Raw genomic sequence first — 115,024 nt, 5'->3', positions numbered from 1 at the left:
ATTCTTGCTGCTGAGATGTGTTAGAGACATATAGAAATGCTGATGACTTATGTGGGTTTATTTTGTATCCTGCAACTTTGCTAAAGTTGTTGATTATTTCCACTAGCTTTTTAGTTGATTCTCTAGGATTCCTTAAGTAGACCATCATATCCTCCACAAAGAGTGATAGCTTGGTCTCCTCATTGCCAATTTTAATACCTTTGATTTCTTTTTCTTCTCTAATTGCCACTGCTAGTGTTTCTAGTACAATGTTAAATAATAGAGGTGATAATGGGCATCCTTTTTTAACTCCTGATCTTATTGGGAATGCATCTAGTTCATCCCCATTGCAGATGATGTTGGCTGGTGATTTTAGATATATACTGTTTATTATTTTTAGGGAAGGCCCTTCTATTCATATACTTTCTAGTGTTTTCAATAGGAATGAGTGTTGTATTTTGTCAAAGGCTATTTTTTTACATCTATTGAGATAATAATGTGATTTTTGTTAGTTTGCTTGTTAATATGGTAAATTATGTGAATGGTTTTCCCAATATTGAACCATCCTTGCATTCCTGGTATAAATCCCACCTGATCATACCGAATAACCCTCCTAATCACATGCTGGAGTCTTTTTGCTAGTATCGTATTTAAGATTTTTTGCATCTATATTCATTAAGGAGATTGGTCTATAGTTTTATTTCTCTGTTTTTTTGCTGCCTGGCTTTGGAATCAGTACCATATTTGTGTCATGAAAGCAATTTGGTAGAACTCCCTCTTTGCTTATTATGTCAAATAGTTTGTATAGTATTGGGATTAGCTGTTCCTTGAATGTTTGATAGAATTCACTTGTGAATCCATCAGGCCCTGGCGATTTTTTCTTAGGGAGTTCTTTGATAGCTTGTTCAATTTCTTTTTCTGACATGGGATTATTTAAGAATTCAATTTCTTCTTCTGTTAATCTAGGCAATTTATATATTTGTAAATATTCAGCCATATCACCTAGTTTGCCGTATTTGTTGCCATATAACTGGGCAAAATGGTTTTTAATGATTGCCTTAATTTTCTCTTCATTAGAGGTGAGCTCTCCCTTTTCATCTATGATACTGTTAATTTGGTTTTCTTCTTTCCCTTTTTTTAATTAGATTGATCAATACTTTGTCTATTTTATTTGTTTTTTCAAAATACCAGCTTCTTGTCTTATTTATTAGTTCAATAGTTCTTTCACTTTTGATTTTATTAATTTCTCCCTTAATTTTTAGGATCTCTAGTTTGGTTTTCTTCTGGGGGGGTTAATTTGTTTGCTTTCAAGTTTTTTGATTTGCATGTCCAATTTATTGGCCTCTGCCCTCCCTAATTTGTTAATATATGAACTTAAAAATATAAATTTTCCCCTGAGTACTGCTTTGGCTGCATCCCATAGATTTTGAAAGGATGTCTCATCATTGTCATTTTCTTCAATGAAATTATTAATTGTTTCTATGGTTTGTTCTCTAACTAACTGATTTTGGAGAATCATATTATTTAATTTCCATATTATTTAATTAAAAATATTTAATTTTATTTGGCTCACCATGTACCCTTACTGGTCATTATTTTTATTGCATTATGATCTGAAAAGGTTGCATTTATCATTTCTGCTTTTCTGCATTTGTTTGCCATGTTTTTAAGACCTAGTACATCATCAATCTTTGTGAATGTACCATGTGCTGCTGAAAAGAAGGTGTATTCCTTTTTGTCCCTATTTATTTTTCTCCATATATCTATTAACTCTAATTTTTCTAAGATTTCATTCACCTCTTTTACCTCTTTCTTATTTATTTTTTGATTTGATTAATCTAAATTTGATAGTGGTAGGTTCAGGTCTCCCACTACTATAGTTTTACTATCTATTTCCTCCTTCAACACCACTAGTTTCTCCTTTAGAACTTTGGATGCTATACCATTTGGTACATTCATTTTGGTTGCTGATATTTCCCCATTGCAGTACAGTCTTTCTTAATGAAAGCTGTGTGGGACTGAAGTTACAATGCAGTTTTTATAGGGTGTAAGATACAAAGCAAACAATGTTCATTAATGAGATATAACCTTGATGAAGTAAGCAAACCATATCATCTAGAAGCCATATTAATCATTAGAGTGGGGTAGAGGACACTCCATTGTATATCTTATCCTATCCTGGCTGCTTTGTTAGTAAGGGAATTACTTTCTCATGGATACTGACTGCATATTATTTTGGTTCTGAACTGACTGACCTTCAGAGAAAAGCTCATTTCTGATTTCCACTTTCCCCAGGCAGAAACAGGTTTTCTAATCAATAGCTTAGTTTACCTCACTTCACAGGGGCTGTGATCATGGATGAGTTTAATTACATTTATATTTTCACTAACTTTGGGGTTCTTTTGTAATGTCTTTCAAATCTTGCCTTTAAAAATATTACTCCCAGCAAGGGACATGAATAGGCAATTATCAGATAAAGAAATCAAAACTATTAATAAGCACATGAAAAAGTGTTCTAAATCTCTTATAATCAGAGAGATGCAAATCAAAATAACTCTGAGGTATCACCTCACACATAACAGATTGGCTAACATGATAGTAAAGGAAAGTAATGAATGCTGGAGGGGATATGGCAAAGTTGGCACATTAATGCACTGCTGGTGGAATTTTGAATTGATACAACCATTCTGGAGGGCAATTTGGAACTATGCCCAAAGGGAGTTAAAAGACTGTCTGCCCTTTGATCTAGTCATAGCACTGCGGGGTGCTGGGAGCCATCAGGCCACAATGCCTTGACAGAGTGCGTGATAGCTAAGGAGGCTACAGAGTGCCCCTTGGCAAGATGTGATTGCCCACTCAGTCCCCCTTACATGACCTCTCTCATCAATGTCCCTTACCTATGGAATTGACATGATTATTATTCCCCCTGGTCTCAGAAGGAATAATTCAAGAGCACAACACCTGTACCCTAATTCTCTAAAACATCAGGAAAAAGATCAAACCCCCAAACCCAATACCAAAAGACTACCATGGATTAACTTTTACTTAGACACATAATCCTCAGTAAAACCACAGTTACAGGCCAAGCCAAAAACTTTCCCACTCAGAGAAACTTATTCTCACGAAGCCAACACACAAATCAATCATAAAGGCCCATACAAAGCGTACAGGTACACTAAACTTCAACATGCCTCAGTGACTCAGCTTCACAAACCAGTAACTTGCTAGTGAGACACTCCCTAGTAAACCCTGAGTAATGACCAGTGTAATATTAAATCTGAATTGTGTTTCCAGTATCTTTCAACCTCAATAATATGATTGTTGAATTGTCTTTTAAGAACATCTGATTAATTCTTCCATTTTATTAAAGGCAATAAGTAATTTTCCTTGATTGTTTGTAAGCTCAAAACTTCTCAGAGGGTAATGAGAAAATTAAACCACCTGTGACAAAATAATTTCTCTTGTGTGAAACCTTTATGCTGTCAAGAATCTGTAATCTTATTTATAAGAATATACAATGTTAATCAAGTAATTTGTTAAAAGTTAATATGTCACTTTTCCAATAATCTCCATTTGGACATGTGTGTTAGGTAATATACCTGTGTGCCAAGAAAATGAGTATAAAAATAAACACCAAGTCTAGGTATAGCGGAGCAGCTATCAGATGCAAAGCATTCCCATGGTGGTAAATATACAGCTGTCTTCCATTTGTTATTTTCTTGACTGATTGTTCACCACCGGTTGGGAACCCCTGGAGTCATGAGTGAGGCTGGACCATGCCCGCGGCAGCTGGATTTATACCAAAGAGATAATAAGGAAAAAGACCTGAGGGTAGGGGAGGGAGGGAAAGAAATATGATTCTTGTAACCAAGGAATAATATTCTAAATCAACTAAATGAAATTTAAAAAAAAAAGCATAAAAAAATAAAATATGTATGTGATAAAAAAAAATTACTCCCAGAAGTGGTCTGTTGGTTTAGCCAGACTGCCAAAAGGGTGCATGACAGACAAATGTTTAAGAAGTCCCTCTCTGCTATAACAGTTAAATGGACTGCTTAGGATTGAAGAGGTGCAGTGGGTAAGGAAGGTTTGTAACAGGGAATAGAAAAGTTGAATAGAGAGAAGGAATATGGTTGCTGCTGAGGTAAAAGGAGAGAGATACTACTGGCTGAGTGGCTATCTTTGAAAATTGGGGTTCCCGAGAAATTTACCAACTATGATAGGCTGAGAGGATGTCTTCTTTATTGATTGATGTTTAAGATACCCCAAAGCAGGTAAGCACGAACTCTCCTGAAAGACAAGCCTTCCCTGCCCTCCCAAGATCACCCAGCAGGGGTCCGATTAGGGCCTTTTATGATTGAATGACTGTCCATAGGTTCAGCTCCCTCTATGTCCCCCTGAAATGATGGTCCTCTTATCCGATTGTGGTTTATTTAAATAAAGATGAATTTAATAGCAAGTTTGGATTGTGAAGATATCAGGGAAGAGGGAATAAGAATTTCCCTAGATTAGGTTTGAGTCTCTTTCAGCTTTTGAGCTGAGCCCAGGCCTTGCAGGCTGGTGGAGGATTTTTTTTTTATTCCTGTCTATGCTAGTTTTCTTAAGTTCAAAGTCTTTAGCAATAGATAGCAAGAATAAGAAAAGGTTCTGATCTTCAGAGATGATTGGGCCTGTCTCTTCAGGCTGATACCCCTAATGAACAGCCTTACAGTTCAAATCGCTCCCCTTAAATTCTTTTGTTCAATGACACAATCACAGGAATCCAGGTAGAGCACACAGTTGGGAAAATCCAGGAATAGAGGAACTTCTATTCAGAGACAGGGAAAGAGTGCTCCTTCCAGTCTGAGGGCCAGGAAAGAGAGACTCACGAGACCAACTGTCACTCTCCAAGTCCCCTTCCCCAACCAACTGTCATTCTTTTTTTTTTAATTTTATAATATTTTATTTGATCATTTCCAAGCATTATTCGTTAAAGACAAAGATCATTTTCTTTTCCTTCCCCCTACCCCCCATAGCCGACGCGTGATTCCACTGGGTATCACATGTGTTCTTGATTCGAACCCATTGCCATTTTGTTAATATTTGCATTAGAGTTTCGTTTAGAGTCTCTCCTCTGTCATGTCCCCTCAACTACTGTAGCCAGGCAGTTGCTTTTCCTTGGTGTTTCTACTTCCACAGTTTATCCTCTGCTTATGAATAGTGTTTTTTCTCCTAGATCCCTGCAGATTATTCAGGGACATTATACCGCCCCTAATGGAGAAGTCCATTACGTTCGATTATACCACAGTGTATTAGTCTCTGTGTACAATGTTCTCCTGGTACTACTCCTTTCACTCTGCATCACTTCCTGGAGGTTGTTCCAGTCTCCATGGAATTCCTCCACTTTATTATTCCTTTTAGCACAATAATATTCCATCACCAACATATACCACAGTTTGTTCAGCCATTCCCCAATTGATGGGCATCCCCTCCTTTTCCAATTTTTGGCCACCACAAAGAGCTCAGCTATGAATATTTTTGTACAAGTCTTTTTGTCCATTATCTCTTTGGGGTACAGACCCAGCAGTGCTATGGCTGGATCAAAGGGTAGACATTCTTTTGTCGCCCTTTGGGCATAGTTCCCAATTGCCCTCCAGAATGGTTGGATCAGTTCACAACTCCACCAGCAATGAATTAATGTCCCTACTTTGTCACATCTCCTCCAGCATTCATTACTTTCCTTTGCTATCATGTTAGCCAATCTGCTAGGTGTGAGGTGATAACTCAGAGTTGTTTTGATTTGCATCTCTCTGATTATAAGAGATTTAGAACACTTCTTCATGTGCTTATTAATAGTTTTGATTTCTTTCTCTGAGAACTGCCTATCCATGTCCCTTGCCCATTTATCAATTGGAGAATGGCTTGATTTTTTGTACAATTGATTTAGTTCTTTATAAATTTGGGTAATTAAACCTTTGTCAGGGGTTTCTATGAAGATTTTTTCCCAATTTGTTGTTTCCCTTCTGATTATAGTTACATTGGTTTTGTTTGTACAAAAGCTTTTTAATTTGATGTAGTCAAAATTATTTATTTTACTTTTTGTGATTCTTTCTATGTCTTGCTTGGTTTTAAAGTCTTTCCCCTCCCAAAGGTCTGACATGTATACTATTCTGTGTTTACCCAATTTACTTATGGTTTCCTTCTTTATGTTTAAGTCACTCACCCATTTTGAATTTATCTTGGTGTAGGGTGTGAGGTGTTGATCTATTCCTAGTCTCTCCCACACTGTCTTCCAGTTTTCCCAGCAGTTTTTATCGAATAGTGGATTTTTGTCCCAAAAGCTGGGATCTTTGGGTTTATCGTATACTGTCTTGCTGAGGTCACTTGCCCCCAGTCTATTCCACTGATCCTCCTTTCTGTCTCTTAGCCAGACCAACTGTCATTCTTGTCAATATCTTCTCTCTAACATTCCAGCTGCTATTTGTTCCACCTGAGTGGCAGAAAGTCCAAAACTTGCCTCAGGTTTCCTTTCCACACTAGGATAAACCCTAGATAAGCAAATAAGGAAAATGAAGAGAAGCCTATTAGGAAAGTACAGAGAATAAGTATTTATTGCTTCCTATATGCCAGACAGTGTTAAGTGTCTTGCAAATACGTCTTTTGAGACCCCATAAGATAGTTGCTATTACTTTCCAGATTTTACGGTTGAGAAACCTGAGGCAGACAAAGGTTACATGACTTGCCCAGGTCACATAGCTAGTGTGGAGATGGGGTATAATCTCACATTTCACTGACTCTAGGCCTAGAAGTCTACTGGAGGTCACACAGGTAGATCAAACCCAGGTCATTTGGCTCCAGCTCTAGCAGTCTTTCTACTATGTCATGCTGATCTTTGACTGTGTTGCTCTTTTCATTATACCACATCATAAATGAGGAAATTGAAAATTCATAGTACATGACTTGTTCAAGATTTATTCAAGGGGGCAGCTGGGTAGCTCAGTGGATTGAGAGTCAGGCCTAGAGATGGGAGGTCCTAGGTTCAAATCTGGCCTCAGACACTTCCCAGCTGTGTGACCCTGGGCAAGTCACTTGACTCCCATTGCCTAGCCCTTACCACTCTTCTGCCTTGGAACCAATACACAGTATTGATTCCAAGACAGAAGGTAAGGGCTTAAAAAAAAAGATTTATTCAAAATCAAGGTTCTACCACTTAGAAAGCAAACCTAGCTCCCCTGACATTATGTATAATACACTTCCATTCCATCACAATCTCACAGAGAATACAGTCAGAGGTTTAGGTTGTGTTCTACTCCAAATTCCCTGTTCCCCAGTAACATGAGTAGTGGTCTTCAGAAGTCCTCAAATAACCTTCCTGACTCTAAGCCTGGTAATCTCTCCACAATACCATTCAACAGTAACATATTTTTATGAAAATGTTACAAATTTTAATCTACTATTGTTGTGGGGGTGAAGAGGTGCACCCCTGGGGTTTGGGAAGGATACCTTTTGCAAGAATTTAAGACTCCAAAACTTAGCTTAAAAATAAAAAAGAGAAATTTATTAATTTAGAGAGTAATGTTGAGAAGGGCCAGGAGGATGGTACAGTTTAACACTAAGGCGAGACTTCCCACACACCAGAATGTCTTCCAGTATCAGAAGGGGAAGCTGATATACCCCCAAATCCAGTGGCCCTGACCTCTGGAGCCAATGGGAGAAAGCACGAAAGAGGTCCCCAAAAGATATCATGCAGAAGATGGGGGATTCAGGAGTCAAAGAAAAGGCTCCTTCCTACCTGAGAAGCTGTGTCCTTGTGGACGATCCGGGCTACAGGAATAGCTTTCAGGAGAGCCAAAAACATTGGGCGCCAAGATGTTGTGGGGGTGAAGAGGTACACCCCTGAGGTTCAGGAAGGATAGTTTTTGCAAGAATGTAAGACTCCAAAACTTAGCTTAAAAATAAAAAGAGAAATTTATTAATTTAGAGAGTAATGTTGGGAATGACCAGGAGGATGGTACAGGTGGAACAGCAAGATGGAAGGCTGCTCCTTGGGAGGACAGCATGGATGGAAAGGCTATTACCCTCAGAGGACAGCATGCATGGAAAAGCTGTCCCCCAGATGACATCAGTTACAACAGATGCTGTGTCATGGTGTGGACGTGACTCTAGAGTGGTAAACCCTTAGGCATTCAGTTAGTGGTTTGGTTATCTGACTGGAATCTGCATGGAGACATAGGGAATGACCCTCATAAAAGATTCTTTGGTTTTAGGAAACAGACAGATGTCTGAGATGTAGCCTGATAGAATCAAGGTATAGCCTAGAGGTGTATCTCTTTGTCCATCTTAAATCTAAAGGAGGGTAAAAAGAGGACAATCATCTCAGGGTCTTATAGGGGTCATTAGATGTTTTAGGCTAGGAGTCACAGGATGTAAGGGAGCAAAGGAATTTCACTGATAATAGTTTGCCTGAGCTTCTGGGGGTACAATGCCCATGTCACTATTGCTCAACAAACATTGATAGAAGACCTATGTGCCAAGCCCTGGGGCTACAAACAGAAAGAATGAAACAGCCCTTTAAGGGCTTTCTCAAAGAGCTTATATTCTAAAGAAGGCAAAAAGTACATCAGAAGTATATGTATTGTGTGGAGTGAGAAATTAGTGTTATTCTCAAGTTTTTACTAGTTATTAATATCACCAAAAAATTAGTAAAAGCTGGTCCCTCACCCCCATCCTTACAAAGACTTTAAAACCTTTGGTAAGTTTTTCTGGGAATTTGCCTGAGACAGGAGTCCCAGGCTGGACTATTCTTAGACCCTGAAGTGACCATGATCAAATCTTAAGTATCAATGTTAATTACTCCTTTATCATAGAAGTCTCTTCTATTATATCAGAGGCTTCTTCCAAGTAGTTGAGCCCAATGGCTGGACATCAGTCCCACCCAGATAATCTAGTCCTGATTATCCAGGATAATATTCCTGCTCTTTTTATTTCTGGATTTAAACCTTTGTCTCCCACCTAGAGAGCTAGGTGTCAGGTGGGGGTCAGAGGCTGGAGAGCTGCCCTAGGAGGTGTAAACCTTAAAATTTCACAGACTTATGAATGTTAAAAATTTTACTCCACATTGAGGAATCCTCCAATTCCCTACTTGAAATAATTCCCCACCAGATAGTGAGAACTCTACTTGAATATGAAAACTCCTTGCTATGGGAGGACCTCTATTCCACCCGTACTTAAGAATGCTTTAGGGCAGAAAACTCCTTGCTAAACAATGAAAGTACTTGAAAACCATACTTATAAAGGAAAGGAGTTCTTTGAGCCATGCCTATTTTTGGAATTAATACAATGGGATGCTAAGTGCCTATAAAGGTGGGACAACTTGTCAGAGGTTTTCTCTTAATGAAATTAGTCGACACAGCAGCATTTTTTTTTTCTGACTTACTAAAGAGATTAATCTACTCAGCTGTGAATTCAAAATGGGCTGTCTTTTGGAAAACATCTACAGTGATTGGTAAATGGAAGAACTTAGGGGAGGTGACAGAGGAGATTTTGCCCTTAAAAATAACAGCTCAGAGAAGAGCTGGAAGGTGATTCTGAAACATTCAGATTGAGGAAGGACTGATTCTGAAACATTCAGATGGAGGAGGGAGCTGGTGAAAGCAGCTGAGATGATGCTGGCCTGGTGTCACTAGAATCCTTGCTTAGACAGATCTTGTGGTGAGTGTTAAAAAACTGACTGATTTCTCTCTTAAGACTCAGGTCTAGGCCATATTGGCTTGAGGCCCTTCATACTTATTCCTTTCTTACTCTCTCTCTTTCTTTGATTACTCATTGTATTATTAATTAAAATTCTCTATAAAACCCAGTTGACTTGGGCATATTCATAATTGGGAATATATTCCTTGGCGACCACCTTATATTTGATTTAAAACAAGACACTGTAGAGAAACATATTTTCTGCAGTCAAATTTACTCACCCTCTCTTATATCTATCACAATTTATATCTTCCACCGTTTTAACTCATTACAGTTTAAGACCTCAACCATTTTAAATCTCACAGAGGGCACGACAAGCCCTCCATACCAGAGATACTACCGCTCCCTGAGCACCCCATACACCCCCAGTAGCGGCTAGCATGCGGCAGTGGCCACACCCCAGGCAACGGCTTCAACAGGCCGGCTAAACCTTGTGAGGGTAGCCATCGAGTCATCGACCCCTGGTGAACCAGGGCTTTGCTCACCCAGCATGTGAAGACTGCTTCGGCAGAACAGACGGAAGAGACCAATAAGAAGTTTCAATGGCTGAGATGGCGACGCAGCAAAGCACTGTGGAGTGCTTAGGGCATGTTGGAGCACAAAGGACAACACGGCCATCCAATGCAGCTGAGGAAGTCTCCAGGTGTAACAATTTTTCTGTGCCACTGGACCCAGGCTTCCAACGTCGAGAGAGTGGGACTGTCTCTGTGCATCGACTTTTCCACTTAAATCTCCTTCACGCACAAGTATCTTTGTGCACACTCATCTATCCTAACCCTGTCCACCCTCTTCAAGACCTGCGGCAATGGGGGAGCGGCGAAGCAACAGGTGGAGGTGACCACTGGCAGTTGTAGTCACGATCCTGCACGTAGGCAGCCCACGGACCAGTGGTCGCTCGACCCTGTGGGCAGCAGGGACGTTCGGCAGCATCCTGGGCAACTGAGCAGCCCTCTCTAGGACAGCACTGCTCACCCTAATCAAGGGAGGGGACTAGAAAAGGTGTCCCAAACATTGCCTGCCCTACAAACACCCTGTCAGCACCCTGCAGCTGGCAGGTCATCCCTTTAAGCGGTCGAAACCAAAAGAAACAAAACACAAAGAAACTCCTACTAGGAGCATGGAACATCAGAACATTACTTGACAGAGAGAATATCCAACCTAGATCATTTCTTTAAAATGTGAATTTGAATGTCCCCACTCCAATTTCTTGAAGATGTTAATTCACTTGAATGTGTGTTCTGTCTCCAAACTCTTGAAATGTTAATTATATTGAATCTTATATAAGTAGGGAGTGTCTCTGTTAACTTGGGGAATATTTTGTATTGGGAGGATTTCTGTCTATAAGTCAGTCAGTCTGTAAGTCAGGGGAGTCTGTCCCCTACTGTCTCAGGAGCAGACATGGTCAGATCTCTCTCTTTGTAACTCTTTGGGGGTGTCTGTTTTGAGTCAATGACTCAAGGCAATGCCCCAACATATTCTCTCTCTCTCTCTCTCTCTCTCTCTCTCTCTCTCTCTCTCTCTCTCTCTCTCTCTCTCTCTCTCTCCTACCTCTCCCCCCCCCTTCCCTCTCTCTCTCAATAAAGCATTATATTTTAAGTGATGGATTTCCCCTGTCATATTGTTTAGTAGTGGTTAAAGAGAGTGAAATTTGGAATTTTCAAGGTCTCCTCAATTTCCACTTCATACATACCAAAGAAAAGATTCAAGGATCAGCTAAAGTCAAACTCGAAGTGGGCTGGCATAACACCAAAGCAACTAGAACTCGCTGCCTCTGACAGAAGCAGCTGGCGAACCCACATTAACCATGCCGCCACCACCTTTGAAGATGAGCGAAGTCGACATCTTGCCGCTTCGCGTGAACGCCGATACCAGGCCACAACCGCACCTCCCGTAACCACTGGAGTTCCATGCCCCATGTGCCACAAACTCTGTGCCTCAGTCTTTGGACTCCAAAGCCATATGAGGGTACACCGTAGATGAAAACGCACAAAGACAATTGTCATTCTTGGTCACCGAGAGACTACCACTACATGTACATGTATATATAAGTATAAATACACCTTATTAATAAGTATGTACAGAATAAATATTAAGACAATAAATACAGATAGTAATGGGAGGGTGCTAGGAGTTGGGGAAGATCAGGAAAGGATTCATATAAACAGTGAGTGAATCCTGAGCTATATTTTGAAGGAATACCCAATATTTGAAGGAAGAAAGGGAAAATGTGAAGCAGAGATGAGGACTGGGGGTTGAGGGACAGCCAAAATAAACGCAAGGAGATAGAAGGTGAAGTGTTTGATGTCAGTAACTACGAAAGGCTAGATCATAGATTACAGGGTGGGGAGTATTATTGGAGACCGATTGCAAAGGGTTTAAAAAGCTAAATAGTGGAGTTTGCATTTTATTTTAGAGGCAGTAAAGAGCACCAGACTTGATTGGGTAGTGTCAACTTGGAAAAACACAGAACTACTAAAGTAGTCAGAAAAAGCAAGTCTTTAATCAGAAAAGAGATAGGTCCATAATGGCCACCACATAAAGCCAGGTGCCAGTCAAAACCCTGGGACACTGAGGAGAGTAACCCTAAGAGGATCAACTCACTAGAAGATTTTCCAAAAGAATAATAGAACTTGAAGGTCTTATGTACCTTTTGGGGAACTAAGGTCAGGGAAGAATAATTGTTTGACTTTACCAAGGCTAAAAAGAAAAGAGAAGACCAAGACAGGATTATCAGGGAAAGGCTGATACTTTACAATGGATACAAAAGGGAAAGGTTCAGCCAAGAGCTAGGAGAGGTCTTTGATATAATGGGAGAAACTACTAGGACAAAAGGGTACTCAACATTTGATTAGATCTACTAGTCCCACTTGAACTGGAACCGTTAAGTACTTTAAGGTCTATAGTTCAGTCTGAAATGGATGAGTCTGGGACATCCCTTGAGGAGAGTTCTCAGGGGACAGGGGCAAAATTGGGGTTTCCAAAAAAACCCAATTGACTGTAGCTAATTGATGTGGTCAGTTTTCTGCTTAAGGAAAAATTGCTTTGGCTGTGTGAAGATAGGATTAACTCTCCCCTTGTCTATTTTTAGCTAATCAATCAAGAATTCAAAGCATCCCCTACTTAAAACTAAGTAAGAGAGTTCATGAATCACTTACTAAAGTAAGCTCACATCTCCAAAGGCTACTGCCTCCTCCACCCCCTTTGGGCAGTGCTAGGCAAATTGAAAGTCTGCTATTGGTTTCTGGGAATAAGGGGGAATGACAGAAAATGATAGGAAGTAACGTGAAAGAAAGGAGCATAAAAGGAAGAGACCAGCATGGGAGGTAATATAGGTAATTTTTATTTTAATTTGATTAAATTTAAAAGGGTTTGCACAAAGAAAATCAATAAAGTCAAAATTAAAAGGGAAGCAGGAAACTGGGGGATGTTACAAGGGAATCACTTTAAAAGACTGATATATATTAATTTAAGGTCGCCAAGGAATCAGCTATGTAATTCCTAAATGAAAAACTCAAGTCAGCCGTCAGCCTTTTTTGGAGTTTAATTACAATAGGAGCAAGAAAGGAATTAGAGATATATATAGAGAGAGAAAGGGGAGAGAAGGGAATAGGGCTTAAATACCCCTTCTGTTTAGGCTGGGCCAAAAGGCCCAAGCCCTTAGATAGCTGGGGCAAAGAAAAGAGATCAGTCCCTATTACTCACGTGTCCAAAATGGAGAAACAGTCTCAGAGGCCCCCACCTCCAGCTTCCTTCAGAGCAAGCTTCCTCCGAGCCCAGGAACCACACCGACCAAAAACTCAACCCTCTCCTTGAGTCTCCAGACCCTCCTATCTTTAAGGAAACCATCCAAGTTGCCTCCCCTCAGTTCTCACATCTACCAATCACTCTTCATCAATTTCCCTGTCAATGGAGGCTCTCGCTTAACCCAGGACCGCCCAGAGGTTTCTGGCTTTTGCACATGTCTGTTGAAGGTCATATTTTCAAATGATTAAATCTATACTCCTTTGCTACAGCCCTTTCTAAATCTTGTTAACTTGAGTATGGTAGAGATTGGAATAATTAAATTTTGATCTAGGCTGCAGCCCTTACTCAATCCTATTAGGACTGAATAGGGTGGTGATTTATTCCAAGTATCTCCATTGTATCAATTCTAAAATCAATCAAGACTCAAAGAAATTCCTGTTCTATGCTTAAGCATAGGTCAAAGTCCTTTCCATTGTTCAGCAAAGGGTTTCTGTCCTAAAGTAATCTTAAGAAGGGAAGAGAAAGAACCTCCCATGCCAATGGAGTTCCCATTCCAATAGACTATCAGTAAGAAATTTTCCAAGTATGAAATATCCCAATGGTGAAATTTCCAACAATTATAAGTCTAAGGAAATTTGAGGTTTACAATCCCCCCTGATGATCATTGGGAGACTAGTCTCCCCATTGATCATTTAACATAATCATTTTGTAGTTCTAAATTCACTTCTAACTAAAGATATACACAATATTCAATTTTCTAAGAGAAATTAGAATAGTGAGAGAGGAAATAGAAAAGAAAAGAAAGCAAAACCAATGTTTGCTAGGCGCATTGACAGAAAGCCAAATTAGGGGCAGTCCCTTTTGGCATAAATGTTACAATAAATGTTCAATCAAAAGTTCAGTCCAATCAATCACATCCAAAGTTCATTCTTGATCTTCTTGATGAAGTGTAGGTTTTTGGCATCTTTCTGCAACAGTTCATTCTCTGAATATAAAAGTTTCAAGCTTCTTTCTTGAAGATCTTTTCTTGAACAAAATCAAAATCTTTCAATTTTTTATAAAAGTAAAATCTTAAACAAAAGTCTTGGATTTTTATAAAAATACAATCTCAAGCAAAAAAAATTCAAAAATTCTTAGATTTTAAATTAAAATACAGGGAAACAAAGACAAGTTTTTCTGTTAAAGGCCTCTTTTCTCTAATCTATTGGGAAATGAACCAAATTTATAAAAATATATAATATTCTCCAATTAGTAAATGTTCAAAGGACCTGAAGAGTTTTCAGAAGGAGAAATCAAAGCTATCAGCTCATATAAGAAACTGCTCCAAAATCACTAGTAATTAGAGAAATGCACATCAAAGCAACTCTGAGATACCACCTAACATTTGTCAGATTGACTAAGTGGACAGAGAAAGAAAATGCCAAAGGCTGAAGGGGATGTGGAAAAGTAGACACACCAATGCCCTGTTGCAGTTATGAACTAGTCCACCTGTTCTGTTTGGAACTATGCTGAAAGGGCTATAAAACTGTCTTACCCTTTGACTCTTTGAATACCCTTTGAATCACTACTAGATCTGTATCCCCCAAAAGACAAAATAAAAAGGAAAGTGGCCCATATACACAAAAATACTTATAGTAGCTCTTTTAGTGATTGAAAAGAATTGGAAATTGAGGGGACACCCATCAATTGGGGAATGGATGAAGAAGTCGTGGCACATAATTATGATGAAATACTATAATGCCATAAGAAATTACAAACTGGTTAACTTTTTTTTAAGCATGAAAAGACCGGCATGAGGCTGTAAAAAGTGAAAAAAGAAAAGAGGGGTCAGCTAGGTGACTCATTGGATTGAGAGCCAGGCCTAGAGATGGGAGGTCTTGGTTCAAATCCGACCTCAGACACTTCCTTAGCTGTATGATCCTGGGCAAATCACTTAACCCCCTTTGCCTAGCCCTCACTGCTTTTCTGCCTTAGAACCAATTGGTTTTAAGACAGAAGGTAAGGATTTAATTTTTTTTTATTAAAAAAATAGAGTGAAAAAAGAACCAAGAAATATTGTTTGAAGAATGACTTGTGTATGTTTAGATCCCGAGGAAAAACCTGATAAGTAGAAATAAGCAAGCATAGTTTTATGTATACACATATCTTTTTACCAAATGTTGTCTTTCCTGCTGTCATGGAGGGAGGGAGTTACCTGGGTATTTTAAGGCAACAAATACACAAATAAATTTAAATTAAAAAATGAATACTTTCAGAAAACCTGGGAAAACTTAGGTGAGCTAATACAAAATTACATGAGCAGAACAAGGAGAACATTGTACATAGACATAGTGATATTGGAGTGACAACCTACTGAGAAAGACTTTACTCTGGCCAATACAGTGATCCATAATAATTTCAAAGTACTTATTATGAAAAATGCCAACTACCTCCAGAAAAAGAACTGTTGAACTCTGAGTATAGATCAAAGCATATTTTCTTTCACTTTATTTTATCTTGCTCTTTTTTTTTGGCAATATGGCTCATGTGGATGACCTTATCTATAAAATGAGTATCATATTTCTTGCTTTTTCAGTGGATAGGAGAAGGGTAAGCGGGAGGAAAAGAATTCAGAACTAAAATAAATTTTGAAAAAATTGAATTAAAAAACTCCTTGGACTAGAAAATAACTGAGTTTCAGTTAATAAGTATGATATTTCCAGGGATGACTAAGCTGGGAAGCTCTTAATATAATTTGAAAAATGTTAATACTACCTTTATTTCTCAAACACATTATATATAGATAAAGTACTCAAAATCATTTTTGTCTAGATCATAAGAAGTTGGATTGGTTTCCTAATGTATATTGCCATCACACCTTTTTAACATTTAATTTATTTAATTAATTTAGAATATTTTTCCATCGTTACATGATTCATTTTCTTTTCCTCCCCTCCTCCTTCCCCCCTCTGATAGCCAACAAGCAACTCCACTGGGTTTTACATGTATCATTAATCAAGACCTATTTCCATATTATTTGGAAGCCAAAAAGTTAGGGCCAGAAGTCAAAGAACTTAATCCAATCTCACAAATGCTAGACACTGGAGATACAAAGACAAAAAAATGAAAACCAGTCCCTACCCTCATGTAGCTTCCATGGTGAATGATTGAGGAACAACATTGTACATAGATAAATATTAGATATATACAATGCAGATACAAAGTAATTTCCACAATAAAGGCTGTAGCAAACGTGAGGATCACAATAGCTTCCCAAAGGATCTGACACTTAAACTGAGCTTTAAAAGGAAATTAGGGATTCTAAGAGGCTGAGTTGAGGATGGAGAGTAGCCCCAGCATGGGCAACAGGCTGGGTGAAATACAGAGAGATAGAATATAGAATACAAAGAACTACAAGTACGTCACTTTCAATGGACCTTAAAGTACAAACTGGGGGTAATATGAAATAAGTTCAGAAAGGGAGTTTGTTGAATGCCTTTAAATGCTTAAGGCAGTCATTTGGATTTTCTTCTAGAGACAATAGAAGCCATGAAGACTTCTTAAGCAAGGGAGTGACATGCATGTGTTTGTTCTTTAAGGATATCCCTTTGGTGTCTATATAGAAGACAGATTAGAAAAAGAGATGGCCAAAGGTGGTAAGTAGTGTTGGCAGATTGACAACAGATCAGATTCGGTTAGAGTTATAACCAAGCAGATGGAAACAGAAATGGCCATATACATAGAACAGAAACAGACATAGCAATGACACAATAAACAACCATGGAGTGAAAAAAGAACAGTGATGACCAGAAAGAAACCATGGCTAATTATCTAAAATCCATGGTGGAATAATGTAGCTGCAATGTTATCAAACAAACAGAAATAGCATGTGTGCCACTAAGATATTAATTCAGAAAACCACAAATTAACATTGTATATGTTGTATTTTTATGTATTTTGTTAAATGTTTCCCAATTACATTTTGATCAGGATCAGTGGCACTGGGAGTTTCAAGGTGTGAGTTTAACACCTATGGTGTAGCGAGTTAGAAAGACCTCAGTTCAAATCTTCCCTCACCTAAATTATAATGAATGACTCTCTACAAGTCACTTAACTTTTCTCAGTCTCATGCAACCCAGAGATGGTCATGATGTGTACTGGAGGAGAAAGTCTCCACATTGAAGAAAGCATAGATCCTTAATTTATTGGTGTATCTAAAAGTTCTTTTATTTAATTAAAAAAAGGAAGCAATATTACAAAAAGGAAGAATCCCTGCCCTTGAGGAGCTTACATTCTAATGGATAAAGACCATATATAAGAAGGAGCTGAGAAGGGGTTTGAGGAAGAATATGAAGATGATGATACCCACTGCATGGCATGATTATGAAGTTTTGAAGTTAAGAAGGGGATGGAAGGCCAATTTGGGCTCTTCCACAGATTGGAGGTCACAGGAGGAATGCGTAAGAGGAATGGGAAAAGGTGGCAGGACTTAAAGGTTGAGCCGGCCTCAGGGATAGTTGGATATTATACCCAAAAGTACCAAAATGGCATATTCACAAGTGCCAAAGAATCTAGGTGTAACTTTTTCTTTCTCTTTGTTCTTTCCCCAAAGCTTACACTGCTTATATTTTATGAGATACTTTTCTTATGACATTCAGTCTAAGCAGAAGAATCTTGTGCAAAAGGGTTTAAAGCTGATGTTTAAAGCTGATGAATCTTAAAAATGGATATCCTCTGCTATCCATCCCTAGAGAAAGAACTGTTGGAGCAGAAATGCAGATGAAGACATGATTTATCACTTGTTTATCTGGGTATATGATTTGGGGTTTTGGTTTTATAAGATTATTCTCTTAGAAAAATTGATAATATGGAAATATGTTTTAAGTGATAATACATGTATGACCCAGTTGAATTGCTTGTCAACTCCAGTAGGGGAAGAAAGAGAGGAGGGAAACAAATGAACAAAATGCAGCTTTGGAAAACTTATGTGTAAATTTGTTATTGGAATAAAATAAAGATAAAATAAAGTACAATAAAAAACACACAAAAAGAACAAAAATCCCTCGAGGGCAAAATAAAATAAAATTCATTGAATTTTTTTTTTAATGGCTGTTCTCTTTGGGTTGTTGCTGTTGTTTTGTATATCACAGTCATTTCCCAACATATTCCCATACCCCTTCCACTGAATTCGCTATTGTAATAAACAATAACAGTTAAGTATAACTGTCAGACAGGACAACTATAATTGGATTAAAGGTTAGGAAGGTGACAAATTTGGAGGGGGAGAGTGAACAGATGCAATTCCTTAAATACAGGAAAAGAGGTGCCTCACTCCTGCCAAGCATCAACAAACAATAAAAGGGACATAGAAACAATAACTGATTGATCAGTATGGGATCAGTTTTCAGATAAGATATGTGGGTTGCTTATCATATCAATCTTAGAATCCAACTGATCTGTAATTAAATAGAAAGGAAAGTAAGCCACCTCCAGAATTAAGCCACAAGACGTGGTTCACACAATCACCACAATTAAATACTTGCTGTCCTAATCCTTTCAATTTCTCTTAAGTGCAGACTGTCCTGATCACCATTCATTCATCATACTTGGCTCTGAATGATTTCTGGCCTTTTCAGAATTCAAATCCACCCTCAAAGGATGAAGATTTGCCATCATAAAGGGTAGTGGGAGAATTCATCAACCAGTGTTAGCTGTTTGGTGGAAAACATATTAGGTGAAATGACATTAAAAGGAATGGTGAGTTTTATGGAAATAGCATCTATGTACATGTCTTAAAGGCAACTAGGTGGCACAATGGATAGAGTACCAGACCTAAGGTTAAAAAAAAAACTCATGTTGGGGACAGCTGGGTGGCTCAGTGGACTGAGAACCAGGCCTACAGATGGGAGGTCCTAGGTTCAAATCTGGCCTCAGACACTTCCCAGCTGTGTGACCCTGGGCAAGTCACTTGACCCCCATTGTCTAGCCCTTACCACTCTTCTGCCTTGGAGGCAATACACAGTATTGACTCCAAGATGGAAGGTAAGAGTTTAAAAAAAAATAAAAAGACTCATGCTTTTTGAGTTCAAAATTGGCTTTAGACATTTACTAGCTGTATGAACCTGGACAAGTCACTTACCATGTTTGCCTCAGTTTCTTTATCTATAAAATGATCTGGAGAAGGAAAAGGCAAACCTCTCTAGTATCTTTGCCAAGAAAACTCCAAATGAGGTAAAAAAGAATAGGATAGTCAGATGAAGCAACTGAACATCAATAGCATCACAAACAACACAGTGACATGGAATTAATGTCAGTGGGGTTCAAGAGCTAATTGGATCATCAAGAATCACTCAATTTGTCACTATGGCAAAGAGCTAAACAATGGTATAACTAGGTTTGACAGTGTTACAATAGGGTGTGGTTATAATGGATTAATAATATTATTTTGCAACATAACATGGTACATACTGGGTGCAGCTACATGGCACGTAGATAGAAGACTAGACCTGGAGTCAAGAAGACCTGAATTCATATTCAGCTTCAGATACTTATCAGTCTTGCAACTCCAGGCTAGTCACAACTCTCTTTGCCTCAATTTCCTCACTTATAAAATGAGCTGGAGAAGGAAATGGCAAACCACTCCAGTATCTTTGCCAAGAAAACCCCAAATACAATCACAAAGAGTCAAACACTACTTAACAACATTGTACATATCTATATTCGAAAGGGCAAACTAGACTCAATGCTTGGTCTCATTTGGTAAAGCCGAAGTAGATCTCAATGTTCTTAATAGGATCATAGATTCCAAGCAGGAAAAGACCTTAAATTATCTAATCCAATTCTCTCTAGTTTTATCCTTTTATAGATGAGGAAACTAAGGGGCATAAGTTTGAATTGAGTTACCCCAGATCAGAGTTAGTAAGTTGAAACTGAGTCCTCTGACTCTGTGACAAGTGTTATCCTTGGGGTAAGAAGATAGGTAGGGATGAAGTCCTACTCAATTGGAGGCACAATTCAAAATAGCCAGAGCTCCACCACAGTCCTGAGAAATGGGAGAGAGAGACACCTAATTTGGAGAGAGCAACCATCACTTAATAAGGGATTAGGTTAAATTAGGGTGCAGTTGTAATAGAACATATAGCTCTATGGAGATAGGTAGAGCAAAGGATAAAAGAGCAGTGAATTCTGAGCTCAGCATCTTCAGGAACATTATTCTGTCTTCACTTATGTGCTAAAGACATGTATGGGTCTTTGCAGACTTCTTCATTCCACTCCACAAACTATAGTTATTACAGGTAGGGCTTGTTTTCAGGTCCTGCCCATTGCCTAGGACCCTTTCGCTGAGGATAAGGCTGTTGAGTTAAACTAATGAAATATAAATGAGTACTTTTGGGTTGAATCCATGAAATGCTGCTTAGATCCTTTTTGGTCTTCCATGCCCTTGTACAACTGATTAATATACAAAAATCTTAGAGAGAAACTCTCTCAGGGAGACTGGTAGCCAGACCACACACAAAAGGCACACAGGAGATGACAGATTATTGTAGTGGGGGAATTGCATGGCTAGACTTAAAGCCTTAATCTGGTTTTGTTTTCCCATACTTTCTGACATATTGCATGGTGAGGAGGAGGAGGAGAAGGAGGAGAAGGAGGAGCAATAGTAGTAATAGTAGAATTATATTTAGTGTTCACAAGGTAATTTACATATATTATCTCATCTGCTCCCCACAACAATTCTGAGGTGAGTGCCATTGTTATTTTCATTTTACAGATGAAGAAACTGAGGCAGATAGAGGTTAAATAATTTACTCAGGGCCACACAGATATTAAGTGTCTGCAGCAGCATTTTAGCTCAAGTCTTCCTAATTGCAAGTCTATAATGAAGTACAATTACCAGCCTGAGCGTCTCTATACCAGTACTGATCCCTAAAAATGATCCAAACTAAGTAACCTGTATCCAGGCAGAAGGTGCTGAGTTCATCTCCAGGGCACCATCCCCACTAAATTGTTCTGCCCACAGAGTCATTAGGAGCAGGTAGATACCAAAGGCAGTTTCAAAGAGGGATTACAGAAAAGTTTTGAGGAATGTATACATCAATAGAATAAGTATGTATGGTTTTCCAAAGTCGAAGTTGGAGGGTGACATCAGAGAAATAATATCAGCTTCCCAAATTTGCAAAGGACAGTCCTCACATGGATGTCTAAGGCATGTGTGTGTGTGTGTGTGTGTGTGTGTGTGTGTGACTATCACATTGCTTCAGAGTTCATCCATTTCATGTACAATTGGGAAGTGCTGCTCCATGCAAAGAAATGGGGGAAATCCAGCTCCATTTTCCTCCCCAAATATCTATTATCTGCCAGCAGGAGGAGCTCCCAGATACAACAAATGCCAAAATGAGCACTCTTGGATTTTTAAGTGAATAATAGAGAGGGATCCTTTTGGCTGCTGGCTCTTAATAATGGAGCACAGATACAAAAAAGATACAAAAACAGGGTCCAAAAAAATGGGGTCCAAGAGGTGGTAGTGGCAAAGGGAAAAGTAGGCTTGGAAAGAGATTTTCACTGGGATCATGGCTTTGATTTTTAGTAGTCATGCTTCTATGGACAAGTGACTGAATCTCTTTGACCTTGGCTTTTTCATCTGCAAATGGGGATAATACACTTTAAAATATCTCATAATATCAAGCACAGGGTTGTGAGGAGAACGTTTTCTCAACCTTAGCGCACGTCAGTGATGTGAATTAATAATAACCTACAGAAGAAGATAAGATAGTGCACAAATATGAATGCAAAAAAAGATAGACTATGTTAAGGGCAAAAGGGGTTTGAACCAAACTTCCACGAGTGACCAGATTTACACCTCATAACCCTTCCCTGAGTATAAATGAAGAGGTATGTTTTCCATGGCAATCTATCCTTTTTATAAGCAAATGTTTCAGTGATGATATTTCCTGGGAATGTACATCTGGTATAACTGATAGCATCCCCCTCCTTCCAGCAAATGGGGACTAATCTCTTGCTGACATTGCATTTGTTCTTACATGCTGCTGTGTTTGAAGGCATTGTTCCCTGTAGCATTAGAGTAACAAGTTTTTTAACCTTGGCATTATTCCCCACTCCTTATTTTCCCTCAACCCACACATCCAATCAGTTGCCAAGTTTGATATTTCTTCTTCCTCAACATCATTCACATCTGCCCCATCTCTCAAATGACTAGCTACCACCTTAGATTATTTGAGCTTTTATCACCTGTTGTCTAGCTTTTTGGAATGGCTTCTTAGTCTCCCTGACTCAAATCTCTAAATTTCAGTTAGCAGTTAGAACATTTTTCAAAATATAATTCCCCTTCCCCCTCCCCCAAGTTTATATTCACCATAAAATCTGTCGGCCAAGGTTAAAAATTCTCGCTTTAAGATATAGGACACATTTTTTTGTTTAGCTTTTTAAGGCCCCTCACAAACTAGTCTCAATTAGTTTTTCTTGTCACTGAATATTTCTTCCCCTACTAAACTCTCCAATGTAGCCAAATGGCTTTCTCTATGATGCTCAAATAGGATTGTCCATTTCCCATCTTCTTGCCTTTGAAATGGTCATCCCCACTACCTAAAATGCACTCCCTTTTCACTACTGTTTCACAGAATTACTCTCTTCTTTCAATGGACAGATAGCTCAGGGACAACCTTTTACATGAAAAATTTCCTGATCCCCCCAAATTTCAGTGCCCTTCTTCTCCAATGACCTTGTATTCATCTACTTTTAAAATATAATATATACATACACATAAATACACTTATAAAAGCATTTCTTGTCTTCCCCATTAGGATGTAAGTTCCTTGGAGGTAGAGATTGTTTTCTTCATTGTATTTGTATCTCTGGTGCTTAGGAACCAAGATTAACCCAGGTCTCTCACTGTCAAATGTGAAATGCTTTCTGTTTGTGGCACCAGAACTAGAGTCAAGAAGACCTGAGAAGACGGGAGGTCCTAGGTTCAAATCTGGCCTCAGACACTTCCCAGCTGTGTGACCCTGGGCAAGTCACTTGACCCCCATTGCCTAGCCCTTACCACTCTTCTGCCTTGGAGCCAATATACAGTATTGACTCTAAGACAGAAGGTAAGGGTTTTAAATAAAAAATAAAAAAGAAGACCTGAGACACTTAAAATTCAGCCTGAGACACTTCCTAGCTACGTGACCCTGAACAAGTCATTTAATCTCCATTTGCCTCAGTTTTCTCATCTGTAAAATAGTAATAATTCTAGCACCTTCCCCCCATGGTTATTTTGAGGATCAAAAGATAAACAAAATTTGTAAAGCACTTAGCACAGTGTCAGGGACATAGTAGAAACCTTATAAATGTTAGTTATTTTTTCCATTATTATTTCCTCCCTACCACTTTTCTTCTTGAAACCATTTTGAATCTCAATAAAGAATTATGGGATTCCCTTCTGATTCTAAATTCTTGTTTTCCACTTTACAAGTAGCTCTCTGTCTGTTTATCTTCATTGTACTTATTCAATCGGAGATTTTTTAAACAAGGAAGTACCTTTCAGAATAATTAACTACTCTTATTTTAAAAGGAATAACTTGCTCTCTTTGTTCTTTTAACAGAATTTTAGGATTGGAAGAGTTCAACTAAGTAATCTCCAAGCTCTTACTTAGATAATTCTATGATAATAGTAACCTCTCACATCATATTTTACAATATGCTCTAAATAGATACATTACTTGGACATAAAAGGTCATACAATTTCTTAAAAATTTAGAGGTACAAGAAAGTGAATACTTTTCACTACTATGGATGACAGAGTTCATAACTAAATGAAGGAAAGAGAGGAGCACAGTAGACAAAATGGACAATTTTGATTATTTAAAATTTGAAGAGTGTCTGCACATGCTGTAAATCATTTAAAAATTAGGGACATACAGGTGGAGTCAAGATGGTGGCCTAGAGGCAGCAGAAGTTCAGACCTCTGAATACCATCCTTACCAATCACAAACTGAATGCTCCTAGGGGACTGAAATTCAAACCTAACAACAAGACAGAGCAAAGAAACCCTCCTACTGGACTCAATATAAAAGATACGACCCCCCCCCCAAAATAAACCAGAATCTGAGAACACTCGGGTTTAAGGGGAAGGCAGAAGGAAGGGCCCAGGACCCCTCGCCCCCACCTAGAGTGCTAAGTCTCCAGCAGAAGCAGGAATGTCTGGGCGTGCAAAGGCGATGGTCTGGAGGGTGTACCTTGCGGGCAGGGCTGTGCCAGGCTCAGAGCATAGAACACAGGCAGCAAGGAAGGAGCTGGAGAGGGAGTGCAGAGCAGGCAGCCTGGTCAGAGCTATGGAGACCCTCCATATTGCTCCAGCCATCCAGGAGGTTTTGGCCTCAGAGTACACCCAGCCCAACCCAACTGAACTTAATCCCATCAAAAGTCTCCAGAGGACAGGGAAGCCCAAGCTCCAACACCTATCCTCCACAGATTGCTGGACTTTAATCCAATCAAAAGTCTCCAGAGGACAGGGAAGCCCAAGCTCCAACACCCATCTCCCACAGACTGCATGGAGAGATCTCCTGACAAAGCTCCAAGAGGGGAGACTGACAAAAAGCCCCAAAACCAAAAAAATGAGAGGAGCAAGAGCACAGACAAATATGGGGAGCAAAAAGGAGTAAATATGAGCAAACAACATAAAAATAAGAAAGAAATTACATTCAACAGATTCTGTACAGGCAATGATCTAAGAGAAAATGGAACAGAGAAGGAGTCAAGCAATAAAACAGAAATCCGAGCAAATTGGATACAGGCTTTGGAAGAACTCAAAATGCAATTCAAAACAATTAAGAGAGGTGTAGGGTGTGAGGTGTTGATCTAAACCTAATCTTTCCCACACTGTCCTCCAATTTTCCCAGCAGTTTTTATGGAATAGTGGATTTTTGTCCCAAAAGCTGGGATCTTTGGGTTTGTCATATACTGTCTTGCTGAGGTTGCTTGCCCCCAGTCTATTCCACTGATCCTCCTTTCTGTCTCTTAGCCAATACCAGATTGTTTTGATGACCACTGCTTTATAATATAGTCTGAGATCTGGGACTGCAACACCCCCTTCCTTTGTATTTTTTTTCATTATTTCCCTGGATATCCTTGATCTTTTGTTCTTCCAAATGAACTTTGTTATGGTTTTTTCTAAATCAGTAAAAAAAAATTTTTGGAAGTTCCATGTGTATGGCACTAAATAGATAGATGAGTTTGGGTAGGATGGTCATTTTTATTATATTGGCTCGTCCTACCCATGAGCAGTTAATGTTCTTCCAATTGTTCAAGTCTAGTTTTAGTTGTGTGGAGAGTGTTTTGTAGTTGTGTTCATATAGATCCTGTGTTTGTCTCAGGAGATAGATTCCTAAGTATTTTATTTTGTCTAAGGTAATTTTGAATGGGATTTCTCTTTCTAGTTCTTGCTGCTGAGCTGTGTTGGAATTATATAGAAATGCTGATGACTTATGTGGGTTTATTTTGTATCCTGCAACTTTGCTAAAGTTGTTGATTATTTCGATTAGCTTTTTGGTTGAATCTCTAGGATTCTTTAAGTAGACCATCATGTCATCTACAAAGAGCGATAATTTGGTCTCCTCCTTGTCTATTTTAATGCCTTCAATTTCTTTTTCTTCTCTAATTGCTACTGCTAGTGTTTTTAATACAATGTTAAATAATAGATGATAATGGGCATCCTTGTTGCACTCCTGATCTTAATGGGAATGGATTTAGTTTATCCCCATTGCAGATGATATTAGTTGATAGTTTTAGATATATACTGTTTATTATTTTTAGGAACGACCCTTCTATTCCTATGCTTTCTAGTGTTTTTAGTAGGAATGGGTGTTGTATTTTATCAAAGGCTTTTTCTGCATCTATTGAGATAATCATGTGGTTCTTGTTGGTTTGCTTGTTGATGTGGTCAATTATGTGGATAGTTTTCCTAATATTGAACCAGCCCTGCATCCCTGGTATAAATCCTACTTGATCATGGTGGATGACCTTTCTGATCACTTGCTGGAGTCTTTTTGCTAGTATCCTATTTAAGATTTTTGCATCTATATTCATTAGGGAGATTAGTCTATAATTTTATTTCTCTGTTTTTGGCCTGCCTGGCTTTGGAATTAGTACCATGTTTGTGTCATAAAAGGAGTTTGGTAGAACTCCCTCTTTGCTTATTATGTCAAATAGTTTGTATAGTATTGGAGTTAGCTGTTCTTTGAATGTTTGATAGAATTCACTGGTGAATCTGTCAGGCCCTGGGGACTTTTTCTTAGGAAGTTCTTTGATGGCCTGTTGGATTTCTTTTTCTGATATGGGATTATTTAAGAAATCTATTTCTTCTTCTGTTAGTCTAGGCAATTTATATTTTTGTAAATATTCATCCATATCACCTAGGTTGGTATATTTATTGCCATATAGTTGGGCAAAGTAGTTTTTAATGATTGCCTTAATTTCCTCTTCATTGGAGGTGAGATCCCCCTTTTCATCCTTGATGCTGTTAATTTGCCTTTCTTCTTTCCTTTTTTTAATTAGATTAACCAGTACTTTGTCTATTTTGTCTGTTTTTTCAAAGTACCAGCTTCTAGTCTTGTTTATTAGCTCAATAGTTCTGTCACTTTAGATTTTATTAATTTCTCCCTTAATTTTTAGGATCTCTAGTTTGTTTTTCTTCTGGGGGGTTTTAATTTGTTCTCTTTGAAGTTTTTTGATTTGCATTTCCAATTCCTTGATCTCTGTCCTCCCTAATTTGTTAATATATGTACTCAAGGATATGAATTTTCCTCTAAGTACTGCCTTGGCTGCATCCCATAAGGTTTGAAAGGATGTCTCACCATTGTCATTTTCTTCAACGAAATTATTAATTGTTTCTATGATTTCTTCTCTAACTATCCGATTTTGGAGTATCATATTATTTAATTTCCAATTAATTTTTGATTTGGCTCTCCATGTACCCTTGCCGATCAATATTTTTATTGCCTTGTGATCTGAAAAGGCTGCATTTATTATTTCTGCTTTTCTGCATTTGAGTGCCATGTTTCTATGACCTAGTGTATGATCTATTTTTGTGAATGTGCCATGTGGTGCTGAAAAGAAGGTGTATTCCTTTTTGTCCCTATTTATTTTTCTCCATATGTCTATTCACTCTAATTTTTCTAAGATTTCATTCACCTCTTTTACCTCTTTCTTGTTTATTTTTTTATTTGATTTATCTAAATTTGATAGTGGTTGGTTCAAGTCTCCCATTAATATGGTTTTACTGTATATTTCCTCCTTCAATTCTCCTAGTTTCTCTATTAAAAATTTGGATGCTATACCATTTGGTGCATACATGTTGATTAGTGATATTTCCTCATTGTCTATACTCCCTTTTAGCAGAATATATTTACCTTCCCTATCCCTTTTGATCAGGTCTATTTTTGCTTTGGCTTTTTCAGATATCATGATTGCAATTCCTGCCTTCTTTCTATCAGTTGAGGCCCAAAATATGTGTTTCTTGAAGACAACAAATGGTAGGGTTTTGGGTTCTAATGCAATCTGCTATTTGTCTATGTTTTATGGGTGAGTTCATCCCATTCACGTTCAAAGTTATGATTGTCATTTGTGGATTCGCTGGCATTTTGATATCTTCCCCTAGTTCTGACCTTTCTTCTTTAGCTATCTCCTTTTGAACTAGTGATATACTTTAGGTCAGTCCCCCTAGTCCCCTTCCTTGAGATGCTTCCCTTTCTAGCCCCTCCCTTTTTATGCTCCCTTCCCCTCCCCCCTCTCCTTCCCTCCCTTTTTATACTCCCTCCCCCCTCCCCCCCTTAATTTTCCTTTCTTTCTTGCCCTAATGGATAAGATAGAATTCAGGATCCCACTGGATCTAGATGTTCTTCCCTCTCAGATTTGATTTCACTGAGAGTAAGGTTTAAGTAATTCCACTTCATGCTCTCTTCCTCTCCTTCTCATATGAGAGTTCTTCCCCTCCCCTTCCCATGTGTATCTTTATATGGGAAAGATTATTCTATTAAGTCCCCCCGTATTTCTTGAAGTAAGTCTTAGTATTATTGACGGTTCCCCCCCTCCCTTTTCGTTTCTTTGCTCCCACTTTCCCCAAATCTTCTTAATGCCCAATCTTTCCCTATGCATGTTTCTTCTAACTACTCTTATGATGCTACATTTTTTGAGAGTTACACAAAACATTTTCCCCACATATTAATATATATAATTTGATGTAAATGTAGTCCTTATAGAAGAGAGTTTGACTTAAAGAAAAAGATAAGATTTATCTCCTTTTCCCTTTCTTTCATATTTACCTTTTCATGTTTCTCTTGCTTTCTGTGCTTGGATATCAAATTTTCCACTAAGTTCTGGTCTTTTCTTAGCAAATGCTTGGAAATCTTCTATTTTGTTGAATGCCCATACTTTCCCCTGGAAGTATATAGTCAGTTTTGCTGGGTAGTTGATTCTTGGTTGGAGACCCAGCTCTCTTGCCTTTCTAAATATCGTGTTCCATGCTTTGCGGTCTCTTAGTGTGTTAGCCACTAAGTTGTGTGTGATCCTTATGGGAGCCCCCTTATATCTGAAGCTCCTCTTCTTGGCTTCTTGTAGGATTTTCTCCTTTTCTTGGAAGCTCTTGAATTTGGCAATTACATTCCTAGGGGTTGTCTTTTGGGGATTTAGTATAGAAGGTGTTCTATGAACCCTTTCTATTTCTATTTTGCCCCCTTGCTCCAGAACATGGGGGCAATTTTCTTTTATAATCCCCTGTAGAATAATATTGAATTTATTGTTTATCTCTGGTTTTTCTGGGAGACCGATAATTTGGAGGTTGTCTCTTCTCCCTCTGTTTTCCAGATCAGTGACCTTCTCAGTGAGATATTTTATGTTTTCTTCTAATTCATTAATTTTTTGGGTTTGCTTTATTGTTTCTTGCATTTCATGATCTCACTTTCTTCGAGTTGCATGATTCTGGTCGTTAGGGACTGGTTTTGCTTTTCAGCTTTGTCTGCCCTTCTAGTGGATGCTTCGAGCTCTTTTTCCAATTGAGCAGTCTTATCTGTCAGACTGCTGATCTCTTTCTCCCATTTTTCTTTCCAGGTTTCCATCTTTTGGGTAAGCTCCAGTTTGAGATCTTCCAGAGCTTGTTGATAGTTTCCATTTTGTGAGGCATGTTCTGATTTTTTTTGGATTTCCTCCTCATTCTCTTCTTTTCCTTGGGTACTTCCACCATAAAAGTTTTCAATAGTCACTTTTCCCCCCCTTTCTTCCTGGAGGCTTGATTTTGGGCCATGTGAGCCATCCTTTTGGTGGTTTTATTCCCCTTTCCTTTTTGGTCTGGGGTCTGGGTGGTATGGGTGGGTTTTCTGTGAATTTAGGTTGCCTCAGACTAGTTCTTCCCAGCCTCCGAGGTTTCTTAGAGCACTGGGGCCTTGATCACTGCCAAACTGCCCAGGTGTTCAGCTGCGCCCAGATTTTCAGCGCAACTGCCCCAAGTACAGCTCCACGGACCCCCCTGCTCAGCACCGGGTTCTCCCGTGAAACCGCCCTGAGATGTTTTACTGGCAGTTCCCAGATCCCAAGGACACTGGAGTGCCCCCCCCCACCCCAACAGAGACGTTCCCCACTCACTCGCTGTCCCAGTGAGCGCTCAGGTAGCTCACTCTGGTTTGGTGGGGGAGGTGGGGTTGGGGAGGGGCGGCTCAGTTCATGTTTCTGTGCAAGCTTTTCCTCCTTCTTATTATAGTGTGGAAATGTTCAAGCCCCACATACCTTCACCTCTGTGGAGTACTGGGGAGTCCTGTTCCTCCAAAGGTGATTTTTATGCTCCTTTGATGTAGTCTATTTCATTTGGTGCCGGGGAGAGGAAGGGTGTGGCATCTAGATTGCAGCCATGATTACCCGGAAGTCCTTGATTATTAATTTTAAAACCTACACATGATACCAACTTTATTGAAAAAAATAACTTGGAATGTTATGTTAGAAGTCTGATCAGCACAATGATAAACAATGAGTCCAAAAGACTGAAAATGAAACATGTCTAGCCCTTTCTGCTCTTCTGGCTTGGAATTGATATAAGACAAAAGGTGAGAGGTTTTTTTTGTTTGTTTGTTTTTTAATGAAGTACATCACTCACCTCTTGATAAAGAGGCAATGAATTTAAAATGCAGAAAGAAACATACATTTTTTTGGACATGGATCATATGGGGATGTATTTTGCTGAACTATATAGTTATATGTTTTGTTTTGGGGATTTCTTTTTTCAATTTCTCAATTGGGAATATTAGGAAATATTTTATTTTTAAATTAAGATTTAAAAAATACTTGTTAAATAAGTAAAGTACTATAGTTTATTGTTGGTCTGAATAGATTTTTGCAAATAGATTTAAAGACAAAGCCTTGGGGATATATGCTCTTACTAAACACTTTGTAAAATGATTCAAGGAATCATACAATATTTAGTATTATCTTTGTTCTTTGAAGTTGGACTGATTAAAGTTCTCATTTGATTGCTGACCTCTCACTATAAAACAACTTAAAAGATACATGATTGTTTTTCTCCTTAAAAGGTTAATGGCAACCTCAAATGATTCATGTTGAAAGAAAATGGAACAAACATTAATTTTGTTCTCATATATAATGATCACATATCATTACTTTTGAAGATCTCTATAATGGACTTGAGGACATTTATGAATTAATGGATTTTTAAAATGATTCTCCATTCACTAACATTATAAAGTTTTTCATTTATGTTGATTATAAATGGAATATATTATTATTGAATATGAAAAGAGAAGTTCTTGAATAAATGAAATCAATGGTTAGAATTAGAGGGAAAATAGTTAATCTTTGTTGCACATTTCTGTAACAGAAGATTGGTATCTAAAACTCATATGAAATTGATTCAAACATATGACAGGAGCCATTCCTCAGTAGATAAATGGTCCAAGGGTATAAATAAGCAATTCACAAAAGGAAAAAGGCAGGCTATCAACAACCATAGGAAAAAATGCTGCAGGTCATTAATAAATGAGAAATGTGCATCATTCAATAATTTTGGAGAATGATCTGGAATTATACCCAAAGAGTTATAAAACTGCTTATATCCTTTGACTCAGCAATATAACTATTAGGTTATGATCAGGGGGAAAAGGAAAGGAACTTCTATTTTCTAAAACATTTATTGCAGCTCTCTTTGTGGTGGCAAAGAATTGGAAACTGAGGGGATATCCATCAACTGAGGAATGGTTAAACAAGCTGTAGGATGTGATCATGATAGAATATTACTGTACCATAAGAAATGACAAGCAGGTTGATTTAATTTAATTTTATTTATCACATAGAATAGGTTTTATTCAACAGTGCAAAGAACACAGAAAGGGCTTATATCCAAGTCCAAAACCAGTCAAGAAATCTACATTCCTCTTATAGTGGATACTACCTTTTCACAGGAACCAAACAAGCCTTCAGACTCAGACTGTTCTATGGGTCCTGGCACCAAAGGGACAAAACTTAAGGGTCAACTCTTTTTAAAAAAAATTCAACAATGTTTTCTTTTCCCAATTACATGTAATAATTTTCAACATACATTTTCCAAAATTATAAGATCCAAACCATCTCCCTTTCTATTCCCTCTCTCCATTTGGAAAAGCAGGTTAATAAAAAAACAAAAACAAAAACAAAAACATGGAAAGATCTACATGAAATTATGATGGATGAAATGAGCAGAACCAAAAGAATATATATAGCAATGGAATTGTTTGAAAAATAACTTGTTTATGTCCACCTCCAAAGAAGTATTGATAAATAGAAATAAGCAAGACATAGTTTTATATATACAATTAAAAAAATCAAATTATGTTTTCTTTAGTGTGGGGAGAAGAGGGAAGGAGGGAAATAGTTGGCAACATTAATGTAACAGGCAAATAAATAAATAAAAGAAAATTAACTCTGAGGTAATGAAGACAAACTGAAAATTGTTAAAGGGGCTAACTGGCATGCTAAGGCACTATTGGTGAAGCTAGGAAGAGATCCAATCATTCTGGAAAGCAATTTGGAATTGTTCCCCAAAAGTCACTAAACTATGAATAGCACCATTTGATTCAGTAAAGCCACAACTAGGCCAATATCCCAAAGAAATGAGCCTACATGTACAAACAATATTTATGTCAAAATGTTCAAAATATTTATAGATGCATTTTTTGTTATTGCAAAGAGCTGGAAATGAATGGGGTACATATCAATTAGAGACTGGTTGAACAAATCATGATGCATATAGTAGAACATTATTGTACTATAATTATGAAAGTGATGCATTCTGAGATACAATGGGGAACTTGTATGAACTGCTGCAGAGAGAAATGACCAGAAGCAGAACAATGACAAATATGTAGTAGGAAACGGAAGTGCATATTTTCATATATCATGCCCATTTTTTGATGTTTAAAAATATATTGAAATTTTCATATTTGTTGATGTTTTAAGTTATAATTAAAAAATAAAAATTTTAAAATCATGGATCATGGATGATCAATGTCAGCAATGTCAGCAACAATGAAATTCTTTCTTGGAATGTACTGTTCAGAAATAATTCTTCTTAGACCATTTTCATGGTAGCTTTTGTTCATGATTCACAAGTCTGACATTTTAAAAATAATATTGAATACAAAACTGCCTACCATTCAGCAAGTGACAGCAGAACATAAACACAAGTAGGTGCACAAAAAGAACATTGCTTCAACTAAATAGAATTCAACAACTAAACAGAGCAATTTTGTTTTTCTAAGTAAAACAAATATAAAGAAGATATAAAGAAATATTTCCTACATCATGTGTGAAAGTTCTTGTCATCTGATAGAAGTGTACGGCAGCTGGCCATTGACTGGTGGTGATCTTTGTGATTTTTAAATTCTCTCCATCTTGCTTGGTCTAGCACCCAGGAATGCACACCCACACTACATGGGCATGTGCTAGCTAATGACAACAAGAAACAACTAACTGCCCCCCTGGGCTATCCTGAACCAAGCTTGAACCACCATTGGCACATGTGAGATGCAGGAAGTGAGGTAGAGAACAGCCTCTGAAGTTCTCGTCACTTCCTGTGGAGAGGGCTAGATGTCAGTTTGATCCTGGAGCTCAAGCTTGGAAGAGCCCTGCAGACGGCTTTCCTTCAGATCAGTCACATGAGTGATAAGGACTGACTCCCTTCTCTGCCTTGGCTCTCCAAGACCTTAAACTCCTGCCTTGGCTCAGCCTGAGCCAGAGCAGTTTTAAGTTAAACTCCTTTCCTTCTCTCCTCCTCTCTCTATCCCTCTAATAATTTCTTCATCCTGTTGTAATTAAATCACCATAAAAACTCCATTCTGTCTTGAGTGTTTTCATTTAAGATTTTATAAATAAAATCCTTGGTGACCAATAATTATTATATTCAGTCTCAATCCCTAAATTTAACAATAACATCTTTAAATAGTGAACTAGCTAAGTCTGCAGGTGGTTGAGATAAGAGGAACCCTGTGAGTTGAAAGTTATGCCTTGCATTTGGGAAGTGTGCCAGCTATGGAAGAAAAAAAACAATTCTTGAGTGGATTTTGTCTTTTCCCTTCTGGCTCTTCCAGAGACCAATAGGGAATGGGACAGGGGGCTTCTCTTTCTTAATCCTTTCTATTGGCAATGTTGTCTTTCAATGGCACCACTCACCCAGTATGAGACACTGTACCTAGCAGAAGGCAGGTCTAAGCACCTAGCTGTAGTCAGCTTTGAGCTACAGAGAAGTCTGAAGGAATATCATCTAACATATATTCTGATCTCAGGAGAACAGTGGTAGAGAAGAGAAAACACATGGAGGTCCTACAGGGCTAGAGGTGTAAGTTACTTTGGTCTCATGTGTTCCCTATATGTGCGCTTTTCTACTAGTATACTGTATTTGTATGCCCATTCTTCCCAGTGAAATTGCAAACATTTGTGGAATAATGCTCCTCAGGTTTGTTAGAGACATAATATTCTTAACTACATAATAACCGTTACTACATAATAGTGTTAACTACAGTTCTATGTCATTTCAGTAAATGCCTTTCTTTTCAACTAATTTTGCTAACGTGGCATTATTAAAAGTGATAGCACCCATAGGGGCTCGTTAGCTTTAGTTTTAGAGTGTATGTCCACAGAGTTCCTTGAACCTGAGATAGTTGTCCCTTGAGGGACCCACCTAGGACTTTATTACATACTTTACTCCATGCCAGTTATTGAATTGCTTCAGAAGTACTATAAAGAGATAGGTTTATTGGCTTGAGCTTTCATCAGAAATTTGGAAATGCACCAAGCAAGAAAATTAGTTGTTAATTATTGGCTAAAATAGGTTGATAATTATTCAATGTCTTTACTGATAGGTTGAAGATACTATCCATCCAGATACACTGCACTTTAAAAAAGATCATGGAATGTGCATCCCAAGGAATCCAAGGGAGAAGAGATGGGGGAGAAGATGGTAAATGTACTGGTTTAATCTTAAGCGTGAACATTTTGATTCAATAGTTGGGCAAAATTTCAAAGTAAGAGTAATATATTCTCTCATCTCACTTTCTGTAGTCCCTCTCTCAAAGTTTTTTAATATATTCAAGCTGCTCTCTGTCCCAAATCGTTCTGTTTTAGTAACCTACTCAACTTCAGCTCTCCACCAAGTGCTCAATAGTTTCATCTTTCCCCTTCTCTAGCTAATATCCAAACTCCTATTTTTTCACTGGGTGCATGGACTTAGCTTCCTATTATTCCTTTAGTCAGAAAGCAATCTGTCCAAAGTATTTCAGGTTAAGATTTGGATGAAGATAATGATTATTTGAAAAGCATTTACATTTAAAGAGAGACCACCTGATAACTTTAATTGTGTTGAACTAAAAAGGATTTGCACAAACTAAACCAATGGGACCAAAATTAGAAGAAAAAGAGAAAGCTGGGAGGAAATTTTTACAGCAATTATCTCTGATAAAGGCCTCATTTCTCAAATATGTAGAGAATTGAACCAAATTTATAAGATTACAAATTGTTCTCTAATTGATAGTCAAATAATATGAATAGGCAGTTTTCAGTTGAAGAAATCAAAACTATTAATAGTCATATGAAAAATACTCTAAATCACTAATAATAACAGAAATACAAATTATAACAACTCATACTCTTCAGATTTGCTAATATGACGGAAAAGGAAAATAACAATGGAGGGGATGTGGGGGAAAAAGGAATACTAATACATTATGGGTAGAGTTGTGAAGGGGTCCAACTATTCTGGAAAACAATTTGGAACTGTGCACAAATCACATGAAAAATGCTCTAAATAACTCTTGATTAGAGAAATACATTTTTAAGATATTAAATTTTATTTTTCTTCAATTACATGAAAAAACAATTTCCAACATTTTCCAAAGAATATTGAAATTCATACTCTCTCCCTCTCTCCCCCCATCTTTCTTGAGATGGTAAGCAATCTCATGAAGATTTTACATGGGCAATAATTTAAAGCATTTCCCCATATCAATCCTTTTGTGAAAGAAAAATCAAATAGAAAAAGATTTTAAAAGTGAAAAATGTTTGTTTTGGTCTGGTTTCAAACTCAGTTATTTTTTTCTGGAAATAGATGGCATTTCTTTTTATCGTGAGTCTTTTGGGACGGTTCTGGATCTGGACAGTTTGGGGATCAATTATTCTCAATGGTTCATTGTAAACTGTGTATAATGATTTTCCCAGTTCTGCTTATTTCACTCCGTTTCAGTTTGAGTAAGTTCCAGGTTTTTTTCAGTTCTTCCTGCTTGTCATTTCTTACAGCACAATAGTATTCCATTACAATTGTATATTTACTCAGCCACTGCCCAATTGATGGGCATCCTCTCACTTACCAAATCTTTGCCTCCTTAAAAAGAGCTGCTTTAAATATTTCTAAAGTCTTTCTGTCAAGGCACATCTAAAAGCTACTACTAGGTCTAGAGGGTTGGGGAACTACACCCACTCCGTTCTCCACTAAGGGAGTTAACAGTTATTTTTGAGGAACTGATTTTTTGACTTCTTTCTTTTTTCCCTGTTGTTACAAGGGGAATTCATTGAGTAGGGAAGGAAGGGGGAATCTATCAGGAAATGATGGTGCTATAAAAGCAAAACAAACAAAAAATAAGTTTGCAACCAATATATTAAGGTTCTGACATCCAGAATTATATGAAACTGCTCTAGCTACCTTAGTGTTGTTCTTGGTTCTGTAATTTTATTCACATCACATATCCAATTAGTTGCCAATCCTACCTCTTATCTCTGCAATTTCTTTCACAAATGCTTCTTCTTTCCACTTATTTTACACTGCCACTACCCTAATTCATGTCATCACCTCCACCTAGAATATAATAACTTCTTAATTAATTCTCTCTTCCTCAAGCCTCTCCTCAGACCAATCCATCATTTGTATAGCTACCCAACTGATATTCTGAAAACATAGATTGGAACATGTCACCCAAGTACTAAAAATATGTTAGTGGCTCCCTATCTTGTCTAGGATCAAATATAAAGTCCCCTAGTATTTGAACCTCTTCCCAACTTGGCTTCTTGTTTTTTTCTTCAGATTCTTTGCATATAACTCTCTTTTGTGTACCCTCCAGACTAGCCATGTTGCCCTATTTGTTGTTCCTCACATAACAACATTCTATCTCCTATCTTAGACCTTTGTAATCACAATCTGACATTCATAGAATGCTATCCCTACTCACATTTGCCTCATGGTTCTTGGAGTTTCACTCGCCCAGGTGGAGACTCAGGTGAGATTATAGGGAATTCTGGAAAGTACCAAGGACTTCTGGGTATTGAAGTCTGGGGTTCAAATCTCCATTTTTACATACCTTCCTCAAGATGCCTTTCCGGGTCTTCTCAGGGACTAGTGACTTCATAGCCAAGGTTAGTTTGTTTCTGCTTTGCATATACTTACATAGGTAAATGTTCTCTCCCATGATATTGTTTGTTCCCTTGAGGACAGACATTATTATATTTGTATCTCTGTATTCCTTGCACCTACTGTAAACCTTAAAATTTCTTAGACTTATGAATGTTGGAAATTTCACCATTGGGAAATTTCATACTTGGAAAAAATTTCCTACTGATAGTAAGAACTCTATTGGAATGTGAACCCCCTTGGCATGGGAGGATCCTTCTCCTCCCTACTTAAGACTACTTTAAGACAGAAACCTTTTGCTAAACAATGGAAAGGGCTTTGACCTATGCTTAAGCATAGAACAGGAAGTTCTTTGAGTCATGATTGATTTTAGAATTGATACAATAGAGATACTTGGAATGACAGAACCAGGTCTTGGAAAATACAATTTCCACCCTACTTAGAGTAACAGGATTTAGGAAGGGCTGCAGCAAAGGATCAAGATTTAATTATTTGAGAATATGACCTTCAACAGACATGTGCAAAGCCACAGACCTCTGGGTGGTCCTGGGTTAAACTAGAACCACCATTGGCACAGGGGAGACATCAACAGTGATTGGTAGATGTGAGAACTGAGGGGAGGGAACTTAGATGGTTTCCTTAAAGATAGCGGGGTCTGAGGAGAGGGAGGAGGAGGTTTTGCTCTGAGCAAGGTGGCTCTGAAGGAGGACTGAGGAGGTTGCTCTGTTGGAGGACCAGGAGAGAAGGCTGGCTCTGAAGGAGGAGAATTCTCTGGAAACATTTCTTGAAAGGAGGCTCTCTTGAAGGTGGAGCCTGAGGTTGGCACGAGAAGCCTTACCTAGAGAGATCTAGGGTGAGTGATAAAACCAACTGACTGATTTATTCATTCTTATTCCTTTCTTACTTTCTCTCTTTTTCTATTGATTAATCAGTGTATTATAAATTAAATTTCTCTATAAACCCAGTTGGCTTGGGCATATTCATAAATTGGGAATATATTCCCTGGCGACCATCTTATATTTATATAAAACCAAGACACAGTAGAAAACATATTTCAGAGGTCATAATTGATATATATATATTTCCCTTGCTCCCAAACATTTTAATTATCACAGTTTATGACTACCACTCTCTTATCTACAACTATTTGACCCTCAAAATTATTTTAAATCTAACACTACCACAGTGCCTGGCACATTATAAATAGTAAATTCATTCTTACTGATTGATTTGGAGAAATGATAAAATGATATGAAAAGATAATTTGGGGGATAAATGCAAGTTGTTGATAATGATATTAAAATATTATAATACCCTAATAATCAGAGGAATACAGATCAAGATGGATATAAGCTATTGCCTTGGACCAGAACTGTGATTCAATGCTATAGAAAACTCCCAGTGTGGAAATTCCTTCCCTCAATACAGGTTAGATCGATAGATGATAGACTCCTAGATACATAAGTGGATAGATAGATAGATAGATAGATAGATAGATAGATAGATAGATAGTTTTTATTTGTTCTATGTTTTCAAAGAGGACCAGCGATATCATGGGACGATGTCTTGACTTACAAATGAATTAGATTTTTTTTAAACATTATTTTATTTGGTCATTTTCAAATGTTATTCATTAGAAACAAAGATCAACTTTTTTTCCTCCCCCCCAACCCCACCCCTCCCATTGGTGATGTGTGATTCTTCCGGGAATCACATGTGTCCTCAACCCAAACCCATTTCATACTATTGGTTTCCGTAGTAGGGTATTCATTCAGAGTCTCTCCTCAATCCTATCCCCTCCAACCCTGTAGTCAAGCTATTGTCCTTCCTCAGTGTTTTTATTCCCACCGTTTGTTCTCTGCTTGTGGGTAGTGTTGTTTTTTTTTCTCCTTGATCCCTGCAGGTTGTTCAGGGACATTGCATTGAGACTAATGGAGAAATCCATTACTTTCCATTGAACCACAGTGTATCAGTCTCTGTGTACCATGTTCTCCTGGCTCTGCTCCTCTCACTCTGCATCACTTCCTGGAGTTTGTTCCAGTCTCCATGGAATTCCTCTATTTTATTGTTCCTTTGAGCACAATAGTATTCCGTCACCAACATATACCATAATTTGTTCAACCATTCCCCAATTGAAGGGCATCCCCTCATTTTCCATTTTTTTGCCACCACAAAGAGCGCAGCTATGAATATTCTTGTACAAGTCTTTTTACTTATTGTCTCTTTGGGGTACAAACCCAGCAGTGCTATGACTGGATCAAAGGGCAGACAGTCTTTTATTGCCCTTTGGGCATAGTTCCAGATTGCCCTCCAGAATGGCTGGATCAATTCACAACTTCACCAGCAATGAATTAATATCCCAACTTTGCCATATCCCCTCCAACATTCATTACTTTCCTTTGCTGTCATGTTAGCCAATCTGCTAGGTGTGAGGTGATACCTCAGAGTTGTTTTGATTTGCATTTCTCTGATTATAAGAGATTTAGAACACTTTTTCATGTGCTTATTAATAGTTTTGATTTCTTTAACTGAAAATTGCCTATTCATGTCCCTTGCCCATTTATCTATTGGAGAATGTCTTGATTTTTTGTACAATTGGTTTAGCTCTTTATAAATTTGAGTAATTAGACCTTTGTCAGAGGTTTTTGTTATGAAGATTGTTTCCCAATTTGTTGCTTCCCTTCTAATTTTGGTTACATTGGTTTTGTTTGTACAAAACCTTTTTAATTTGATGTAATCAAAATTATTGATTTACATTTTGTGACTCTTTCTAATTCTTGCTTGGTTTTAAAGTCTTTCCCTTCCCAAAGATCTAACACGTACACTATTCTGTGTTCACCTAATTTACTTATAGTTTCCTTCTTTATGTTCAGGTCATTCACCCATTCTGAGTTTATCTTGGTGTAGGGTGTGAGGTGTTGATCCAGACCTAATATCTCCCACGCTGTCTTCCAGTTTTCCCAGCAGTTTTTGTCAAATAGTGGATTTTTGTCCCAAAACCTGGGGTCTTTGGGTTTGTCATAAACTGTCTTGCTGAGGTCACTTACCCCAAGTCTATTCCACTGATCCTCCTTTCTGTCTCTTAGCCCATACCAAATTGTTTTGATGACCACTGCTTTATAGTATAGTTTGAGATCTGGGACTACAAGGCCACCTTCCTTTGTATTTTTTTTTTCATGATTTCCCTGGATATCCTTGATCCTTTGTCCTTCCAAATGAATTTTGTTATGTTTTTTTTTTAATTCAGTAAAAAAAATTTTTGGAAGTTCAATGGGTATGGCACTAAATAGGTAGATAAGTTTGGGTATAATGTTCATTTTTATTATATTGGCTCATCCTACCCATGAGCAGTTAATGTTTTTCCAATTGCTCAAGTCTAGTTTTAATTGTGTGGAGAGTGTTTTGTAGTTGTGTTCATATAATTCCTGTGTTTGTCTTGGCAGATAGATTCCTAAGTATTTTATTTTGCCTGAGGTGATTTTGAATGGGATTTCTCTATCTAATTCTTGCTGCTGAGATGTGTTGGAAATATATAGGAATGCTGATGATTTATGTGGGTTTATTTTGTATCCTGCAACTTTGCTAAAGTTGTTGATTATTTCGATTAACGTTTTTGTTGATTTTCTAGGATTCTTTAAGTAGACCATCATATCATCCCCAAAGAGTGATAACTTGGTCTCCTCATTGCCTATTTTAATGCCTTCAATTTCTTTTTCTTCTCTAATTGCTACTGCTAGTGTTTCTAGTACAATGTTAAATAATAGAGATGATAATGGGCATCCTTGTTTCACTCCTGATCTTATTGGGAATGCATTAGTTTATCCCCTTGCAGATGATGTTAGCTGACGGTTTTAGATATATATATACACTGTTTATTATTTTTAGGAATGACCCTTCTATTCCTATACTTTCTAGTGTTTTTAATAGGAATGGGTGTTGTATTTTATCAAAGGCATTTTCTGCATCTATTGAGAAAATCATGTGGTTTTTGTTGGCTTGCTTGTTCATATGGTCAATTATGTGCATGGTTTTCCTATTATTGAACCAGCCCTGCATTTGATCATAGTGAATGACCCTCCTGATCACTTGCTGAAGTCTTTTTGCTAGTATCCTGTTTAAGATTTTTGAATCTATGTTCATTAGGGAGACTGGTCTGTAGTTTTCTTTCTCCATTTTTTATCTACCTGGCTTTGGAATCAGTACCATATTTGTGTCATAAAATGAATTTGGTAGCACTCCCTCTTTGCTTATTATGTCAACTAGTTTGTATAGTATTGGGGTTAGCTGTTCTTTGAATGTTTGATAGAATTCACTTGGGAATCCATCAGGTCCTGGGCTTTTTTCTTAGGGAGTTCTTTGATGGCTTGTTCAACTTCTTTTTCTAATATGGGATTATTTAAGAATTCTATTTCTTCTTCTGTTAGTCTAGGCAATTTATATTTTTGTAAATATTCATCCATATTGCCTAGATTGGCACATTTATTGCCATATAATTGGGCAAAGAAGTTTTTAATGATTGCCTTAATTTCCTCTTCATTGGAGGTAGGGTTCCCCTTTTCATCTATGATACTGTTAATTTGCTTTTCTTCTCTCCTTTTTTTAATTAGGTTGACCAGTACTTTGTCTATTTTGTTTGTTTTTTTTCAAAGTACCAGCTTCTTGTCTTATTAATTAGTTCAATAGTTCTATCTTTCAATTTTATTAATTTCTCCCTTAATTTTTGGATTTCTAATTTGGTTTTCTTCTGGGGTTTTTTAATTTGTTCACTTACAAGTTTTTTGAATTGCATGTCCAATTCATTGATCTCTGACCTTCCTAATTTGTTAATATATGCACTCAGGGATATGAATTTTCCTCTGAGTACTGCTTTGGCTGCATCCCATAAGGTTGGAAAGGATGTCTCACCATTGTCATTTTCTTCAATGAAATTATTAATTGTTTCTATGATTTGTTCTCTAACTAACCAATTTTAGAGCATCATATTATTTAATTTCCAATTGATTTTTTATTTTGCTCTCCACATATGCTTACTGATCATTATTTTTATTGCCTTATTATCTGAAAAGGTTGCATTAATTATTTCTGCTTTTCTACATTTGTATGCCATGTTTTTATGACCTACTGTATGGTCAATCTTTGTGAATGTGTCATGTGCTTCTGAAAAGAAGGTGTATTCCTTTTTGTCCCTATTTATTTTTCTCCATATATCTATCAACTCTAATTTTTCTAAGACTTCATTCACTTCTTGTGCCTCTTTTTAATTTATTTTTTGATTTGATTTATCTAAATTTGATAGTGGTTGGTTCGATCTCTCACTAGTGTAGTTTTATTATCTATTTCCTCCTTCAATTCTCCTAGTTTCTCCATTAGAAATTTGGGTGCCATACCATTTGGTGCATACATGTTGATTAGTGATATTTCCTCATTGTCTATACTCCCTTTTATCAGGATTTATTTACCTTCCCAATCCTTTTTAATCAGGTCTATTTTTGCTTTGGCTTTGTCAGATATGATTACTACTCCTGCCTTCTTTCTGTCAGTTGAGGCCCAATAGGTCTTACTCAAACCTTTAATTCTGACCTTGTAAGTTTCTGCCTGCCTCATGTGTGTTTTCTGAAGATGACATATGGTAGGGTTTTGGATTCTAATCCATTCTATTTGAATTTTACATTTTATGGGTGAGTTCATCCCATTCACATTCAATGTTATGATTGTCATTTGTGAATTCCCCAGCATTTTGATATCCTCCCCTCATTCTGACCTTTCTTCTTTTGCTATTACCTTTTAAACCCATGGTTTATTTTAAATTAGTCCCCCTAGTCCCCTTCCTTGTTATGCTTCCCTTTCTAGCCTTTCCCTTTTTGTTCCCTTCCCCTCCCCCCTCTCCTTCCCTCTCTTTTTGTGTTCCCTTCCCCACACCCCCCTTAGTTTTCCCTTCTCCCTTACCCTGTTGGATAAGATATAATTCAAGATCCCAATGGATCTAGATGCTCTTCCCTCTCAGAGTTGGTTTCACTGAGAGTAAGGTTTAAGTAATACCAATTAGCACTCTTTTCCTTTCCTTCTCATAAGAGAATTCTTCCCCTCCCCTTCCCGTGTCTATCTTTGTGTGACAAAGATTGTTCTATTTAATCTATCTCTATTTCCTCAGGTGTATCTTAGTACCATCATTGATTCCCCCCTTCCTTTTTTCTTTCTTTATTCTTTTTTTTCTCCCCCCTCCAAATCATGTTAGTGCCCCAATCTTTCCCTGTGAGTGATTCTTCTGATTACTCTATTAATGCATACAATTTTTGAAAGTTGCACATAACATTTCCCCCATATGTTAGTATATATAATTTGATCTAATTGTGGCCCTTATAGAAGAGAGTTTGAGTAAAAGGGAAAAAAAAGAACTTTTCTCCTTTTCCCTTTCTTTCATATTTACCTTTTCATGTTTCTCTTGCTCTTTGTGTTTGAATGTCAAACTTTCCACTGAATTCTGGTCTTTTCTTTATGAATATTTGGAAATCTTCTATTTTGTTGAATGCCCATACTTTCCCCTGCAAGTATATAGTCAATTTTGGTGGGTAGCTGATTCTTGGTTGAAGACCCAGTTCTCTTGCCTTTCTGAATAGTGTGTTCCAGGCTTTGCAGTCTCTTAGCATGTTCACTACTAAGTCATGTGTGATCCTTATTGACGCGCCTCTGTATCTAAAGTTTCTCTTCCTAGCTTCTTGTAATATTTTCTCCTTAGCTTGAAAGCTCTTTAATTTGGCAATTATATTCCTGAGGGTTGTCTTTTGGGGATTTAGTATTGAGGGTGTTCTATGAACTCTTTCAATTTCTATTTTGCCCCCTTGTTTGAGAACATCAGGGCAATTCTCTTGGATGATTTCTTGTAGTATGGCATCAAGGTTTTTGTTAATCTCTGGTTTTTCAGGTAGACCAATGATTCTCAAATTATCTCTTCTTCCTCTGTTTCCCTGGTCTGTCGCCTTGTCAGTGAGATATTTTATGTTTTCTTCTAATTCATTAATTTTTTGACTTTGCTTTATTAATTCTTTCTGTTTAGCAAGATCACTCTTCCAGTTGCTTAATTCTGGTCTTTAAGGACTGGTTTTGCTTTTCAGTTTGGCCTGCCCTTTTGTTAGAGGCTTCCAGCTCTTTCTTCAATTGTGAGTTTTTGTCTGTCAGGCTGAAGACCTCTTTCTGAATTTGTTCCCATTTTTCTTGCCAGAAGGTTTCCATCTTTTGGATAAGCTCCATTTTGAATTCTTCCAGAGCTTGTGGATAATTTCCATTTTGGGGGCGTGTTTTAATTTTGTTTGTATTTCATCCTCTTTTGCCTCTGTAGCCTGCATTTTCCCTCCATAAAAGTTTTCAAGAATCACTTTTTTCCCTTTCTTCTTGGAGGGTTGATCTTGGGCACTCTGAGCCATCCCTTTGATGGTTTTCCCTTTTCTTTTTAGTCAGAAATCTGAGTGAGATTTGTGGATTTTGATGTTTTTGCCCCAGGCTGATTCTTCCCAGCCTCTGAAGTTTGTTAGCTCACCTGCCCACGTGGTCTGTGATCTCTTCTCTCCCATGCTCACAGGCTTCCCCGGTAAAACCACTCTGCAGGGTGGTTCTCTGGTAGTCCTTGTCAGTTCCCAAGGACCCTGGCATGCCCTCCCCCCTCACTACAGTGAGGAGCAGAGGAGATTTTGCCTCAGGCTGTTTCTAGAGCCTCCGCAGCGTTCGCAGTTTGCAAGAGCCCCCACAGTCTGTGCACTCTCCAGTGGAACCACTCTGAGGGGTAGTTCCCTGGGAGTCCTCGTTAGATCCCAAGGATCCTGGAGTGCTCCCCACTCACTGCAGAGATATTCCTCACTCACTTGCTGTCTCTGGTGAGTACACTGGTCCCTACTCCGGTTCTGTAGGTGGAGTGGGGGAGGTCGGCTCAGCTCAGCTCACGCTTGGCAGCGAGCTTTCTCTCCCTCTTATAGTGTGGAAATGTTCAAACCCCATGTACCTTCGTTGCTGTGGGCTGCCGGAGAGTCCCTCAAATCTTCCAAAGTTGATTTTTATGCTCTTTTGAGGTAATCTATTTCATTCAGTGCGGGGGAGAGGAAACAATTTGCATCTAGATTGCTGCCATGTTTACCTGGAAGTTGCTCCAAGTGAATTGGACTTAAATGAGGCATGATTATACAAAGTCATCAGCCTTTTTAACTTTTCCAGAATCATCCAAGTCCAGTGGCAAGACAAAAATCAGGACATCTGGTGACAGCCTGGAATGCAGTGGATGACCTTAGCATTTTCCATGTCTGACCAAGCTCTCAGCTCTCCATAGAGCCTGCTTCAGCTGCCTTCATGGCATTTCAAATAGATTGTTCTTATCTTCCTATTCCACTAGGGGGAAATCTTCACATGCTTGAAGTCAACATCCCTCTGAGTCACTGATGAATTTGACCGGTTTAGCCTGTCTGCCAAACTAGTTTTGCTGGATCATGCATATGCCATAGCTTCTTGGAACCACAGGTGAGAACTGGGTGACAGGTGGACACCAAAGCCAGATGAGCAGCCCTGAAAAGGTTTAATTAAGCAAGCCCTCATACCAAAGATGTTAGTTCTCTTGGAACACCCCATGCACCTCAAATAGATCATTTATGAATAACTTACTATGTTCAAAACACTCTGCTAAATGCTGGGGATACAAATACTGTATAAGCATAAAAGATAATTCTTACCCTCAATGAGCTTCCATTTTGGTAAAAAAAGAGAGAAAGAGAACACAAGAGAGTTCAACTGCTATGAAGGAGGTGGCAAAATATAGGAATAGAATATGATAAAAGTCAGTAGTGATGGGGCCTTCGGGATATATAGAATGTTCTATTACATTGTTGTTGGTACAGACTTTGGGGAGAATAACAAGCTAGCAATATACACTAGAGATATGGGCTGGATCTATGACTTCATTTGGAGAGAGAACTTTCAACTGAAGAAGCTTTCTAGTTAGCATTTTCTCAGCAGGTTGAAGCCTTAGAAGCTAAGCTTAGAAGCTAGCTAAGAGCTTCAGTAACATGCCCAAGTTGCTTCCAGTTTCTACTAGACGTGAAACTTGAATATAAAATCTACTTGACTCTGAGCCACTTTAACCCAATGATCCCATTTAAGGACCTGTCTGCAAGGAAATATTCATTGTTACTTCATTTTTATTAGCAAAAAAGCCCCAACCCTGTGAAGTCAATATTCTTAGAAATTGGAAAAGAGCTGAATAAATGATGGTATGTTAATATCTTACAGGTAGGGATGCTGTGGAGGGCTCTCTGTGGCATAGGGAGTAGAGGTCTAGGACTAAAATCTCCCTTGGTAAGTCTTCCTGAGTTCAAATCTGGCCTCAGACACTTTCTAGCAGTGTGACCCTAGGCAAGTCACTTAAATCTGTTTGTCCCAATTTCTTCATCTGAAAAATGAGTTGGAGAAGAAAATGATAAACTATTCTAGGATCTTTACCATGAAGATCCTAAATGGGGCCACAAAGTATCAGACATGACTGAAATGATTGAATAGCAACAAAAGGGGATGATATAGTGATTGCCTGGCCCTCTGTAGTACATATGACTTTCTTAAAGGCTCAGTCCCACCTGCCATGTTTACCACCCAGCAAAGACTGATCTAAGGTAGCTATCACACTTTCTGTACTTTTCCCTGATTTTGAGAACAACTTTTGAGAGCCACTCATCCCTTAGCTAGATCCCTTTATGGATGTCCAACATTCTTGAGTGCGTTTAGGGATTGATTCTTCAGCATCCATCAAATCTCATGGTTCAGGTCCCACAATAATGTAAAGAAAACACCTTTCCTTGGTCCCATGCCTGTTATATTTCCTTTAAGGCAATTTAGAAAAGAATACTTGCTTACCTGCTTTAATTTAATCAAATCAGCAATAATAAAAGTAAATAGATCAACAGTATCTAGAATGAGCACTTTCCCAGTCTGTAATTCATTCAATTCACATAATCACCCCCTTCTTTTTCCACTGCACCCCACCAAAAAAAAAAACCCACCTAGAAACTTCAGATTCTCCAACTTATCAGGCATGTCACTAATGAATCTCTGTTTTGGAGGATCAGTTTCACAACAGGAAGTAGACCAGTTTTGTAGTCTCTTTCAAAGGTAGCTCAAGATGTCAGGCAGGATGATAACTCTGCCTTCTTCCCATTGACAGTCTTCATTTTTTGTTCTCCAACTTTCCTTTGTGCCTGTACCTCAGATCCATGTATTTAATTTCTGCCTCTTTCTCTTTTATACACTACAAATCAGAGTTAGCCTCCTCTCTCCATGAGTGGTAAGCTGTCTAAATCTTCCAGTTCTGCCAACTCAACCAGAAATTAGAAAGGCAAAGGCTATTAAAAGTTCCTTACCAGTCCCTCAGGCTCTCTCATGATCAGATACTGTCTGAACATAAACTTCTTACCTTGATCTCCTTTTTCCCCCACCTTGATTTTTGTCATCATTTCTATTAACGGATTATAATTACAAGCTCATTCATTGTCTCTGTTCAATCCCAGATGTCAGATCTTTAATATAATTGTTGCACACTTTTATTTTTGATTGCTTGGTTTTTATGACTGTACCTCCATTTCCTTTAACAGATTCTTCCTTCTTTCCTTACCCAGTGAACCATCACTTGTAACAAAGAAAAGGGTGGGGATCAGTTTATCAAAACTAATGGCTGACTCCTTTAGTGGAGAAAGTATTGGTTGTAATTTCCCAAGCTTTTGGACCTAGCAATGGTTTTTATATAGTCTTTGACATAAATGACTGTGGTAGACAGTGTTTTTATGTATCTTCTGACCTTACTTGGAATAACTTCATATGTCTTTCCATATTTCCTTATATTATTCACATTTTTCATTTTATGGTATCAAAATACCTCATAATATTGTTGGATAAGTGCCTCTCTCAGATCAGTAAAATTAGTATATATATTTAACTTGTTTTATATACTGACATTAATTATATTGGGGCAGCTAGTTGACACAGTGGATAGAACACCAGGCCTGCAGTCAGAAAAAATTTTCTTCTTGAATTCAAGTCTGTCCTCAAATAGAGCCAGGCAAATCACCTAATCCTGTTTGCCTCAGTTTCATCATTGGTTTTTTAAAAAATGACCTGGAGAAGAAAATGACAAATGACTCCAGTATCTTTGTTAAGAAATTCCAAAAATGGGGTCATAAAGAGTTAAATATGTCTTAAATGACTGAACAACAACAAAAAATACATTTTATCTTCCCTTCTCTTGGTCTCAGTTTCCTCATCTGCAAAACTGGTTGCAGATGATCTCTTCATTCCTCTCTATTATAAGTCCCAGGATTTATATCTGATAACTTTCTACCTCTCTTTACTCTTTCTCCAACCCACCTCACCACAATTGTCACCTCAGAGTGCCATGGTAGATCCAAACTCTCTCCTCTTTTCTTGAGAATGTAGTGGGAGTGAGGTCCCACCTCTACCCCATGAAACGTGTTTCAAGTTGCCTTTCCTGATTCTTGCTGATGTTGTAGAAGCTTTGTGAGACATGCTTCTGGCCAAGGGTGAATCATCATTGAGAGGTTTACACTTCAAAGTGTCAAAGAGTTCCTAACACTCAGACTTGGAATTAGTCTTATGAGTTCAAGAAAACCAGTGGTCTTATGTCCCATTGAATCAGGGTTGGCTGGCAATAGAAATTGTCCAGTGAGTAGAAAACTGGCTGAGTCTGACTATTTTACCAGTAGAGTTGTAAGGATGGTGTTGAGCTTAGGTGAAACATAAAATGTCAAATTATTGGCACTGCAATTTGTTTAATCTTCTGAAGAAGTTAAGTCTCAGCTTTCTAACCGACTTAAGTTGTTAACCGACTTAAGTACTTAAGTTGCTGTTGAATCCTGATTCATTGATTTTTTAATGTATACTTAATGTTTAGTATTCATTTTGTGTATAGGAATAAATTACACATAACACACTTGATTTGTCATTCTTTTGCTCCATCCTTTTCAAAGATATAAAAATGCGAGAAAGCCTAAGCCTTAAACAAAGATGTGAGTGACATAATGAAGCAATAAACAAAAGACCGGGTACCTAACCCCTCTCATTAGAGACTGATTACTGTTGGACAGAACCTGGTCCCAACTACATGTCTAGGAGTAAGACAAGATGAGGACAATTGCACCAGTCCCTGTGGGTGTTATAAATGCCACAGATTCTTTCCTTGACTCATTTAGTTCTTTTATTTCTTATAGACAATAAAACAATTTAAAAGGGTTTTATCATTTGGATGGATGAGAGAGATTGGAGATCTTCAAACAAAAGCTGAGTGATCATTTGTAAAATACTTATGGTGAGGATTCCTTTGGATATAGGTTGGCCTGGATGGTCATTAGGACCCTGCCAATGCTGAAATTCAATGATCGGGCACTTTGAAGAAACAGGTGGGCAATGTGAAAAATAACAGCTGTTCTGAAATGACTAATACTCAAATTACTCAGTGGCAAGAAATTTAAAACATTTTCATTTCTAGAACTAGTGTGGAAAGGAGGCAAAAAATTGTCTAATATCCCCAGTTGGCAAAGAAAGTATGAGTAAATAATAGAGACCAAGATCAGTGAGCATTCAGTTTTTTTTTTTTAAAACAATAAATCTAGAGGCACAAGAAGAAATTACAAGTTTAGAGTTGGATGGGATCTTAGAAATTGTCCATCCAAATTCTTCATTTTATGGATGAGGAAATGACTCAAAATAGGACTCTCGAGTCTAAACCTATATATACCTAATTACTCTGATTACAAATCTATAATCAGTCTCCATCTCTCAAAATCTTAAGGCTCAGACTGCCTAAAATAGGCCAGGAGACAAAGAAATATCACTATGATATATATCTTTATATAGAAGCTACATAAAAAAGCAAGTCCCATTTTAAAAAATTCTTACTCAATGAAAATATTTTGGGTTTTTTTTCAAATCTTTTTCTTTGTACTGAATTAAGTTACACCTTTTCCATGATCTTTATGGAAACTTGTAGAAATTGTTTTGTTGAGTTCAAAGTTATATGTGGGTGGAAGAGTAGGAATAAAAATGAAATATAAGTGATAGATACATTATAAGAAGATGGCAGAATAGGGCATTAAACTCCCACTCTCCTAATATCACTCCCCTCCAAAAAATAACTCCACAGAATCAATGCTAAAAGCAACAAAAATAGGTAGGAGACTTAGAAGTGAGTAACTAGGGAGGAAGGATTATGACTTCCCTGGCCTCAGTGGCACTACCATAGGCCCTAGAGCCAAGAACAGAGCAAAAAGAACAGGATCAACAAGATAGTGCCCTGGGGGAAGAATTGGCAACATTGCCTTGTTTACTGAGCCCCAGATCTCCCATCCCCAAAGATACCACTGGAATCCTCAGGTAGAGGACCATGGGAGTAGCTATGTCTGCTGGAGACCCTTGTTAGCCTACAGCTGGAGATTGAAGGAGAGGAAACCACAGAGTTTTTGGGTACCAGACCCTAAGGGCTAGAATTGGGCAAATAGAAGCTAATGATTTCATAAGACATCAAGAAATGATAAAATAAAAATGAAAAAAAAATGGAAGAAAATATGAACTATTTCATTGAAAAAACTGAGTTGGAAAATAGATCCAATTTAAGAATTATTAGACTATCTGAAAGTCATGACCTCCCCCACCCTAAGCCTAGACATCATATTATAAGAAAATTACCCTGATATTCTTGAACAAGAGGATAAAATAGAAATGGAAAGAATCTACAGATCACTTCCTATAATAAATCCCCAAATGACAGCTCTTAGGAATTTTATAACCAAATTCAGGAGCTCCAAGGCCAAGGAGAAAATACTGAAAGCAGTCAGGAAAAAAAAAAACAATTCAAGTGTCACAGAGACCCAGTCAGTATTATCCAGGATCTGACAGCATCTACATTGAAGTACTGGAAGGCTTGGTATGTGATATTCCAGAAGGCAGGGGAATTGGGTTTACAACCAAGAATCACCCACTCATGAAAACTTCCTATAGTCTTTCAGGGGAAGGTATGGTCATTTAATAAAATAGAAGATTTCCAAGCATTTCTGAAGAAAAGAGCAGACCTAATCAGAAATTTTGATGTCCAAAAGCAAAATTAAAGAGAAACACAAAAAGGTAAGTAAGAAAGAGAAAAAATTTAAAGTCTTCAATAAGGTCAAATTGTTTACATTTCTATATGGAAAGATATCTGTATCTCTTAAAAATTATCATAATTATCATAGTAGTTAGAGGACATATACATAGTCAGAGGGTATGGTAGTAAGCTGTTTACATGATATGTAAAAAAAAACTAGGAGTGAAAAAGGATTGTATTAAGAGAAATGGGAAGAGAGAAGTAAAACGGGATAAATTGTTTCACATAGAGTAGTGCAGGGTGGGGAATATTATTATAGTGGAAGGGAGGATGAGTGTGGTGATCAATACTTAAACCTTATTCTCATTGAAGTTGGCCTAGAGAGGGAAGAATAGCCAGATTCTTTGGGGGTATAAAATCCTATCTTACCCTAAAGAGAAGTAGAAGGAGAATAAGGAAGGAGTTGGTGGGGAGGGAAGTAATATAAAGGAGGAGGAAGAGATGAATGACTAAAAGCAAAACACTGGTGTGGATGGAAAGAATAAAAGGAGAAAGGGCAGGATTAAAAGAGGAAATCAAGATGTAGGGGAATACATACATGGTAATTGTCACTATGAATGTAAATGGCACAAACTCACCCATACAACAGAAATAGATAGCAGAGGATTAAAAAACCAGAATCCAAACATATGTTGTTTATAAGAAACACATTTGAGGTTAGACACACACTGAGAAAAAATAAAAGGTAGAAACAGAATCTATTGGCTTCAACTGAGACAAACAAAACAAACAAAAAAACAGGAGTAGCAATCATGATCTTGGACAAAGCTAAAGCAAAACTAGATCTCATTAAAAGAGATAAGGAAGGTAATTACATCTTGACAAAAGATAGTATAGACAATGAAGAAATATCAAGCCTTAACATATATGCACCAAAAGGTATAGAATCCAGATTTTTAAAGGAGAAACTAAAGGAGCTTAAAGAGGAAATAGTAAAACTATACTAATGGGAGACCTCAACCTTCCCCATCAGAACTAGATAAATCTAGCCAAAAATAAGTAAGAAAGAAGTAAGGGAAGTGAACAAAACTTTAGAAAAGTTAGATTTAATAGGTCTCTGGAGAACATTGAAAAGGGATAAAAAGGAATATACTTTCTTTTCAGTAGTACATGGTACATGTACAAAAATATATGCCAGTGCATAAAAACTTCATAACCAAATGCAGAAAAGCAGAAATAATAAAAGCAACTTTTTCAGATTATAATGCAATAAAAATTATAATCATTAAGGGTTCATGGAAAGGCAAATTAAAAATCAATTGGAAACTAATCTAAATGTTTAAAATGGGTGAGTCAAAAAACAAATCATAGAAACAATGCTTGATTCATTGAAGAGAATGACAATGAGGAGACATCAAAATTTATGGGTGTGAAGATGATATTAACTCTCCCCTGCCCATTTTTTAGTTTCAATTACCAGAAGCATATACACCTCACTTATCCTTAAGTGGGGGAGGTCTGTGACTCACATGTGTGATGGTAGGTGACACATCAGAATCAACTCACTGCCCCTTGAGCAGTCCTACGCAAAGCTTTAGCTGTAATTGATCCATGTAAAATGGAAGGAAGGCACAGGATGTGAGGAAAGGAATGGTTGTTAAAAGTGGCAAGAACTTCCTATGAGGAGGTCTTTTGCCTTCTACTTGATCTTAAAGAAGCTCTGACTTGGGAACTTGGACTGCTCTTAGATTTTCCCCTTAGAGCTACAACGTGGGTGAATGAAAAAGAGTGACTCATTTCCTGGCTTTTTTCTGAGAGGTATTGGCCTCTGGAAGGACCCCTTGTCTTGGAGACGGTCTAGTGGCTAAAATCCTTGTTTAATTGACCAGTAGGCCCTTTGGCTGGGGCTTTTGGAGACTTGCTAGAGTAAAGCCAGGACCTGAGAAAATGGTCTAGCTTGTTAAGCTAGATTTCTTACTCTGCCCTCCTTTCTCATTTCTCTACTTTCACTCTTTCCCTCTATTTTATAAATAAATTGCTAAAAAGTCATTCTGACTTGAGTAATAATTTATGGCGACCACACTTATAAATTTAGTCCAATCCTTAAATTTTTACCCCTTACATCCTGGCTGACCAAGTAGGTTGTGATGAGTACCCTCAATATCCCTTAGTTTTTCTTAACTTTTCTTTAACTTTGTAAAAATCTCAAGTCAGCCTCTTCTACAATTCACAGCTTTGAGAAAGGGAAGTTGAATTTTTTTTTCTTTCTCCTTAAAATAAATAGAACACAGCCATTTTTAATCTTAGTGGCAGAGCCCTGCGACCTTCCAAACCCTGCCTCTCAGGGGAAAAACAACCCAATTAGCTGGTCCTCGGATTTTACACTTGGAGGGGAAGCAGCCCTGCTCTGCCCAAAAGAATTCTATCTAAAGGCTAAAAACTAGAGAAAATAACTCAGCTCAGCCATTTGTTATTAGAGAGAGTGATTGTTAAGCTGAAATTAATTAAGTTTTAGCCTGGTTTTGCTCCTGGAAGTATAATTTCCCTTTTCTCCAGGTCCCACCTGCCTCTAGAATTAACTTAAGAGAGAAGTGAAACCTGAGGACATGAGTCAGGAAGAGCAGCGTTAAAGTAACAAAACCTGGTCCTTTTTACCCTAAGAGGCTTTTAGAGCCTAAATAAGGGGGGGGGGGTATATTATAAAAACTCTTTTTGCCCCAGGCAACTCAGAAAAGTAGCGTTTTGCCCAAAGAAGGAGGCAAATGAATAATATGGAAATATGTTTTGCTTGATAATATATGTATAACCTAGATTGAATTGCTTGTCAACTCTGGGAGCAAGGAGGGAGGAAAGAAGGGAGACAACATGAATTATAAGGGTGGGACTTTTATAATTGAATTTCTATCAAGATGTAGGAGGTTAAAATTGGGGTAATAAGGAAGAGATTTTAGCAAGGTGGATAGAATAAAAATTAAAAGATAAAGAAGGAACAAGGGAGGGACTTTTGGAAAGGTGGGCCAATTTGGAACTAGGAGAGCAAGGGGAAGATAAGGAAGGATTTTGGTGAAGGGATGTGAATTGGAGAGGTACTGCTCAAAGAAAATTGGACATTTAGTAGAGATATGGCAGAAAGAAAGAAAAAAGGGGACAAACAGCAAGGAGGAATAGAGTAGATGGAAATGCACAGCTAGTAACTATGACATGGAGTGTAAATAGAATAAATTCACCCATGGGGAAAAAATAAAAAAAAATTAAAAATAAATAAAATAAAATAAAATTTCACCCAGGTCAAGAAAATGGATAGTAGAAAGGATAAAAAAAAAACCCAGAATCTGACAGTGTGTTGTTTGTAAGAAACACACTGAAAATGGAAGACACACATAGAACAAAGGCAAGAGGCTAGAGCAGAATATACCAAATTATCCAGAGAAGGCTGGGGTAGTAGGGTGATTTTTGACAGAGCTGGGGCTAAAATCAATATATTTGGAAGGGATGAATAGGGTAACTATATTGTGTTGGAGCATATTATGGACAAAGAAGCATTACCAGTATTAGGCCTATATGTACCTAGAATTATAGAATACAAATTTTTAAAGGAAAAACTAAATTAGATACATATGGAAATAGACAACAAAATGAAGACTTTAATTTTCCCCTCGCAGGACTAATTAAACCTAAACAAAAGATGAATAAAAAAGAATTTGAAATGAATAGAAAAGAATAGAGCTAAGTTAAATATGATTGCTTTTGGAAAGCCTCTCCATACCTGCATGAGGCTAGTAGTAGATCCAAGCCTGGGTATATGCATAATCCAAATGAGATACCAATGGTTTGGAGAGTATAAATATTCTGCAAAAGTCTGACTTTACCACTCATTATACTATGGAGGTAATCTTGCATTCCTGAGGAGTTGAGGCATTGGATCAAAAATTCCACTAGGTATGGACAGGTTGCACACAGTTTATTTTGGAAAAACTATGATCCTAGCAACAGATTGTGTTTGTTGCTTAAGGATCAACTAGCTAAATAGGACCCTGTTAATTAATGTAGGTTACCTGAAAACCAGACAGGTTAAATGATCAAATTAAATGCAGATAAGAACATGGAAAAACAGGCTTAATATTACATTGCAAAAGCAACTGTGAAAAAAAATTTTTAAAAGAAAACAAGATAGAAATATATAAAAAGACCTATAAAGCTATTCTTACTCATTGATTTAGGGAACCCATTACTAGGATTAGGCCCTAAGGACATTATTGAGAAGGTTAAAAAACTGTATATGTATGAAAATATTCATGGAAGTTTTGTTTGTAGTGACAAAATAACTGGAAATAATACAGATGCAATGAATGGGAGAAACTGCTGAATAGATTGAGATATTTGAACATAATAGATTGTAGTATGTTATTGGAAATGACAAATATTGGAAATACAAAGAAAATAAGGGAACTATATGAAGAGACAAAAAGAGAAAGAAAAGAAGAATACTTACTATGACTACATTTTTTAAAATAGCCCCAGAATCAAGAGATTTATAATAATATAAAAATAAACTACGTAAGACAAATCCAATAGAAGCTCAAAAGCTGATGGATGTTTATATTATCACACATATGTAATTTATATATATTTTAAACAAATTGTAAACAATGTGGAGTTTGTAGTTTCACATATTTTTTATGCATTTGTTTATTTAAATGCTTTTTGGTGGTGGTGGTGGTTACTAAATATATAATAAAAATTTTTGAAAAAATGTCACTACATATGTTTTCCCCTAGGCTTTCATTTTCCTTTGGTGTCTTTCACCTCCTTAGAGGTGAGACTTCCTCTTTAATTAATAACAGAAGGGGGAAGAATTCTTTTAAAATAGTATTTTGAAATATTTCAAAAAGGAACCCTGGGAAATCATCTAGGTCAATGCATGGAATCATGGGCTCTCAGAGCTAGAAGGGACCTCAGATATCATTTGTTATAGTTATAGAATATATAACATAGTTAGAGTAATAGAATATATATTATTCCAAAGCAGAATAAATTGCCTGCAGTTATTGTTCCTGAAAAGTGATTCCCTACTATTCCACTTTTTGGATATTTCTGGTCTTCTTCCTTAGACACTCTAATTTATCAGTTTTATTCCTAAAAGGTGGATCCCAGAACTGAACATAATGTTCCAAATATGGTCAGTCTGGGACAGAGTACAGTGAGGCAAATATCTCTTTACTCCTGAATACCATGTCTCTTAGAGCAACCTCTCTACCATACTCTCTGTTGACTCTTTGAACTCATAGTACCCCAGATCTGTGCGGACATCATTGCCAGGTAAAAACATTGGAATCTCATGTGATCATAGGAAGTGATAAAATAAGTTGTCATGCTAATGCCTGAGTTATTTCTGGGTAATAAGCTAGAAAGCTGTTAGAAAGGAATATTGGAAAGCTGCATTAATTCTTTAAGAAAACAATCATTGGTCATTTGACTTTATTTTTTAAATATATTTTTTATTTATGCCTTTTATCCCTACAGTCATTTTGTCACTGCTCCTTCTACTCCTTTGTTGAATCCTCATTATGAAGAAATTCAATTAAGCAAATGTAGTCACTATATCTAACAATTGTACCCAACAGTCTGCCTTGTATTCCTCAAAGCCTCTGCCATGAGTATTTATCTGTTCTCTGAGTCTTTGGTTTTTCAAGTAGATTTCATCACCCTTCTGTAATCTTTCCATTTTAATTGCTCTAATGATTGAATATCTTGTTCCTTTAATTCAGCTCATTTGACTATATCAATTCAAACAAATCATTCCTTGCTTGCCTGAGTTCCCCAAAATCATAACTTCCTACTGAGAAATGAGAGACCAATTTTTTAAAAATTATTAAATACTCATTTTGTTTCCTGTTTGCTACCACAAAGGATGCTACTATGAAACACTGATTATATTATCAGGCTTTTGTTTCCATATTTGACTTCCTTAGGGAGTATGCCTAGTGGCAGGATTGCTGAGTCAAAGGATATGGAGAATTCAGTCACTTTTCTAGCATAATTCCAAACTGATATTCAGAATTCCCAGTTCTACCAAAAGGGCAAAAATGTGTCTATTTCTTCACAGTCTCTCTCCAACACTAACTATTCTCACTTTTTGTCATCTTTCCCAATTTGTATCAAATGAGATAAATTTTCAATGATTTAAATGTGTATTTCTCTCACAATTAATAAATCAGAGTATCTTTTGGAAACTGTTACTATTTTTTGACCGGTTATCTGTTGGGAAATATTAATTTCCTATTCAACAAGACATTGGAAAACAAAACCTCATGGTAGAAAGGAAATTTCCCATTGTTCTTCTACTTGATCCTGGGGAGCTGTTATCTAGCTAGTTAATAAACTAACCCCCCACCCCAAATTCCTAAGGGAAAGATAGTGAGGAGGAGAAGCTGTTAAAAATGAGTGCTAGAGTTAAGCATATTTCCAATAAGCATGAGCTCTGGATATAGGGCTGTGTGGATAAATGTTTAACTGGTTTTCTACCCCCAAAGCTTCTAACTGTGTATATCTTGGACCCAGTAATATTATCACTAGGACTATATACTAGAGATCAAAGAAAGAGGAAATGAGCCTATTTATAACGGTTCTTTTGGTGGGGGCAAAGAATTGGGACTGAAGGGATACTCATCATTTGAGGCATGATTGAACACGTAATGATATATGAATGTGACAGAATACTGTAATACTGGGCTATAAGAAATGATGACAGGAGTGGTTTCAGAAAAACCTGGGAAGACTTACAAGACCTGATGTAAAGTGAAGTGAACAGATCAAAAGAACAATTCAGATAATATCAGCAATATTGTAAAGACAAGAAACAACTCTGAAAGACTTAATAACCCTGATCAGTACAATGACCAACTACAATTCCAAAAGATTCATGATAAAACATGTTATCTATCACCAGAAAGTTGATGGATTCAAAGTATAAACTGATGTGAATTTTTTTTAAAAATGTGGCCAAATTGGGAATTTGTCTTGCATGACTATACATATTTGAATTTTGTTTTTCTTGCCTTCAAAATGAGTATGGGAAGGTAGAGAGAGAACTGAGAACTGAAAATAAAATTGAGTTTTAAAAAAGAAAGAAAAAACTGTATCTAGAAAAAATTTACACACAGCACATTTTTTAGCTTTAATCTGCATTGTTAATGTTTTCTCCATCACTTTCTTAAGTCTAAACAAAACAATCCTCTTGATTTTTAATGTATGTTAATTTCTATGGTGTAAATATTTACACTGAAAATTTAACAGTTGTCTGAGGAGTAGAGAGGATAGGGTAGCTATAAAGTACTGCCTAAAGGGAAGACAAAAGAAGTGGTTGAGAAATAGTGACTCAATCCACTTGAAGGTGAAGAAGATCAGATAGAAAGAGTGAATAACCCTCTCTACCAACTCTTTACCAGAGTTTTAGTAAATATGATATTTACTAGTTTAGAATTTAGTAATTAAGTAAATATAGATTTACTAAATCTATATATCTTTTCTGACATATTTTTCAGTCATATTGATGAGTCTTCCTCTTCCTCTACATTTCTCTTATTTAATTTACATGAAAACTTTTTAAAATTGTGCAACAAAACTGTCTATTGTCTTTTTAAATTTTCCTTTTCCATTTTGTTGAGACTTCTTCCCCAGATGAAATTTAAGAGCTAAATAGTGTGTAATATATGATTTCATTAGGGCAGGTCAATTCCAGCAAGAAACTCTAACAATAGAGATCATTATGAGTTGCCTGAGAAAACCAGAATGTTAATGGATTGTCTAGAGTCACTTTACCAGTATCATGAGAGAAATTATTTAAACCTAGATCTTCTGAATTCTGCCTTTCTATCTCTTTCACCAGAGTCATCCAATATGTTGTCTAGGACCTCATGGTGGCCTACAATATTTTGTAGAACAAACAAAACCAGGTTAAAATGTAGTTGGGAAATATTTAACAAAACCAATAAAAATACAATAAAATATAGATAATGTTAATATATGGTTCTCTAAGTCAGCATGTAGTTGGCTAGGAGCCTTATGTTGTTTAAAAACCTGCAGTTCCTCTTGAGTTTGACACCATTGTCCTATACCACCAACAAAGCTGCCTCTCAGAGAGATATACTCTCATTGATCCAGTTCTCAACTCCCTAATTATCCTACCATTTGACCCATACTTCATCTTATCCATAAGAACTGCACTAGACACCCAACACAGTTCAGCAGTCACCTTTGCATATTTTTAAAATATCTAGATAGAATGAAGTCTGTGATAGCCTAGTGACAGTTAGCTGACAATGACTACCATCACTTCATTTATCCTAGATTTCAATTCTCTACAAACCATTTTTATTCTCTCCTTCCTGGTTCCAAGATCATTGGCCTTAGAAGAGAAAAAACAAGTAAGAGTAAGAGGTAGGTAGTTCAGAAGAGTCTGAGTCTTTTTTAGAATTTTATTTGTAAAATGAGGATAATACTCATACTACTTCACAGGGTCATTCAGAGCAAAATATTCTTGAAACCTCATAGCAATACAGGAACATGAGTTATCACTATTTTTCTATTCCAATTCTTATTGTTTCAGTCATGTCTGACTTTTTGTATCCCTATTTTTAGGTTTTCTTGACAAAGATACTGGAGTAGTTTGTCATTTTCTTCTCCAGCTCATTTTTCCAGATGAGGAAACTGGTACAAAAAGGGTTAAGTTCTATGCCCAAGGTCACTTGGTTGCTAAGTGTCAGAGGTTTCCTAACTCAAAGCCCAGTCATTTTTTAATTCAAGGAAATGCAATGGAATTTATTTCAGATTAAATGACTCATTGGCAATACTCTAAAGATCCTTATTCAGATGTGTTTTGTATTCTCTCAAAGGGATGGTTTGCTAAAGAAAGTTCTAAAAAGCCCTCATAATTACCCACTCTCATATGCACTCATTTGGATTTTAGAACTAATGATGGCATGATTTCCCAGGCCTAATGTAGTTTTCTGTGTTTTCTTTTTGGTAATCCAGCAAGCATTTATTAAATATCTGTGATGTGTCAGGTTCTGTATTTTGTGCTATAGATACAAAAAAAACAAAAGTGAAAGTCTATGTTTGAATAACATTATATTCTCAGAGTATATTTGTGTGTATGAATATACCAAATAAATAGAAATACAGATTAAATTTGTGGTTTCTTTCTTTTCTTTCTTTATCTCTCCCTTATTCTCCCTCCTTTTCCCTTTCCTTTTATCTTTCTCTCTTTCCTTTCCTTCTTCACATCCCTTTTTTCCCCCTCTCCTCTCTCTCTCTCCTCAGCTCCTTTCCCTCCCTACCCTATTTTTCCTCCTCCTCCTCTTCTTTCTGTCTGTTTTTTTTTTTCTGTCTGAAAGAGAAATAAAAATAATTGAGGCAATTTTTGGTTAAAGGGTTAGTAACTGGGGAATAGAAAGGCTGGCATTTGAACTGAGTTTTGAAGGAAATAAGGAATTCTAAGACGCAAAAGAAAGGAAGGAATACATTCCAGGTGTGGGTGGATATAGTCTACATCAAAGGTTCAGAGACTAGAGTGTCACGTGAGCATCAACAAGAGGAATTTACTCCTCCAACTTCACTTCCTACTGTCTGACCATCATCTTTACCACTTCACTGAATTTGTTCCCTCCAAAGTTTCCAGAGTATTTTTAAAAGGTGAAACTCAAAAGAATAAATTATTTTGGTGACAAAGCAATTTTGGTTTCAACAGAGCAGCAGAATTATTTAGGGAAATTACAAAATCAGTGATTTAAAAAATGCATTTCCCATTGCCAGTACATGACATACTAAATAAAAACCAGAAAACTTTACTTCTGGGTTTTGTTTTCTTTATATAGTTCAGTTGACTTGCTAATAACTGAGGGCTTTTCTTGAATCATTCTATAAAGCTAATAATTAATTTACTAGGAAAAAATTCAGTGCTTAAAATTTTATCACTATTCATTATGATCTAGATGGCCTATGGAGAAATAGTGCAGGGTTAGTGGATAGAGAGCTGGCCTTGGGAGCAGGAAGAACTGAGTTTAAGACCTGACTGCCATACTGGCTGTGACTTCTCAATCTTCTATGAAACTACCTAAGACTATAAGCTGGGCAGCTATGGAAGACTCATCTTCCTGAATTCAAATCTGGTCTCATATGTTGACTAGCTGGGTGATCTTGCCAAGCCACTTAATTCTCTTTTTCTTGGTTTACTCATTTGTAAAATGATCTGGAGAAGGAAATGGCAAGCCACTCCAGTATTTTTGCCAAGAAAACCCCAAATGGGGTCATAAACAGTCAGACATCATTGAACAACAACAAACAGCAAGAAGACTATAAATTGCAGAAAAGGTGTCATTATGCTTTGATGGAAAAGTTTTTTTTTTCACTAATTAAATCACAAGTCTACACACCTAAACTAAAAGAAAGAATTATATAGATCTAAATTAGAATAAAAGATTTACAGTTAGAACAGATTTCAGAGGTCATCTATATGCTAACTCTCTAATTTTTTCAGATTAGAAAACTGAGGCTTAGAAGGAGTAAAATGACACAAAAGTCATATAAAAGAGTCAGAAATTGAATTTGGGATCTCTGTTCATTGTATCACACAGCTGATTTATATTAATCATCAATAGTAGGGAAGGAGAAAAGGATGAAATGGTAGAGTCTCTCTCTATGTCTCTCTCTCTCTCTCTCTGTCTCTCTGTCTGTCTGTCTGTCTGTCTGTCTGTCTGTCTGTCTGTCTCTCTCTCTCTCTCTCTCTCTCTCTCTTTCTTTAATGAAGAAATAGGTCACAATTGAGACAGTGAAAATTCCTTTCCTTATTGCATAGAAGTAAAATGCCCTGAAAGGAAATGGCTCTTCTTTACACTGTAGAGAGATAGATAGATAGATAGATAGATAGATAGATAGATAGATAGATAGATAGATAGATAGAATTAGATACATACATAGATATAGGCAGATGAACCAAACAAACAGATAGACATAGTCAGACAGACAGACAGATAGATTGGTAGTAGATAGATCATGTATGTATGTTGCTGTACATAATGTATGTATGTTGCGGTACATATGTATATAGATACACATTTGTTATTTTGGTCATAACTGACTATTTATGAACCCAGTTCGGGTTCTCTTAGCAAAGATAACAAAGCGGTTTGCCATTTCATTATCCAACTCATTTTACAGCTGAGGAACTAAAGCAAATAGGGCTGAGTGATTTGCCAATGGATGGGAAGCTAGTGTGTTTTTTGAAGCCAAATTTGAACTCAGGAAGATGAATTTTCTTGATTCCAATTTCAATGCTCTATCCACTTCACCATGTAGCTGCCCTGATATGTGTGTATATGTATATTAGCTTCCTGTAAAAATTAGCTTCCTGTAAGAACTGTGTGCTTGTTCTCCCGTTCTTAGATAAGCTACTTAACTTTTTAAGCCCGGCTGGTGTACCAACGAATATGTGAAGGGGCTGGATGGGGTTACACCTCAGGATTCTTCCTTCCTACCTTAGTTTGTTCCAATGAATTCCCGAAGGTTGTTTCTAATACTGTTCCAGAGAAACAAAAGCGAAACTAGGTTTTAATGGGGATTAAAGGAAACTAACAGAGTTAAAAGAAAGCAAAAGGATTTCCCGAAGCTAAACTGCTTTTATTGACGCTGACGAGGAGAGTGGGAGGGACTGGAGGAAGGCTGTAAATTCATCCGTGCCGGCAGGTGAGCATCTATTGGTTTATCTATGCGCAGTCTGCCTGTGAGGCCGAGAGAGCAGAGTTTAGTTCTCTCTCAAAGAAGAGAGATCCAAAATTGGTGTCTTAGTTCGAATCCCGTCTCTGCTGCTAACTTACATGGATCTGGGTAAGTAATTAAACTCCTCTGGGCCTCAGTTCTCTCGCCAGTAAAATGAAAGAGTTGGAGTAGCTGTCCCTTTCTGCCCTTAGCCTACGATTGTTCTGTATTAGAAGGGTAGCCAGGAAAATGATGAAGTGGGAGCAAGAGCCAATTGACAGGAATTCCAGGGCTGGTGAGAAGTTGGGGCTCCAGTGGACAAAGAGACTTAGTCTCTTTCCCAGCTAGGATTAGGTTTGCCTATTCAACACTTAGAATCATTTTGTCACAACTGCTTGGTTCTATGGGTTGATCCAAAAATTCTATTACTGAGCTAGATTATAACACCTAATAAAAGGAAAAATAACCTGGGAGTCAGCAGGGGAAGTCAGGTCCTAGACTTGGTCCTTCTTTTAGCAGTGTCACCCCCTGGGAACTCATTCACTCCTTTGCTTCATTTCATAGCTATGAAAAGGAGTAATTGGCTGAACTCTGGAGTCATATCCAAATCTAAACCCTATATTCCTAGGTGTGTTTCATAGGATAATACACATCTAAAAGGTGGACCTCTAGATGGCCTAGGTCCTCTAGTCCTATTGTACAAGTGAGGAGACTGAGGCTCTGAGCTGCAGTGACTTGTCCAGTGTTACACAGGCAATAAGTTGCATTGCAGAAACCCCATCCTTTGACTCCAAATATAGTAATTTTTTTTTTCAGATCAGGATGCTGTCTCTGATCTTGGGCAAGTTATTGGCCCCCTTCTAGGTCTCAGTTTCCTTCTCTGTGGAATGATGGATTAGATTAGATCTTTAAATTCCTATTCAGCTTTAACATTTTAAGATATCCACTACCAGTAACTGTACTAGAAAGATACAGTTTGGCCATGTCACCAAACTACGTATAAAAATGAAAAGGCTGTCACCATTCAGAAATATTTTTAGCAATGCTGATAGACAATGCTGAAGGGAAAACCAATACTAAAGCATAAGCTCTAAGAACTAGAAGGAACCTCAGACATTGTCAATTTGCCTAAGAGTCAGAGTCAGTATTCTTTCTACTATAGTATACCACTCCCTCCTTAGTTCTGAGGAAGGCTATAGGATCTATGATAAGAGAAAGGGAAGCAGAAGCCAATGTTTATTTTTTTGGTAATATTTAACAGTAATTAACCTTTCTATGGGTAACCAGGTGGTAAAAGTGAAGAGTACCAGACCTGCAGTCAGAAAGACTCATCTTTCTGGCTTCAAATCTGTTCTCAGACACTTACTAGTTGTGTGATTCTGGAGTCACTTAACCCTGTTTGCCTCAGTTTCCTCATCTGTAAAATAAGCTAGAGAAGGGAATGGCAAATCACTCCAGTATCTTTGCCAAGGATACCCTAAGAATCAGACAGGCCTGGAAAACAACTCAAAAACAATAACCACCTTTTTCTAGAGCTTTACTGCTATAAAGTATTCTTCTCATAAGTATCTTGGAAAGTAGGTAGTATAAGGATTATTTCCTCCATTTTTCAGATAAAAAAACATGAAGTGAAGTAACTTATTTAAAGTCAGTGCTTTGAACACATAATACCTAGACATGTAGAAACCAAGTTGAAACCCAGATCTCTCTTTTCTTGTGTTGTTGTTGGTTTTTTGACTTCTGCATATGTACTTTTTTTTTTTTTACCACTTACCTTCCATCCTAGAATCAATATTGAGTAATGGTTTTAAATCAGAAGAGTGGTAAAGGCTAGGCAATGGGGATTAAGTGACTTGCCTAGGGTCACACAGTTAGGAAGTGTCTGAATCAGATTTATGTCTCTGAGCCTGGCTCTCAATCTACTGAGCCAGCTGTTTCCTTCCACCTAGATGCTTTTTAGAAATTTAAGTTAATTTAATTTTCACATATTGATACAATTTATAATAATTGTTTTCTGACATTTTGTTATCTGTGTTCTCTCCCTCACTTCCACCCCTCCCCAAAATAGCAGGTAATATTATATAGGTTGTATATTTATTATCATACAATATATATTTCCATGTTCATAATTGTGAAAGAAAACATGTATCACTTATATTTAAGAAAAATTTATGGAGGAAATAAAGTGAAGAATGGCATGCTTCAGTCTGCATTCAGACTCCATCAGTTCCTCCTAGGACATTGGATAGTCCTTTTCATTATGAGTCTCTTGGAATTGTTTTGGATCCTTGTATTTCTGATAATAATTTAGTCATTCACAGTTGGTCATCATACATTATTAAGTCCAATATGCTTTATAACCTCCTAATTAGTCTCCTTGCTTCTTCTCTATCCCCTCTCAAGTTCTTTTTCTACACAGCTGCCAAAATATTCTTAGAGTATCATTCTGACTATGCTACTCTCCTGAAAAAAGCTTTTAGTGATTTACCACTATTTATTGTTTTCAGGATAACATAGAAATACTGATTCCACAGATTGGTAAATGAGACTCTTCACGACCTGGCTTCTCTAGCTTTCAGTCTTGTTTCATGTTATTCCCTTTCATATACTCAGAGTTCAAGTCTCACCACCTCTTTTAAGAAATCTTCCTATTCCCCTTAATACTAGTGCCTTCATTCTGTTAAATATGTCAATGTATACTGTATATATCTTGTCTTTACATGGTCATCTATATGCTATCTCCAATGCTGTCTCCCACCCTTGAACATTCATAACTTTTTTTTCCATGCCTGGAATATATTCTTTTCTAATCTCTATCTTTAATTATCTTTATTTTTCTTAGAGGTTCATTTCTATTGCCACATCCTTCATGAAGTGTATGCTGATGCTTGAGTTGTTAGGACACTCTCCCTCTTTAAACTACTTTATATTTATTTATGTAAATTCTATATTTTCTCCAGGAAAATGTAAGCTCCTGGAAGTTAGATATTTTTTTCTTCGTAGACATGGCTCTAGAGTAGAAGTTTGTTAAATCATTGTTGAATTGAATAATTGAGTATAATATACCCCTGATATTTCTAAGCATTCTGTTCTGGTAGGAGATGACAACATTTACATAAGATATAGTCCTTGCCCTCAAAGAGGTTACAGTTTAACAGCCTTTGCCTCAAGGGCTAACTGAGTTTGAGTTTACTGCATAATTAGAAAAATCAAAGTTGCCTTTGAGAAGAATTGAGAAAATGTACCTTCTTCCCTTCTTTGTAGATTTGGGGGATAATGGATGTGGAAAAATAATAACTAACATTTTTATAGACATTAAGGTTTGCAATATGCTTTATGTATTTTATCTCATGGCAACCCTTGGAAGTAGGTGTGCTGTTATTATTTTCTTTTTACATGTGAGAAAATAGAGACAAATTAGAAAGTAAGTGACTTGTCAGAGTCACACAGCTAGGAAATGTCTGAGTATGAATGCTCTTTCTATTGTGCAAATTAGCTGCCTCTAATATTGCATATTTGGCAGAATATAGTATCAGATATGGTAAAAGTCTTGGTTGGTTTAATTTTTTTTTCTTTTTTCTCTTTTTCCACTGAATAGAGGATGAGGGAGGGATATATTTGAAAATTATGGTGATATAAGAGCCATGACATTATATTGAAGGAAATGTGACAATTTCATGAAACTATGAGTGAAAAGGTTTGAAAGAAGAGAAGCAGATTTCAACTAAGTGGAAGAATGAATTTCCTAACAATTTAAATTGCCCAGTGGTCTGCTTAGAAAGGTAATGAATTCCCCCATTTATGGAGGTCTTTAAGCAGATAATTTGTGGTCACTTGTCAATGCTATAGAAGTGGGTTTTCACCTATATCCTGGTCCTGACCCCTTTGTCAGTGTCTGGTAAAGCATGTGGACCCCTTATTAGAATATTTTAAAATGCATGAAGTAAAATTTACAGGATAACAAAGGAAACCAATTATATTGATCTAATTATCAAACTATTTTTTTAAAGTTTGGCCTCTAAGAACCCCACGATAGAGGAAATCCCGTTTTTCAACTTTTTTAACCCCAACACCTAGAGCTGTGTCCTGCACATAGTGGGGATTTTCTAAATATTTGTTGAATTGAAAGTGCCTGGCCCCATTCAGTGTTCTAGTTTAACTATAGAAAAAGATAAAAACCATAGGGTAAGCACACCAGTCAATGTCCAGGTTTGAGATCTCTACTCCTGGGCAACAAAGGATAGGGCAGGTAAGAAAAGAGAGCATCCTATTGGGAGCTGAGATTTGGGGGGTACAAACCTAACTAAATGTAGAGACAGTCAATCACAAAAAGGGTGAATACCAAATGGTGATTTAAAAAAAATACACAGTGATTAATGAAGACTGTTTACTCCAGAATAAAGGAGAGGTGGTATTTTTTAAAATTAATCAATGGAGGATATACTCTCAGGTGAATACTTAAAATAGTAAAGTATTAATTCTTCCCTTTTATGCTTCTTAGTTTCGTAAAGAAGAACTCATCAGGAGAGTAAATAATGATGCCTAAAGCACCTTATTCTCCCTCTCAATTTAGACCTTTTCCAAAAATACTTTTGTACAAAAAAATGTATCCACCTTTGTAGTGTGATTTAAGGGACTAGGAAGGTGACCATCTTTGACCCCAAAATACTTCCCCATAATAATTGAAATTGCTCATTTCATTTTTTTCTGCTCCTTGAAATTCAATTATCAATCAGCATTAATCATGCCTTAATTAATCCAACTACTAAAGATTGATTTGCATTGATAAATAGCTAAACATACTGAGGATCTGAGGAAAGAGTTTAGACAAAGGGAGCAGATATGATAAAAAAAAATCTCATTTCCAAGATGTATAAGGAATGTATTCAAATTTATGAGAATTAGAGTCATTCCCCAATTGATGGTTAAAGGATATGAACATATATGTTTAAGAGAAAGAAATCAAAGCTGTCAACAACTATATGAAAAATGCTCTAAATGATTAACAATTATAGAAATGCAAATGAAAGTAACCATGAGATACCATCTCATTCCCATCAATTTGGCAAAATTGACAAAAAAGGAAAATGACAAATGTTTGTTACAAGAGTTTCTTCTCCTTATTCAGGTTTTCAATGGCAGGGATGGGAAGGGGAGAAAACTGATTTTTGTTAATTGAGAAAAAGGAAATTGAAGGGACAGATGGAATCTGAATGCAGATTGAAGCATATTTCACTTTATTTCCTCCATTTTTCTCTAGTGTAAGCATATATAGACAGACAGACAGATAGAGGGACAGAAAGACAGTCAAATAGGCAGAATATAGATAGATAGACAGTGAGGCAGACAGACAGTGAAATGGACAGACAGACAGATAGACAGAATGTTAGACAGAGAAACAGATAGCCATGTCTAATGTCATAATGTTCTTTTTGTGTATCCTATAATTAGGTTGCTGCAGGAAGATGTGGACATTGCTTGTGCTTGTGTTAATAATCTCCTGGCATTTGCTGAATGGTAAGCAGCTAAATCTTTGCATTAAACACTACCCTTAAGAAATCATTCTTGGAAGCTATACACAAGAGTTACTATTCAAATTCTCAGAGGATATTTCCCCCCTAAAAGTACATTGCAAGAAAGAATTTCAGTGTGATGAAAAATTATAGTTTGACCTTCAAGGTTCATAGAATTCAAATTAGGAAAAGGTCCTAGAGATCATTTAGTCACACTCTGTTCTGATTCACATTCTCTGATTAAAGAGCAAAGACCAGGCATGCTTATTCTTGGTAAAACTAAAGAGCTTTGATCATTTCCAAAGGCCACTTCTTCCTTTTAAAAAATGTTCTTTGACTGAGTTAGCTTAATGGCAGACTGACTGAATGGGACTTTGAGATGAGAGCTATTGGAATCTAACATACAGATTGGTGACATGCGTAGAGTCAGAGAATACTTCCCTCATTCAGCCAAGAGCAGGATGGAGGCAGCCTCTGTGAAGTTAATGTGCAGGTAGACAGTGTAATGCAATGGAGAATGCCTTGGATTTGCCATCAAAAGTCTTGACTTCAAATCATCAACCTAGGAGAGATTCCCAGAAGCCATTTACCTAATCCTCTTAGTATTCAGATGAGGAAACAGATGAAGCCCAGAAAGACTTGCCCTAGTTTCATTACAACATGCTCCCTCCTTCTGACTCTACTACTTGGTATGGTGGCAATCGTGCTGGATTTGGAGTCAGAGGACAGGTGGTTTGGAACTCAGTTCTGCCATTTGCTTGTGGTTTGTTCTTGTTGTCTTTGGCCTTTTTCAAAAGGACCAATGACATCACAGAATGATATCTTGGCTTGTGAGTGAATTGTACTTACTACCTGTGTTGCTTTGGGCAAGTAAGTCATTTATCCAATTCAGATCAACATCAGCAATACAAAGGGGTTAGATCAGGGGATCTCATAGCCCTTCTAGCTCTAAATCTATGATCTAATAAGCACCAAGTCATCATTTAATAAATGATGGCATTTTTGTTTGCATGGTGCTTGGTATTTATTTTAGGGGGAATGTTTTGGGATTATAACACTAGTGTACATTAGAGGGCCTTGAAATATGGTAAAACTGGCTGAATGCAGTATTCGTTTTAAAGAATTAGACTTTTAGAGATCATTTAGAGAGAAGTTTTTTCCATTTCCTACACTTTCTCATGGTATGATTTTGTATAAATTACTTAATCTAGCTAAATCTCAGTCTTCTCATCTGTAAATTGGGGGTAATGACATTTGCATTAAATATATTTATAAAGTTGTTCAAATATCCTCTGTTTCAGTCTTGTTCCCAAATACCCTCCTGGTTTGAAATGATTGAATTTTCATGTGATCTTCCTTTATACACTTTCTATTCCAATCAAACTGGCCTAATAGTTGTTCTACACATGTGACATTCTATTGTCTTCCTCTCTGCTCTCACAGCCATGAATGGTTCCAAATGTCTGGAATGCCATCCCTCCTTGACACTGCCTTATGGGATCTCTGGTTTTCTTCAAAGAACAACAACAAAAAAAATATCATTTCAGTTATTAGCCCTCTCTCCCTCTTAAAATTATTTTGCATTTTCTTATATTCTATTTTCCTTTCTCCCTGCCCATTACTAGAGAATCTGAACTCCTTGAGGTTTTGGATGGTTTCATTTTTATCTTTGTATTTTGTCTTTGCACACAGTAGGTGCTTAAAATTTTTTCTGATTTGAACTAAAGCCTTATGAAATTGAGTTGTACAGAAGTGTGAATTGTGAAATGCCAATTATAATTACTCGATAGCATTTGCTGACTACTTTGAAAAATATGTTTTTTTTTTTTCTAAATTCTATGGTTTGAATTTTTCTTCCTGTCCCTCTTCCCACCAGCCTTTTCAGTTTCTGTTCCCAAAGAGAATTATATAGCACATTATGGCAGCAATGTGACTATGGAATGCAATTTTCCAGTGGGAGAAAAATTAGACTGGAGTGCTCTGATGGTCTATTGGGACAAGAAAGAAAATTTTCTTGTGAAACTTGTTAATGGTGAAGAAGACCTCAAAATCCAAACCAGCAACCCAAGAATAAGGCATTTGAACAACAAGCTTGTCAAAGGGAAGTCTCTGCTTCACATCACCAAAGTGAAAATTGAAGATGCTGGGATTTACCGCTGCCTTATTGGCTATGGGGGAGCTGATTACAAACGGATTACTTTGACAGTCAATGGTGAGAATTGCCAAAAAAAGAGGTTTTGTTTGTTGTTGTTGTTGTTGTTTTTTAATACCCCCCCCCCCAAATAATCCCACAATAACAAAATTAACTTCTACATTGAAATGCATTTGAGAAATGCAACTGGTAATTTTTGAGACAGCAGTTTCGGAGAGTGCTGGAGGGAAGAGAAGCCAGATTACAAAGAACTGGGAAGTGAATATTGAGGAAGTAGAGACAATGGTTACTGTTTTTAGAAGTTTCTCAGGAAAAAGGAGAAACTTAAGATTGTATCTCTGGGTGGGAACTATTTGGGGGGAGAGGGCATGGAGATAGGCTGGTAAATGTTTAACAACTAGCTCACTGAAAATACAAGATAAATCTTAAAAGTTTGTTCTGCATTCTTAACCTTATTTTTCTTCACTTTCTTAAGTTTAGATAATCAAGAAATTAATGAATCAAGCCCTGATATGTAGCATTTAACAGCTTGAGCTGACTCAAGAATATCCCTGGACAACTATGGAGACTTCATAATGCTTATGAGCAGAGAGAACATAGCTAAAAGAAATGAAGAAGTTACATCAGAAAGGAGGGATAACTGATGAAATTAAGGAGCAGAGAGATAGAGTCAAGAAGCAACTTGAAAGGGGGGAGGCAGCAAAAATTGAACAGAAAGTCAGTAAACTTGAGTTACTACTTGAGTAGGTCTGATGTTTCCTGGCTGCATGACACTGGACAAGTCACTTAGCTTTTTGGAATTTCAGTTGTTTGTTTCATCTATAAAACAAGATGATCTTTAAGGTCCCTTCTAACTCTAGATCCTATGAGCCTATGACTTTATGGTAGAACCATATATATATAGAACCAGTTATCTTGATGACTTTCTCAGCAGTCCTTAGCATCTGGATAGTAAGATCAGATAAGGTGATGAGATTTGTATCCAACCTAGAATTGGAGATTAGTAGAGTGGGAACATCAAAAGGTCAAGGAGTTGATATTGAGCTTAGCATAGTGCCTAGCACATAGCAGATGCTTAATAAATCCTTCTTTGTTCTTCCTTCCTTCCTCCCTCCCATCCTTCCTCAGAAAATGAGACTGGAGTACAAGACGTAAAATGATTTTTCCTTCTTAACTTATGGGTTGAAGAGAATGAAAGAGTAACCGTCATTAGAGAGCCACCATTTCTAGGAATGTCATGTCTCTAGAGTAGGGGTTCTTGACATTTTTTGTCATGGAACTCATTGGACAGTCTAATGAAGCTAAAATTTGAAGGCCAGTTCCTGACTTGCTCCTCATGGGCAGGGACTATTTGATTTTTGTGTTGTCTCTCCAGCACCTAGCACACATTCACATAATGAATACAAATTCTGATTGACTGATTGACTTGAAATTTATTGGGTTTTCCATGATTGAATGTCTCCAATGTCAGTAATAGAGATCTAACTACTTTCTTTTTTTCATTATTATTCTAAATGTCTACAAATCCAAAGAAAATAAGCATTTCCGTATAAAAAGAAAAAGAAGATATTACACACATGAAATCACAGATCTCATATCTATGTAATAGATCCTGTCCACCAGTGTCCCAATCCCCTCCCCTCCTTCCCTGCATCTCATAGGATATCATCGTGAAGGCCAACATGTTCATATAAATTAAATCTTTCATGTTTTATCTTTATGTTCACTTTCTGAAGGTAACATTCTCAGTTTATTCTTCTAGTATTAGTCCTGTGATCATGCATCATATTCTCCTGGTTCTACTCATTTCGCTGTTCATTATCTTGTATATTTCTTTCCAGGTTTAAAAAAAATCAGTTTGTTCATTGCTTCTTATGGCACAGTAGTATTCTATCACAAGAGTATACCATAATTTGTTTAGCCATTCCACAATTGATACACACTCCCTCAATTTCCAATCCTTTGCCAACACAAAAAGAGCTGCAATAAATGCTTTGGAGCATGTAAGTTCTTTCCTCTTTCCCTAATCTCCTTGGGTATGCAAAGTTGTATACCTCTCTGGGTATAATTCCAAATTTTTCTCCAAAATAGTTGAATCAGTTCACAGCTCCACTAACAATACAATAATGTCCACGTTTTTTCACATCTCCTCCAATATTTGTCACTTTGCCCTTTTGTCATTTTAGCTTGTCTGGTGGGTCTGTGCTGATATCTCAAAATTGTTTTGGTTTGCCTTTCTCTGATCAGTAGTAATCTGGAGCATTTCTTCATATACCTATATGTGGCTTTTATTTCTTCATCTGGTAATTGTCTATTCATATCTTTTGGTCATTTAGAAATTGGGGGGTGGCTCTTAATCTTATGAATTTAACAAAGTTCACTATGTATTTTTTAATTTTATTTAATTGTATTTTTAAAATTAATTTATTTAGTCAATTGAGAACATTATTCCTTGGTTACAATAATCATATTATTTCCCTCCATCCCCTCTACCCACCATTCCCACAGCTGACATGAAATTTCATTGGGTATTACTTGTGTCCTTGAACAGAACCTATTTCGATGTTGTTGGTTTCTGTATTAGGATATTCATTTAGAGTCTACATCCCCAACCACAGTTTTTCCTCTGAATGTGGATAGTATTCTTTCTAGGAGATCCCTCCGGGTTGTTCAGGAACACTGCATTGCCACTAATGGAGAAGTCCATTACAGTCGATTGTACCAAAGTGTATCAGTCTCTGTGTATAATGTTCTCTTGGTTCTGCTCCCCTCACTCTGCATCAGTTCCTAGAGGTCATTTCAGTTCCCATGGGATTCTTCCAGTTTATTATTCCTTTGAGCACAATAGTATTCCATCACCAACATATACCACAATTTGTTCAACCATTCCCCAATTAAAGGGCGTCCCTTCATTTTCCAATTTTTTTTTGCCATCATAAAGAGCACAGCTATGAATATTCTTGTACATGTATTTTTCCTTATTATCTCTTTGGGGTACAAACCCAGCAGTGCTATGGCTGAATCAAAGGGCAGACAGTCTTTTATCGCCCTTTGGGCATAGTTCCAGATTGCCCTCCAGAATGGTTGGATCAATTCACAAATCCACCAGCAATGCATTAATGTCCCAACTTTGCCACATCCCCTCCAGCATTCATTACTTTCCATAGCTGTCATGTGAGCCAATCTGCTAGGTGTGAGGTGAAACCTCAGAGTTGTTTTGATTTGCATTTCTCTGATTATAAGAGATTTAGAACACTTTTCATGTGCTTATTAATAGTTTTGATTTCTTTAACTGAAAATTGCCTATTCATGTCCCTTACCCATTTATCAATTGGAGAATGGCTTGATTTTTGGTTCAATTGGTTTAGTTCTTTATAAATTTGAGAAATTAGACCTTTGCCAGAGGTTTTTGTTATAAAGATTGTTTCCCAGTTTGTTGCTTCCCTTCTAATTTTGGATGCATTAGTTTTGTTTGTACAAAACCTTTTTAATTTGATATAATCAAAATTGTTGATTTTACATTTTGTGATTTTTTTCTAGCTCTTGCTTGGTTTTAAAGTCTTTCCTTTCCCAAAGATCTGACAAGTATACTATTCTGTGTTCACCTAATTTGCTTATAGTTTCCTTCTTTATATTCAGGTCATTCACCCATTCTGAGTTTATCTTGGTGTAGGGTGTGAGATGTTGATCCAAACCTAATCTCCCCCTTACTGTCTTCCAATTTTCCCAGCAGTTCTTATCAAATACTTGGTTTTGGTCATAAAAGCTGGGATCTTTGGGTTTATCATAGACTGTCTTGCCGAGGTCACTTACCCCAATTCTATTTCACTGATCCTCCTTTCTGTCTCTTATCCAGTACCAAATTGTTTTGATGTCCACTGCTTTATAGTATAGTTTGAGATCTGGGACTGCAAGTCCTTCTTCCTTTGCATTTTTTTTTCATGATTTCCCTGGATATCCTTGATCTTTTGTTTTTCCAAATGAACTTTGTTATGGTTTTTTCTAATTCAGTAAAAAAGTGTCTTGGTAGTTCAATGGATATGGCACTAAATAAGTAAATTAATTTGAGCAGGATTGTCATTTTTATTATGTTAGCTCATCCTACCCAAGAGCAATCAATGTTTTTTTCCAATTGTTTAGATCTAGTTTTAATTGTGTGGAGAATGTTTTGTAGTTCTGTTCATATAATTCCTGTGTTTGTCTCAGAAGATAGATTCCCAAGTATTTTATATTGTCTACGGTGATTTTAAATGGAATTCCTCTTTCTAATTCTTGCTGCTGAAATCAGTTAGAAATATATAGAAATGCTGATGACTTATGTGGGTTTATTTTGTATCCTGCAACTTTGCTAAAGTTGTTGATTATTTCAACTAGCTTTTTAGTTGATTCTCTAGGACTCTTTAAGTAGACCATCATATCTTCTTTAAAAAGTGAAAGTGTGGTCTCCTCCTTGCCTATTTTAATACCTTCAATTTCTTTTTCTTCTCTAATTGCTACTGCTAGTGTTTCTATTACAATGTTAACTAATAGAGGTGATAATGGGCATCCTTGTTTCACTCCTGATCTTATTGGGAAGGCTTCTAGTTTATTCCCATTGCAGAGGATGTTTGCTGATGGTTTTAGGTATATCACTATGTATTTTAGATATGAGACCTCTATCTGATGTCTATAAAAAAATTTCCCCAGTTTTCTGCTTTCCTTCTAATCTTAGCAGCATTTCCTTTATTTGTACAAATTTTTTCAATTTAATGTATTCAGAATTATTGATTTTACATTTCACATCTCTTGTTGACTCATAAATTCCTCTCATTCACAAATCTCATAGATAGTGTGTTCTCTATTCTAATTTACTTATGATGTCACCTTTTAGGTACAGATTATGTATCCTCTTTGGTCTTATCATAGTAAATTGTGTAAGATATTGAGCTGTACCTAGTTTCTGTCCAATTAGTTTCCAGTTATCACAACATTTTTTTCTAGTGCTTTGTTACTCCCAAATTCTGGGTTTTTCTCAAATACCAGATTACAATAATGTTTTTTACTGCTATTTGTTGTATATCTGTTCTGTTCCATTGATCTACCTTTTTATTCCTTGGCCAGTACTAAATAGTTTTGACAATTACTTCTTTACAATACAATTTAAAATCTGGTATTGCTAGGCCTACTTCCTTTATATTTTCCCCATGAATTCTTTTATATTCTTTACCTTTTATTCTTTGAAATGAATTTTATTATTATTTTTCAAACTCAATAAAAAACTTTTGTATAATTTAATTGAAATGGCATTTAATAAGTAGATTAGTTATATGGTATTGTCATCTTAAGTATATTGGTTTTGCTCATGAACAATTAATATTTCTCCATTTATTTAGATTTGACTTTATTTGTGTAAAAGGTTTTTTATAGTTATGTTCTTGTAGTTCCTGGGTTTGTTTAGGCAGGTATACACTCAAGTATTTTATTCTCTCTATGGTTATTTTAAATGGAGTATCTCTTTCTATCTATTCTTGTAGGACTTTGTAAGTAATATATTAAAATACTAATGGTTTATGTGGTCTTATTTTATATCCTTCTATCTTGCTAAAATTATCTATGGTTGTAGTTAACTTTTTAGTGGATTTTCTGGGTTTTTATAAATATGCCATCATGTCATCAACAAATAGAGATAGTTTTATTCCTCCTCTAATTGCTATTGATAGCATTTCTAATATTATTTTAAATAATATTGGTGATAAGGGGCATCCTTATTTCACTTTTGACCTTATTGGGAAATCTAGCTTCTTCTCATTACAGCTAATACTTGCTGATGATTTTAGATAGATGCTTTGTATCATTTTAAGAAAAACTCCAATTATAACTATGCCTGTGTTGATGAACCAATGGCACATGTGCCAGAGTCTGCTAGAGGAGGCTGCTCCCTTCCCCCTCTCCACCGGAGCCTGAGGACATTTCTCACATAACCCACCACTCTACCCAGCAACCCAATGAGAACACTGCCTCCCTTCCTTGTCTGGAGTGAGGTTGGCTCACATGCAGCATGAGGGTTGCAGTTTGGGCATTTGGTCTCTAAAAGGTTTGCCATCACTGACCTATGCTTTCCAGTGATTTTAATAGTAATAAGTGTTGTGTTTTGTCAAAGGCTTTTCTATTGATCTATTGATCTATATCTATTGATATCTAAATCTATATCTATCGATATGATCATCAGATTTTTTAAATTTTGTTATTGATAGAACAAGTTATGTTGATAATTTTTCATATATTATACTATTCCTGCATTCTTGGTATAAATCTTATTTGGTCACAATGTATTTTCTCTATGTCATATTGTTATAGGTCCCCAGCTAGTATTTTATTTAGGATTTTTGCATCCATATTCATTCATGAAATTTTTTATCTATAATTTTCTTTCTCAGTTTTTTGTTTTTCCTGATTTAGGTATCAGCATCATATTTGTTTCATAAAAGAAGTTTGATAAAACACCTTCTTTGCATGTTATTTCAAATAATACATTAATTTTAGAATTAGGTCTTAAGTGTTTGGTAGAATTCACTTGCAAATCCACCTGGTCCTGATGCTTTTTTTTAATAGGATGTTCATTTATGGCATGTTCAATTTCTTTTTCATAAATAGGTTCTTCAGGTATTCTATTTCTTGCTCTGATAGTCTAAGCAGTTTATTATTTCTTTTGTTAAGTATTCTATTTCTTATTGATTGTTAAATTTGCTTTCATATAGTTGAACAAAATAACTCCTGAATAATTGCTTTAATTTCATCTTCTTTGGTGGTACATTCACCCTTTTTTATCTTAAATGCAAGTGATTTTATTTTCTTCTCTCTTATTTTTTGTTATATTGACCAATGGTTCATCAGTTTTGTTGGTTCTTTCATAAGACCAACTCCTAGATTTATTTATTAATTCAATAGTTTTCTTAAATTTAATTTTATTGATCTCTCCTTTAATTTTCAGCATTTTTAGTTTGGTGTTTAGTTGGAGATTTTTAATTTGTTCTTTTTCAAATTTTTAAAAATTCCATTCCCAATTCATTCATCTTTTCTTTCTCTATTTTATTAATATGGGCATTTAGAGATAGAAATTTTCCTTTAATTATGGCTTTTGCTATATCCTGTAGATTTTGGTATATTGTCTTAATATCATTGTCTTTAATTAAATTATTTATTGTTTCAATAATTTGTTCCTTAACCCACTCATTCTTTAGTATTAGGTTAGATCTAACTATTTTCATAGTAGCTTTTTCCATTGTTGGACAATTTGAAATACTAGAAAGATACTTAATTGGAGCTAAAATCTGCTTTCTATTATTGGTCTTACTTTTGAAAAGCAATCACTCTCTTATATGTGATAGTTTTTCAGACATTTTAACCCAGCTGTCTTCTTTTTTTTCCTTCTAGTCATTAAGCTATACATGCCAACTTCCTTCTATCACTGATTTGAAAATATGTAATTAAAGAGGAGGTCCACTGGATTAAGTGCCAGGCCTGGAGTCAGGAAGACTGATCTTTATGAATTCAAATTTGGCTTCAGATATTTACTAGTTGTATGACCTTGGAAAAGCCACTTAACCTTGTTTGCCTCAGTTTCCTCATCTGTAAAATCAACTGGAAAAAGAAAATGGCAAACCACTCCAGTATCCTTGCCAAGCAAACCTCCTATGGAGTAACCAAGAGCTAGATACAACTGAAAAATAACTAACCCACAACAAATAACAATTGAAGAATAGGGAAATTTCGAAATAAAAATTTAGTTGCCTTAAAGGGTGGGGTTCTCCAAAGGCCCAGTTCCTAAAAATGATCCTGGGCTTAGTGGAAGTAAATTCTTTTCATATCATTATGAGCCAGGTCATTGACCTTATGTGTATGAATTGACTCTCCTGAGTGATATATTCATTTGACCTGGAAAAGGGCAGTTTTGACCCTTTTTTATGGCCATGATATCCCTTGAAGAAATTTTGGGGATGATGGATAACAAATGTTTTAAAATTGCATTTCAATCTATTGTTTAAAAAGCATTTATTGAGCAAGTGTAAGGCTTTATTTATACTCCTCCATGTAAGACTAGGTGGCCCAGAACTTCAGCTGTGAGAATCATTAGGTCCTCATCAGGTATTTAAAATATGTGCATGTGAATATTTGGAAATAGTACAATTGAAGGAAGGAGGGGAGGTAACAGAAGGAGACTCCCAGGGCCAGTTTAGGACAGGTCCTAATTGTCTGACAGAAGGAAAAGAAATGGTATGTATTGACATTTTGATAAATGCATACTGAGCTAATTTTTCCCTATGAATTAGCCCTATTTGTCTTTCCTCTTGACATACAGTTCTGTCCCTTTTGGGCAATAGTTATAGTATGACATAATACTGAGACCTTTGGACATAGATTCTCTTCCTAGCACTGCTACTTATTACCTGTGTTACTTTGAGAAGGTCTCAGATCCCACATTGGAAAGGGAGAGTCTTTTACTAAAGGACCTCCATAGTTCTTCCACTTCTAAATCTGTGATCCTATCATCTTAATCCTATAGCAGAAAGGAAAATAAGGCTACTGCTTCCATAGTGACTTCATGAGCTTCCTCCATTATCATTTCCTTTCTATGGGCAGGGACAGGCTTTTCTTCATTATGGACCAACTTCTAAATTAGTGTAATGAAGTTATTTCTAATCTATGGGCCCTGGATCTTGTTAACCCCACTTCTTTTTGTGACAAAATTAATTTTTAGACTAGTGGATTAAGGCAGTATTGTACATGTAAGTTACCTAGATTTTAGCAAAGCATTTGACAAAGTCTGATCCTATGTTTGTGGACAAGAAGGAGAGATATAGACCAGGACTGGAATGGACTGGAAACTGAATGAATAATCAGACCAAAGAGCAATCTTTAATGACTTGATATTGTCTGGAAAAGAGGTCTCCAGTGCTGCTGAACATTTGCTGTAATGATTAGAGAAAGGCAATGATGACCTCATCATCCAGTTGACGGATGACATAAAGTTAGAAAGAATAACTAACACATTGGATGACTGAGTCAGGATCCACAAATATCTCAACATGTTGAAAGTTGGGACGAATCCAATAAATAGAAATTTAATCAGGATAAATGTACAGTCTTATATTTGGGTTCCAAAATATAAATTTTACATGAACAAGATAGGAGAGGTGGGGTCAGCAACAGCACATCAATAAAAGAGCTACGAGTTTTAGTGGACTATAAGCTCAACATGAGACAAAACTAAGAAAGCAGCTAAGAAAATCAATGCAATATTAGACAGCTTTAAGAAAGGCATAATGGTTTCAAGGACTGGGGAGTAATATTTCTGTTGTACTCTCCCCTTGTCAGAACACATCTAAAATATTGTGGTCTGAGTTGAGTCACATTTTATTAAAAAGATTGATAAACTATAGAGCGTCTAAAGAATGGGAATTGAGGTGGCAAAAAGTCTTCAAATCATGTTATTTGAAGGATTGAAGGATCTGGGGAGGTTTGGCCTGAAGAAAACTAAGAGTAGGACATTACTTTCTTCAAATATTGAAAGGATTGTTCTTTCATTTTGGTCTCATTTTGGCCTTTCTTTGTATCCCTAGCACCTAGTACCTTGCCTGGCATAAAATAAATAGTTATTTTACGGCTGAAGAAGGATTAGATCTGTTTAGCCTGGCTCCAGAGGATAGGGTAAGAGTATTGAGTGAAAGTTTCAGAGAGGTAGATTTTGACTTGTTAGAAAGAGAAAATAAGGCCAGAAATTGAACCTGAGATTTCTTTGGTATAGCAAACTACCAGGAAAGGAAACTCTTTCTACCTGTGCAGGTCAACACCTTCTCAAAAACTATGGTCTTAGAAAGCTGCTTAGAGCATTGAGAGGTTATGGAACTTGCTCAGGGTTACACAACAGTGTCAGAAGTTGGACTTCTTTGATTCAGGTCTTCCTGGCTCTGAAACCAGCTCTCTCTGCCCAGTATGTTATTTAGCTGCCTCTCAACTGCTATCCAAATATAAAAAAGGCTGCCTCAGGAGAGGGAAGAGGGCTTCCTTCAGTGGAGGTCTTCAAGAAAAGGCTTGAAATCATAAAGAAGATTCTCATTGAGGCAGACATTGAACCCTGAGGTCCTGTCTAACTTGGTCAGTATATGATTCAAGGATGCCTTAGAGTTATTGCAAGGGATCCATGAATCCACGTAGATATTAAAAATTGTCATTTTGATCTTTATTTAGTTCTAACAAAATACCTTTATCTGATTGTCTACACAACTTTTTGAAATCCAAAAAAGGCTCTTCTATTTGGAAAGTCTGAAAGCAAGTGTAGCACACTTGTAGTAAAAATAAAGATGACAGTGGGTCTATTGCTTTACCATGGACTGACAATTTAGCTTATAATTGGCAGTGATGAAAATGGAAGCCTGGGGAGAAGGAAGGTTGAAAAGCAAAAGGGTAGAAGATAAATAATTTTTAAAGTAAGTCTTTCATAGAATCATTGGCTTTATTGCAAAGTCCCTTGCAGATGATCTCAACCAATTCAATTCCAAATCATTAACAATAGTACTTATTGAATGATTGGTGAACCCTTTTTATTATGACTACAATAAATGATCATCAGTTTCTACTTGAAGATTTCCAGTTGTGAAAAAGTCTTCTTCCCACCAAAGCTAGTTATTTCAGTACTGAAGGGCAATTCTAATTATAAAGAAGTTTTTCTTTATGTTGAAGAGAAATCTGCCTTTTTGCAAATTCCACCTATTGGTATTATTTGTTACTCTGCAATTAACCAAAGTAAATTTAATCATTTCCATTCGACAGCCCTTCACATATTTGAAGATTATCTTTTCCCTCATTCTTTATTTCTCCAGATTAAAATCCTTGGTTCTTCCTACTAGTTTTCCTTTGGCATGGTTGCAGATCATTTCACTGTTCTTGTCATCCTTTTTAGAATGTGCCCCAACTTGTCAATTTTTATAAGATGGGAATTTTTAAATGCGGTCTGGTGATGAAATTCTCTTTACCAATGCAGGTTGCTACCTACTCTATAACTTGTCATCTTGGAGAGTTGCCTAGGGAACCAAAAGGTTAAACAACAACAACAACAAGAAAGAGTCACATAATTTTTAGTTTGCCTATAAACTGACTTATGGAAGGACATGGTCAGAAGCTTCACAAGAGGGACAAACATAGATAGATTATGATCTGCAGTAATAGTGGAGGGAAATGGCAGATAGTAGGTGCTTAATAAGTCCTTGATGACTTATCTTGACTTGAAGTCCACATAGGTGTGATCATATCTCAGCTTCCAGTTAACCAATATCTCTTTTGAGTAATTACTACCAACACGCAAGTGTGTGTGACTACATTACTGGCATGTGTGGTCCATGATTTATACATATTAGTGTATATCTGCAAATATGTTGGTTTCCTCCAATAGAATTTTAATTCCTTGACAGCTGGGATGTTTATTTTGCATTTTTGTTTTTGAAATCTAGTATCTAATCCAGTTACTGACAAAAATTAGTATGTTTTTGATTGCTGACTAAATGAATGAACAAAATCAGTCATTTAAAATCGTGTTACACTTCGCATGAGCTTACAATTCACTAGACACTGAAGTTGTTTTTTTTCTACAGGAAGTACAGGTATGTCTTCTACATCACAACTTTTCCTGTCATGATTTCAATATATTGCAGGTCAGCATAAGAAATTAAGTGGGAATTTGGGAGAAGTTTTGCAGAAGTTTCAGATGGCATGTAAAGTCCAGTAATGATACAGAAAAAGTTTAGAAATTAAGAAATGTAAAAAATATATGTGTAGTATTGCATAATATCAATGTATTTCATCTTTAAATACCAAAGATATACACAATTTCTTTTTAAAAGTTAAAATAAGCAAAAAGGAAACGTCTGCAAAAAGAACATGAAAACCAGTAGATAACATAGAAAGGCTGGAAATGTAGTGAGATCTTTAAAAGTTGAGTAACTCACAAATGCCTAAAATGTATATACGGTTATGTTATTTTTTAAATGTCTTTTGTTATATATGCTGTATGTTCAGTATTATTCTTCCCAAATTTGTTTCATATTTTTAATTTTCTATTTACTTTGTATTTTTAAATTTTCTTTTTCATTTAGTATTTTTACTTAAAACTGACTTATATATATTTTATGACCAAATCCTTAGCCCATCATTTACAATATGGTACAGTAAACACTCCATAAAGAAAAAAGAAGAAAAAAACTCAGCCTTCCTCTCTGGTATGAAGGGAAGACTGAAAAATGTTATGAAAGTTTTCCAGATCATGGGAGCTCCATGCCCCTAACCCCTGTGATGTGGAAGGGGTACCCGTAATTTCTAATCCCATTACTGCCAACCCATATCTGTATCTATAGGTAATTAAAAAAAAAATCAAGAACGGGGACATCTGGGTAGCTCAGTGGATTGAGAGCCAGGCCCAGAGATGGAAGGTCCTGGGTTCAAATCTGGCCTCAGATACTTTCCAGCTGTGTGACCCTGGGCAAGTTATTTAACCCCCATTGCCTAACCCTTACCACTCTTCTGCCTTACAGTATTGATTCCAAGATGGAAGGTGAGGTTTTTAATACAAAAACAAAAACAAAAACCAAGAGCAGTATAAGAAAAATCTGAAAGGGTAGAGTAGTGCCATATTGTCATGATATGCCAGAATATTAGAGCTTTATTTGGTGAGAAATAATAATAGCCAACATTTCTATAGCATTTACTTTGTGCCAGGCATTGTGCTAAATGCTTTACAATTTTTATCTCATTTTTTCTTTCTCAAAATTTATCTCATTTATCTCAATTTTATCTCATTAGATACTCACAACCCCAAGAGTAAGATGCTATTATTATTATTCCTATTTTTACAGATGGGAGGCAAGGAAAGATATTGAATAGAAGAGAGGCAAGATGAAATGATTATGCATCTGATATGTTAAAATTCATATTTGAATGCTTTATGATTTAGTTTTACAACTGAAGGAAGTGGAGTTATAGATACCTATATTTATGCAAATGATTTCACAGTAATATAGTCAAAATTCTCTTCCCATCACTGCTAATACTTGATGACATGCCTTTACTCATAAGGGGAAGTTTTACTTACCACGGGATTTTAAGGTGTAGATATCTCGAAAATGAAAATAAAACTGGTTCCAGTCTAGTTCTGTAATAAGTTGGTTATGGTAATTTCTTTGGTTGCTTTGTAATAGTTCTATTTGTTTGCTTCCTACCTCAAATACTTGACTCTGAGGGTGATAGAAAGTGATGGAGTTAGAAGAGCTATTTTCAAATATTAGCTAACACTCACTAATTGTTTGACGATAGGCAACTCGCTTAACCACTGTTTAAGTTCCTCATTTGTAAAATGAGAATTGTAATGTCCAAACTACCTACACCACAAGGTGGTGATGAGGAAAGTGCCTTATAAATTCTAATGTGGCGCAAAAAACCAAGTTGTACATAGGAAACTGGGGGCATAATTATGTCTTATAATTGAACTCCTTGCAAGTTGTTAAAGAAAAAAATAGCCATGCAGTGGAGGAATATTGAGTCTTTATGATGACACAAAGTACAAGTGCCTTCAAAGAGCTAATTATTGCTTTATTATTCTGAATAAGGTAATCTAAAAATGTTGATTGGCAGTTTGGCACACAGAGAAATATTCCTTCCCCAATGGGTTAATTTTCATAGGATTTAGAATGGGGTGTGACCTTATAGATCATTTTATTCACTATCCCCATTTTACAGCAAAGAAAATTGAGGTGTAGAGATAGGAAGGGACTGACCTGAGATCACCCAAGTGGCTCATAAATACCACAGCTGACACTGGTCAACTTGGGTGATGATGATGCCATAACTGGGAACATACTTTTTAGGGTAAGTGCATGCAGATTTCAGGGCTAGCCTCATGCAACATATACCCACAGGATGGTGCCATGGAAAGAGCACTTGATTTGGAGTTAGAAGACGTGGTTTGGAATTTTGACGGCTCCTTAGTATCAGTATAAACTTGGACAAATCACTCCCATTCTCTGAGTCTATTTTACTCTCTCTAAAAAGAGAGGGAATAGTCCAGAAGAATTCTAAGACCCTTTCAAGCTCTAAATCCCTTGACTCTCCAAGATTTTACCTGAGATTTGGCTGCTTCTGGAGCATTTCGAAAGGTGCATATTAATTGAAGACCTTGGGGAAACTTTTCCTTGTATTTTAACTTAATATTAATGCAGTGCTATGAACACAACATAATATTTTTTATCTGTGAATCAGAGAATTGTTGAATTTGAGAGTACAAAGGGATTTTAATGTTAATCTATATGTGTAAAGTGGCCATTCAATTTTGATTTTTCTGTTGTTTCCATTTATATTTTTGTGTCTATTATTACATATTTGTGTACATTATATATATTGTTTTCCTGGTTTTGTTGATTTTACCTTATATCAGTTCATACAACTTTGCTTTTCTGATTTCATCATATACACAGTTTCCTACAGCAAAGTAATATTCTATTACATTTATGTACTAATTTAGTCATTCCCTCAGGCTATAAGTATCTACTTTGACTTCAAAGCTTTGGAACTATAGAAGATTCTTTTGTCCTATTTAGGATCTTTCTTGTCACTAATCTACTTGGGGTACATGCCTAACAATGGCATTTCTAGCTCAAAAGATATAGACAATTTAGTTTGCATAGTTCCCATTTGCTTTCCAGAGTTTACTCTTATCTTTTGGCCATTATTGTCCATTTTCTGGGTATGAAATAAAACCTCAGGATTCTTTTAATTTGTATGTCTCTTACTTTTATTGTTGTCATTTCAGTGATGTCCAACTCTTTGTTAGCTCATTTGGGGTTTTCTTGGGAAAGAAACTGAAGTGGCTTGCTATTTCTTTCTCCAGCTTATTTTACAGATGAGGAAACTGAGGCAAATAGTGTTAAGTGGCTTATCCAGAGTCACACAACTGTCTGAGACCAGATTTGAACTTAGGAAGAGGACACTATCTGACCTCAAGACTGGCATTCTATCCACTGTGCCACATAGCTGCCCATGCCTTTCTCTCTCTTTTTTTAAATCCTTACCTTCTGTCTTAGAATCTATGCTAAATATCAGTTCCTAGCAGTAAGAGCTAGGCAGTTGGGGTTAAGTGACTTGCCCAGAGTCACACAGTTAGGAAATGTTGAAGGCTAGATTTGAACCCAGGACCTCCTATCTTCTGGCCTGGCTCTCTTTGAACTACCTAGTTGTCCCCCATCCATGAATCTTATGAGTGATTTCAAATATTCTTTATATGCTCATTAATAATTTCTAATTCTTTTTTAAAAGTTTTTGTCCGTATCTTTTGACCTTTGTTCTTACATATTTCTATTAAGTGTTTAAATGTCTTCCTAGGCATCTCTACATTAAATGTTCTTATTGATGAGGTCACAAATTGGACCTTCATTTCTACCTTCTTCCACTGGAACCTTGGATTTTTTGTCCAGAAACATTCCAGGCTCTGATGAGAAAGTTTTTACATTTTCTTGCCTGGATCCAGACCTTTCTTTTATTTCCCAGACCTCTCTACTCAATGCATTTCCAGCACAGCTTTAGCCTATGACATCTGAATGGAATGAGCACTTAAGATTCTCTGTTGGCCTTTTGTGGTTAAACTATTTATGTGAGGAAGGAAACCAATATTAGAGGTGGAGAACCCCGCACTTAAGACCTACTCCAGTGCCTCATTTTGGCATGGAAATGACCTTGGGTGTCCTCTTATAGGCAATGCCAGTGGGCTGTAAATTTTGTTGGGTTTTACCAACTTGGGAAGACTATGAATAAAGACCCAATGACAGAATGTTAGATGGAACATCTGTCATATGAGAACAGGCCACATTAAACATGGAAAGACTCATCATTAGAAGATTTTGCAGGGGCAGCTGGGTAGCTCAGTGGATTGAGAGCCAGGCCTAGAGATGGGAGATCCTAGGTTCAAATCTGGCCTCTGTGATAGAGACATGAGAGAGAGATTTTGCAGGACTTGTGGACCAAGATGCAAGAATGCAAGAACCAGGGTTACAACGGAATGTCCCCAGTTGTTGGCAGTTGAGCTGACAGGGGGAGGGGCTTTTGGTCTCTGTGTCTGGGACTGGAAGTCATTTTTTTTCTTGGAGGCTTTTGCTGGCCACACTGAGAAGAGAAACTGGGCTTTTGAACTTGGTGTCTCTCTCTGGCTCTGAGCAATTGAAGCTGATCAGGAGGGGCTTTTAGGCTTGGTCTCTTACTGGGAGACATTCTCTCTCCCTGGAGGTTTGAAGCTGACTGAAAGACCTTTTGTGAGGCTGACTTGATTTTTGGACTTTGTCTCTGGCTCTGAGCAGTTGAAATTGACACTGAGAAGCTTCTGAGTTGGTGGTCTATAAGAGAGTTGAGCTGGCCAGGAGAAAAGGAGAGACTTTGAACTTTGTTTCTTTCTGAGGTTAAGCTGAGAGATCTGGCTGATTTGTGAAGAAGAAAGAAGATTTTGAACTCCTGTTGTCCTCCATCTCCCCAACTGTCTAAGAGTCACACTTGTGACTTCCCAAATCCCCAATTTTATCTCATTTAGATTAGGGAAATTCCTCATCCCTCTTACCTCAGTTTCCCATCCTGTTATTCCAATAAACCCCTTGACTGAGAAAGCAACTAGAGTATCTTTATAATTCACTCAGGAGGGAGGGAAGAAGCAAAGGCTTCAAGAAGATTTGAGGAGGTGAGGGAGGCAAAAGAGAGAGGTTGGTGAAGGGAGGGAGTGAGGGAGGAAGGAGATTAGGGAATAGATTGATCCATCAGCAATCAGTAGGGATCAATAGGCAAACCCCAGAGCAGACCCTAGAGCATTCCCCAGAATAGTCTTCTGTGTACCAGCATTCCTGTGTGGTGGCATCCCCCAGCACTTCTCTGTTCTATCTCCATTACCAATAAGCAGGTTCAGGTCCCTGTAGCAGCTCTCTCTAGACACAGCCAGCCAGAGAACAACATTCATTGTAAGGAGAAACGGGTTACCTTAGATTACCTTTCATCATTTCAAGTAGTAATAGTTTCATTCAGTTTACATCTTTATTACAATTGGTGGCATCCCTCAGCATTTGTCATTTCTACCTCCATTACCAGTAAGAAGGATTAAGTTCCTGGAGCTAGCTCTCTCTCAAGTAAAAGCCAGAGAACAGCAGTCTTGGAGAAGAAACAGGTTCCCCTCAGTTTACCGTCTCTATCTCAACAAGTAGTAGTTTCTCTTCAGTTTATCTTTTATTTCACCTCAGACACTTCCCAGCTGTGTGACTCTGGGCAAGTCACTTAACCCCTATTGCCTAGCCCTTACCTCTCTTCTGCCTTGGAACCAATACACAGTATTGACTCCAGAATGGAAGGTAAGGGTTAAAAAAAAAAAGAAGAAGGTTTTGCTACTCAGTGATGTTTTTCTTAATTTGGTCTTCACAACTGATGAAATTGTCTTCTTAGGCTTCAATCTGTGCTGGTAGAGAAAAAACTCATACATGAAATCAAGGATGCTAGAATATGATCCAAAAAAACCTCAATATACTTTATAGAATGCAGTTATTCAGCTAGAATCAGAATCACAGAATCTCTGAACTGCATGGCACTCAAGGGCCATCTATCCCTATTCATACTCAATTTGTCTCTCTTGTTTTATGTCTTCAAGTAAAGACTATATGACTACCAATCCTCTATGGTTTATATGAATTCTTTTTGGGAATGGATTCAAATGGGCAGCTGGGTGGCACAGTGGATAGAGCACTGGGCCAAGAGTCAGGAAGATTAATCTGTCTGAATTCAAAACTGATCTCAGACACTTAGTAGCTGTGTAATCCCGGAGAAGCAACTTAACCCCATTTGCCTGATATGACTCATCCATTAAAAAAAATAATAAATCTGCTATCCTGGAGAAGGAAACGGCAAATCATTCCAGTGTCTTTGTCAAGAAAACTCAAAAGGAGACCACAGAGTATCAGACATGACTAAAAAACAGTGAATAATAATTGGATTCAACTAGGTAGACTCTTAAATTTTCTCAAACTCAAATTCTTTAATTCTGTCCCTGAAAAAATAATCTCTACCACAACACATTATATATGTGGTCATCCAGCTTTCCCTTGTAGGCGTCCAGTGCAAGAAAATCCTCTATCCCTTGAGGGAGGGGTAGCCAAAAGAGGCAACTAGTGGTGCAGTGGATAGAGCACTGGACTTGGAGTCAGGAAGTCCTGAGTTTAAATTTTACCTCAGACTATGTACTACCTATTGAAATAGAAACAGGTAATCTGTGTGACACTATTACTTGTTGCTAGTGACTGTGACTAGAGAGAGCTGCTACTAAGTATGGGGACACACTTGCCTATTTGCAATGGAGATAGAAGTACTTTGAGAGACACTGAGAGAGATATTGTCACAGGGATACTGCTAAAGGGGAATGCTCTGGACTGCCTATTGATCCCTAATGGCTAATATATCGATGCTTTCCTACCCTCTTCCTCCCCTTTTACCCCTCCCTTAACCACCATCTTCTGGAAGCCTTTTGGCTTCCTCCCTCCCCCCTGATTGGACTCTAAAGGTACTCTTTTTCCTCTCTCAGGTAAGGGGTTTATTGAGATAACAAGATGGGAAACCGAGGTTAGAGGGATGAGGGTTTCCCTAATCTATAATGAGGATAGGAGGGTGTGGGAATTCACAGCTGTGACTCAGAGACAGTCAGAGAGATGGATGGAGGACAACAGTTAAAATCTTCTTTCTTCTCCACAAAGCCAAAAAAAAAAAGTCTCTCCTTCAGCCTGGCTTTTCCTCCAACTGTTGGTCAGTCAAATCTTTGAGAGAGCAGAGGTTTCTCCCTTGGTCAGAGAGGCCCAAAACCAAGCCAGCCCCACAAGGGTCCTCAGCCAGCCTCAACTGCCAGAGCCAGAGCCAGAGCCAGAATCCAAAGTCCAAGATCCTGCTTCTTTCTCCTCTCTGTGGCCAGATCCTCCAACTGCCAACTTCTGGGAACATTCCATTTGGAACCTTCTTCTTGATTGACAGGCAGGTCAGGTCCCCAGCTTGTTTCTTGCATCTTGGCTTGTCCTGCAAAACCTCTCTCTCTTCATGCCTCTACCATACTATATAAACCTGAACAAATCATTTGACTTCTATCAGCCTTGCTTTCTTCATCTGTAAAATGAAGATAATAATAACACCTACCTCATAGGATTCCTGTGAGGACCAAAAAAGATAATATCTGGAAAGGGCTTTTTAAACCCTAAAGTGTTATAGAATGCTATTGTATTGTTATGGCCCTTTTGACTGGCTCTAATTGTTGGAAAAATTTTCAAGTCTAAATTTGGAATCTACTGATCCAATCTGAGATCTCAGTCTAAAAATGATGAAACTTCCTTCCTTTAGTATTATTTTTTATCAACTAATGATCAATTAAATGATTTTAAAAATCAACTTGATGATTTTTAAAATAAAAATTATACACCGATCAATACTTCAATGGATTTGGGATCTTGCCATTTTCTCTAGTGACACAGAAAACTCCAATGATGTTTGCACAGTTTGTGTAATTCTAGGCTATGTCCTTCCAGACACAGTTGGGGGGAGTGTCAACATTACAAGGATATCAGTGGACTCTACAGTTTGACCTTTTAGTTTATATCTCTCATTATTGTTTCAGGACTATGTGGCTCCATGGCCAAGTCAATTAATAAGCCAGATAATAAAGCACCTACTATGTACCAGGCACTGTCATAGGTACTATAAATACAAAGACAAAATTTTTTTTAAGTCATTGTCTTCAACAAGATCATAGTGTATTGAACAAAATACTGATTTTTGTTGTTGTTGTTGTTCACTCCTTAGCCCCATACAGCAAAATAAACCAAAGGGTCAAAGAGGATCCAGATACCTCTGAACATGAAATCACATGTCAGTCGGAAGGTTACCCTAAAGCAGAAGTCATCTGGAAAAGCAAGGATCAAGATCTAAGTAGCAAAGCTACCGTGAAGTATGCAGTTGGGCAAGAAAAGCTGTTCAATGTGACAAGCACTCTCAGAATCAATGCAACAGCAAATGAAGTTTTCCAATGCTTGTTTCAGGTAAAGGAAACTGGAGAAAATACTACAGCTGAGATTGTCATCCCAGGTATGCTTCAGAATGATACACTGTCTTTCAACAGGGGAGAGCACTCATGTCTTCTGAACTTGAGTTCAATGCCCTTTTCTCTGCCCAGGATGACCTATTTTAGGGGTATACATCCAGTTTCTCTTCCCCTTAGAATGACAAATAAGGCTATAGTGAATTAATATTTGCAGAAATGATTTGAAAAGCTCATGACTTCTATAATGAAGGCAACTTTACTTCCAGAAGAGGATAAAGTGGCAACCTCATCCATTTCTTTTCTTTCTTTTTTTTTTTGAAACCCTTACCTTCTGTCTTGGAGTCAATACTGTGTATTGGCTCCAAGGCAGAAAAGTGGTAAGGGCTAGGCAATGGGAGTCAGGTGACTTGCCCAGGGTCACACAGCTAGGAAGTGGCTGAGGCCAGATTTGAATCTAGGACCTCCCATCTCTAGACCTGGTTCTCAATCCACTGAGCTACCCAGCTGCCCCCTAGCCTCATCCATTTCTACTCTGTTTTATGGAAATCTTAAGTCCTAGTTTAAAGAGTATGACATAGTAAGGTATAGTGGGAAAAACACTGAATTTGGAGTCACCGGATCTCTATTAGAGTCCTAGCTCTGATCCTTATGCAAGTTATCTTACCTCCCTGGGCCTGAGTTTCCTCATCTGTAAAATGAGAGATATAGACTGACTCAAGGTATGATTTAGGATTCCTGAGCTGTTCAACATGGGGAATTCAGCGTTGAGTTCTTCTGTCACATTAAGGTCAGAATCAGCAGTTTTTAAGTTTCATTGCTTCCTTTTAGTATGTGTGGTAGTTTAGAGATTTAGTATCAAGTTTATGCAAGGTATGTTTCTGAAAACGTCTGACTTTCTGAGCCATGTCTTATCTTGCTTTTCCTGTGCTGGTGCAACCTGTTATGCTACTTCTCTCCCTTGTTGAGAGTAGGGAAGCCTTGACATTCTCCTGGGTGGCAATGAACATTATCCAGTGAATTGATTGTTGATGCAGACTTACAGTGTTAATTCCCTAGAAAAAGTATACTCTCTTATCAATAAGGAGGTTGATGAACAGTGTAGTTTTTCCAGGCTGGAAGTAGGGGCTAAAGAATGGTGGGAGATGGTAGCAGCACCCTTTCTTGCCATTGGCTCACCTTTGATCTTTGTCCAAGGCTTTTTACTCTTTCATCTCCTCCCCCCTTCTCTAGCCTCCACCTCTCATCATCTTGCAGTCCTTCCTTCCTGTTGGGAAAACCTTCCACCACTTTTCCCCCACCCCCATATCTGCCTCCCATCTGTTCTCTTGCTGATAAAAAGCTTACAAAATTTCATGCCTTCAATTCATCCCTGGGTGGCCACTGCCAGTATTGCTCCACCTTGAAGCATTTGTATCTCTTGGCTAGTGAATGTTCCAGAAATAGTTGTAATATTTCCTATACCATGATATATGCCACAAGGGCAACTGCACCACCACAGTAGTAGTGTGGGTGACTGATGTTCTGGTCTGCTAATTAATTTGATTCATGCCTGTTGAAACATATTTCCTGATTTAATTATTGCTCCCATCTTTTTTTTTAATTTAAAAAACAACCTTTATCTTCCATCTTACAATTGTTACTAAGTATTGGTTTCAATGCAAAAGAGCAGTAAGGGTAGGTGGTTTGGGCTATGTGACTTGCCCAAGGTCACAAAGGTAGGACATATCTGAGTCCAGATTTGAGATCATAATCTTCCATCTCTGGGCCTGCCTCTCCTTCCACTGAACCACCTACCTGCCTCCTACTCCCATCTTCTTAACCAATACAACATTCCACATGGAAGTAAAGAGTTGCTACTTGCTAATAATGTGAGGGATGTCCACACCCTCCTCTGATTTAGGGAAATGGAAGAGGACTTTACATTGAATATCACCATTTGTTGCAGTGGAAAAAGACAAAGAACTCAATGGTAGACAACTCACTCTATGTCATGGAAATCAATTAGCAACATTTATTAAGCATCTATGATGTTAGGATACAGAAATAAAATCAAAACAGTCTCTGTCTTCAAGGAGGTCATGTCATAATATAGCAATGGGGAAAATATATACCTTTGGCATATCTTTAATATGTGCTTTCATAGTTTTCCAGTGTCTACATCAAGGAAATGTTAATACTATCCTTTGCAAAACTCTGAGCAACTCCCTTTACCCTGTAGGGTAAAATATCATTCCCTTAGCCAGGAGTTTAAGGATTCTTATGCATGTCTCCAACCTCTTTTAATTTTTATTTCCTATTACTTCTTTCACACTCTACTTTCATTTTCCAGAGCACATTGTATCTCCCCTTTGCTCTTATCACACTCTGCCTCCTATAAAACTTCTTGGTAGACACGCATCTCACATATAAATTGCCAATTCCATGAGGACAGAGGATATATCATTATTTATTTTTGTATCCCCAGAGCCTTACATACACTAGGTATTGAATCAGTGTTTCTGTAATTGAATGAAAGCCATACGACTGTATATTAAGGGAATCTTACTATCGAAGGAAACATCAAGATGTCTTGGTGACAGTAATAATTTTATGACCCCTCCTCAAATAACTGGAATATCGTGTTCTCTTTTAGCTTCTACATTTTAGGAAAGAATGCCTATAGGAGAGTTACTGGGACGGTAAAGGACCTTGTGTCATGTCATATGAGGATCTGTTGAAGAAATTAGGAAGATTACTGAAGTCTTAGTCAGGAGGGAGGGGGATGAAGATTTTTACATTCAAGAAGGACTAGATTTGCTTTTGCTTGGTCCTGTAGGGTAGAATTAAAAGCTTCATGGAAGGAAAAAGTTAGAAATGTCCAAAAGTACCTCCAGAGGTGGTGGCTCACGTTTACTGGAGGACTGTAGGCAAAGACTAGATGACCACCTGAGAAGGATGCTGTAAAGCAGATTCTTGTTCTGGTATAAGTTGAATTCAATTGACTCCGAGCTCATTTTCAAATTTGAGATGTTGTGACGACTCTGAAGTTACTGTTTTCCTTTTAATTGATTTTCAGAGAAAAAGAAACCATCTGAGGTAAAAAGGAGAGCTTATTTTGGGATCATAGGAGCTGTCATTTTCATTGGAATAATTCTGATGTTTCTCTGCTCTGGAAAAAGAAATGGTATTACATTTTAAATTTAATTCACTTTATTTTTTTAGCCCGTGTTGATGTGGGACTCAGTTTCTTCTCCTTATTCTTTCTTCTCACTCTGATTTTGCCCAGGTTTGCTCACTTCATTGTTCAAGAGCTACTCCTTTGGAGAGTAAAAAGAGCATTACTTGTGTAGTATATGATGAATGTACAGAGCAGATATAGATACACCTTTCCTGCTTGCAGCTTAGAATTCAAGGGAGTGTAGCACATTGTTACACATAAGGCCAAATCTTTGTGTAGGTAGAATAGGTATAATTATAAAAAAAAAAAAACTTTCCCTTCCCTCTTAGATTCAGTACTGTTTATTGGTTCCAAGGCAGAAGAGCAGTAAGGGCTAGGCAATGAGAGTTAAGTGACTTGCCCAGGATCACACAGCTAGGAAGTGTCTGAGGCCATATTTGAATCTAGGACCTCCCATCTCTAGGTCCGGCTCTCAATCCACTGAGTCACCTTGCTGCCTCCAGGTATAATTTTTAAGAACAAAATGCATCCATTATTTCATAGGATACAGGAATCTGAAGATTCTTGATGATGATAAAGTTCAGATCCCTTATTTCACATAGAAGTAAATTGAGTAGGGTAATAGTAACAAAGGAGGAATACAAATCCAAAACCAATGACTCAAAAGCCAACATTCCTATCCACACAAAACTTCCTAGAATATGATCATTCCTATCAACCTGTTTTTTTTCCCTTGCTTGGAATTCTTTCTATTAACTTTACTAGTAAAGGAAAGAAGGAAGAGCCATTTGTCTTCAGAAGATCCTAGTTTAAATACAATGGAGTCCTTTGTCCATTAATGTATTAGCCCCTGTCTACTAATCAGGACTAGCTGGTTGATAATATGAGCCCTGGAGAGTTAGATGAATTTTATTGGTATCTGTGGGAAACAGCCTTTGAATGGAGAAATTTGAAAGCATTTAACAAAGACCATTCCTCAGGCGTCATAGGGCTTAAACCTAAAAGGAAGCCTAGGGTTCATCTCTAGTCCAGTGATGGTGAAAACTTTAGAGACCTTTAGAGACCAAGTGCCCAAACTGCAACCTTCACACATCATATGAGCTACCTCCTTACTCTAGATAGGGAAAGGAGAAAGAGCTCCTATTGGGCTGCTAGGCAGAGGAGCAGGTCATGTGAGAAATGTCCTCAGGCATGCACAGAGAAGAGAAAGGGAGCAGCCCCCTGTGGTATGCTCTGGTACACATGCCATAGGGTTGCCAATATGGAAGTCTAACTTTCACATTTGTAGAAAAGGCAACTGAGACCCAGAGAGGTTGTAACTTGACCAATGTCATCTTGGAAGTAAGTAGTAGAGATAGGACTCAAACTCATGTCATCTGACTCCAAATCTAGTGTTCTATGCCAGAAATGTGTAAAACTGAAGTTTGATATTGAATGAAAGGCAAGCTTATAATAGTGTGTATCTAGAGAATCTGAGAAAGGATCCATGAAAGACAGTTTTTGCCAGCTTCTCAGCTTTGTTCAGGGCTAACAGTGATCACATAAAATTTGTTTGCCAGTGTATAATGTTTCATAGATATTCAAAGGAGAAATAAAATGCCAATTGATTTCTGATTTGATTTCCCGGTTTTGCTTTAAGATGCTCCTCCATACTGAGTTTCTTGGGCAATATAGAGCAATTCAGATAAAATGATGACATAATTAAATTAAAATGAACAATGACATTTTCATTACAAAGTGGGAGGATACCAATAGATAATTTACAATTTTGTTTTCCTCAGTGTTCATTTTTATTGTCCCACTGGTCATAGTTTAAAGTCATAAAATGTATATAGGCAGACGATTTTTTCTTGTTCAAAGGATGAGCTGTAGATGAGATTTCTCTCTAATGCTTTGAAAATTGAGCTTCTGTAAGATATTCATCATGATAATAGATGTATAAAATAATCTAGAACCAAGTATAGGGAAGTAGAAAATGAGAGGAAATTTTGGTGGTTTTTGAGAAATTCCCCTATTGTCCCTTTAGTCCTGGGTACTAATGGCAGAAGAAAAGGAAGGGGAAGATCAAATATTTCCAAATTGAGTCTCAGCAGATGTTTCCCATCAAATTACCATACAAAAGAAAATCTGAATAAAAACAAAGACCTGGAAGATATTTTCACTGACTAGATTAATATATATATACATATACATATATATATTTCTACTAAGAAATATATATATGCATATGTAAAAATGAAGATATTTCTGGCCCTAACTTGTGGGGAGAAATAACACTTTGTACATTTTAAAAGTGTTATGAAAATGTGAATTATTATTCTAATGGGATTTTCTTTTAAGAGGCTAAATTTTTTTCAGATTCAGAAAGAAATCATATACTGTCTTCAATCCTTTTTGTTTGTTTTTCTACAGCTATAAATATGGAGAAGGTATGAACTTGGCATCTTGGCCTCTGATTTAAGATTCTGGAATTCTCAGCCCAGTCACTTTGGAATTCCCTCAGTGCTTAGCAGCATCAAAGAAATGTGCTTGAATTACCTCTGCTCCTGGGAAGGGAAGTAAGGGACAGAATGGTCTGATAAGAAAAAAAGAGAAAAGGAAGACAAAGAGAGTGAAAGGGGAAGAACCTCCATCTGCTTCAGAGGGCAGTTCAATAGCTTTTGAGACAGTGCCTAAGAAATCTTTCCAACCTGCTTTGAGGAAACATAGGCTGGTATGTTAAAGAAAGAATGGTATCTTTGAATGATGATACTTCCATTTATAGGAATCTGTTGTTCATTCCTGAAAAAGAATTGAGTCTCTGGGTTTGAGGCCGTCCCTTACTCTATGTTGCTGTCTTTGTTCCCTGGCACACTTAGCCTCCTTGTATGTATAAGTCAATGCTCAAATTTATTTATATGACCCCTCATTGATGGAGAATTCTCCATCTACACTCCTAGTAGAATTTTATGCAAATGAACTCAGACCCTGGGTTACAAATTTAAAGCAGAATGTCTTTGTATCAAGTTGGAGACTTAATTTGTATTTTGCCTTTAACTCTGGGAAACTTGGTTACATGGTCCTGTTGTTGTTTGTCTTCTGTTTTCAAAGAGGATCAAAACGGTCCTACTTAAGTACAAAATGCTACTATGTATTTAAGTTATTAAGAGTCGGCCTGTATATGAGTGTGGTCTTCCATACTTTTATTTTGAGAATGATAGGGTGGAGTGGTTGGTTGGGGGGGAGGGGGGGGAAGGGAAGGGTTGGCCCTGGCTCTTGTTTAAACTTGTTTAAATGAAAGTTTTGCATCTATATAGGAAGTTCTGTTATTTTGGGATAGTGGTAAAAATGTGAAGTAGGTGGAGAAACATGTAGGTTTAGCACATGATTTTATAGTATTTTAGACTCATAGGTTGCACTCTTCCTCTTTGTATCTCAAACTCTTTAAAGCTCAGCTCAAGAGCCACCTTTTTCATGAGATCTTTATGGGCTTCTCTCAGCTGCTAGAGCTTCTTCTCCTGCCTCCTGACAATTACCTCATATTTATTTAGTATATATTTTCATGTATATGTATATGTAGCAGCAGCTAGGTGCCATGGGATAAAGCACTGGCCCTGGCGTCAGGAAGACCCAAGTTTAAATCCATTCTCAGACATTTTTACTAGCTATGTGATCCTAGGCAAGTTACTTAGCCTCAGTTTCCTCAACCATAAAATAGGAATAATTGTAATACCACCAAAATTGTAATGAAGCTCAAATAAGACAATATTTGTAAAGTGCTTTGCGAACTTTAATGCACTATATATATATATGCTAGCTATTGTTATTTTTGTTGAGGGTTGGTGATGATAATGCAGATGTTTCTTACACAACATGTGAGCTCCTTGAGGGTAGGGACTATTTTTCATCTTGCATTAATATTCCCAGTGTCTCCCACAGTGTCTTGCACATAGTGCAGTGCTTTTTAAATTAAACTGACTAAAACTGAAACCTAGTCTACTGTGGGATCTTTTCCTTTCAACTGCCTTAGCTTTGAATTCATTGATCCCTCTGTATGTCCTCTCTGTTACCCATGGATGGAGTCTGTAGCTTCTGACCTTGTACAGTCTTGTTGTGTTTCTGAGGTCTGCCCTCTGCCAGGTGAAATTAGACCTTCCTACAGGATGACATGAAGCAGGAAAAGACATGAAGAAAGACCAATTAGGAACTCTTTGGTCCATCAATATTGCAGTGAATTCCTACAGACAACCTCTGGAAATACTTTACCCCAATAGAAGAAAAAAAAATCTAGCCTGTAGAGAATGGAATTTATTGGATTCTAGTCTTGGTTTTTAAATAAGCATTCAATTTATTAAACACCAACTATGAATGGGACACTAAATTATGCACTGTGGATATAAAGATAGCTGACTGAAATCTCCTCTCAAAGAAGCCTATTTTGTTGGGAAGACAAAACCCAAATAACTGTTACAAGGGAGAAGGAGATAAGCAATCTTTGAGCTCCGATCCCACCTCATCACTTGCCATTTGGACATCTCAAACTGGATGCCCCTTAGGTATCTCAAACTCAATATATTCCCAAAATAGAACCGATTATCTAAAATGCCACACTTGGGAACTGTATTAACTCTTATGACAAATGAGTGGAATTCTCATTCTCCCTCTAATTCAGGCTCAATCTTATCTGTCATCCTTGACTTTTCACTCACACTTCATGTATCCAAACTGTTATCAAATCTTGTTTCTACACTCACAGCATCTCTCAAATATGTCTCCTTTTTTGTACTTACACAGCCAATACCTAGTTCAATCCCTCATTACCTCTCATTGGACTATTGCAATAGCTCCCTAAGTGGTCTTCCTTCTTCACTTCTTTCTCTGCTCTGAGTCATTCTCCCCTCAGTTTCCAAAATGCTAACTCTGTTATTAATTCATGTTACCCTCATAATTAGTAAATTCCAATGACTCCCTATTACCTCCAGGATCAAACATAAAGTCCTCTTGAAGTTCTTCATGACTTGATCCCTTTTAATATTCTAGTCTTCTCACATTTTTCTCCTCCATGATCTCTGATCTGGATACACTGGTTTACTTGCTCTTCCTCACAACACTCTTCACCCCCCCCCCACACCCCCCAACTCTATGTCTTTCCATTAGCTATCTCTTGTGCCTGGCATGATCTATCTACCTTACTTTTACCTCTTATTTTCCTTAGCTTCCTTTGAAACTCAGCTCAAATGCCACCTTCTATGGCAGCCTTTTCTCAGCATTAACTGCTAGTGCTTTTCCTTCTTAGGTTACCTTCCATCTTTTCTGTCTGTATATGTCATATTGTTCTTTTTCCTTCATTTTCGAAGAGGATAGTGACATCACTGGTGATGTCTTGACTTATGCATAAATTGGATTTAAGTGAAGCAGAATTGCTCATTGTCATCAGCCTCACTCTTTCTTCCAGAGCCATTGAAGTCCAATGGCAAGACAAAAAGTCAGATGATGGCCTGGAATATATTTGTGTATGTGTTTATGTAGGTTATCTCCCCCATGAGATAACTATTTTTCCATTTCTTTGCATCTCTAATTCTTAGCACATTACTTGGCACATAAATGTTTGTCAACTGCAAGGTAGGGGAAATTTGCATGAGAAGTGTAAGGACAGAGAAATCCCTTTCATTCCCTCAAGATTAAATAGGTAGGAATAGCTAGGTGGCTCAGTGGATCCAGCCAGGTCAAGAGATGGGAGGTCCTAGGTTCAAAGCTGGTCTTAGACACTTCCCAGTTGTGTGAACTTGGACCAGTCACTTAACTCGAAATTACCCAACCTTTACTGTTTTTCTGCCATACTTAGTATTGATTCTAAGACAGAAGATGAGGGTTTTAAGAACTAGATTAAACAGTTGATCCTTTTTATAATATAGTTATCAGTCCAATTTTCCTTCCTGCTCCCCCAAATTTAGAACTTATCCAATGAAGCAGTACTTACTGAAAACATTCTGTCATCTTTTCCCCTTTTTCTTCACTGTCTATGAATTAGTTTACAAAAGGCATTGTGGTCTTTTTTTTTCTGAATTAAGTGGGCCCATGAACCACTTTTCAAGATTCCTGCATCTGTTGGCCAGCCTTTCTCTGGATCTACCTCTTCTCCTCATCCATTCCCTTGCACTGAAAACACATTATTGGTGAGGAAGGCTATTTATACACACTAATTTTAAATGTTTTAGAAGCACGTTGATTATTATGTCTCTGCTATGTATATTTGCTTAAGTACAAACCATGGTCAATTTTATGTTTTGTTGAACAATGTTTGCACTTGTGGAAAAATGAAAGAAGTATTTATTAAAAATTATTTTATTCCTTGGCATGTATCAAAGTGTTTGTTGTCTGGTTTCCTGTACCCTCAGAATACCACTGGCAAAGCACAGTGAGTCAAGAAATTCTCTTGAAGCAACTTTAGCCAGCTTCTAAGTCTTCAGTTCATGGCTTATGGTTATACAGAACACTCTGATGTGTGGGTTCCATTGTGATAAGCTACATGAGAAAAGTTTATTCAAAGTTTTTGTTCTCTTGTTTGGTCACAATTCAGTCTTTTTTAAACTGAAAGTAAATTTTAACAGAAGTAAACTTCTAATAAACTCAGTAGAGATTTATTTTAACCATAAGTGGCTTTTTTTTTTTTTGAGACTGGGTCTTCTAGTTTTCCAAAGGGTAAAAAGAGCAGAGGCCACTCATGAGCTTGACCTCATTGATGATCAACACCAAAGCTTTGACCTGCTCTATTACCAACCCAGGCCAATTTGCTCTAGGTAGTCTTGTGCCTTCTTGCTCTGAAAGAATAATCATATTGGTGGCAGATTTATACCTTATGGACTTTTAGTCCTACTGCAGCTCAGAACTCCTGAACTCAAACAATCCACCAATCTCATCTTCCTCATTAGCAGAAACTATAAATATGCTACATCCTATTTGGCCACAAGGGCACAAGGGACTTTTTAAAGGAGTGGACTATACAGCCTGAAAGGGATTTTCCAGTGCATAAAATATTGTACCCACATAGTTTACGTATGAAAATGGAATTCAATATTTATATGATTGTTTATGTGTTAATCACAGCCTCATAGAGGATCCTAGAACTAAGATCATAGCATATAGAACTGAAAAACATATAGAACTGAAAAAAAAAAGAACTTGAACACATTTGATGCAACTCTTTCATTTAACAAAGGAAGTAACTGAGGACAAGAGTGGGCAAGAGACTTGTTAGCACAAGTAGTAAAAAGTACACCTGGGATTTGAAATCAGGTTGTTGAACTGCAAATTCAGAATACATTTTGCTACAATGCATTGCCTCTCAAGTTGAACATGAGTGTCTAATGACAATACTAATTAAACCTAAATTTTTCTAAAGCCTCCAGAACTAAATGTATCAGATCTTCCACATCTCATTGAATATTGTTCATTGTAGCTACTTTGAAAGGTTGTACAAAATTATAATATTTATACCCCATTACTCAAAATAATCTTGCAATTCAAGTAAATTGCCTTTAGAACTTGTTACTAAATCACACAAGGAACTCAAATTCATTTATTTATAGTCATACATAGTTTATATTTATTTATTTATTTTTAATCCAAGCCACTGTTATGGAACAAGAATCACCCACTTTATTTACCAGGTGTTACTTCAAATAACTTTTTAAAAAATAAAAACCCTTACTTTCCATCTTGGAATCAATACTGTATAGTGGTTCCAAGGCAGAAGAGTGGTAAGGGCTAGGCAATGGGGGTCAAGTGACTTGCCCAGGGTCACACAGCTGGGAAGTGTCTGAGGCCAGATTTGAACCTAGGACCTCCCATCTCTAGGCCTGGCTCTCAATCCACTGAGCTACCCAGCTGCCCCCTGGATTTCATTCTGAGCAATGATCAAAAAGTTATTTAAGGGGGCAGCTGGGTAGCTCAGTGGATTGAGAGCCAGACCTAGAGATGTGAGGTCCTAGGTTCAAATCCGGCCTCAGACACTTCCCAGCTGTGTGACCCTGGGCAAGTCACAACCCCCATTGCCTAGCCCTTACCACTCTTCTGCCTTGGAGCCAATACATAGTATTGGCTCCAAGACAGAAGATAAGGGTTTTTAAAAAAAAAGAATGAAATCCACCTTCAAAGAATGAAAAATTGTTACTATTGAGGACTGAAGACCACAGAGTCTGCAGGCAATTCTAAAAGAATAATCTCAAAATGTTAGGGGCAAAGGGTACCAAAATGTAAATTTAGGACAGAATTGACCTGAGTGGCATGCAGTAACACTAGTTAGAATGACTTATTGATAAAGTCAAGGGAAGTTTAGGAGAGTATGGATGGAGAGACAGCAATTTGGTTAGGGATAGGGTTGCATGTGCCCTCCCTCATCCTCACCTTATCCCACGGGGCAGCATGCTGGGTGGTTGCCCAGAAGAACAGTGGAAAAAGGGGAAATGTCTTGTGGGGGAAAGCCCAGAGCCACTAGGGGCCTGGGTTTACACAGGATTTGGTGACCAAAGTTCTATGCTAGCAGCTATCATGTTTCTGGTGATGGGATCAGGGAACAAGACTAGTAGTAAAAAGGAGGCTCTCTAAAGGTTAACCAAGAAGGGGGCAGCTGGGTGGCTCAGTGGATTGAGTCAGGCCCAGAGATGGGAGGTCCTAGGTTCAAATCTGGCCTCAGACACTTCCCAGCTGTGTGACCCTGGGCAAGTCACTTGACCCCCATTGCCTAGCCCTTACTACTCTTCTGCCTTAGAACCAATAGACAGTATTGATTCTAAGATGGAAGGTAAGGGTTTAAAAAAAAAGTTAACCAGGAAGGTCCACAAGCCTTGGAGAGTTGGTCCATAGACTACTCAGGCTATTTAGGTACATTATTAAAACAACTGTTCCCTAAAAATGACTTCCTTAGTGGAATGATTCTCATTTATACATTTTAAAATGTTATTTTTTTTTAGCATTACCTATATCTCCTCCTCCACCCTTCCCAAAGAATAAAAAAGAAAGAGAAAAAAGTTCACAAAGTATGTCAATGTATCAAAAAAAAGTCTGATATTCTATGCAATGCTCCACACCTGTGTTTCCCCATCTCTGCAAGAAAGCAGAGATATGTTTTGAAAATACATTTTTAATCATATAGCATTATGCAAATTATAAGTAGACCATTTAGATATATCTGAGCAGTTCCAGAGGTTAATTAAACAAGAGTTTGGTAAGTCCCAAATGATTGATGAGATGGCTACGTTATCAGATTGCACTGTATAAATAGTCATATGATAAAAAGGTAGCAGAAACATCCTTTCAAGACCTATATGAACTGATTCAGAGTGAAATGAGCAGAACCAAAACACTGTACACACACAGCAACTGAAACACTGTAGGATGATCAAATGTGATAGACTTTGCTACTAATAGCAATGCAATGATCCAGGACAATTCTGAGGGATTTATGAGAAAGACATGCTATTCACATCTAGAGAAAGAATGGTTGAAGAAGAAATACAAAAGAAAACATAATTTATCACTTGTTTATATGGATATAGGATTTGGGGTTTTGGTTTTATAAGATTATTCTATTACCAAAATAAGTTATGTGGAAATAGGTTTTGAGTGATAATACATGTGGAACTGCTTGTCAACTCTGGGAGTGGGGAGGAAAGAGAGGAGGGAAACAACATAAATCATGTAACCCTGGGAAAATATTTTTAAAAAACAAAATAAAAATTATATTTTAAAAAATCATTTTAAGATGGGGTAGGTTTCAATGACCAAGTTTCACAATTCGGGTTAATATTTATAAGCAGCATATGTTGTAGTAAAGAGGGAGCATTATACATTTCAAATGTAATAATTTGTGAAAGTATACACATACATATTTGTTTCTTTGTATTTTTCATATTTGTCATTTTGTGATAAGATAATATACCATCACATTGGCAACTATTTGCATTTTAAAAGAAAATTATTAATTAGGAAAATTATCATTATAGAATTTTAAGTATCAAAATGTTGGTGTCCTGTGAATTATCTTAAAGGACTTCCAAATTAGAGAAGAATAGAGAATTTCATAATTAGAGATGATAAAAATGATACAGAATGACTAGAATAGTGATATCTTCTCCAAGCTTTTGATAGCTCTAGTAAATCTTTCTCCTTCTTGATTTTGACATCTTTTCCCTCATTGTCAAAAAAGTATAGAATGATATTTTATTTAAAAATATGATACTAATTACCAAAATGGCTCCTGGAAGTGGCACTTGTTACAGGCTGAGAATGCTCTAGGGCTGAAGGAAAAAAAGAAATTGCTGGGTATCTAAGGCTGTGAGACACACAGCCACCATTTTTTCACCAGTCTCATCGAAGGGTGTCAAGAAATAGCATTGCCAATGATGTTCATTATTGATTGTTAGACACTAGACTGGATATGGTCAAGGAAGGAGAACTTATTATTTGTGAGAAGTGTGTCATTTCAGCATTTGTGTGAAGTAATTCACTGATATTGAGATTAGTATGTGGAGTCATTAAACTGAGGGAAGAATTTCTGGGTGATAAAGGAAGAGAAGCTAGTTCCTCGTGCCTCTAAGAAGATTGGCATTCATATCAGATCTTGTCTCACTTATCTGAATTGGGTGTTCTTGAGTTCTCTTTTGGGAAGAGATGGATCAGTGAGGATGAAGAGACAAGGTGGTTTCATGGCATGGGGTTTGGTTGACTATGACTCGGTCTTATCACAAACCCTGAAATACTCAAACAGATTTCTCTTCACAGTTTCTTAACTCGCTGGGCAGCTATCAAATATCACTCCATTCTTGCTTAGCCTATATATCACATTACTGATGTATTAAAAGCCACATCAGGTAGGAAGTTCCCGATATTACTTTCAAGGAAACGTCTCCAGGCTTCTATTTAAGGGGAGTGATCTTTTTGACACTTCCGTGGGCTCTTCATTTCATTCAATATCATTTCTCTAGTATTTTCCTTATTACAATATCTCAGGGCCATTTTGTTCAGGCCAAGTATCTCAGAGTCTTAGAGCATCTATAATAATTATGGGACTTAAAGGTATACAGCACTTTCCTCACAATTGCCCTATGAGCTAGGTATTGTAAAAATTATCATTCTAATTTTGTAGATGAGGAAAGTAACTCTCAGAAAAGTTTACATCAACATGTCAAGGACTTCTTGTTGGTATGAGACCTTCTTTCACCAATGCAGAGAGCAATCTATTTATATATTAATACATACGTCTTAGAGAGCTTTCTGAGGCACGGAGAGGAAATGATTTGCCTAGAATTGTGCAGATAGTAAGCAAGAGAGCTGAAATTTGAACCAAGGTGTTTCTGATTTAAAATCCAATGTTCTTTCCATTACTCCATGGATTTTCTCCTTTTAAACAATTTCACTTTACCTACAATTCAATAATCACACAATACTGATCACTAAACAAGATGAACATTTGTGTAAGTGGTTATAACATATCATCAATCATTCATTTATTCAATCAATCTTTCAATATCTATTAAGTACCTACCATGTGTCAGGCACTGTGAGTAAGCAGTGTCATGTATGATGACATATACAATGGTTTGCATGCAATAAGATGATTGCAAGAATTTACTTTTCAAATATATGAGAGGAAAAGAAGGAGGCCACTTGGCTATAGCGGTGGTAAAGTAGGGTGATGACAAGTGTGGTTCAGCTAGCCATTCTTGTTCAACCCCATCCTACTATCCAGGCATTGCAACAGAAACCTTTCTTCTTTGCTCTGGGAAGCTGTAACAAAAGGAATTCGTCTCGTCAGCTCAGGGAAGAGGGAGGAAAGAGGGAGGGGAAAAAACATGAATCATGTAACCATGGAAAAATATTGCAAATTAACTAATTAATTGATTGATTGATTGATTTTTAAAATGAATTCATAATACTCTGTCTTTTTATTCTGAGTCCCCAAGCAGACATTGTCCTTTGGCAAAGCACCTCAGTAACAATCTACTTCTCTTCTTCTGGGATCTCCCCTTATTTTGCATCCTCCTAATTGCAATCTCAAGATGTACATTTTTTTTTTAATACTGTGTATTGGCTCCAAGGCAGAAGAGTGGTAAGGCCTGGGCAATGAGGGTCAAGTGACTTGCCCAGGGTCACACAGCTGGGAAGTGTCTGAGGCCAGATTTGAACCTAGGACCTCCTGTCTCTGAGCCTGGCTCTCAATCCACTGAGCTACCCAGCTACCCCCCAAGATGTACATTTTTAATCATTTTACAGTTGTATCAAACTTGTCATGGCTCCATTTGGAGTTTTCTTGGCAGAGATATCAGAATGATTTGCCATTTCTTGGGTGAGGCAGTGTAGATAGAGTACTGGGCCTGGAGTTAGCAAGACCCGAGGTAAAATGTGACCTCAGACATCTTTTATTAGCTAGGTGACCCTGGGCAAGTGATCTAACCTGAGTTTCCTCATGGGGATTATAATTGTACTTACCTCCCAGGATTGATGTGAGGATCAAATGAGTTAATGTTTGTAAAGTACCTTGCACATAATAAACACTATATACAATTTTACTATTATTATTATAAAGACAAAATAAACTTTGTTTTTTGTAAAGATATTTTACCAATTACATGTAATAACAATTTTCCACAAAGATATTCTGAATTTATATGATCCAAATTGTCTCCCTCTTTCTCTTCCCTCCCCCTTTGTAGTTTGATCTGGAGTATACATGTATTATCATGCAAAAACATATTTCCATATTGTTTATTTTGTAAGGGAATACTCCAAAAAAACAAACCCCCCAAATAAAAACTTAAATAAACTAAAGGGAAAAATCATAGGCTTTTATATGTATTCCTATTCCAACAGTCCTTTCCCGGGAAGTGCATAGTATTCTTTGTCATAAGTCCCTCAGAATTGTCCTGCATCTTTGTATTGCTAAGAGTAACTAAGTCTTTCACAGTTGATCATTCCACAATATTGTTGAGTTATTGTGTTCAATGTTCTCTTGGTTCTACTTATTTTGCTCTGCATCAATTCGTGTAAATCTTTCCATCTCTTTCTGAAATTATCTTATCATTTCTTATAGCATAATAGTAATCTTGAATCACCATCATATAACACTTATTCCCCAATTGATGGACATTGTCGCAATTTCCAATTCTTTGTCACCACAAAAAGAGCTGCTATAAACACAAAATTAAATTAAAAATTAAAAGGCTTCAGTCTTCCCCAAAAGTATCCCAAATGGAGAAAGGAAATACAGAATTTCCATTTTAGGATCTGTATTCTTGAGGGCACTTTAGTGTCACAGCATTGTCCTCATACCCAAATGGCCCTCTTAAAGTCTTAGGACCCACTCCTTGTGACATCTACTTCTGGCTGTACTCCTGCTATTCTAGCTCCATGAAGCTTCATGAGTTCCCTCTTTTTCCACCTCCATATATTCTATGTATTTCATGAGGAGTTGAATTTCACCTTTAGTCTGGCTCCTGCCTAGAGTCACTCAAACTCATTAATTCCCAAACTTCTAGATGGTGTGTCTCCTACTGGGTGAGCAGCAGCTTTTCAAAATGCCAGTATTGAGGATGGCTCAGTGGATTGAGTTTTGTCACTTAGTTCATTTAGTATTTTCCTGTGAAGATGACTGGCAATTCAATTGCTTTTACTTCCTTCTTTACTCTTTTTCACTTCCCTTTCTTTCCTCCACCTGTTGCACTAAATGTGAGTACCCCACAAGGCTTTATCTTCAGCCTTATCTTCTCTTTCTATGCTATATATCTGAGGATCATAAGTGATATCTTATTTGGAATTGGAAGGGACCACAGAGATCATCAAATCCAAACTACTCATTTTACAGATGAAGAAACTGAGGCCCACTTAGGTGGAGTGATTTTGCCTTGAGTCACATAGGCAAAATGTTAAAGAATCTGCTCATGGGTAGGACGAGCCAATATAATAAAAATGACCATCCTACCCAAACTTATTCATCTATTTAGTGCTATACCCATTGAACTTCCAAAAATTTTTTTTACTGATTTAGAAAAAACCATAACAAAGTTCATTTGGAAGAACAAAAAATCAAGGATATCCAGGGAAATAATGAAAAAAAAATACAAAGGAAGGGGGCCTTGCAGTCCCAGATCTCAAACTCCATTATAAAGCAGTGGTCATCAAAACAATTTGGTACTGGCTAAGAGACAGAAAGGAGGATCAGTGGAATAGACTTGGGGTAAGTGACCTCAGCAAGACAGTATACTACAAACCCAAAGATCCCAGCTTCTGGGACAAAAACCCACTATTTGACAAAAACTGCTGGGAAAACTGGAAGACAGTGTGGGAGAGATTTGGTTTGGATCAACACCTCACACCCTACACCAAGATAAACTCAGAATGGGTGAATGACTTGAACATAAAAAAGGAAATTATAAATAAATTAGGTGAACACAGAATAGTATACATGTCAGACCTGTGGGAAGGGAAAGACTTTAAAACCAAGCAAGACATAGAAAGAGTCACAAAATGTAAAATAAACAATTTTGATTACATCAAATTAAAAAGGTTTTGTACAAACAAAACCAATGCAACCAAAATGAGAAGGGAAGCAACAAATTGGGAGACAATTTTCATTTAAAAAAACCTCTGATAAAGGTCTAATTACTCAAATTTATAATAAAGAGCTAAATCAATTGTACAAAAAAATCAAGCCATTCTCCAATTGATAAATGGGCAAGGGACATGAACAGGTAGTTTTCAGCCAAAGAAATCAAAACTATTAATAAGCACATGAAAAAGTGCTCTAAATCTCTTATAATCAGAGAGATGCAAATCAAAACAACTCTGAGGTATCACCTCACACCTAGCAGATTGGCCAACATGACAGCAAAGGAAAGCAATGAATGCTGGAGGTGTTGTGGCAAAGTTGGGACATCAATTCATTGCTGGTGGAGTTGTGAATTGATCCAGCCATTCTGAAGGGCAATCTGGAACTATGCCCAAAGGGCGATAAAAGACTGCCTGCCCTTTGATCCAGCCATAGCACTGCTGGGTTTGTACCCCAAAGAGATAATAAGGAAAAAGACTTGTACAAGAATATTCATAGCTGCACTCTTTGTGGTGGCAAAAAATTGGAAAATGAGGGAATGCCCTTAAATTGGGAAATGGTTGAACAAATTATGGCATATGTTTGTGATGGAATACTATTGTGCTAAAAGGAATGATAAAGTTTATGAATTCCATGGAGGCTGGAACAATCTCCAGGAAGTGATGCAGAATGAAAGGAGCAGAATCAGGAAACATTGTTCACAGAGACTGATAGACTGTAGTACAATCTAATATAATGGACTTCTCCATTAGTGTCAATGCAATGTCCCTGAACAATCTGCAGGGACCTAGGAGAAAAAACACTATCCAAAAGCAGAGGACAAATTGTGGGAGTAAAAACACGGAGGAAAAGCAACTGCTGGACTACAGGTATTAAGGGGACATGACTGAGGAGAGAAACTAAATGAACACCCTAATGCAAAGACCAACAACATGGAAATGGGTTCTAATCAAGGACACATGTGATACCCAGTGGAATCACATATCGGCTATGGTAGGGGTGGCGTGAGGGGGGGAGGAAAAGAAAATGATCTTTGTTTCCAAGGAATAATGTTTGAAAATGAACAAATAAAATAATGTTTAAAAGTTCAAAAAATGTTAAAGAATCACAGTTTGAATATAAACCCTCTGATTCTAAATCTGTTTGAAAATTAATGACTGATGCTGTATTTTATGTTTTATGTCACTGTAATGTATTCTATTCTAATTACATCCTGTGTTCTATGTAAGAAACCTAAGCCTCTTCTCTGCATCTGAGTATAGGAAATCATTAGTTCAAAAGTCCAGTTCCCTCCTCTGAAGTTAGAGGCAAAGGTTTAAGCTTTCCCACACTCACTGTTGGTTAATGAAAAATTCTGAGCTAAAATTAGAAGTTTGATGCTCTCATAAAACACTTTAACACGAAGGGAACTGTTATCCTATACCACCTGCAAATTTTTTTGTGCCAAAGAAGCTTGTTATCCCTCACAACTCCAGCTCCTCTGTGCTATCCCTGAGAACTAGAGAAAAAACTGTCCTTCTCCCATCCTAGCCTCCTCATTACCAATTAAGAAAGTGATCTTAGCTCATTCCCAGGTGCCCGTGAGTCTGTTGCTCCTGTCCACTATCGCCTATGAATACAGCTGGGTTCCATAAATTCACAATTCAATTTTTCAAAACAGAGAGTGATAGGCCTGAACCTATGTCTGTGTGTGTGTGAGCATGTATATGTCTGCTTTCCTTAATGTAACCATCACATCCATGATGTTGCCAATCCCATAACCAATGGTATGATTTCCTTACCTACTCTATTCTGTTCTTTGTTCAATGATCATAAAAAGGTGTAGAATCTCCAATTCTTTGTCTTTTGACTAATAGAAGCAGTCATTAGACCTTCTTTATTAGCAGGTAGAGACTCTGCTAATCAATGATTATTTTTTCAAAGAAATGTGCCTTGGTTTACCTTTTTTGTTAAATTTCACTTGCAATCTTTAGCACTCTTTCCACTATAACACACATTCCCTTGACAGTTTTGCCCTTCACATGGCCTTAATTATCACAAGTATAGTGTGAATCTTAAAACTGTAGTTTTTTGCAGTAATACAAGTTTAATATCTATCTATCTATCTATCTATCTATCTATCTATCTATCTATCTATCTGTCTATCATTCTATCTATCTATATATTCTTGCTATAATATCAATGCATACCCAAAAGCTTTAAACTATGGGAACCTGCCATTTATTGAAAAATATTATGGGACTGTGATTAATGTTTGTATCTGATTCCAAGAAATGGAATAAAAATAAGGAGCACAGACTTAAGCTGAATAGTGCCCAAAAGAGCACACATGAAATACTAATGTGAGACTCGAGGTTGCGACGCTTGACATATGTTAAGTAGTAGGACTTCCTTGTATCTATACTCTTTGCGAAGTACTCATACAAGTATAAAATTTGACTATCATGCTAGCTCTCTATATCCCTGAGAATGTCAAAAATCAGACGAGGGAATGACACTTCCCTATCAAAATAGAATTCTAGTTCCTTTCCTTCTTATATTATGGCAACTTCCTGTAGTCTTGGATGCAAATGGGTAAGTGAAATATTACTGCATTCTGTCCTACAGACTTGTGGAACAGAAATTACTTTAAATTGGACCTATACAAGGGCCTATTTTGAATTTTTTTTCCTGATGTTTTTTGGTTGTGTTTTTCTCTTCTTTTGATAACTGACTCATACACCCCCATAACTCAACATTGCATCCTGAGCTGAACTGGATGTTTTTTAACACCTACTTCAGGGGGGATTGTATTTTAATTTAAAATCCAAGATTTTTGATTTTTTTGTTTGAGATTGTATTTTTATAAAAATCCAAGATTTTGATTTTGTTCAAGAAAGATCTTCAAGGAAGAAGCTTGCTAACTCCTAAATCCAGAGAATGAACTATTGCAGGAAGATGCAGAAAAACCACACTACATCAAGAAGATTAAGAATGAACTTTTGATATGGTCGATTGAACTGAAGTTTGATTGAGCATTTATTTAAATGTACACATTTTTGCCAAAGGGGACTGCCCCTAATTTGGCTTTCTGTCAATGCGCCTAGCAAAACATTGGTTTTGCTTTCTTTCTTTTCTATTTCTCCCTAACTACTCTAATTTCTTCTTAGAAAAATGAATATTGTATATATCTATATATAGAAGTGTATTGTATATATCTACATATAATTAATATATATGTGATAAATATTATATGTATATATCTATATATAGAAGTGAGTTTAGGACCACAAGATGATGATGCTAAATGATCAATGGAGAGACAAGTCTCCCAATGATCATCAGGGGGGATTGTGAATCTTAAAACTGCTCAAACTCTACCTTAAAACATTTGGTGAAGGCTATTCCCATTTAATCAATGGAGGTACTTGATTAGGAATGTATTGGGAACTTTAAAATTACTCCACCCATACTTGGGCATACTTTAGGGAAAGATAAAGTTGTAAATTCTTTACTGAACAATGAAAACGTACATAACCAATACCTATAGTAAGGCAAAAGTCCTTAAGCTAGGTCTATTTTTAGATGTAATACAAAAGGGTACTAAGTACCTATAAAGGTTAAATTAATCATTAAAAGGGAAAGCTTAGAAAAGAGATGTGAAATACTCAGAAGTTTTAGTCTACCCAGAGAAGGTGATAACAAGATGTGAATTAAGAAGGTGATAACAAGATGTGAATTAAGAATGATCAGTACTTTGGAAAACATCTACTGTGATTGTAGATGTGAAAATTTAGGAGAGGTGATATAGGAGAAAATTCTCTTTAAAAGGAGCTGTCTGAAGCAGTTCAGGGGAATTCAAATCAGTTGAGCTCAGGAGGTGAACTAGAGGGTCTCTCTGAACACTAGAGTTTTGCTTGGGACAATCTTGTGGTGAGTGATTAAAGACTGACTTAGTTTTCTCTCTTAAAAGAAAGGCCTAGGCCATTGGCCTAGGCCCTAGCCTTCCTATTATTTCCTCTTACTCTGTCTCTCTCCCTTTCTTTAATTCCTTCTTTTGTATTAATTAAAATCTCCATAAAACCCAGCTGACTTGGGTATTTCATATTTGGGAATTTTTCCCATGGCAACCACTTATTTTTGATATAAAATCAAAACACTAAAAATTATCTTTACAGTTTGGGCAATTCACAGTCTTGAACCCACATTTTCATGGTCACAATAGGGATAATTTCCAAACTATAGCTCTAGTACTGATCCTTACTCTGAGTTCCACTTCAACATTTATAATTAATTGACTGCTGGATACTTTCCCCCTGTATATCCTATTGCTGCCTCAAATTCAACATGTCTAAAATTAAACTCATAATCTGTCCCTCCCCTTAACTTCCCAATTTCTGTCTCTTTGAGTCACTCAAGCTCAAGACCCTTTTGATTTTTCCTTCTTCTTCACTTCCTACATCCAATGAGCTCTCAAGTCTTGTCAGTTTCTCCTCTGTAAAACTCTCTCTTCAATTCCCACTCTTACTTCTATGATTGGGTACATTTTTCTGCTATTTCCACACCATGTTGTCTGCTCTTTGGCCATCATTTTTCATTTCCCCAGGAGCTCACACTTTAATTGGAACCTTGTTCTCTGTTCACTGGACCTCTTAGTTCAGAGGGGTGACCTTTTACCTAATTAGTCAGGACTCAGGCTTCTGTATCACTTACCTCTCTTCTCTTCCTCCTCCTCCTCCTCCTCTTCCTCCTCCTCCTCCTCCTTCTCCTCTTCATTTTCCTTCTCCTCCTCCACTACCCTTCTACAATGCCCATATTTGCATGGTATTCCCTGTTAAAAGATAAGCACTTTGAGTGAAGGAATTATCTTGCTTGCTTATTTCTGTATCCCCATAGCCTAGCACAGTAACAGGCAGATATTAAATGCTTAATAAAAACTTTATCATCAAAATACCATCTGCCTCCAGAGAAAGAACTGATGGAGTTCGAATGCAAATTGAGCCATACTATAATATTTCACTTTATTCCTTCACTTTTCTTTTCTTTGAGCTCTCTCACAAAAAAATGAAAATGGAATGATGTTTTACATTATCATGCATGTAAAATCTGTATCAGATTGTTTTCTTTCTGAGAGGAGAAGGAAGGTGAGAATTTGGTGCAAACTTTAAAAAAGGTTAAAAATAGTTTTTTGATGTAGGTGAGGGAAAATAATATATTTTTAAAGCTTTATTATCTATAATGGGGACTTAAAATGTTTTATTTTATTTTGTTTTATTTTATTTTTTTAAAACACCTTGTATCTTAGAATCAACACTGTGTATTGGTTCCAAGGCAGAAAAGCAATAAGGGATAGACAAAGAGGGTTAAGTGACTTAACCAGGGTCACACAACTAGAAGTGTCTGAGACCAGATTTGAACCTAGGACCTCCCATCTGTAGGCCTGGCTCTCATTACATGAGCCAGCTATTTGCACCCCTTCCACTCCATAATAACTGTTTATTGATTTACTGACTGACTGTATCTATCTCTCTATCTGTATGTGTCTTTCTCTTTCCTTTCCTCCTAGAAGTTATACTATTGCCTACCCATCTTTGATCTTAGAAGTAGTCTCAGACATCATTAGTCCAAATTCTTATTTTGCAGTAAGGAAAACAAGGTCTCAAAAGACTAAATGACTTGCCTGAGACCACATAGGTAAGAAGTAGCAGAAGAGAGATTTGAACCTCTGTTCGTTGGCTCCAAATCAAAAACACTTTTCATTGTACCACGGGGATTCCTTTTTAATCAGGGACTTATGTCTAGTTACTCTCCCCAATTCCATACATATGGTACAAGGGTGTGCTGGTAAATGTTGAACAACTAGTCTATTCTCTCCTCACAAAAAATATACATACAAAGTTCTTTTAAGATTCATCTGCATTATTAATATTTTCTCCATTACTTTCTTAAGTCTAGACAATCAATACAACAATATATCAAGTCCTATTTTATATTTATCCATTATCAAGTTGTAATGTTTGCATTGAAAATTTAACAATTGACTCTTGTGAACATTAGGAGACAGTTCCAACCCACTACAGCATGTGAAGTTCAGTTTTTTAAACCAAGGAAAGAATTTTACATTCATCACCATCCTTCATCAATATTAGCTAATATTTACTATGTTCCAGGCACTGTGCTAATTACTTTATAATTATTTTCAGGAAAGATCTTTACAAATTGTATCCCATTTTATGCTCACGACAACCCTGGAAGGTAGCTGCTATTATTATCCCAGTTTTACAATTAAGGAA

General features: G+C 37.0%; 1 protein-coding gene across 2 annotated transcripts; it reads left to right on the top strand.

The window, feature by feature from the left end:
- Positions 1–62,997: 62,997 nt before the first annotated feature.
- CD274 (CD274 molecule) lies at positions 62,998–100,534 on the top strand. 2 transcript variants are annotated; one of them, XM_007499543.2, is made up of 7 exons: positions 62,999–63,359; positions 66,829–67,012; positions 68,682–68,747; positions 70,620–70,955; positions 90,774–91,055; positions 94,067–94,174; positions 96,581–100,534. In XM_007499543.2, exons 3-7 carry the CDS (start codon positions 68,696–68,698, stop codon positions 96,601–96,603), a joined length of 801 nt encoding a protein of 266 aa, XP_007499605.1. In that variant the 5' UTR covers positions 62,999–63,359; positions 66,829–67,012; positions 68,682–68,695; the 3' UTR covers positions 96,604–100,534. The 2 variants fall into 2 exon arrangements, with proteins under 2 accessions (XP_007499604.1, XP_007499605.1); XM_007499542.2 differs by lacking the exon at positions 66,829–67,012 and having other exon boundaries at positions 62,998–63,359.
- Positions 100,535–115,024: the final 14,490 nt, after the last annotated feature.

This window comes from Monodelphis domestica, chromosome 7 (assembly GCF_027887165.1).
Source record: "Monodelphis domestica isolate mMonDom1 chromosome 7, mMonDom1.pri, whole genome shotgun sequence".
NCBI lineage: Eukaryota > Metazoa > Chordata > Mammalia > Didelphimorphia > Didelphidae > Monodelphis > Monodelphis domestica.
Note: the sequence above shows the minus strand (reverse complement) of the source record. Positions and strands in the feature narration are given on the sequence as shown.

Bases quoted from the DNA above. Each gene is read 5' to 3' on its own strand.
- CD274 (XM_007499542.2), top strand. The intron at 68,748-70,619 runs GTAAGCAGCTAA...TCTTCCCACCAG, and splicing joins CTCCTGGCATTTGCTGAATG to CCTTTTCAGTTTCTGTTCCC. The intron at 70,956-90,773 runs GTGAGAATTGCC...TTCACTCCTTAG, and splicing joins GATTACTTTGACAGTCAATG to CCCCATACAGCAAAATAAAC.